At 42.6% G+C, this 142,958-nt stretch overlaps 3 protein-coding genes across 6 annotated transcripts; 1 reads left to right on the top strand and 2 right to left on the bottom strand.

Moving 5' to 3' along the window:
* Nucleotides 1-41,374: 41,374 nt before the first annotated feature.
* clhc1 (clathrin heavy chain linker domain containing 1) lies at nucleotides 41,375-93,496 on the bottom strand. Of its 2 annotated transcripts, none has more exons than XM_033025202.1 (11): nucleotides 92,601-93,496; nucleotides 91,942-92,129; nucleotides 80,741-80,880; nucleotides 79,824-80,025; nucleotides 79,628-79,743; nucleotides 75,572-75,659; nucleotides 68,530-68,636; nucleotides 52,487-52,661; nucleotides 48,183-48,385; nucleotides 43,778-43,957; nucleotides 41,375-42,274 (listed from the first exon to the last, which is right to left on the bottom strand). In XM_033025202.1, exons 1-11 carry the CDS (start codon nucleotides 92,790-92,792, stop codon nucleotides 42,066-42,068), a joined length of 1,800 nt encoding a protein of 599 aa, XP_032881093.1. In that variant the 5' UTR covers nucleotides 92,793-93,496; the 3' UTR covers nucleotides 41,375-42,065. The 2 variants fall into 2 exon arrangements, with proteins under 2 accessions (XP_032881093.1, XP_032881095.1); XM_033025204.1 differs by having other exon boundaries at nucleotides 41,377-42,274; nucleotides 92,649-93,404.
* Nucleotides 93,409-101,500, top strand: rps27a (ribosomal protein S27a). The gene is made up of 6 exons (XM_033025205.1): nucleotides 93,409-93,557; nucleotides 93,680-93,744; nucleotides 95,026-95,080; nucleotides 97,340-97,425; nucleotides 97,540-97,671; nucleotides 101,315-101,500. The coding sequence occupies exons 2-6, from the start codon at nucleotides 93,697-93,699 to the stop codon at nucleotides 101,462-101,464; spliced, it is 471 nt and encodes a 156-aa protein (XP_032881096.1). The 5' UTR covers nucleotides 93,409-93,557; nucleotides 93,680-93,696; the 3' UTR covers nucleotides 101,465-101,500.
* Nucleotides 101,501-106,595: 5,095 nt separating this feature from the next.
* On the bottom strand, nucleotides 106,596-141,649 carry mtif2 (mitochondrial translational initiation factor 2). Of its 3 annotated transcripts, none has more exons than XM_033025199.1 (14): nucleotides 141,562-141,649; nucleotides 138,568-138,771; nucleotides 137,509-137,620; nucleotides 122,545-122,716; nucleotides 121,143-121,303; nucleotides 117,680-117,856; nucleotides 115,842-115,981; nucleotides 114,812-114,936; nucleotides 112,562-112,766; nucleotides 111,202-111,454; nucleotides 110,220-110,360; nucleotides 108,568-108,732; nucleotides 108,274-108,414; nucleotides 106,596-107,864 (listed from the first exon to the last, which is right to left on the bottom strand). In XM_033025199.1, exons 2-14 carry the CDS (start codon nucleotides 138,766-138,768, stop codon nucleotides 107,695-107,697), a joined length of 2,163 nt encoding a protein of 720 aa, XP_032881090.1. In that variant the 5' UTR covers nucleotides 138,769-138,771; nucleotides 141,562-141,649; the 3' UTR covers nucleotides 106,596-107,694. The 3 variants fall into 3 exon arrangements, with proteins under 3 accessions (XP_032881090.1, XP_032881091.1, XP_032881092.1); XM_033025200.1 differs by lacking the exon at nucleotides 141,562-141,649 and adding an exon at nucleotides 141,485-141,519; XM_033025201.1 differs by lacking the exon at nucleotides 141,562-141,649 and adding an exon at nucleotides 139,905-139,924.
* Nucleotides 141,650-142,958: the final 1,309 nt, after the last annotated feature.

Genomic DNA, 142,958 nt, shown 5'->3' with positions numbered 1-142,958 from the left:
ATTGAACAAAAGGATACAGTTTAAGAGGTACAGAAGCAGAGGGTCCTGTGGTACAAAGCACTGAATGTTTGCACAGCAAGTTGAGAACATGGTTAATAAAGCATAAACCAGTCTGGACTTTCTCAGTAGAAGCATAGTTTAAACCCAGGGAAGTAATGCTGAATCTCAATGAATATTCAGGTTTTGGTTTCCTTATTGGATGGATGTGAAGGCATCAGGGAGGACTAGAGAAAGAGTATTGTTTACATTATGTATGGTAGGCATCTGGAGTTTCCCCATTTAAAGATATAGCGAAGACAGGTTACACTGTGGTAAAGAAGGAATTGGATAATATATGGTAGGGAAAATTGGCGACTCTCGAGAGAAGGGGCAAGGAGCTGGAATTGGTGAACTGCAGTGATAGAGAGGTCTGGTAGAGAGCTTGCACAGACACAATGGAACAAGTGGCCATCCTCTGTGTTGTAACTCTTCTATGATTTAATAACCCCCATATTCACAAAATAAAACATATAACAAAATGTAAACCAAGTTAATTTGTAATAAATATATAAAGTGTGACATCAGTCATGGCGCACGCGCGCGCACACCCATGCACGCACACACACGCGCGCACAGTAAGCCAAACTCACCCAATGGACTTTATTGCCCAAGACAAACAAAAGATTCTAGAGCCACCACCCCCACAATTTCATCTCTAGTCCCCCTCTGGATTCCAGGGTTTATAAGGGGTAGGTCTGTAAGATTAGATTAATTGGTCCAATGATCCTTAATTGGACTTGGCTGTGGCTCGTTTGCCTGTGGCTGGAAGCGAAGCGGACCTTAAAGGGGACGTGTTGTCACAAGTGCAACAATTATAATCAGTATTTTGCTGTTGATATGGTGGGAAGGTGATTTACCTTGAAGTAATAGATAGGAGTTTTAGCCTGCTGATTAATTGAGAAGGACATTAGGAAGTAGCCTGAGTCTGAAGAAGAGTCTTGACCTGAAACATCACCTATTCCTTTTCTCGAAAGATGCTGTCTGACCCGCTGAGTTAATCCAGTTTATTGTGTCTATCTTCGGTTTAAAACAGCATCTGCAGTTCCTTCCTTCACATACTGACATAATCAATTCCTGATTTTCTTTACTGAATGCCAATTTTGGAAAATTGCCTGTAGAAAAGGTTTTCTATTCATTACCATTATTCAGTGAAGGATGACTCACATATTCAAATACTAACCTGCATTTATCAGTCTGTACATTTATCGTGGGTAAGCACCTGCATATTAGAGCCTGTATTTTTGTTATTATACTGTGCATCACTACTTGGAGATTGCTAAACAGTGAGAAGCTGAATCATGGTTTTGACTTATTTTCTATTCCTCCACCCCAACACTTCTATTTATATTTCTCCTCTTACTTTAAATTATCCAGGTCATACGACCTCTCCCCTTCCCAAAGGCAGTAGGCTCAGGAAACCAGCTGCCTTTGTGGCAAAACAGTACACTGAACCATCTCCAAACTGATACCAGGATAATGGGGCATAAATTTAAGGATAAGGGAGAAAGGATTACAGAAAGCAAGAGAGGGCCTAATTTTGTCTGCTTTTTGTTCTTATGTTCTTCTACTGTGCAGATTCTCTGAATGTGCATTCAGTTACATCTTTTCTCCTGAGTGGTTTCAGTTTGAATTCTTCAGAATTTTCAAATAGTTTCGAATAAATTCCTAAATTCAAAGCAACATTGATTAACCGAATACACAGAGTTGCTCTGTATGAAGGAAGACGTTACCATAAAGACCAACAGTCACTTGAAATTACTAACCTTGCTGTGTAATGACAGAATTTTCTTGTACATAAGTAGGCTCACACTGTCAATGAGATTATGTCTTGCAATTACATAAGAACAATAAGCAGTATTTTTTCCTGCAAAGTTCCCACATTATATATCATCTGTCAAATGTTTGCCTGCTTGCTAAACTCACCTACAATCCTTGGCAGCTTCTTTGTGCCCTCTTCATAGTTTGCTTTCTCACCTGACTATGTATTGTCAGTAAATTATACCTCATTATACTTCATCAGAGATATACTAGCGTATCTGGAAACAACAAATTGTAGCGGCACCTAATGGTGGTTTGGGAAGGTCAGAACCCTCGTCATTGGTTAGCTCGGTCACGTGACCGAGGGGTGTTCGTTCACGACCGGAGATGTTTTCATGTTAGCTAGTCAGGCAAGCGTGTTACCGAGTTTTGTTACCGTTTGTTATTGACATTAAAAATGACTCAACTCAACCTGCCTGGTCTCGCTAAAGTGGTGACCCCGTCGGTCCAAACGATTTTTCGGATCTTCGACATGAACGCCGCCGAAAACCTCGATGCCCAGCCTGCCCAGCATAACGCGGTTGCCCTGAAACTGCCCGTTTTCTTGGCAGTACAGCCTCAAGTGTGGTTCACCCACATTAAGGCTCAATTCGAGCTCCGCCACATCATCGCGGATGCAACCCGTTACTTCTACGTGGTGGGTGCGCTCAATCAGGAGAGTGCCACCCGGTTGCTGCCTTGCCTTCAGAATCTGCCCACATTCGGCAAGTACGAAGGTCTCAAAGCACTGCTGCTCTGCACTTTCGGGCTCAGTTGCCGCGATCGCGCGGCCCGCCTGTTGCACATGGACGGCCTTGGCGATCGCAAGCCGTCTGTGCTGATGAGCGAGATGCTCGCTCTTATGGATGGCCACCAACCTTGCCTGTTATTCGAGCAGGCCTTCCTGGAGCAGATGCCTGATGACATCCGCCTGCTCCTCGCCGGGTCCGATTTCGCCGACCCCCTGCAGCTCGCTGAACGGGAGAACAAGCTGTGACTTGCCAAGCAGCAGGACAGTGGCTCCATCAGCCGGGTGTCCGCCTCTTTGCACCAGCCGCCTCGCAGGGACATCCAACCCTTCCCCGCACCGCTGTCGACCGCCGGGGATCGCAGTAAGCGCCAGTGGTGCTATTACCACCTAAGTACGGGGTGGTCCATCATATTCTCACTGCCGGCGCCCCACTGCATGCAAGGGCGCGCAGGCTGCCGCCTGACAAGCTGCTTTTAGCCAAGGCATAGTTCCGGCAGATGGAGGACATGTGGATTGTGCGGCTCTCCAACAGCCCGTGGGCTTCCCCACTACATATGGTTCCCAAATCATCTGGGGGGTGGAGACCATGTGGGGATTACCGCCGCCTGAACGCTGTTACGACCGCTGATTGCTACCCAGTCCCGCACATCCAGGACTTCACGGCCCACTTGGACGGTGCTACCATCTTTTACAAGGTGGATCTGGTGTGTGGCTACCACCAGATTCCTGTCCACCCCGATGATGTGCCCATGACCGCCATCATCACCCCGTTCGGCCTATTTGAATGACTGTGGATGCCGTTCGGGTTGAAGAACGCCGCACAGGCTTTCCAGCGGTTGATGGACATGGTTGGTCGGGGATTGGACTTACATGGATGACATACGGGTGCTGTTCCAGTGGCTCCAGGACCACGGGCTGGTTATTAACACCACCAAATGCCAGTCTGGGCTCAGCTCTATTTCCTTCCTGGGACACCATGTCAACTCGCAGGAAGCTGCGCCTTTTCCCGGTAATGTGGAGGCGATTCTGCAGTTTCCTCGGCCAATCCCCGTCAAGGGGCTGCAGGAGTTCGTCGGCATGGTGAACTTCTAGCATCGTTTTGTGCTGGCGGTGGCCCGGATCATGCGGCCCTTGTTTCAGTGCCTGGCTGGTAGGCTGCGGGACCTCGTGTGTGACGCCGAGACCGCGGCCCCTTTCGACAGTGCTAAGGAGGCACTGGCCAAGGCCACCATGCTAGTGCACCCACGGGCTGCTGCTTCGACCGCTCTCACCATTGATGCCTCAGATAATGGTGAGGGCGGCACCTGGCGTTTGTCTCGGAATGCACCACTGATGTCCAGCACGTAGCAGGCAAAATTAACCTAGTCGCGGACGCTTTGTCTCGCCCTGCAGTCCATGCCGTGTAGTCCGTGGACCCGGGCATTGACTATTCTGGGCTGGCTGCTGCACAACGCGAGGACGATGAGATCGGTGCCTATTGGACTGCTGTGTCGGGGTTGGTGTTGGCCAATGTTCCGTTTAGTCCTGCGGGTGTGACGGTCCTATGCGATGTTTCCACCGTGTTGGCGGCAGCGTGTGTTCGACGCTGTCCACGGTCTGGCCCACCCTTCCATCCAGGCGACTTTTGCGTTGGTGGCAGACAAGTTCGTCTGGCAAGGGCTTTGCAAACAGGTTGCGGCCTGGGCTTGGGCCTGCATTCCCTGCCAGACGTCCAAGGTCCAGCGGCATATGCGGGCGCCGCGCCAGGATTTTGTGGTTCCCCCTCACAGGTTCGAGCACATCCATGTCGATTTGGCAGGTCCACTACCGACGTCTCGCGGTTCCACGCACCTGCTCACCATTGTGGATCGCTTCACGAGGTGGACTGAGGCCGTTCTGCTCTCTGACACCTCCGCCGCGTCTTGTGCTCAGGCCCTCGCGGTCCACTGGGTGGCGCGGTTTAGTGTGCCTGCGGACATCTCCACCGACCGTGGTGCCCAGTTTACCTCAGCCTTGTGGTCGGCTATGGCTCAGCTGTATGGGACGCAGCTGCAACACACCACCGCGTACCACCCTCAGGCCAACGGTTTGGTGGAGCGGTTCCATCGGCATCTGATGTCAGCGCTGAAGAACTGGCTCACGGTTGTGCCTCTTCCTCAGGTCTCCACTCAGACTGGTCGCCTCATTCGGCCTCCTGCACGGTTCCTTTCCTCTGGTTCTGGGGGGGTCCTGTTGCGGCACCTAGTGGTGGTTTGGGGAGGTCAGATCCCTCGTCATTGGTTGGCTCGATCACGTGACCGGGGGGGTTTGTTCGCTGGCTTTCCAGTCAGTCGTCAGTGCTCCTCCCCGCGACAGGAGCTATTTTCGTGTTAGCTAGTCAGGCACGCATGTTACCGAGTTTTGTTATCGTTTGTTATTGATAATAAAAATGACTCAACTCAACTTGCCTGGTCTCGCTAAAATATTGCGGTTTGCTTCAAATTATTGCACTGGTTCAGATGAAAGATGAACTGGTTCAAAGAAGAGGTAAGAAGAGGTAAGATGACCATATCTCTGGGAATTGACAGGGTTAGCAAAAGAGCCATGACAAGAAATACAGATTGCACAATAACTGCCCATATTTAATCAGTATATAGTAGTAATATTCAAATAATACTATGCATATGATGTCACAGAATTAAAATGCATTCACACACCATTTGACACATCCGGCACAGAAGTGCAAAGTGTTCTGATCTCCTAATTCACTTCTGATCCATTGGAGGTTCTAGCTGAGCAGAGGGATCAGATACACTTTTTATTGGTCTTTCATTTATATGTTAACCAATATGTCAAGCTCAGACCTCTTCATGTGAAAAGTTAATTTAGCTTTTATAAAAAGCTACTGCAGGCCAACAGGAAGAGCAAGTCAGATTGAACATGATCTGGCCACATTACTTTGGTTATAATTGGATCAAACACCACTGTCAAATGGGGTGAGCAGTCATGATGGAAACTGATTTTGATCAGTCTAGCCACGTACATTGGTCATATTTTGTTCTTTACTCTCTCCCATTCCAAAATCCTGTTCCTTCTGATCTTCTTGCCTCCGTTCAATTTCCTCTTTCCCAAATGCAATCCCGTTATCCTTCGCCAACTCTACTTGCCTCCTTCCAGTCTTCTCTCTCCACCCCAAATTCCTTTCCCCTATAAACACTGCTACACTGTGCTTATCTTTTCCTTCTCTGCTCCCTTCCCCGCCACTTTTGATTTCCGCTTCCTACAAATTATACTTCGCTACAATTATTCCCTTCCCTCACCCTCCGAATATCCTCTCCCTGACCCCTCACCACTCCACACCCTTATCTTCTGCCAATTTTCATCAACTCCTTTGTTCTCATTTCCCTATTTGTTGATTTTATTCTATTATTTCTTAGATCGCACAAGTAAGCCATTCAACCCATCAAGTCATTTCTATCAGTCCTATCACTCTACTTGTTTTCCCTCTTTCATATCAACTTTCCCCAGTTCTCCTGGCACCCATCTACACTAAGAGGTCGTTTGCAGCAGCCAATTAATCTACTAGCTCCTTATTGGGATGTGGGAAGAAACCAGAGTACCCCGAGGAAATATATGTGATCAAGAAGAAAACCAGAAAAATCCCAGACAGCATCCTCAGTCAGAATCAAACCTGGGTCTCTGGAGCAGTGGGCAACAGCTTTCTCAGTTCTTGCTTTGTGTTTTATCGCCAATGTCAGGGCGTTCTGGTAACTCTAAATACGGCAAGACAGCTGATATCTCAGCTGTTGCAGTTGTCGGTTTGTAACAGTAATAAATAAATTAAGTTGACTTTGCTTTTCTCTGGTAAGCTCTTTCAAATTGCTTAACCTTCTGAACAACACTTCTTTAGAGATACTCCTGTATCCCAAAAATGAAAATAAATTGATTTATCAAATACTTCTCTTCCTAAAGGCTTCACTAATGCAGATTTATTTTTAGAATGTTCCAGATATTTTTAATTATGTTGTTGCAACAGTTAAGCTCATGCAGGTGCATGAGGGAAGAGCCAAACATTTCAGCCTAGAAATTCCTCTAAATCACTGATGCTCAGTGAGCCAATGGATATTGTTTGTGTGAACTTACTTTGAGCAAGTTCTTCACCCCATAATCTAGACCATTGATTAGGTCTTGAACATCCTGATTGATAGGTAGCTGAGGTGATTGCAGGTTTCAGTAGAAAGAGGAAAGTGGAAGATAGTTGAATGCTTAGATTTAGCAGAATGTCTGGGGAAGGGGGGCAGGTCAGGAATCATCAGTCAAAGAGCCACACCCCCTCCCGGGTCGCGCTCTCACCATTCACTCTTACCATTGGGAAGAAGATATAGCTGAAAGCCGTGACCTCCAGGTTCAAGAACAGCTTTTCCCCAACAACCATCAGGCTATTAACTGTAACAAAAACACTTTATATGAACTGTCTTGGTTGCACTAAGGACTATAGACATTTTGTACCAATATTTAATTTAATTTAATTATTTTGTTTATTATTATTATGAGTACTGTGATTACAGACCTGTTATGCTGCTGCAAGTAAGAATACCATTGTTCTGTTTTAGGTACATATGACAATTAAACCCTCTTGAATTTTGACTCGTGAAGTTAAGCTGCTGCAGGGAGAGCTCAGATCAGGGCATGGTGGGGAATGAGTTGGGCTCACATTTAAATCTATTGGTGGGGAACCAAGAGGAGACTTGTCTCCAGTCTATTCATAATTGCCTGCTGAGGAACTATTTTATGACAATTTAAAGTCATCTCTTACCTTGGAAAACACAATTTTTTTGTGGTCCTGCGAAGAAATGTTATCAATGCCATTGTCATTGATAAAGGCTACTTATTGCAATTATCTTTTATTTGTATTGAAAAATGCTTGTTATTTCAAAACCTGGACCAAGTCCCAAAGATATTGAAATAATCAACACATTACAACACAATTCAAATAAAAGATAATTGTAATGAATGGCCTTTATCAATCAATAGATAACAGCCTAGAAGTTCATGTGTATGGTACTTTTAATTTTCCAGAAATAAACATGATGACGACTATATTTTTTCTCATAATTCCAGAAATTCAAATAGATACTTAGTGACTAAGTCACATTGGCATATCTGACATCATTTTCAGCATTAGACTCATGTCTGGCCATGTAATTTGCATGCAATGTTCTTTGCCAGGAAATTAGATCTTATTGTCTCATACCATACTCACTCCATCCCGCTTCTCTGAACTTTCCTGGTTTTGATCAGGCTTCTCATTACAGGTCCACTATCCCTACAGCCCCACCTCCTATCACCAATCCGGGCACTGCCTTAGCTCTCTGCCGCTAAGAGATTATTTTGTGAAAGATTATCAGGTTCAGAAAGCAGCGAAGAATGTCTATTTGGATAAATACAAAATCATTGAGGGAGAAAGTTTCCCATAAAATGGATGAAATTATGACAATATCATTGAAAAGGGTTACATCATAATACTTATAAAACAAAATGTAACTACTACACTTATACATCATGCATACAGTGACAAAGAGGCAATAATAATTACACATTAATTTTGGAAATGATAATTGACTATTTGGATATCTTATTGGATATCTAGTGATTAATTATTCCCACCAATCTAATTTGTCTATAAATACTAGCAGTATTTGATTTTAAGAAATGTTATCAACATTTATACATTCTTTTGAATAAGATATCAAGACAAAGTATTTGCAAAATTTCCACTGGTGTTTCATTGGATTTTATTAGAAGATTTTTTTAAGTTACTTCTGCAGTATCATAAACACATAAAACAGTAAACAAGCTATTGGTCATTACCTTGTCCTTTAGATTAGAAAATAATATTTTTTCTTCAGGAAGGCTTATTCACAAAAGGATTGAGCTCTTTCCTCAAGAAAGGGAGAGTTACAAGTCTGAGTATATTTGGAAAGTAATGCAATGTATAATATTTCTCAGATCATTTCAGATATTCCATACAAAATTTTACTGCAACCAACATTTTTCTTTCCTGTACCCATGAACTGACTCTTTTGACTTTCTGGACTTAATTGATTGCAGATTTTGAAGTCAAACTAAATTTAAGCATTTCTGCCAATGCTCTACATGCCAACTAGTTCCCATTCCTTCCTCCCAACACATCCCATTGTTTCCGCACAAAACCCTTTATATACTTGTTATTACTTCAGATTGATCTACAGATTGTTCCACCCTCTCTGTGGAGAAATGCACTTTCTTTGTTCAGCTGCCGATTGAACATCTTTGCTAGGGTGGAAACCTGCAACCTCCTTATTTATAATTATTCACTAAGTTCATCGACTATTTTATCTACCTCGCCACACAGTGAGGTAATGAAATACAGAAAAAATATTTCTGATTCCACTCAGCTACATTGCTCATACAATGTTAACAAAGACTACATTGTAACAAGGTTTGAAAGGATTTACTTTTCCTACAGCCAAAAGATACTTGTGAGAAAAATAATTTTCAATAAAACAATCTCTAGTATCTGTCAGTTCTACAACATCAACTGTGCACTTGGATATGAAATAAATTAAGCAAAACATTAACACTGAAAATCCCAGCTAGAGGCAAAGGTGTAATTGGACAGCAGTCTACTTCAGAAAATAAAATGATGCAAGCACACCAACAAGAAGAAACAATCTGTATATGAATACATGGAAGTTATAAATAGCATCAGTTTCAATTAAACATGGAAAACTGAAGACTGAAGATTGTGCCATGCTGGCATTTGTAATGAAAACAATGTGTTTTGTGTATTTGGGCATGTTTTTTTCCCCCTGTTATTCCCTCCGAGTAAATAATTGCTTCATGCAGCAAAACGAGGCCAGAGACAAATTGCTACTTTTCCCCTATAGACAAGTTCAAATACCACTTCTAGATCGTTGAGCGCAACATTTAGGTTGACTTTAATGCAGTATAGCATCGTCGGGTCATACAGCACAGAAATGGGCCCTTCAGCCCACCAGGTCTATGCTGATCTTTTTCCTCTACTACACTCATGCCATTTACTTACTTAGAGGAGGGAAGAGACTGCAGACCTAAGACTTTTGCCTCCATCACAGTGAGAAGATGCTGGGTGGACTCACTGTGGTGGATGTTAATATGTGTTTATTGTTGTTTTTATTGTATTATATGTATGACTGCTGCAATTTCGTTCAGACTTCGGTCTGAATGACAATAAAGGCATATCTATCTATCTATCTACTTTGGGATCATAATCTTTGAACTCTTGCCAGTTGAAATTTCTCTCAGTGCCTCTTAAACTCAGTGATTGGATCGCATTCCACCTCTGGCCGCCTTTTTCAGATATCATCCACTCGATTTGTTCAGTGTTGACAGTGCCAAGTTTCTGAATCACCTTCACCTTCTTGGGCATGTGCAAAATTTCCAATAGCACTGTTTCAAAGATGCCTCCAAGGTGATATGACCTGAAGCATCATCAGTACAAAAACAACATTTCTGATTTGATTCAATGATTTTGCAAAACTATGCTTTGTGCACATGGCTGCCAGACTTTCCATTTTAACCGAACTTCAAAAATACATCAATGGTTGCAAGTCACATATAAATGTAATTAATGTTACTTCTCTTTTTATCTCCCCACTCAACTTTGAGAGGAATCAGTATGTTGTGGTGTCACCTGATGGTCAGACCACTTACTGTCGAACCCTCGTCAGTGGTTACGAGGACAATCAAGTGACGTCATGGGTTAAGAGGAGTGTCCTGCTACATCAGCAGATCTTACCTTGAGATCAGGAATCAACAGGTAGCTGAGCTCGAGTCAACACCCTCGCTCAGCAGTAATGACTCTTATGTTAGAGAGCCCCAAACAAATATGTATGTTAAACTTATCTCACCGAATAAAGTAACGGTTTGATCACAAAGTTTGGACTCGCTGCATTGGTGACCCGCGACGATCCAAATTGGGATTTTGGATTTTTCCCGATGCACGCAGCCGACCACCCACCTCTATAGCGGTGACTTGATGTCTGCAACAGCCCAGCCCTGTTGAACGACGCTGCCGCCAACCCGGCTCTACCGTAATGTATGCCGCCGCCGACCGCCTCAATGCACTCCTGTGACTGGTCTCGGCGTTTGCAGGCCGCCCTGGTCGATGGGCACAATCCGGGCCTTGTTTGACGGCCGCCAATCTCTCCCACATGGCCCGCCCGGAGCCGACTACCCAGCTGCGAGGCCGCCGCTCCCCCACCAGCTGCTGCAGGAGCTGCGAGTATATCAGCATCCTACCCCCAGCATCACCGGCACTCGCCGCCCACCTGCCCTGGGAGCAGGAAGAGAGCGGGCCCACCCGTCACCCTGCCGGCTGCTGTTCAAGGGCTAGCCTTCCGATCGAGTGGGCCTACCTGGGGCGGCTGCCCGAAGACGTCCTTCTGCTCTTCGCCGGCACGGATTTCGACGATCCCTGGCCGCTGGCTGCCCATCCGGTCGGACTGTGGTCGGCTCAGCAGCGGGGTGGAGCCTCGGCCAGTCGTGTATCGGTGGTCTCGTGATGGATTCCCAGGCAGCTTCCAACCTCCGTCGGGGGCGCGGCAGCACAGCTGGTCTACGACCATACCGGCGATGGTGGGTGGAGCTCCTACCTTCTGCAGTGGGGTGAGGCCCATTGATGCCGGCTGCCCAGCACGCATCCGGGAATCTCCTCTGTTGGCCGCCAGTAAAGGCCGCCTCGGTCGGCTACCAAAATGGCCACCACGGCCTACTATCTCATGGCTGCCGCGGTTAACTGCCAAAATGGCCGCCGCGGCCAGACGGAAGCGATGCTCGACCTGCTCTGACCACCGTCAACCGCGGCACCTTCCGGCCGGATGATGCCTCTGCAGTCTAACCACCGTCCACAGCGCCACCTCAAGTCGGATGGTGTCTCTGCAGCCAGACTGCCGTCAGCAGCACCACTTCAGGTCGGATGATATCAGTGCAACCTCCAGTTTTCCAGCTTCCAGCACAGTTTCTCATCGGACATTGAATTCCTGAGCCATCCTGCACCATTCGCACCATAACCATTGAACTTTTAGCTTCTTATCACTTTGGACTTATGTTTGCTCACTGTAGTTTGTTTATTCTTTTTACTTTTTCACTGTAATGACCTTGCCGGGTTTAGCTATTAGGTTATTGTTATTTCTTTATTGTGTTTTCTTTCGTTTGCATTGTTGCCGACGTCTCCCAGCCATTGCTGGGTGCTGTATTTCTTGGGACACGATCCCCTGCTGGTCGATGAGTGTGACTGTGTCTCGTCCGTCCTGTGGTTTCTTGCATCGTTTGCCTGGCCCCCATGGTCCACGTCCAACCAGGACCACGCAGTGCGCCGACTGCGCCCGTGGGCCCGACTCGTGGCCGGGGCCCCATGACCAGTTACAAGAGCTGCCCTTGACCATGCTTGAGCACCTTCCGGTAGAAGGTGAGCGTGCTCTATTCCTTTTCGCCTGTGGGTTTACGAGTTTTGGCTGCCGCGTTTCATTGGCCTGCTCGTTTTCCTTCCTCCGGTTCTGGGCGGGGTCCTGTGGCTTCACCTGATGGTCAGACCACTTACTGTTGAACCCTCGTCAGTGGTTACGAGGGCTGTCACTTGACGTCATGGGTTAAGAGGAGTGTCCTGCTACATCAGCAGATCTTACCTTGAGATCAGCAGTCAACTTAGCTCGAGTTAACACCCTCGCTCAACAGCAGCAGCAATTACTCTTATGTTAGAGAGTCCCAAACGCACATTTATGTTAACCTTATCTCACCGAATAAAGTAACTGTTTGATCACGAAGTTTGGACTCGCTACAATCTATATTACTAAATCTCTGATCTTGACCGCTTTTGGCCCACTGTGCGATTTCCGACAGAACGCCGCAACCTACGGCCGTCATATTTGGCCACCTCGCTCAAAGCCCCCCTCCGCCTTACGGGTGCGGAGGATTTTTCCCATCGATGACAAATCAGAGAGATATTAATGTTTTAAAAAAATGCACCATTCTCTCTGCTGCCCCTGCTGGAGGGAGGGGGAGGGACTATAAAACCAGGAAGTGGTGTGCCTCACTCAGTCTCTGCAAGGGATGAAGCCAAGGGTCACGTCTCTCTGAGCTCTGAATAACACTGAACAAATGTCTACACAACTGTGAGTACCCTTAATGTGGTTTGAAAATGAAAATATGGGTTGTTTGAAGTAAAAAGGCACTGTCTGCAAATGGTTGTTTAGGTGCTTTGGCTTGAAGTTGAAAGGCACTACTTACTGCAAATGGTGGCTTGGGTGCTTTGATTTGAAGTTGAAAGGCATTACTTACTGCAAATGGTGGCTTGGGAGCTTTGGTTTAAAGTTGAAAGGCACTACTTACTGCAAATGGTGGCTTTGGAGCTTTGGCTTGAAGTTGAAAGGCATTACTTACTGCAAATGGTGGCTTGGGTGTTTTGCTTGAAGTTGAAAGGCACTACTTACTGCAAATGGTGGCATGTAGTTGAAAGTCACTACTTACTGCAAATGGTGGTTTGGGTGCTTTGGCTTGAAGTTGAAATGCACTATTTACTGCAAATGGTGGTTTGGGAGCTTTGGTTTAAAGTTGAAAGGCACTACTTACTGCAAATGGTGGCTTGAGAGCTTTGGCTTGAAGTTTAAAACATTCATCATTCTCTCTGCTGCCCCTGCTGGAGGGAGGGGGAGGGACTATAAAACCAGGAAGTGGTGTGCCTCACTCAGTCTCTGCAAGATGGACGAAGCTAAGGGTCACATCTCATTGAATAACACTGAACAAATGTCTACACAACTGTGAGTACCCTTAATGTGGTTTGAAAATGAAAATATGGTTTGTTTGAAGTTAAAAGGCACTGCCTGCAAATGGTTGTTTTTTTAGGTGCTTTGGCTTGAAGTTGAAAGGCACTACTTACTGCAAATGGTGGCTTGGGTGCTTTGGCTTAAAGTTGAAAGGCACTACTTACAGCAAATGGTGGCTTGGGTGCTTTGGCTTGAAGTTGAAAGGCACTACTTACTGCAAATGGCGGCTTGGGTGCTTTGGCTTGAAGTTGAAAGGCGCTACTTACTGCAAATGATGGCTTGGGAGCTTTGGTTTAAAGTTGAAAGGCGCTACTTACTGCAATTGATGGCTTGGGTGATTTGGCTTGAAGTTGAAATGCACTATTTACTGCAAATGGTGGTTTGGGAGCTTTGGTTTAAAGTTGAAAGGCGCTACTTACTGCAATTGATGGCTTGGGTGATTTGGCTTGAAGTTGAAAGGCACTACTTACTGCAAATGGTAGCTTGGGTGCTTTGACTTGAAGTTGAAAGGCACTACTTACAGCAAATGGTGGCATGAAGTTGAAAGGCACTATTACTGCAAATGGGGGCTTGGGTGCTTTGGCTTGAAGTTGAAATGCACTATTTACTGCAAATGGTGGTTTGGGAGCTTTGGTTTAAAGTTGAAAGGCACTACTTACTGCAAATGGTGGCTTGGGAGCATTGGCTTGAGTTTAAAAAATCACCATTCTCCCTGCTGCCCTGGAGGGACTATAAAACTAGGAAGTGGTGTGCCTCACTCAGTCTCTGCAAGATGGATGAAGCCAAGGATCACATCTCTCTGAGCTCTGAATAACACTGAACAAATGTCTACACAACTGTGAGTACCCTTAATGTGGTTTGAAAATGAAAATATGGCTTGTTTGAAGTTAAAAGGCACTGCCTGCAAATGGTTGTTTGGGTGCTTTGGCTTGAAGTTGAAAGGCACTACTTACTGCAAATGGTGGCTTGGGTGCTTTGGCTTGAAGTTGAAAGGCACTACTTACTGCAAATGGTGGCTTGGGTGCTTTGGCTTGAATTTGAAAGGCACTACTTACTGCAAATGGTGGCTTGGGTGCTTTGGCTTGAAGTTGTAAGGCACTACTTACTGCAAATGGTAGCTTGCGTGCTTTGGCTTGAAGTTGAAAGGCACTACTTACTGCAAATGGTGGCGGGTGATTTGGCTTGAAGTTGAAAGGCACTTCTTACTGCAAATGGTGGCTTGGGTGCTTTGGCTTGAAGTTGAAAGGCACTACTTACTGCAAATGGTGGCATGAAGCTGAAAGGCACTATTTACTGCAAATGGTGGCTTGGGTGTTTTGGCTTGAAGTTGAAATGCACTGCTTCCTGCAAATGGTGGCTTGGGTGCTTTGGCTTGAAGTTGTAAGGCACTACTTACTGCAAATGGTAGCTTGCGTGCTTTGGCTTGAAGTTGAAAGGCACTACTTACTGCAAATGGTGGCGGGTGATTTGGCTTGAAGTTGAAAGGCACTTCTTACTGCAAATGGTGGCTTGGGTGCTTTGGCTTGAAGTTGAAAGGCACTACTTACTGCAAATGGTGGCATGAAGCTGAAAGGCACTATTTACTGCAAATGGTGGCTTGGGTGTTTTGGCTTGAAGTTGAAAGGCACTGCTTACTGCAAATGGTGGCTTGGGTGCTTTGGCTTGAAGTTGAAAGGCACTACTTACTGCAAATGGTGGCTTGGGTGCTTTGGCTTGAAGTTGAAAGGCACTACTTACTGCAAATGGTGGCATGAAGTTGAAAGGCAATATTTACTGCAAATGGTGGCCTGGGTGTTTTGGCTTGAAGTTGAAAGACTACTTACTGCAAATGGTGGCTTGGGTGCTTTGGCTTGAAGTTGAACGGCACTACTTGCGGCAAATGGTGGCTTGGGTGCTTTGGCTTGAAGTTGAAAGGCACTACTTGCTGCAAATGGTGACTTGGGTGCTTTGGCTTGGTTGAAATGCACTATTTGGGGGAGGGAGAGGTCATGACTCTGTCTGAGCTGTGAATGAACTGAACACACTGAATGTCCACTGAACTGTGAATTTGGTGTTTTGTGTGGTTTTATGGTGGTTTCACCCTGCATGAAATGGTATGAACTGCATTTGAATTTGGTGGCCTTGGACCTGCTTGAAGTGGAATGAAACTGCACTTGAATTTGGCGGCCTTGCACCCTGTTTGAAGTGGTTGGAAACTGCACTTGAATTCGGTGGCCTTGCACCCTGCTCATAGTGGTAAGGAACTGCACTTGAATTTGGTGGCCTTGCACCCTGCTTCAAATGGTAGGAACATGGATTTGAATTTAGTGGCCTTGCACCCTGCTTGAAATGGAATTTCAAAGAATAGTCATGAGTCAACTGCCAGCCCACCAGCCGTGAGTGAGCTGCCAGCAGATCAGGCTTGAGGGACTGAGCTGCCACCCCAAGAACCCATACCAGCACTCCAGAAAGCCCCCCCCACTGGCCACCAATATTGGAATTGGTGGAGAGGTGGAATATTGCGTCGGGGGACCAGCCCCCGTGTGAACATGGGACCCAACGGGTCCCACTTAGTCTAGTATTCCATAAATCTGCAGATCAAAATGTATTCTTTTTTATTTACTCCGTCATATTTAGTACACGTTGCCTACATCGTCTCCTCCATGCAATCACACAGCCAATCCCAACCCCACCCTGACTGCGAAAGGAAAAAAAACTGGTTTTAGAATTCATGCAAGCTTCGGAAACACCTTCTAATCCATTCCCTTCTGAGCGATTAAAGTTTGTATATAATGTCGAAAGGCAGGTTGGTCTAAAAATACAGAACTAGTGGGACCTGGAATATTTGAGTCATATGGGAGTGGCATTTCTATGAGGTATAGCTGATCAAGCAAATTTTTATCTACACTTATGTTCCACCTTTTAACTGGAGTGACACACATTACTCAATTTTCAAACAGCCTTCACATATGCACAGTAAGAGCTTAATTTAAAGTTGTGACAATAGTTTCAACATGAACACAGTTTGACCTAATACAATAGATTTAGCAGCATTTCTGCTACACTACAAGTCTACCAACATACAAAGTCTGCCACAGGCATGGTTCACATTGTGGTGTTCACAGAACAGCAACGAGATGTTCCGCCATTGATTATATTTTATATCTCTGTATCAGAAGGTAGTGGATTCAAATCAGAGAGTCAGAGAGTTAGATAGTCTTAGAGCACGGAAACAGGCCCTTTGGCCCAACTCATCCATGGCAACCTAAATGTTAGTCCCATTTGCCTGTATTTGACCCATATACCTTTAAACTTATTTCATCCATGTACTAGTCTAAATGTATTTGAAATGTCTTAACTGTAGTTGCCTCAACCACTTCCTCCCACAGCATGTTCCATATTTCTCTGTAGGTGCATTCCAAAACAAAATGCTTTGAGCATTTAACCAAGGCTGGCATTTCACTGCACTTGTGAAGATATGTTATCTCGCAGCACAAGACCTGCCTTCTCAGAGATTTACTGAAAAAAGAATTTTGCTATTTTGATTGCTTGATTATGCAGTAAAGATCAAGTGAGATTATTTATTCTTCAATCAATAAAACAAAATCATATTATCTGCTGATTATCCCATTGATGTTTGTGGATGCTTGCCTAGCACAAATTGACTACCATATTTCCTATATTTCTGCCATAACAGCAGTTCAAAATACTTTTATCTTTGCAAAGTGCATTGAGATCCCTTGAGATTGTGGGAGGCATTATAAAAATGTATATTATTTTTCTTCTTTAATAACTGGGTGGGTTACCCAACATACATTTAAAATTAGGTACACAAAATTGCTGGGGAAACTCAGCGGGTGCAGCAGCATCTATGGAGCGAAGGAAATAGGCGACGTTTCGGGCCGAAACCCTTCTTCAGACTGATGGGGGGTGGGGGGGGGGAAAAGAAAGAAGGAAAAGGGGAGGAGGAGGAGGAGCCCGAGGGCGGGCGGATGGGAGGGTGGGAGGAGACAGCTAGAGGGTTAAGGAAGGGGAGGAGACAGCAAGGGCTAGCCAAATTGGGAGAATTCAATGTTAATGTCATAAGGACGCAAGGTCCCCAGACGGAATATGAGGTGCTGTTCCTCCAATTTCCGCTGTTGCTCACTCTGGCAATGGAGGAGACCCAGGACAGAGAGGTCGGATTGGGAATGGGAGGGGGAGTTGAAGTGCTGAGCCACCGGGAGGTCAGGTAGGTTATTGCGGACTGAGCGGAGGTGTTCGGCGAAACGATCGCCCAACCTACGCTTGGTCTCACCGATGTAAATCAGCTGACATCTAGAGCAGCGGATGCAGTAGATGAGGTTGGAGGAGATACAGGTGAACCTTTGTTGCACCTGGAACGACTGCTTGGGACCTTGAATGGAGTCGAGGGGGGAGGTGAAGGGACAGGTGTTGCATTTCTTGCGGTTGCAACGGAAAGTGCCCGGGGAGGGTGTGGTGCGGGAGGGAAGGGAAGAATTGACGAGGGAGTTGCGGAGGGAGCGGTCTTTGCGGATTTAAAATTAAAGTGTTTACAATTCAAATTAAGCTCAGATATATCTTGAAACTGCTATAATGGGGTGAAGATATCAGAAATCATTGTTGTACCAGAAATTATGATATTGAATCTTGGTATGCTGCTATCTTGCTGATTTTGTGTCACTTTTGGTTTAAAATGATACTCGGCGTGAAGAAAATCGGCAATTTAGGTAGTTAGAAATAGAGAAAAGAGTGGCACAGTGATGCAGTTAGTAGAGTTGCCTCCTAACAGCTCCAGTGATGCTGGGTTCAATTATGACATCTGCTGACGTATGGAGTTTGCACAATCTGCGTGATATTTTTCTTTGTGAAGTATCGCTTACAACTTTTGAAATTATGTATATCACCAAAGATGATGATAAACCAACCACTTTTTATCTTAAAATCCAGCAAATCTTTGGTGAAATCCAGCAATTCCCAGCATTGTTCTGCATTTCAGGTACTTCCCATTCCCAACAAATGTCATTGTGGTATTGATTATTAGAGATTAAGTCTAATGGGGCTTTTTCACGGGGCGACTTGACGCAAGAGTTAACCAGAGTTTAACATCGTGAGAACCTCGTGCGATAACAGTACGGCATTCGTGGACCACCGTGGACCACCGTGGCGCTAACGGCAGGTAATCGTGTAACTTGGTGACTCGGGAGAAAATTCAAGCAAGCTTGAATTTCTCCAAGAGTGACTTGTACACTTGTGGTTGAGCATTGCAACTTTATATGAACGTAGTGGCCAGTGCGATATCCGTGCAATATCCGTAATAACTCTTGCGGTTACCGCGGGAACTCCTGCGAACGGTAAACCCGGAAGCTGGACAGAGGGGACATAAGGCGAGTAAAAAAGGTGTTCTCAATATCGCCAATGGAACATGTGTCCATCGAGGACGTCCCACCTAATTGTAATTGTTGGAGAATCTTTTTAACAGGAACACTTGCAGAGATGGCTCCCAGAAAAGCTCAAAGAAAGGGGGTAAAGCATGTCAGAAAGGTTTTTGCCATGCAGGAGAATGAGGAGACGCAACAAGAGAGACAGGTGGAGAGGCAACAGGAGATGCCACAGATAACACTGCCTGTGGGCTCCTTGGAGCAGGGAGAGGGTGAGTAAGGTGGATTTCAGATTGCCTCCACAGTAGCCATTGTAGGAATAGCCTCTACAGACGCTTATGTAAAGGGAAGATGGCAGAAGGTAAGGCCATATAACTTCACCAGGGAACAAGAGGGGGAACTTGTAGAATGGTACCAATTTAACGAGATTCTCTACGATAAATCCAGAGAGGATTATAGAAACAGGGAGAGAAAACGGAACCTGCTGGAGACGAAGGCTGCGGAGTATCCCGGGTGCTCATGTGAGTATATATAACGATATATTAGTTCATCAACAGGAGAACCATTTAATGTTATCCAAGATTTAAAAACATACAATGCTATAGATGTAAAAGTGCTGTTTTTGCAGTTAACTTAAACTTCTCTTATAAGTCTGTCCGTGTCCTGCAGCTGCAAAGTAAAAAAGTCGCAGACAGCTTTTACACCCTCTGTGTTTGAAGTTGGAATCATGTCTCTAAGAGCCATAAAAAGAATTATGCATGAGGGAAGGCAATTCTCACTTGTAATGCTTGTCTTAAAAAAGGCCATCTGTATTTACAAACTTGTGCTCAGGTGAAATTCTGACAAAGTTTGTGAATGCACTTTTATCCTCTTCGCACAGCACATTAAGCAGTTGATCATATTGTCCATATTGAGGTCTCCGTTGAGAGATGGGCTTCACCCAGTGAGACTTCCTCTTAATTCTCTTTTTAATTAATCTCTCCCTTCTGCCTTCACGCAAGCATCCTCGATGCACATAGTGGGCTGCTGTATACAGCGCGTCAATGAAAAAACCCACCATCCTGTACTCTAAACCACTTAGTATAGGCATGTCTCCAAATGAGCCAATTCAACCAAGGGAGGATATTTATAGTGTGTGAAAAAAAAAGTGACATCATTTGTGCCACGTGTAGTTCACAATGTTCATTCAAGATTTAACGGGAAAGCTCGGGAGACGGACAAGTCACTCGCACAAATAACGGAGATGCCGAGTACCGTGGGAACTCTTTATCTACACCCTGTTATATCATGTAATATCGTGCTAGACCACGACCACTTCACTCTGGTTACATCTTGCGGCAAGTCGCCCCGTGAAAAAGCCCCATAACTATCTTTCCTTAAAATATAAAGGAGGCATAAATGTAATGATTGTAATTATGTTTATAATTTCCCCTGTCATACTCTAATGCTGGGCTAGGTTATGAAAATTGGGATTTTATTGCTTTATTGCATATTTGCGGTGCAGCAGCAAGATAAAGGTAAGGGAGGGTCACTTCTTTATTGAAATCTTTTCAATGCTTGTCATTCTTTCAGAATGATACAACATTTAGATTAAAAGTGATGTCAAAACAAAGGAGAAACACACTGCTTAGCAACATAGCTGGTTATTGATTAGAGCAGCTTCTGAGATATTCCAGTAAAATCACTGAATCATTTCTCCCTCTGCTGACTCACAGAATAGTCACAGTGAAAAATGAATCTTCTCGTTTTGAATGTAAGCCAAAATGTTGAAATCACTGCCCAACATGAAAGCTATCCAATTAGTAAGCAACTATGATATTTCAACAGGCATACATGCATCAATTTTGTTATCAGTGTAATGCATTTGACAAATACAAAATTTAATTAGCACCTTTAAGATTACCCATATAGTATCATTCATCTATATATTACTAAATCTCTGTTCTTGACCGCTTTTGGCCTTCTGTGCTGCGATTTCCAAGAGAACGCCGCCACCTACGGCCATCATTTTTGGCCACCTCGCTCAGAGCCCCCCTCCGCCGCATGTGTGCCGAGGATTTTTCCCGTTGATGAAAAATGACAGAGATATTAATGTTTTTACAAAATCCCCCATTCTCTCTGCTGCCCCTGCTGGAGGGAGGGGGAGGGACTATAAAATCAGGAAGTGGTGTGCCTCAATCAGTCTCTGCAAGTGGTGTGCCTCAATCAGTCTCTGCAAGTGGTGTGCCTCATTCAGAGCTCTGAATAACACTGAACAAATGTCTCCACAGCTGTGAGTACCCATAATGTGGTTTGAAAATGAAAATATGGTTAGTTTGAGGGGGGAAAAAGCACTGCCTGCAAATAGTTGTTTGGGTTGAAGTAAAAAGGCACCCTCTCTCTCTCTCCCCTCCTCTCTCTCCCCACATCTCTCTCTCCCTATCCCTCTCTCTCCCCCCGTCTCTCTCCCTTTCTCTCTCTCTCTCTCTCTCCCCCCCCCCCCCTCTCTCTCCCCCCCTCCTCTCTCTCCCCCTCCTCTCTCTCCGCCCCTCCCCTCTCCTCTCTCCCCCCCTCCTCCTCTCCTCCCTCCTCTCCTCTCCCCCCTCTCCCCCCTCTCTCTCCTCTCTCCCCCCTCCCCACCCCTACCTCTCCCCCCTCTCCTCTCCCCCCCTCCCCCCCTCCTCTCCCCCCCCCTCTCTCTCCCCTCTTTTTCTCCCTCTCCTCCCCTCCCCCACCGTCCCTCCCCTAAACCCCCCTCCCCTCCACACACCCCTACCCCCTTCCCTCCACCCTCCCTCCCCCTCCCTGCTCCCCACCTCTCCCCCTCCCCTCAGCACACACTCTCTCCCCCTCTCCCCTCTCCCTCCCCTCTCTCTCCTCTCCCCCCCTCTCCTCTCCCCCCCTCTCCTCTCCCCCCCTCTCCTCCCCCCCCTCTCCTCTCCCCCCTCTCCTCTCCCCCCTCTCCTCTCCCCTCCCCTCTCCCCTCTCCTCCCCCCCTCTCCTCTCCCCCCCTCTCTCTTTCTCCCCCTCCTCCCCTCCATTCTCCTATGTCCTATGTCCTCCACAGGTTAGAGGTGAATCGGATAGTATCCAACCAGTCAGAAGTCTGATAACAATAAGGAAGAAGCTGTTCCTGAGTCTGTGATGCACACTTTCCAAGTTTTGTACCTTTTGCCTGACAGGAGCAGACAGGAGAACTAGGTTCATTGAAAAATATAACATTCCACTGTATTACATATTAAGAAAATGTGAAGTGTGTTGGATACTAATACAAATAACATCCAATAGTTTGGGAAGTCTACTTGTCTGGAATGACAAATGTCCCGATAGTGTTGGTTTATTGAAGTTTTACTGAAATCAGCAAGAAAAGTGATGGATGGAGTACAAGGAAGAGAAAAATATATTGGATTGTATTTTACTCCCGGATGCAAACAAATGGTGCAACTTATTCATTTCACGCCCAATTTCCCACTGTTTTGCTCCGCAGTCTCTTGTTATTAGTAATCTATTTTGGCAAAGTGATGCCTGAATGAAAGTAAATTTACAGATTAGACAAGACACTGTGTCCTACAAAAATGTCAAGTTTTTTGTATTGTACGATTTTCATCGTAATTTCATTAAAAACACTGGCGCATTATTTGCTGTTTGGTTCGCAAAGGTTAAGTTATCTCTCTGTAAAGGGGGGCACATCAAGAGCATCGAATGCAGTATGCAAGGTTTGAAGTAGTGCATATAAACCTTTGTCTTACCTGGAAGGACTGCTGGGGTCACTGGATGGATGTGAGTAAGGAGTTATAAGAACAGATGTTACATCTCCTGTGGTTACAGGGGAAACTATCTGTGGAGGGGGTGGTTTGGGTGGGAAAGGAAGAGTGTTGCAGAGGGAGCAGTCTTTGTGGAAAGTGGAAAGGGTGGGGGTGGGAAGATGTGACTGGTGATAGGATCATGTTGAGTGTGACGAATATGCCAGAGAATGATATGTTGAAGGTGGAGGCTAGTGGAGTGAAACTACATCTGGTGCTCCCAATGTGGCCTGCTTTACATTAGCGAGACCAAGCATGGACTAGGTGACCATTTTGCCGAACACTTGCGCTCCGTCTGCCAAGTCTTGCTGAATCTCCTGGTTGCTTACCTTTTTTAATTCCCTTCCCCATACCAACCTTATTGTCCCAGGCCTCCTCTGTTGCCAGAAGGAAGTCACATGCAAACTGGACGAACAGCACTGATATACCACTGGGTAGCTTATGACCCAACTGTATGAACATTGAATTTTCCAATTTTAAGTAACAACTCCTCTATCACCTCCCTCTCTACCTCCCAGTGGTGGGGCTCATCTCTGCGGGGGATGAGTACGCCTACAGGGATGAGGTGGATCAGCTGACAGTGTGGTGTGTAGAGAATAACCTGCTCCTCAACACCTCAAAGACCAAGGAGCTCATAATAGACTACAGGAAGAAGAAAACAAACATTACACCATTAATCATCAGAGGGGACTGTGTGGAGGGTGGCGGATTTCCGCTTCCTGGGAATCCACATTGAGGAGGACCTGACATGGAGCGTGAACACCTCTGCGCTGCTGGAAAAGGTCCAGCAGAGACTGAACTTCCTGAGGGTGCTCAGGAAGAACAACATCACTCAGAGACTGCTGCTGTCCTTTTATCGGTGCTCCATAGAGAGCATCCTAACATACTGTGTATGCGTGTGGTACACCAGCTGCACAGCGGCTAAGAGAAAAGCGCTCCAGAGGGCTATTGACAACGCCCAGAAGATTGTCGGCTGCCCTCTCCTACACAGTTCCCACTGTCTCAAGAAATCCCAGAACATTATAAAGGACATTTCCCACCCCGGACACTCCCTGTTTGAACTGTTGCCGTCAGGCAGACGGTACAGATCAATGAGGATAAGGACAAACAGACTCAAAAACAGTTTTTATCCCACAGCAATAACTACACTTAATATAGCCACCAAATGAGCGCAGGTGCACTACATACCAAAGGGATTGTGCAATCGACAGAAGAATGTATGGTTGTGTGTTTATGCTTGTTTTTTTCATGTTATTTATTTTAGTTTATTTCAGATATTCTCTTTTACGTATCGTTAGCTTTTAGATAATGTGCACTGATTGGTTGGCATTTTTAATTTTGTTGTACATGTTTACATGTTATAATGACAATAAAGAACCTATCCTATCCCTCTCCTGTGCCATCCAGACAACTATGTCTGCACCCATTTCTCCTACTACCTTTCACCTTTACAATTCCTTTCCCCTCCTTCATACATACATCTGCCACTCCCTCATTTTACATTTTTCCTTCCTCTTTTCCCTCCCCTGTGCCCCTTTCCACCTATATCCCCCTCTCTGTCTTTAATTTCACTCCTCCTCTTCTCTCCTTATCTGCTGGCCTTTCCTTTTCACCTCTAGCCTATGTTACATACTCCAGCCATCTCCTAATCAAACACCCTTCACTTGTATCCATCTACCCCTTGCCAATCTTTGTCCCACCTCCACATCTCTTTTCCAGTCAGTCTGAAGAAGGGCTTCAACCCAAAATGTCTGCTGTCCATTTCCTCCACAAATGCAGTGACCCCTCCTGACCTGTTGAGTTGCTCCAGCATTTTATGCTTTGCTCAAGATTCCAACATCTGCTGTTCCTTCTATCTACATTTTCATCCAAGTCATTTATTTATATCACGAGACCATAACAGAATTCCCTACAGAATACCACTAGTCACTGACTTTCAGTCAGAATAATTCTCAGCTGTTTTTGTTCTAGGTAAGCTTATTCTGATCTAAATTACTAAATCACATGGATCCCAATTATTTTAATCTTCTGAATCAGCCCAGCATGAGGACTGTGTGGATGACGTCCACTGCCCTACCCTCATCAATCACCTTCAATACAGTTTGTAAGACATGAAAGCCATGCTGACTGTCCCTAATCAGCATTCACTGCCAAATACAAGTAAATCTATCCTTAAAAATCCTCTCCAATAGCTTCCCTATCACCGACGTACAGATCGTTGGCCTATAATTTCCTTAATTATTCCTGTTCCACTTTTTTAATATATAGCATGGACTCAAGCCCATCTGCCCACCAAGTCCACGCTGACCATTGATCACCCATACTCACTAGTTCCATATAATCCCACTTTCTCATCCACTCCCTACACTTTCATGGCAATTTTACAGAGGCTAATTAACCTACAGGTCTACATGCATTTGGGATGTAGGAGGATATCTGAACACCCGGAAGAAATTTGCGTGGTCACAGGGAGAACGTGTAAACGTCATGTAAACAAATCTGGATTGAATGCGGGTCTCTGACACTGTGAGGCAGCAGCTCTACTAGCTGCACCACTGTGCAGCCCTTAACAAAGGAACAACATTGGCTACTCTCAAGTCCTCCAGGGATTAGCCTATGGGTGGAGAGGGTACAAAGATCTGCTTCAAGTCTCCAGCAATCTCCTTCCTTGTCTCTCTCAATAACCTGGGATATAACTCATCATGCCCTGAGAAATTATCCACCTTAATGCTCTCTAGAAACCTACCCCAATCTCGTACTTGATCTCAAAATAACTTCTGAGGCTTTTAAGGTTCATCTGTATCCCTTTGTTGGCTCCTCGCAACCCTTTCTATACCTTGGCCTAAATACAACCCTGAGCACCTCTGCTTCATCAATAGTCAATTATCGCTACTACCCTCTAGCTCCCCACCAGAATCCCTAATTCACTCTCACATGCAAGGTCTGGACGTCTCTACCTCTCTCCACCAACCAGCAATTTAAATTCCAATCCTCCCCTCACCAGAATCCCTAAATGCACGCTGCCAATCTTAAAATGAATTTATTTACTTCCAGCAGAGGAATGATCACCAAAACAAGAATACTAAGTTAACTTTGTGCATTGTCTTGGCCCTCACACATAATGAAATTTTGCCACAGTGATCATTTTGCTGCAAACATGCTGTGGATCACCATTCATTCACTGGTGGTTTTATGCTTCCTTCTAAGTTGGAAAAAAGTATTTTTATCTATACCTCCCTTCCCTCAACCAGACTGAAGAATCAATTAGAAAAGAAGAATCAATAAGAAAACTGGTTGAAACTAATTGAATGGCTTCTTAACTTTTGCTACAATAAGAAAGAAGAAAATAACTGACTGCACATGATTGCATTGTGGTCTGTGATTATAAATTATAATTATAAATTAATCTTGCCATTAGCATGACACAACATTTTAGCTTTACTGCAAAAACTTTACCATTAGAATATTTTCGCACTCCGATAAAAACAGCATCGTGGAAATGAATAGTCTGAATGAGCATTTGATGACCTTGGTTCTGTCTGTCTGTCTGTCTGTCTGTCTGTCTGTCTGTCTGTCTGTCTGTCTGTCTGTCTGTCTGTCTGTCTGCCTGTCTGTCTGTCTGTCTGTCTGTCTATATCTTCTATCTATATATCTATATCTTCTATCCAAAGCTAATATCTATCTATCTACAGTGGCTTGCAAAAGTATTCATCCCCCTTGAACTTTTCCACATTTTGTCACGTTACAACCACAAACGTAAATGTATTTTATTGGGATTTTATGTGAGACCAACACAAAGTGGTGCATAATTGTGAAGTGGAAGGAAAATGATACATGGTTTTCAAATTTTTTTACAAATAAAAAACTGAAAAGTGTGGCGTGCAAAAGTATTCAGCCCCCCTGAGTCAATACTTTGTAGAACCACCTTTCGCTGCAATTACAGCTGCAAGTCTTTTGGGGTATGTCTCTACCAGCTTTGCACATCTAGAGACTGAAATATTTCCCCATTCTTCTTTGCAAAATAGCTCAAGCTCAGTCAGATTGGATGGAGAGCGTCTGTGAACAGCAATTTTCAAGTCTTGCCAGAGATTCTCAATTGGATTTAGGTCTGGACTTTGACTGGGCCATTCTAACACATTAATATGCTTTGATCTAAACCATTCCATTGTAGCTCTGGCTGTATGTTTAGGGTCGTTGTCCTGCTGGAAGGTGAACATCCGCCCCAGTCTCAAGTCTTTTGCAGATTCTAACAGGTTTTCTTCCAAGATCGCCTTGTATTTGGCTCCATCCATCTTCCCATCAAGTCTGACCAGCTTCCCTGTCCCTGCTGAAGAAAAGCATCCCCACAGCATGATGCTGCCACCACCATGTTTCACAGTGAGAATGGTGTGTTCAGGGTGATGTGCAGTGTTAGTTTTCCGCCACACATAGCGTTTTGCATTTAGGCCAAAAACTTCAATTTTGGTCTCATCTGACCAGAGCACCTTCCTCCACATGTTTGCTGTGTCCCCCACATGGCTTGTGGCAAACTGCAAACGGGACTTCTTATGGCTTTTTTTCAACAATGGCTTTCTTCTTGCCACTCTTCCATAAAGGCCCGATTTGTGGAGTGCACGACTAATAGTTGTCCTGTGGACAGATTCTCCCACCTGAGCTGTGGATCTCTGCAGCTCCTCCAGAGTTACCATGGGCCTCTTGGCTGCTTCTCTGATCAATGCTCTCCTTGCCCGGCCTGTCAGTTTAGGTGGACAGCCATGTCTTGGTAGGTTTGCAGTTGTGCCATACTCTTTCATTTTCGGATGATGGATTGTTCCGTGAGATGTTCAAAGCTTGGGATATTTTTTTATAACCTAACCCTGCTTTAAACTTCTCCACAACTTTATCGCTGACCTGTCTGATGTGTTCCTTGGTCTTCATGATGCTGTTTGTTCTCTGATGTTCTCTAACAAACCTCTGAGGCCTTCACAGAACAGCTGTATTTATACTGAGATTAGTTTACACACAAGTGGACTCTATTTACTAATTAGGTGACTTCTGAAGGCAATTGGTTGCACTGGATTTTATTTAGGGGTATCAGAGTAAAGGGGGCTGAATACTTTTGAACGCCACACTTTTCAGTTTTTTATTTGTAAAAAAATTTGAAAACCATGTATCATTTTCCTTCCACTTCACAATTATGCGCCACTTTGTGTTGGTCTATCACATAAAATCCCAATAAAATATATTTACGTTTGTGGTTGTAACGTGACAAAATGTGGAAAAGTTCAAGGGGTATGAATACTTTTGCAAGCCACTCTATCTATCTATCTATCTATCTATCTATCTATCTATCTATCTATCTATCTATCTATCTATCTATCTATCTATCTATCTATCTATCTATCTATCTATCTATCTATCTATCTCTAAAACTCTGATCTTGTTATCTTCCGGTTTGGCGGTCTTTCTATTTGCGCAAAATGGTTCCCGATAGCGCTACAATTTTCAGCAGTTCACTCACCATTCTCCTGTGCTGCGAGCGCACCAAGTTTCGTTCCGATTGGTTGAATGTCGTAAACGTTAGCGAGGTTTAAAAATCTTTAAAAACGCGCGTGCGCAGTTTGCTCTTTTCTCCTGCCAGTCAGCGCCGCACGGAATAGTCTCTTGGGGGACCAGGCCTCCTATGTGACTGGGACCCAACTTAGTCCAGTACATAACTAAAATATGATCTTGCGTTCTTCCCGTTTGCGGGGTTTTTCTATTTGCGCAAAAACAGTACGCGATAGCGCCACTATTTTTCACCAAATTACTCACCGTCCTCCTGTGCTACGAGTTGCGTTCTGATCGGTGGTATATTGTAAAAGTTATTGAGGTTTCAAAATCTTACAAAACCACGTGTGCGCAGATTCCTTCAGTCAGCGCCACGCAGATTGGCCTCTTCTCCTGTCAGTCAATGCCACGGCCGGGATGGAGACGCCCCTTCCTGCCCCACCGGCAGCGGGCTCTCCCGCATCACTCACAAACTCCCCTCTCCCCTCCTCACAGTAACTTGTCTATCATCTCCCCCACCACCGGCGGCGGCTGCGAGGGGGGGGGGGGGTTCAGTGGAGGCCCAGTGGAGGCCTTGGTCCCGTCTCTCTCCCTCATCACTCACCCATCTCCCCTGCCCGCCCTCTGGGGCAATGGCAGTCCTGTCTACCCGTCCCCCCGGGTCCGTCTTCTCCACCGCCGCCGTTGCGATAACTCACCCTCACAGCCTTCTCAAGATACAAGATACATTTATTTGTCACATGTGCCAGTTGGCACAGTGAAATGTGATCACTATACAGCCATACAATAAAATAAAGAACACAACACACGATAGAGTTCAATATAAAACATCCCCCCACAGCAGAATCAAACGTTTCCCACTGCGAGGGAAGGCACCAAAGTCAGTCATCTTCCTCTGATGTTCACCCGTGGTCGGGGCCTCCGGAGCCATCCGCAGTCGCCGCTACGGGCAGCCCGCCGCTCACGCCCGTTCACTGGGGTGTTGGCACTCCGACGTTGGAACGGGAGGCCAACCTCAGCGGCTTGGACCTCCAAATCGGCTGCTTCCTACCAGAGTCCACGGCTCCCGAAGTCCCCAGGCCGCCGCGCCGGGTGGAGATTCACGCTGGCGGCCCTCGGCAAAGGGTCGCAGGTACTCCGCGATGTAGTAGTCAGCACGCCCGCGCTGGGAGCTCCGCGATCCACAGCCCCAGATGTTGGAGTAAAGGCCCAACGCTCCGGAGCTCCAAACGTTGATGCGGGTAGGTATCGCCCGCTCCGTAGTGAATCCAGCACCGCGCCGCCGCTGCCGAAGCTCTGGTCCGGTCCCCGGTCTCCGGCAGGAAAGGCCGCTCCAATCCAGATGGTAGGCCGCGAGGAGGGAGGGGGGGGCGAGGACGCGACTCGCAGAAATAGTCGCATCTTCGCCAGGAAGCGACTGAGAAACGGTTTCCCCCTTACCCTACCCCCCTCCCCCACAAAGAAAAACGAAAGAATCCCCAAAACAAAACTGTTTAGACAAACTAAAATTTTAAAAAGATAAGAAAAACGGACAGGCTGTAGGCAGAGGTGCCTTCAGTGGAGATCTTCTCCTCCAGCTCATCGAAACTCGTGCTGCCCACCGTGCCGATCACCGACTCCACCGGTGGCAGCAGCGAGCAGGCAGGCAGGTAGGCGGGTGGGCAGGGCGGAGACGAGCCAAGCGGCAGCAGCAGGTGGGCGGAGAGGGTGGGGACGGGCCGAGCGGCAGCAGCCGGCGATCAAACAGGACGGGGACGGGCTGAGCGGCGGCTGAGCCGGAGTGGGCAGAGGGAGGGAGGGAGAGTCATGCTGGGGGAACGGGTGAGTGGTGCAATATTGCATTGAGGAACGGGTTACGTTGGGCAACCAGTCCCGTGTGACAGGGACCTAACGGGTCCCACTTGGTCTAGTATTGCTTAAAGCAGACCTCGCTGTGAGAAAACTGCTTCTGTATCTAGAAACTGGTCTGCTCAAATGGGTTTCTCAAAGATACCTTCTCTTCTTCTTTCCACCGCCTTTCCACTTTCCGTCTCTACAATATCTCGCGTTCAACAACTCCACAAGATATATGCAATTTCCAGACTTTCGATCTACCTTTCATATGAAGTTATGATACACATAATCTATCTCCTTGATCTTTTATTCACCTGTTCTAATCCCAGTAAATCAGGCTCTATGAATAGAGCATGTCCCTGCTTGACACTCCTCTACTATGGCATGTCCCTGCTTGACACTCCTCTACTCCTCCATCCACACCCTGCAACATCCTGTAAGTGTAAGTTATTATACATCAAAATAATTCATTGTGTGCTGCAATATTAGTCCTGCTGTCAAAACCTTGGAATGTTTTATCATCGCCTTCATCAGTCAGAGTATTAAGTATAGAAGCTGGGCCTTCATCAGTCAAAGTATTGAATATATAAGTTGGGAGATAATGTTACCGTTGTACAAGAGATTGGTGCGGCCACATTTAGAGTATCACCCCAGGTTATTTACAGTATTATCCCAAGTTATTTGGAAATGGTGCAGAGAAAATTTACTAGGATGTTGCCACGACTCAAGGGCTTCAGGTATAGGCAGAGAGTGAGCAGGATAGGACTTTATTCCTTGGAGCACAGGAGGACGAGGGATTATGTTATACAGGTGTACAAAATCAAGAGAGGAATAGACAGGATAAATGCAGTCTTTTGCCCTGATTCTGGAATCAAGAACGAGAGGAAATAGGTTGAAGGTGAAGGGGAAATGATTTAATAGGAACCTAAGGGGCAACTTGTTTACACAAAGGGAATATGGACCGAGCTACCAGAGGAGGTAGTTGAGGCAAGTACCATCACAACGTTTAAGAAACATTTGGACAGGTACATAGATAGGATAGGTTTAGAGGGATATGGGCCAAACGCAGGCAGGTGGGATTAATGTAGATGGGGCATGTTGGTCGGTGTGGGCAAGTTGGGCTGATGGGCTTGTTTCCACATTGCATGACTCTATGACTCTAAGACTGCCTTGCAAATTCAAAGGAGTGGATGCTGGAATTTTAAATTGCTCACGATTTTAAAGTCTGTTACACACACATACAGGTCAGTGCACATTCTTGAAATTATTTTGGATGGGGTGGGAACAAGTGGCATGTCCATGTTTGACACTCCTCTACTCCTCCATCCACACCCTGCAACATCCTGGAAGTGTAAGTTATTATACATCAAAATAATACTTTGCTTCATTTGGTTCTTTGCATCAATCAATTTATCTGGTAGACTTCTTGTCAACAACTTGATTTGCTATACATTCTTGCTGCTTGTATTAATATTGCAGCACACAATGAATTTAGTATTTCTATCCCTTTAGGTTTCTAAAGACACTTCATAGTGGAGTTGAGGAAGAGAACAGATGCAATGGTACACGAGGTATTTCCTCTAACACACAAATATTTGTTTTCTTTATGATTTGCCATGATAGATAGATAGATAGATAGATAGATAGATAGATAGATAGATAGATAGATAGATAGATAGATAGATAGATAGATAGATAGATAGATAGATAGATAGATAGATAGATAGATAGATAGATAGATATGCCTTTATTGTCATTCAGACCGAAGTCTGAACGAAATTGCAGCAGTCATACATATAATACAATAAAAAAACAACAATAAACATCCACCACATATTAACATCCACCACAGTGAGTCCACCCAGCATCATCACACTGTGATGGAGGCAAAAGTCTTAGGTCTGCAGTCTCTTTCCTCCTCTTCTCCTTATATCAAGCGATGAAATATTTTGCAGTTTTTCCATTCAAAAACATGTATGTTGCCTCACCACTGCGAATATATGGCCTTGTATTTTATGTATATGATGATAATTGGTTTTGAAATAGGTGCTATTTTCAATCCTGTCAGAAACGGAATCGGTCTAGTATGCTGAGAACACCTACGACAGAACCTGTCTCGCCAAATCACAAATAACTTCTCTGCTTCATAGCTTTTGATAATATCAATGCTACAAAAAGAAAACCCCAGCATATAACAGTGCAGCATTGCATATATGAGAAAGTGCCTAAGGGATATGATTATTTAAACTTTTTCAAAATTATGTTAATTTCTCATGACATTTAGGCAATTTGAATTTGTTGAATCTGTCCAGGAAAGTTTTCTCAAACCATACGTAGATGACCTCACTAGAGAGGGAGCAATAGTGGGCTTGCTATTGGGAGAGTGACAAAAGTGTCAGTGGGGGAGCACTTTGTGGACCAGTAATAATAATTCTATTAGTTTTTAAATAGTAATGGAAAAAGACAGGATTGGTTCACAAATTAAATTCCTAAATTGGGGAACAGCTAGTTTTGAAGGCATTAGATGGGAACGTGCAATGGTTGATTGAGAGAATTGTTTACAAGTTAATAGTATGTCCTATTAAAGTGAAGGGTAAGTCTGGCAGGACTAGGAAGGCCTCCTTGATGCAGTATACTGAGGCACTGGTCACGGAAAAGGTGTATGTTAGATATAGGGATATACTCTTCAAGAGATCTGCTTGATCTCAGGTGGGTCCAATTAGCTGATATTGGTTTGGCCATCTGAACCAAGTCAGCTATGTTGTACTCCCCATAAAATCCAGGCATTCTAGCCAGAGGAGATGAGTGGGAGGAATCGGGAGATGCAATTGAACCTCTGCCTAACCTGAAAGGACTGTCGGAGTCCCTGGATTACCTCTCTCTCCATGTCCCTCCCCCACCCAAGTTGTTGTACTAGTTTTAAAGTTGTCCCAGTCTCATTGTCTGTAACTCGTTATCACCTAGCCCACAACTGACAATGACCTGCTTCCTTTATCTGACCCACTGAGTTACTCCACCTTATTGTGTCTATCTTCCTTCTGCAGATTCCCTGATCTTCAACACAATCTGTCCCTCCACCTATCTTCGTATCATCTGCAAACTTGGCTACAAAGCCATAAATTCCAGCTAAACTAAGTTCCTTGAACTAAACTAGGTTCCTTGAATTAAACTAAACTTAAATGCTTCCACGAACAGACTCAGAAACTGTTTCTTCCCTTCTGTTATTAGGCTTCGAATGAGCCAGTGTACTGTCTGTCACCTCTACCCCATTCCGTACACAAAATTGTGGACATTTATGTCTGCACTGTATCTTCTCCCTAGGTCAAGCTACTGTAAGTGAGTTTGACTTGTTTTTATGTATAGTATCATCTGATCTGATTGGATAGCATGCAAAGAGCTTTTCATTGTACACATGTCAATAACAAACCTAACCCAAAGCAAACATGTGTGGACTATAATACGTGGCCCATGGAAAATATTTAAAAAATAGGGCTGGTTTTAAATTTGAAAAGATAATAGACAACTTGTGGATGGAATAAATCCATCAGATATGCATGATTGTTGACGTTGAGCCTAGACTCACTTACATACTGCCCCTATTTATTATTTCCTCACTTGTGCTGCTGGTGTGCTTCCCATTCTGAACGGATCCACTAACAAATTTGGATTAGTGAAAATTGCAATAATTGTTGTGATGCACTTTATAATCTCTAAATTATGATTAATTATTCATATCCTTCCACGTTTCCCAGTACTTTTCCTATTTAGACTTACTTCCAAAAATCTGTTTAAATGGCATTTATGCAGATACTTAAATAGGAAATCTATAGAGGGATATGGACCTAATGAAAACAAATGGGCTTAGTATAGCTAGGCATTATGGTTGGGATGGAAGCGGTTGTCTGAAACGGGCTCATTTTTTGCTGTACAATTCTACGATACTTTATTCATTTGATAAAGCCAAAGGCTCCAACTCTTTATCTATTATCTAAAACAAGGCAGAATCCATCCTTTCTGATAATAATATTTTTCAATATTCTTTTACTTATTAAACCAATATTTAGATAAGCATCTATTTAATTAATTATTTAATTTAAATAAGTATCTCTTAAGAAATGGTGTAAGAAATGATCAGTTGTAAATGTGGCTAAGACATAAAGTAAACTAATCATTCATCTATGGTAAGTTTATATTTCCTGAAGGTTATTTGTATCATTGTGGACAGTACCTGGCAGAAGCTGCTGCTCCTGCTTACTCCTGATAGGTCTGGACAGACTTTGATTCTCATTTGCTTAATTAAGAAAGGAGTCCATCCACTTTAGCTGATATCCCTGCTGCTTGCAATTTGAATAGGAGAAGGCAATTGTAGATGGTTTATGCATGCAGCCTATAATGTAGCTACCTCATCACCACTAACCACGCTCCATCATATTAGTATAACTGTAGTATCCTCCCTTTGTTCCTCCCACTAGGTCCCAGTACGCCTGAAGGCTGGATGCAGTCAGTGCTGGGACGTGTGTGCCATGTGCTATATTAAACTCCTAGTAAAGGTTTCAGTGTGTCAGCTATCACTCCTTTACATGGTGTCAGAAAGTTAAACTCGCATCTCCCATTTACCGGTTTTCTTTTATTTGTCCCCTGAGTGCCCTGTGTTGGGTTTCCCTTGATATGGCATCCTCATGCCGAAAGCCATCTCCCCTTGTCTTTGACGCTGACATTGCGGAGCGATGGTCGACTTTTGTGATGGACTACACTCACTTCGTCAATATTGCGCACCGGAACGACCCAGCCGCGGTCAAAGCCTCACTCCTGCTCAACCTGGCCGGTCCCGACGCAATGAAGAGAGCTCAGGCGTTCGTCTACGAACCAGCAGTCCTGGATGACAACGGCCTGCCGGTCGAGCCAGCTGAATCTGCCGATGACCCGGTATGTCTTTTGCGCAAGTTCGCGGAGATATGCGACCTGCCCTCCAACCGTATACTGGAGCGGGCCAGGTTTTTCTCACGTAAGCAACAGCCGGACGAACCTGTCGAGTGCTTCATCGCTGACCTGCGCTACCTTGCTCAGCGGTGCCGTTTTGAAACCATGCGCGACCAGCTCACCAGGGACATTCTCGTAACTGGCATGCTTGACCAGAAACTACGTGCCGACCTGCTGCAACGGCCTGACCTAACCCTGACTCAAGCAATGCATGCGTGCCGCATCGCCGAAGTGGTTACCCCTCCGCATGGGCAGAGGGGATCTGACAGCCGAGCCATAAATCTGACTGGTGTTGCTGGACAACGACGCATGAAGGACAACTTTCGCCCTCCACCGCGGCCCGTTCGTACATCTCGGGTCCCGCGATCTCAGAAGTGTCCAAACTGTAATTATGTGCATCCTACGGAATCACAGTGCCCAGCCCTCGGAAAGACTTGCAATTTCTGCAGGAAAATGAACCATTTTGCAGCTGCCTGCCGGTCCCGTGGGAAAGTGCCCTCAGCTCCTAGACAACTCCTAAACAACCTTCAGCAAGTTGATAGCGAGATGGATTCTCAGTCCTCTGTCGACACTGCCCCCAGCTCTGAGCTCAGCTATTCCATGGGAGATGCAAGTGTTTACACTCTCCTCCACAGCCGATCTCGCCTCCCCGATCCATCTGTGCTCATTACTGTGAACAACAAGTCCTTCTCTGCGAAGCTGGATACGGGAGCAAAAGTGAACGTAATGTCAACATCACTGTTCAACAAGATAAGGAATAATGAGCTGTTGACTGCAGATCGCTCTGTTTTGTGTGCCTATGGGGGAGAGGAGCTAACACCTGTGGGGAGGGCGACCTTCCATTGCGTGCTACAGAAATCTTCCCGTGACCTGTCGTTCTTTATTCTGGATTGCAACTGTGTAACTTTACTGAGCAACCAGGCCTGCCAGGATCTTGGTCTGGTGTCCTTTGACCGTACGGTCCACGAGGTGCAAGCAGTGATGGACCCACTATCCGAGTACCCGGACCTGTTTGACGATAAGTTGGGGAAGCTGCCGCTGGTGTATAAAATCGCAACTGACCCATCCGTGGTGCCTGTGATCCGTCCACCCCATAGAGTGTCGTTCGCCATGAAGGGCAAGGTGGAGAGCATGCTGAAAGACATGGTCAACATGGGAGTGCTGGAAGCTGTCAGCGATCCAACCGAATGGGTCTCCACCATGGTCGCCACAATGAAGAAAGGAAAAAATGAAATACGGGTATGCATCAACCCTAAGGACTTGAATCTGGCGATTAAACGGCCCCACTACCCTATGAGGACTGTTGAGGATGTTGCCGCCCAGGTCGGACAAGCCACAGTGTTCTCCGTCCTCGATGCCAGAAGTTTGTTTTGGCAAATACCCCTGGACAAACGTTCCACGGACCTAACCACGTTCGGTACGCCCTTCGGCAGGTTTAAGTTTTTGCGGATGCCGTTCGGCATCAGCTCCGCCAGCGAGGTATTCCAGCGTTCTATGGAACAATTGTTTGCAGGTCTGCCCTGTGCGATTATTGTAGACGACATTCTGGTCTATGGAAGGGATGTGGCCGAACATGACCGCCACCTCCGACGGATTCTGGACCGTGCACGGCAGATCAATCTAAAGCTGAACCAGTCAAAATGCAAGTTCCGGGTGCCTGAGGTCACATATGTTGGCCACATTTTCACGGCCCACGGGTTAAAGCCTGACCCGCAGAAGACCAGCGCCATCTCAGAGCTGCCTGCCCTGACAGATGTTATCAGTCTACAGCGATTCCTGGGTATGGTCAACTACCTGGGCAAGTTTATCCCTGACCTCAGCGAGTTGAGCGCACCCCTGAGACAACTCACTAAAAAGGACATTGCTTGGTCATGGTTTCCACACCACCAGCAGGCATTTGACCTGCTAAAGACAAAGCTGATCAGCACACCTACTCTGAAGTTCTTTGATCTACTGCGTCTGGTCGTGGTCACTTGCGACGCTTCTCGTTTTGGACTGGGTGCTGCTTGCCTGCAGCCCCATGATGGTGACTCGCTGCTGCCTATCTCTTATGCCTCCAGGACCATGACGGACACAGAGCAGCGCTATGCGCAGATAGAGAAGGAGCTGCTGGTGGTGGTGTTTGCGTGTTCAAAGTTTAAGGACTTCCTATTTGGAACCAGGTTCACCGTTGAGACGGATCACCAGCCACTGGTGACGATACTTAACAAGCCTATACACTGCGCTCCAGCCAGGCTACAGCGGATGATGCTGCAGCTACAGCGGTTTGACTTTAAAATCGTGTACAAGAGGGGCACCGAGAAGCATGTGGCTGACGCGCTGTCCCGGGCCCCCCGGACCTCCTGCGACCAGCACCCCTTCGAGCAGGCAGACTTACAGGTACTGAACGTTAACTTCGTCCCTTCCAAGCAACTACAGTGCCTGGTTGAGCATACCGCTAACGACCCCGACCTGCAACAGCTTGCTGCTGTCATCAAGCGCAGGTGGCCTACCAAACGGACTTCATTGCCTGCTAGCGTCCACCCCTATTTTTTGGTCCGCGATGAGTTGGTCCTCCGGGACGGTATTATTATCAAGGGACATAAAGTGGTCGTCCCTGCCTCGCTGCATGGTTTGTACTTTAACGCCGCCCACATGGGGCATCCCGGGGCAGATGCCACTATCTCGCATGCCCAGGAACAATATTACTGGCCTGGCATGGCAAAGTACATCAAGGCCAGGGTGGATTCCTGTCCGGACTGCAACTCTCTTGCCCCGCATCAGCAGACAGCCGCTTTTACAACAGCCTGCCCCTGACATGCCCTGGTCTTCACTGGCTGCCGATATTTTCGACTGGCGTGGGAAGCAGTACCTTGTGCTGGTAGACTCTTACTCAAATTGGTTCGAGGTGGACCTCCTCCCTGCCATCACCTCCGAGATGGTGATCAGTAAGCTACGCCGTCACTTTGCCACGTTTGGTTCCCCTGTTCGGCTGCAGACAGACAACGGCCGCCAGTTCACTAGCGCCGAATTTCAGGCTTTTGCTGCAAAGTGGAACTTTAATCATTTCACCAGCAGCCCGGAGTACCCGCAGAGCAATGGACTGGCTGAACGGGCGGTCCGCAGCGCTAAGCACTTGCTTGAACAATCCCGTCTCTCCAACGGGGATTTCTATCAGGGTCTCCTGAACCTTCGGAACATTTCCAGAGACAGTACTATGCGATCCCCTGCCCAACGACTCATGTCCCGAGTTATTCGCCCTCCGATGCCGATCGCCCAGCAGTCCCTGATGCCCAAAGTCCTGCAGCCTGCTGATGTCCAGCAACGAATTGCCCAGAAGCACGAAATCCAGCGCCGCTCGCACGACAAATCCTGCCGCCCCCTATCCCCACTGATGCCTGGACAGGTCGTCCGTTTGCAGACGCCCACCGGCTATTCCCGACTTGCCACCGTTGTCGGGTTCGACAGCGCGCCACGGTCCTACCTGGTGGATTTTGAGGGGACTGTATACCGACGCAGCCGCCTGCACCTGTTGGCGGTCAACGAGCCCAAACCACCTCCTGCGATTCCGTATACCCCTCCGTCGCGTGTCGAGCCTTCCTCTACTAACTTACCCTCTACTCCCAGCATGCCCCGGTCGGTTCGTTTGCCTCGGGCACCTCCCCCTGCTCTTCCTGGGTTCGCTCCCCAGGCCCTGTTGTCCCCTGTCAGGTCTTCTCTCTCTCCGACCTGCTCATTCTACCCCTTCTGTTTCACCTGGCTCACCTGTGCCTCTCCGTTCCCCTTCCAAGCTTGGTTCTCCACCCGCCTTCTCTCCCCCTCCTGTTTCTGTTCCTGTCCCTCCTCCTATTCTTTCGGGTGGGGAGGGTGAGGGTGCTGTACGCACTCGCTCGGGTCGGATTGTAAAACCTCCGGCTCGATACGGAGAGTTTGCTTAGCTCTGCAGGTACTGTATAACCAACCTGCCATTGCTGTAACTTGTTTAAATTGTAAGGGGAAGGATGTAGATGGTTTATGCATGCAACCTATAATGTAGCTACCTCATCACCACTAACCACGCTCCATCATATTAGTATAACTGTAGTATCCTCCCTTTGTTCCTCCCACTAGGTCCCAGTACGCCTGAAGGCTGGATGCAGTCAGTGCTGGGACGTGTGTGCCATGTGCTATATTAAACTCCTAGTAAAGGTTTCAGTGTGTCAGCTATCACTCCTTTACAGCAATGTTGAAATTGGGTTAGCAAGAGTGTATTCCACTGGGCAACAAAACAGGTAGTACAGGAGTGCTGGGAGAGAGGGGTGGCTCAGTCTGGAAGCTTCGGCTGGGTTGGAGGAGTTGTGGCAAGGGACATGGGAGTAGAGGACAAAGAGTTCTGCCCTGCAGTATTGTGGCCATCTGTGCCAATATGGTTACTGAACATCCCAAAAGTTGATCTGGAGATATGGGAGGCAAAAAGGAGGAACAAAAATTCAGACCTAAAGACAGAATATCATAGCCATATAGATACAGGGAACACCTCTTAATTTTCACAGATGGATCAAAGGATCCAGTAGCTGAAACAACAGGGGCGGCTGTGGTAGTCCAGGGAATGAATGTTGAGCTTTACAAAAGAACAAACAACTATTTGACAGTATATACAGTGGAACTGTACGCTATTTTGATGGCAGTTCGTTGGATGGAACAGGTGCAACCATGTAAAGTAGTAATATGTAGCGACTCATTATCTGCAATCCAGAGTATTGGGTCTGGTGCATCCCATAGGCGGCCTGACTTAGTTTATGAAATCCTGCTACTATTAAGCCAAGTGACAAGGAGGGGCAGTGACGTGACTTTGTTGTGGGTCCCAGCACACATTGGTGTTCTAGGGAATGAAAAGGTGGATAAATTGGCAAAGGAGGCTGTAAAAAAAAGAAACATAGAGGTAAACTTACAACTATCCAAATCTGAAGGAAAACACATTGTGTGGAAGAAAATAAATCAGGAATGGCAACAATACTGGGAACAGGAGACAAAGGGGAGACACCTCTATTCGCTACAAAACAGAGTGGGCATTACAGCAAGAAGAGGGGGAACAGGAGGGAACAGGTAGTATTAACAAGATTGAGGATAGGACACACTCACCTGAACAGCACATTAAAAATATTGGAAAAACACCCTACTGGGCTGTGTGAGGAATGCCACCAACCAGAAACAGTTCAGCATGCCCTAGTTGCATGTAGGAGATATGAGACAGAAAGAGGATTTATGATCATTGAAATGAGGAAAATTGGATTGACAGAAATATCAGTAAAGAACATTCTAGAGTGTGGAGGGAAAGGAAAAGGAATAAAGTTGTTGTTTGATTTCTTGAGGGCCTCTGGGCTTATAAAAATGATCTAATATAAAGACATGAGTACTGTGGAATGAAGCCAGAAGGTGGCAGCAATGCAACATTGCGGATGCCGGCTGCCGTAAAACTCCAAAGAAGAAGAAGAAGTATTCCACTGGGGAGGGGATGATTTGATTGGGAAGGGATGACCAAGGCAATCCAAAAAGTTGTGGAGGGAGTGGTCTCTATGGAAAGCACAATGATGGAAGACCAATTAATAATGATATTTTTGAATGTAGAGGGATTAGATGTGCATGGTGAAGATGGCCAGGTTAGATAATTTCTTGTTTCACTTGCAGGAAACTTCGTCTCATCCTATATCAAGGTTTGCAGGTCACCCTTGTTACAACTGCTGTACCAGTAGTCTGGCTACCCTTTCTGTTAAAGAAAGCTTCTACTTAACGTTTCTTTTTTTTACTTAACTTAACCATGTAGGAGGTGTCTGACATCTTTTACTTGTCTTTTTTTTTTCTTCGCAGGCCACAGCTGCCAGATGCCCACTGATGCGATTCCAGTAAAGATGTATATGTTGTCGGCATTCATTCCCTAATGACAACCAGTCATGATTCACCAACTGTCGGTCAGCAGTGGTGTTTTATTTTTGCATGAGCAGTGCCACAGTATGACCAATCCTACTGTAGTTTCCAGTAGGCCTCTGCAACATAAAGGATCCAACACAGGTGAAGGATTATCATTTAGTTTAATTGTGGTGCTAAATAACTGAAACTTAGCTAATAAACTGAAAACATATTATGCGGCTATCCAATATTATAATAGAGCCTTAAAAAATAAAAGAAATCCATGTACAGAATTTCTCTGATTGTCAATTCCACATACAGTTCAAAGACAAATACGTACTTAACTTGCTGGTCCTATTGAATTTATCGATAATGGGAATTCCCAGGACATATGTAGGCAAATTTCCATTTGGTCAGGTTGATACTGTACTGAAATGGCTTGGCTTGAGAGAAGCAAGTATTCTGCAGTACAGATCTTCCGAAATGCAGCCTGGTTGTAGTATAATTCCATAGCTTTTGCTTTATTCATTTCTCTCAGCTGTTCATTGATATCACGAGGAAAGAGTGAAAGGCGCAAATAAAAAGGCACCATTCTGTGGTGACATTTTGCAAGCAGCACAACAGCAAAGAATCAAATATTGCAGTTCTGAATTTATTCGGATAAAAGAAACAGCAAAATCAGTGCTGTAACTGACACTGCATGACTAAGAACCTAAACCTGGAAAATGATATAAACTTAACGTTTCTTTTTTTAATGATCATTAATATGATGGGTTGCACAGATTCCTGCAATATATTTCCAGTCTTCATGAATGCAGTCAATGTGCAATCCACTTAACATGTATCAACATATGAGGCTTTAGCATCTGATGCACAGTTCTACAAAGTTCAATTTAAAAAGTTAAATATATTTTGTTAACTCTGTTAATACCATTCTTAATTCTGACAGGAGTCCAGTTGAGCACACAATCTGTCTATAATGTAGAGCTGAGGAAATTATGAATTGTTGGGAACACAGTTTTAAAATAAGAAGTTCAATTATTTTTGTTTTGATCACTATCACTAACAGGTGTTAAGATTATTGAAGCCCCATTGACATCAATGGAACCAATGTCAGGCGAGCGCATTTAGGGCCATATTGTTTGCAACAGTGATCACATTTCGGACATTTAATTGGGGAAATAAATCCTGTATTTTCTGACAATGTGATGTGAGATAAAGTTATAAGTTTAACGATGAATTTTGCCAATTAGTAAACTTTCCATCTTTCATAATTGATTTTTATAAAACAAAGGTACAAACAATGTTTGCTCAGTGAACGACTGAATTACAATAAAACATGTTCTGTCAATTTTGCACCATCTTTATCATCATCAGATGTAAATGTTATTACTGTTCCTCCTTCTTGTGATGTGAGTACACGAAAAATGCCCTTTGCCAATTTGTTGAAGCTGTTAGCATTGCATGCATCTGCAATTTCCTGCCAATCTTCCAGTGTAGAGACACGATCATTAAGGATTGCCTGTTCCAAAGCACCTAATAATGCACATGATAATTAATTTTTACATCATTTATCCACCGCATTGATGTCACCATTACATTTACACTGTTGTATTAAAAATGAGAAAATTCTCAATCGTGGGTTCAAATTTCCTTGATGGACATCCATCCATCCATGGGTAGCTTTGTGAGATTTTTCCATCACATATATTAACTTGATTAGAATATTACTGTCCACGTTCCATCTCATGATAAGTAACACTCATGGATTACTGATATTTTATATCTCCATTATCTCTCCATCTCAAAGTACTGAATTCAAGTTGTGCCTACATATTTGCAAATTGTCCCATTTCATTATCCCATCCTAACTCTAGAGTTTTGTCTGCCCAAATATCCAACTTCAAAGTCTGGGCTGCTCCTAATGGATTCTCATTTGAATGAGATCAAAGTTTTGGTTGTTTAGAAATCTGAAAGGCAGTGGAAAAGGAGGGAGCAGATGTGGAGGGAGGAGATGTGAGCAGATTTCTAATCCTTAGTCCAATGGGAAATTTAAAAGTGAGAAAGGTCTTGACCTTTCTCGACCTTTCCCTGGTTGGAGTGGTTTCAGTCAAAGCTGAAGACATGAATACAGTAAATTCTCGCAATAATGGACATCTATATAACAGATTTTGGTTATAGTGGAGCTCGGCTCCTGTTGCACCACCGCACCACTTACCCAATAAGCTGGAACCACGTGGCATGCTTACAGTTGTTGGAGCATGTGTGAGTACCAGACCTGTCCCTGGTACACCTCATGGGGAGCCGGGGACTCTGGGGCTTCCGGCATGTGAATTCACGCTTGTTTAACCCCATTGTCGCTGTGTTTCTTCCCTCCCAGCCTTGGGTTAAACTTTGCCCCTCGCCACTCGGACAATTGGCAATGATGGACACCTCCCCCCCCGTGCCCCCACTCCCACCCCACCCACCCCCAAGGTCCATTATTGTGAGGGTTTACTGTATACATTTCCTTTCACCATTTATGAATTTAGAGGAAACTAGAGTTCTACTTAACCACCCGAGCCTTAAAGTCCAGAACTATCTTTATATCCTCTTTGTTCTTCCAAATCTCCTTAAATTCCACCTCCACATTGAAGATTTTTATCTCATGTCCAAATGTTTTTTTAAAGACATCAAATATTACCTGATCATATGTACATGTAGGGCAACAGTAGCAATCTAACTCGCAGATCCAAGGACCCAGGTTCAATCTTGAACAAGTGTTTTGTACGTTCTCCCTGTGACCATGTCCATCTCCTCTGGATGCTCCAGTTTACTCCCACAGGTCAAAGGTGGGTTAATTGGCTGTTGTAACATTATTCCTTGATTTAGTGTGGGTGGTATAATGATCAAAGGAGAATTGAGGGGCATGTAAAATTGAATGAGTTACGGGTAATGAGACATAGGATTGCCCTATCAGGAGCCAGTCTTAGGTTGGATGGGCTGAGTGGCCTTCCATGAAGTACCTAAGGGCACTTTACAATGTTGTTGTGTCTTTACCTTGACCTTGATCATATATCTCCTGCAAAAGGTGGAATCCAGCATCCTTGGGATCAGTTGATACGAGCCACAATACAGCTTGTCCTATTGAGAAGACTGCTGGATTTCCTTTCCATTCATGTGTCAGGCTCCGAAGTAGCTCAGTATTTTGATAGTTGTTCAACAAAAATAAATAATCATCTTGAAGAAAAACAATCCATATATAAAATATTAGAAAAGGGTTCATATAAGGCAAACTGGCAGCAAACCAAATTGAATTATAATCTGACAACTGACAGCCTGCCCAACCTTTCCCTATAGTCGAGGTCCTCAAGTCCAGGCAACATCCTTGTATTGTAAATATTCTCTGCACTCTTGAACACAATATTCCAACGTTTTGTACAGTGTAACATAACATCCCAACTTCTATACTCAGTACCCTGTCTGATGAAGGCCAATGTACCGAAAGCCTTCTTGACCAACCTATCTACCTGTGACATCACTTTCAAGGAACTATATACCTACACTCCTAGATCTCTCTGCTCTATGACACTTCTCAGGGTCCTACCATTCATTGTGAACGACTGCCCTGATTTGACTTCCCAAAATTCAACAACTCGCACTTAACTACATTAAACTCCATTAATCATTCCTCAGCCCACTTGCCCAGCTGATCACGATCCTGCTGTAATGTTTGATAACTGTCTTCGCTATGTACGAGACAATACGATAGAACTTTATTTATCCCAGGAGGGAAATGATCTGCCAACAGTCATAAAAACACAAAATACATGATACATGAAATTAAAGTACTGAGTGAAAGGGATTGGGGATGTGCAAAGCTTGGGGAGGGGGGAGGGAGTCAATCTCAATCTACCCCACGACAGAAGGGGGAGGAGTTGTACAGTTTGATAGCCACAGGGAAGAAGAATCTCCTGTGGATTTCTATCCTGCATCTAGGTGATACCAGTCTGTTGCTGAAGGTACTCCTCAGGTTGACCAGTGTGTCATGGAGGGAGTGAGCTGTATTGTCCAAGATGCTCTGCAGTTTGAGGAGCATCCTCTCCTCCAAGATCACGTCCTATGAATCTAACTCCGCTCCCAGGACAGAACCAGCCTTCTTGATGAGTTTGTTGATCCTATTGGCGTCCGTGGCCTTCGCCCTGCTGCCCCAGCGCACCAGGTGATACCACCCACTTTAGTGTCATCTACAAACTTACAAACATGCCTTCTCCATTCATGTTAAAATCATTGACATAAACCACAAACAGCGACGGGCCCAGCACCAAACTAGTCACAGGCCTCCATTCTGAAAAACACCCTTTCACCATCACCCACTGCTTCCATCCATAAAGCCAATTCTTTATCTAGTTGGTTAGTTCTCCCTGGATCACATGCGATCTAACCTTCCAGAGCAGCCTACATGTGGAACCTTATCAAATGCCTTGCTGAAGTCTATGTGGGCTTGCCCTCAGCAACCTTTTTGGTTATTACTTCAAAAAACTCAATCAGATTTGTAAGACACTATCTCTCATGTACAATACCATACTGACGAAGGGTCTTGACCCGAAACGTCGCCCATTCCTTCTCTCCAGAGATGCTGCCTCACCCGCTGAGTTACTCCAGCATTTTGTGTCTACCATACTGACTATCCCTAATCAGCCCCTGTCTAGACATATTCCTGAATGCTTCATCAAAACTTCTTCCATTAATTGGAGTATTGTGGTGCGATTCCACCTCCATCAGTTTCACTCATATACTGTACCTTTGAAGGTACAATATTGAATAATGCCACCATCTAATGAATTTTGATTGTGGTCTCTATCTTTGGATTGGAGTTACATACCACTGGCAAAAATGTAATTGAACAGATGTTAAGAAATTTGAAGGCAAATTCCAATTTGAACCAGGTTGTTAGAATAGGTTTGGGCGTGATCAGCAGAAAATGGGAAACACATCAAAGTGAGGGAAAATAATTCGCCTTTAGCTGCCTCCTTATAAAAAAAACGATATTGTAAATTAATCGATTCCAGGCAGCAGAGATTAAAGTGTATGGGCCACAGGCAGCTCACTGGTGGAGACAATTCAATTGTAATTGTCTTTTAAAAATGATGTTCAGAATGTTTACAGGACCACAATTCACCAAGAGCTATATCATAAATATTAGAACATTCTTGATTCTAACCTCTGAGGCTGATTACATCATATTTTATGGAATCAGAGTTCTTATTAATTTAAAGGATTCAACCAGGCATCCATGCCGTTGGTTAAGCCTCTTAACTAACCACCTGTTAAAGGAGATTGAATATATTCTTACAACTTAGATTACACTTTTACAATACTTTTCAAATCTGCTGCTGGTAGTTTAGCACCCCAGTCTAACTTTGCATTTAGAATCACACCAAAACAAGGATAATTAAGAAGTACATTTGAAAGACCACAGATACATAGTTCTTTCACTTTAGCCAATAACCAAAATTAAGTTAGGGAGTTTTTCATTATAAAGTAAAAATGGATGTAATACCATATTCTAGTTTCATATTTTTTTATCAGAAATTAGCAGAAATAAGATATATAGCAATAGGCTTGTATTACTGTGTGCTGCCAATGATAACTTGGAACTCCAGAGCATAGTAATTAGGAAATTCCAGTCAGTAGTTTTTGATTGTACCTATTAATATCAGGCATTAACACTGGTTCTACCAAACCTTATCCATAAAAGGGTAGAGGCAAATGCCAATATTGCATCTGAAATTAAATGAATGTTTAAACCTGAAGCTCTGTTGCCATAGCTTGGGTGTTTAGGCCGAGGGCAAAGTCAAGTGGGCTAGAATTTAAAAGTTGAATCCATAACATTTCTCAGGAACGTAAGAACATAGCAAGATATCTTATTTGGCCCAATGTCACTGCTCCACCATTTAAAAAGATCACAGCTGATCTTTTACCTATGTGCCACAATTCTACATATCACATAACCCTCAATTTCCTGAACAACCTAAAAATCTATCAATCTCGGTCATGAATTTCCTCAGCAACTGAACTTGCCCTTTTGTTTGGGACCAACAAAATCTGTAGTACAATGATTTCCAAAGAATAAACACAGATTTAAAAAACAAGCATGATTGTGATAGATTTAAACATAGAATGGATAATAGTCACGGTGGCACAGCGGTAGCGTTGCTGCCTTACAGCAAAATGCAGCCCCAGAGACCCGGGTTCGATTCCGACTACGGATGCTGTCTGTATGGAGTTTGTACGTTCTCCCCGTGATCTGCGTGGGTTTTCTCAGAGATCTTTGGTTTCCTCCAAAGACGTACAGGTTTGTAGGTTAATTGCCTTGTTTAATTTGGCTTGATAAAAATGAAAAATTGTCCTAGTTGGCGATATGCAGAGTACTGTCCTGCCGACTACAAAACTCAGAAGGTTCAGAAGAAGGAAACAAACAAGGGGAGTAGCTTAGTAAATCTAGTAAAGTTCTATTTGTAGAAAGGAAGCTATATTTCAGAAAAAGCTGGTAAAATGTTGGGTATATTGGGAAATAGAGGTACATATCAGGAAATTAGAGCTGATTAAAAATCATAATTTTTACAAATGTTTACAATCTTCCAATAGAGTTCTAAAGTTATCTTCACGTGAAGCTTAGTTCAGTTTGTGAGTGCCCAGTTTGTAAAGATAAGTAACATGAATAGAATTAAATCAATACAAATAGCGTAAATTACAGGTACATGTATAATATTTTTGATGCTATCCTAGACTCGCTACAAATATCAACACAGGATTAATATCCTGAATTTTCTACCAAAGACTATTGAGTTGGGTTCCTTCCTAAATCCCAAACAGTTTGCCTTGTCCTTTTGTTTGGGAACAACTAAGTTTCTGTCAAAGAGTGTTTTCCGTTGTACAGACATGTTTCTGAAATCATGACTTTATGTTTGGTTGGTAGTGCATCAATTCAAGCTAATGGAATCTATACTGGGCTGGCCTGGAAGAGTGTAAAATCTATCATATCTCCGCAGCCAAACTCCCAATAATTGGTGATAGGAACATGCTTATTTGCATAATGAAGCAGTCCATATGCAACAAATGAATGTGGTCATAAGATGGTCTGATGAGGTTATAGCTGCTACGACAATTTGAAGGATCAATCTGAAAGCTTTAGTTCCTAGACTGCATCCAGCTATTAACTTTAAAGAATAAGGAGTGATAGTATACAATAATACATCAACAAATATATTCTGTTATACGACTCAAGATTACGAGGTTGTTCAGTAGGCTGTAATTCACCTTCAAAGCAAGTTACTGAGAAAGGGAAATGTTGCAATGGTAAACCTTAGAAAAAACATATTTAGAAACAAGTTAGCATTTAAGTTCTCTCACAATATTAATTTTAATCAACAAAATATAATAAATTCACTTGAATTCTTACCCAAGCTGAACCTTTTGGAATCATGAATATATCCCATCGCCCCAGTCAACTCCCCAACCCTGCACATGCAGAGAACAGCTTTCTTATGCACACCACATTTATTATAGACAGTCTGAGCCAATGCCATACACGTTTCAAAGTCTTGTAGCTCAGTTTCTCCATAATCGTAAAGTGCATCTCCCAGGGCTTCAGAACATGTCAATCTAAAAGACGAAAAGAGAAAGTAGCAAAGTACCAAAAAAGTTTAAAATCAAGTAACAAAAAAAAACACTTAGTCATTTGGATGCAAAATGATCTGTAAATTAGGAATCTTACAAGATGTCATCACCTTCAGAGGTTTACACAAAATAACATGTGGTGCCCATCACACAACCTACCTGATTCTCCGTTCCATTGACTTCATTGGGAAAGAAATCTGCTGGAGGTATATAACATTTTCATTTTGTACTGCCGCAATAGTTGGATTTCATAATCAGCATCTTATCTTTGTGAGGATACAAATTATTAAGAGCTCAATACACAACAGAGCTTTTCAAATTTAGAATGGTGGCAGGCACCCCAAAATCCAGCTTAACAAAGATTCCTGGGAATATGTCATTATTCATCTTCCTCCAGTCCGAGAAACAGCTATTGTCATTTACTTATCTAGCATCGTAGCCTTGCTACTGTATAAATGCCTGTCAATGAAACATGTTTCGATTTTGTTAACACGCCTGTTATATGGCACCTTATTAATTGTTTGCTGGAAGTCCATGGAAATATTACCCTCAATATTCATTACCTTATCAAACAATTCTATCAAATTATTGAAACACTATCATTTCAACTAAGTATTTATTGAAACATAATTTATTCTTAACACATCCATGTTGACTTGTCTTAATCTTGTCCCAGATCAATATTTTTAAAATGTCTTTCCACCAAATGAGTTCAAACTGACTGCCTGTAGTTGCAAGGTTAATCCGTAGTCCCTTTTATGAACAAGGAATTAGTATTTGCTATTCTCAAGTCATCTGCCACTACGTCCAAACAGCATTCAAAGATTATGATCCTGTAATTGGGTCATAACGTCATAAGTGATAGGAGTAGAATTAGACCATTCTACTCCGCCATTCAATCATGGCTGATCTATCTCTCCCTCCTAACCCCATTTTCTTGCCTTCTCCCCATAACCTCTGACACCTGTACTAATCAAGAATCTATCTATCTCTGCCTTAAAAATATCCACTGACTTGGCCTCCACAGCCTTCTGTGGCAAAGAATTCGACAGATTCATCACCCTCTGACTAAATAAATGTCTCATCTTCCTAAAAGAACGTCCTATAATTCTGAGGCTATGACTTCCAGTCCTAGACTCTCCCACCAGTGGAAACATCCTCTCCACATCCACTCTATCCAAGCATTTCACTATTCTGTATGTTTCAAAGAGGTCCCCCCTCATTCTTCTAAACTCCAGCGAGTACAGGCCCAGTGCTGACAAACGCTCATCATAGGTTAACCTACTTATTCCTGGGATCATTCTTGTAAACCTCCTCTGGACCTTCTCCAGAGCCAGCACATCCTTCCTCAGATATGGTGCCCAAAATTGCAAAAACGGCCTTACCAGTGCCTTATAGAGCCTCAGCATTACATCCCTGCTTTTGTATACAAGCCCTCTTGAAATAAAATCTGGCATTGAGTTTGCTTTATTTACTACTGATTCGACTTGCAGATTAGCTTTTTGGGAATCCTGCACCAGCATTCCCAAGTCCCTTTGCACCTCTGATTTCTGGATTCTCTCCCCATTTAGAAAATAGTCTACACCTTTATTCCTCCTGTAGATCAAACAGTAGGAACATGACTCCACACTTTGCTACACTATATTCCAGCTGCCACTTCTCTGCCCACTCTCCCAACCTATCCAAGTCCTTCTGCAGAGTTCCTGCTTTCTCTACACTACCTGCTCTTCCACCTATTTTCATATCATCCTCAAACTTAGCCACAAAGCATTCAATCCCCTCATCCAAATCATTAATACACAAGAGTAGCAGCCCCAGCACCGATCCCTGCGGAACTCCACTAGTCACTGGCAGCCAACCAGAAAAAAGCCCATTTATTGCCACTCTTTGTCTTCTACTATCCAGCCAACCTGCTAGTCTATGCTCTTTGATACCGTGGGCTCTCAACTTCCTTAGCCGCCTCACGCGTGCACAAGGCTTTCTGAAAATCTAAGTAAACAACATCTACTGACTCTCCTTTGTCTGTCCTGCTATTTACTTCTTCAAAGAATTCCAGCAAATTAGTCAAGCAAGACCTCCATTTCACAAGGCCATGCTGACTGGCCTATTTTATCGTGAACTTCACAGTATTCCGTAATCTCATCCTTTATAATAAAATCTTACCAACCACCGAAGTCAGTTCCCACTATTCTGCTTTGCTCCCTTCTTGTGCAGTGGGGGTAATATTGGCAATTTTCCAATCATCTGGGACCTCTCCTGTCTCTAGTAATTCTTGAAATATCACTCTCAATTTCTCCACAATCTCTAACGCCACCTCTTTCAGAACCCAATGGTGCAGTCCATCTGGTCCAGGTGACATCCACCTTCAGCCCTTTCAGCTTTCCAAACACCTTCTCCCTAGTAATAGCCACTCCATTAATTTCCATCCCCTGACTCTCTTGAATTTCAGGCACGTTGCTGGTATCTTCCACTGTGAAAACTGATGCATAAAAGTTATTCAACTCCTCTGCCATTTCTTTATTCCCCATTATCACTTCTCCTGCAACATTCTCCAGCGGTCCAACTTCCAGTCATGCCTCTATCTTACTCTTTATATAACTGATGAAACACTTGTTATCCTCTTTTATATTATTGACTAGCTTACCTTCGTATTTCATCTTTTCTCCCCCTATTGCCTTCTTAGTTACCTTCTGTTGTTCCCAATCCTCTGGTTTCCCACTAATCTTTGCAGTGTTATATTAGTGTTTCTTTTAGTTCTATACTGTCCTTGATTTCCCTTGTCAGCCATAGTCACCTCTTCCCCCTAGAATCTTTCTTCCTCTTTGGACAGAATAGATCCTGCATCTTCCAGATCATTCCCAGAAATTCCTGCCATTGTTGTTGCACCATCACCCCTGTTAGGGTCCCTTTCCAGTCAAGTTTGGCCAGCTCCTCCCTCATGCCTCTGTAGTCCCCTTTGCTCAGATGACATACCAACATATCCGATTTCACCTTCTCCCTCTCAAATTGCAGATTAAAACGTATCATGTTATGGTCGTTACCTCCTAATGGTTCCTTTACCTTGAGTTCCCTTTATCAAATCCGGTTCATTACATAACACTAAATCTGGAATTGCCTTCTCCTTGATAAGCTTTACCTTGAGTTCCCTTATCAAATCCGGTTCATTACATAACACTAAATCTGGAATTGCCTTCTCCTTGATAAGCTTTACCTTGAGTTCCCTTATCAAATCCGGTTCATTACATAACACTAAATCTGGAATTGCCTTCTCCTTGGTAAGCTCCACTGCATGCTGCTCTAATTCCGTTCCATAATTCTCTCAAAATCCGAAAAATCAATGTTCATAAATCATAGGGGCAGAATTAGGCCATTCGGCCCATCAACTTTCCTCCACAATTCAGTCTTGGCTGATATATCTTTCCCTCTCAACCCCATTCTCCTGCCTTCTCCACTTAACCCCTCTGACATTCAGAGATAGAATCATAGAGCTATACAGCATGGAAAGAGGCCCTTTGGCCCAGCCTATCCATGCCAATTAAATTAATTGGAATAAGGGGTTAGTCCTATTTGCCTGTAATTCGTCCATGGCCCTATAAACCCATCCTATTCATTTATCTGTCCAAATATCTTTTCGGTCATTGTTGTATCCAATTCTGTAGACCGATGACTTACCTTACTTTAAGCTCGGACAACTTTTTTTTTGGTTCTGATTTATCTGGACCAGATCCACTTTTACCCCATTGATTTAAGTAAGGTCAACGTTTATGTTTATTACTATTCTGATTGATCTTAACAAGAAATAAAATATACGTTTGTTCACTGGTACGACCAAAATAGGAAAATCCTCTGATTAAAGTATAAAATTGTTGATGTTCATGCCTCTTTACACGTCAGTCAATGAAAATTCATTGACTACCTATCATTATTTGACTGAGATTTCTGAATGAGAAAATCAGAGTATGAGGTTTTAAATGCAGAATTTTCTTCTCTGGTTTCCAGTCAGCTGTATTATACTTAACTTTGTTCTCCATACTATGTTCTATGATAACATTTGTTCTATAATAATCATTTAGTTAAGATTATTACCTCTGTTGCATAACCCAGCGTATGACTAGATCCAATCGGTTGTGCGTCAATGCACATTTCACTCCTTCCAGTGACATTTTTGCAATAGGTGGATGTCTGACAGCAGAATAGGAGTTAATTACTGCTTCAAAGAAATCCAAGAGAGGAGAAACATACCCTTCATATTCTGTGACAGCTGAGGAAGAAAATGCTAATATGTAAGTTTTTACAGCAAAATACTTGAAGTACACCTTGTTATAATTATTTTGCTTTTTAAAATTGCAAATGGAATCCTGAGAAATATATTTAAAAGAGACAAATAGTTATATTTTTAGCTCACCTGCATCATTATGAAGAATGAACACAAGCCAAACTATGCCTCACATAAGGGAGAATAAGCACAAATTAAAACAGATGTCTGGTGCATCACTTTATGATCAGTTCAGCAGGAACTCAGGTAGAGCTCCCTGGAAGACTCTCCCAGCTGAGGAATAATATAAGCAATTGGATCTATCTTAGTTCCAATTATTTTATTTGCCATAATGGAACCTCTCTTTATTGAGAGGGAACTTTATTACCACAAGGAATTATACAAACCTGCCATCTCACCAAACTATAAGATAATCAGATGTTGACTGAAAGGAGTTAACATTTCTGTGGTGTGTGACCTGGACAGGAATTTGAAGATAGAAGCATCCCTAAATGCCAGTTGCCCTCAGAGTTCTTGGTAATAAAGGCTGCCAAAGACTTGATAAGTCGCTGCCGAGCATCTTGCAGATGGTATCCCCTACAGAAGATCCCCCAGAGACGATAGCCACTTTTGACCTTATATGGAGCCAATATATGTTCAGATGTAAATGGATGACAATGTCAAGAAGATTGTTCCCTCTTTAACTGAAGTAAATCTATCCTGACATCTGTATTGAGAGATAGATTATCAGCAGTGATGTTACCACCTTGATGATGGGTATTAAAGTGCATCCATTTCACTACTTCTTCTAAAAAGTATTCAACATGCAATACACAGGCCTCTGGATAACAAATGGGTTCTGCTTTTAAAGATATTCATAAATCAATTTTGTCCATAATGTATCCATTGGTTTTGGTTAAGACCCTGTATCAGGAGCAGGAAAGATGACCATTATAGAGCAATATATAGCAGTGGGATAGAGGTTGGAAGGTAATAGGTAGAAACAATGGGGATGGGATGATGTACAGATGTACAGATGAAACTAAGCGAGGGGGGGTGGGGGTGGGGGGAGGGTTGGAGTGCAAATGATCAGGGAGGTCATGATGAGCGAGAACAAAGGCTAGGAGGTGACTGCTAAAGCTAGATGTTGACAAGATGATGGGCAGATGGAACCAGGTGGGGGATGGGAAGATGAAGAAAGAGAAAAAAACTAGGTAGACTGATATGGCAGGAGAGCACAGGGAAATGGGTTTCTGAAATTGGAAAATTCATTAAACTACCCAACCAGAAATGAGATGTGTGTTCCACTTTGCTCTTTGCCTCTCCATAGCATATAAACCAATGGTATGAATATTGAACTTTCCAATTTCAGGGAACCCACATCTGATGCTCTCTTCCTACACATACTCATCTATCCATCCAGTTTTCGTCATGCCTTCTATCCTCCCCTTACACCCCCGTACCGTCCCCCCCACCACCAAACTGGTTCCATCTGTCTATCATCTCCTCCAATTTTGGCTCCACCTTTAACTGACTTGCCTTTGTCCAAACCTGAAAAAAAAAGGTGCTGGAGTAATGGCCCTGTCTCACGGTACGTGTTCATTCCAAGAGCTCTCCCGAGTGTGCCCTGATTCGAACGCGGAGATTTACAGTAATGGCCGCTTGTCGGTACTCGGGGCTCTCGTGGACATTTTTCAACGTGTTGAAAAATCTTCACGAGTCTTCCCGAGCTTGCCTGCCATTAGCGAGTCTTCCCGAGTACCTGCCGTTAGCGTTACGAGCCGCTAAGAGACGTCCCCGAGCTCCGACGTACCCACTACGTTCATTCTCCGTGCTTACCACGAGTTTGATTTTTTTTTAAACTCGGGAGAGCTCTTGGAATGAACTCGTACCGTGGGACAGGGCCATAACTCAGAGGGCCAGGTAGCATCTCTGGAGAGTATGTATAGGTGGCGTTTTGGATCTGGTCACTTCTTCAGACTGATTGGGGGAGGGGTGGGGGGAGAAAAAAAGATGGAAGAGAGGAGGGCAGGACAAAGCCTGCCAGGTAACAGGTCGATGCAGGTGAGAAGGGTGTTTTGATAGGGTGATGGTTGGACAAAGCCAGGCTGTTCTGATTAATCCGTTTCTCGACAAAAATGATTCATGATTAATCACCCATGATTAATCAAGATTTTATCGATTAAAGTGATTACACTTCTAAACTCCCTTCTCTAAAGCTAGTACTAGAATACGATGGTACAAGAATTCCTTGTTTTGTAAATAAATGTTTGGTAACTTTTCAGCCAGTTTATCCAGTAAAGCTAAGCAAAAACATAGACATAATCAAACAGTTAAGAACATTTTGAACCGTAAAATGTCAAATAACTGGGTTGAATTTTAAGGCAAAGTCGGATGTCTGTGCAGGTTTCTTGTGAACAAAAATAATGGGAATTTTGTAAGGTGCAAGCATTGTGAAATAACTTTCAATTATCAGCCACCCCCATTGTCATTCAAATATCATCTGGAACACAAACATGCCTTCAAATTTGAACCAGTGTCTTCAAACAAGTCGGGTGGCATTCCATCCTGCAACTCAGGGAATAATTAATTTGCATTTCAAGAAGAATTCAACAGAAACACCTGAGTTTGTTATTGTACGTTTGACAACTTTAGACAGAATTCCGTTTGGCCAGAAGTGTTGACATCAAAAATGGCTGGAAAGTACAAGGTCTGAAAACCCCAAGTACGAGAGACGGAATTAGTGATATGGTTATGATATTTGAAACAACACTCCGGGAAAAAATGAAGCAGGAACTGAAGGAAATACTGGAATCTGGGGACCGCTTTTCACTCATTTTAGACGAGTGAACCTCAAAGAGAAATTAACGCTACATGTCCCAATTTACCACACTGACAAGCTCTTTGGCCTCAAGATGATTCAATGGTTCAATGTCTGCCAAAAAAGGACTAAAACCGATCATTGATAAACTTGAAACTTTTGACATTGATATTAAGAAACATGTAGTCGTGATGACCACTGATGGAGTCGGTGTCATGAAGAAGATTGGTTAAAAATGAAGCATTTTCCAGCAATTATGTCATTCCCTTAGACATGGTTGATATGTTGTACAAGCGGCCATGTAACATGTCTGTTGATGGTGATGAAGATGAAAATTAAGAGGACGACATCTATGAAGAAGTCAAGATGAGGTGTCCAATGATGAGGACGAAGGTGATGGAGTGTGTTCAAGATCAATGGCTGATGTTCAACTTGCAGACAACATTGCTGAATTGATTTTAAAAATCCTAAGTTTTTCCGCAAATCACCCGCGAGAAGTGATTTAGTGTAAAATCCATTCAAATGTGAAAAAGGAAATGAGATGGCATTGATCCGTTACTGCAAAACACGTTGGATTTCAATGCTGAGGCGGATTTTGGAACTGAAAGATGCCATACCAACAGTGTTTTGTGAGCTTTCATCAATGTTTTCGTCTCAAATTGAATTGTGGCTGAGTTAGCTGAAAGTTTGGATTTGATTTAAATGAGTGCCCTTGCCCTTGGTTGATATGATTGAAATTTACTCAAAGCTGACAAAATATTTCATTTCTTGCTGATCAATTTGGAGTTGCAACCTGGTGATATCAGTAAAAAACTGTATGAAGCTCTTTGCGCCTGGATTTGGCAGAGAGGAAAACCAGGCATTTCAGGACTCCTCAGGTACTCGGATGATCCAATAGATTATGACTCTGCCTGGAACTCCCGACTTGTGTTCCCACCACAAAAGATCTTGTCAAAATTGCGAGAGATGTTTACATGCGGCAGTTCTCAAACATAGACAATGAATTATTTGGTGACAATGATAAAGAAGATAATGATTAAGCTGTGCCCACTGAAAACAAAATAAATCAGAAGAGCTTGATGCCATTCTCTCCAGAAAGAATAGAAGCCAAAGCCAATTGGAGTCATATTCAAACACACAGAAAATTTTGAAGATATTGAAGTGAGAAATGGCTACCCCTGAAAGAACATCGAAATGCACAAGCACACATGAAAAAGTGTACAGAGCACTTAGGGCAATCCTCTTAGCTCAATTGAATCTGAGAGATATTTTAGTGCCACTGGCTTCGTTGTTACGAAATTGCGCACATCATTGAGTGATGACACTGTTGATATCTTATGATATTTGAGATCTTACCTAATGACAGTCTAAAGTAGGTTTACATTTGTTAAATAAAGGTAAATTTGCCTTGAAAAATTGAGTTTTAATTTGAAAATCATGAAAATCTGATTTTTGGGAACTAATTAATTAATCATTATATTTTCAAAATTAATCAATTAATCAGAAAACAGCCCCAGTTGCACATTGTGAAGCTAGAGGTAGGAATATAGGTGAGAGGGGAGGGGGAGAAATAGGTGTGTGATCAGGTGGGGCACAGGGAGGGATGGGGGGAGGGGGTGAGAGGTGGAAATACAGCGAAAGAAGGGAGAGAGGGAGGATTGTGTAGCAATCTAAAATTGGAGAATTCAATGTTCACACCGTTGGACCGTATCCCAAACAGAATACTAGGTGTTGTTCCTTGAGGTAACGTGTGGCCCCACTGACAATGGACAGAAAGGTCAGTATAGCAATGGGAAGAGGATTACAATGGTTAGCAACCGGGAGATCCAGAAGACCTTAGCGGATCGAGCATAAGTGTTCGGCGAAACAGTCACCAAGTCTACACTTGGTCTCGCTGATGTACAGGAGGCCCCATCAGGAACACAGGATGCGGTAGATAAGGTTGGATGAGGGGAATCGCAGCCTCAACTGGAAAAATTGCGGGGTTCCTTGGATGAAGGTGAGGGAGGAGATTTAGGGACAGGTGTTACATATCCTGCTGTTGCAAAGGAAATAATTTTGGTGGGTTTGGTCGGATGGGATGAGTGAACCAAGGATTTGCAGAGGGAGCCGTCTCTGTGGAAGGCGGAAAAGGGTGGGAGCACGTTGGAGGTGGTGAAAATGGCAGAGGTTGCAGAGTCTGGTGGGGTGAAGTTGAGAGCAAGGGAAACTGTATTCTTGTTTCGTCAGAGGGTGTAGGGGGGAAGCAAGAGCAGAACTACGGAACAGAATATAGACGTGGGTGAGGGATCTCCATCTATGACAGGAGGGGGTGAAACCACATTTACTAATGAAAGAGGACATCTCAGATGTCCTAGAATGGAATGCCTCATCTTGGGAGCAGATGTGGCCAAGGCAGAGAAATTAAGAATAGGGGATAACGTATTTGCAAGAGGCAGGGTGGGAGAAAGTGCAATCCAGATAACTGTGGGAGTTGGAGGTTTGTCGTAGACATCAGTCGATAGTCTGTTCCCTGTGATGGAGACAGAGAGAAGAAAGGGGAGAGAGGTATTAGAGATAGTCCGTGAATTTGTGGGCAGTGTGGAAGTTAGTTGTAAAGTTATTGAAATCAATGAGTTCTGCATGGGTGCTGGAGGCGGTGTAATGTAGAAAGAGTTGAAGGATGGTGCCAATGTACATTTGGAATGAGGGCTGTTGTATGCAACTGTCAAAAAGGTAGGCACAGCTGGGACCCATGTGAGTGCCCATATTATTAAAGCTTTATTACAGACACAGGTCCATATAACACACCAAACAGAAAAACAAGAAGATACAAAAATACATTAAAAAAATTGCATATTAGCCTATAAAATATACAAGCTATTGCACCAATGCAGTCTTAGCCTAGAAGTGAATCTATAGCAGCTTTTCAGAGGGCTGACTAGGGCTTCAATTATATGGTTCTCTGACTTGTCCAGTCGACACATAAAACTAAACATCAGCTGTCTTAAGAGTGCCTCACAGGTTGGCACTCTAGTGGACACGAACAATTGACTGGCACTATGCCACCTAGGGACACAAAGCAGCATCCTCATTGCATCATTGTATGCTACCTTGAGTCTTTGCATACTCTTTTTCTTATACTTCGACCACAATTGGGCTGTATACAACGGTGTGATGTAGGTTCTGAACAGGGAACACTTCACAGAGTCAGAGCACATATAAAACTTCCTTATAAGCATGTTCGCTTGAAGATAAGTTTTACAGCGCTGTCGGTATAGCTATACCTTTAACTTGGAGAAGGTGTGAGGTCAAAGGAGAATTTGATGAGGGTGAAGACAAGTTCCGCCTGGCGGAGGAGATGGTTGGCAGATGGAAATTGATTGGGTCTCTGTTCAAGGAAGAACTGGAGGTCCTTCATGGTGGGGGATAGAGGTTCACGTCCAGTCCCATTACACCTCCATCCCCTACCAGGAAGGTCACAAGGCCCTCCGGTTCTTTCTTGAACACTATCTGGCCTCCTCACCTGTATCAACCTATTACCTACCAGGCTTTGTCCAGTCCCTCCTCCCTTCCAACTGTCTTCCCCCCTTGCAATCAGTCTGAAGAAGGGTCCCGTCACCCATCCATGTTCTCCAAAGATGCTGTCTGTCCCGCTAAGTTACTCCAGCATTTTATGTCTATTTTCGGTGTAAACCAGCATCCGCTTTCTATCCATTTAGTTATCATCACCCCATCTGTTTACATGTATCACCATCCTTCTATATACTGGTCATCTTTTCTGTTGCCACTTGGTCTTCCAGCATCGACTTGTATCTTTTGTCTCCACAGATGCTGCCTAACCCGCTGAGTTCTTCCAACCTTCTATGAATATGGCAATGACCAGATATGTTGTTGAGTGATGGATAAACATTAGATAGGTTAACTATTCTACACTTTTTTGGAGTATTGAGATAATTTATGTCCACTTCAGAAAACAGATGGATCCTTGAAGTACTTCATTTCCTTTGTGTTGCGCATTTCAGTTTCCATTTTTGAGCTAATGATTGAGTCTCTTCTGACTGAGGTGAGAATGACACGAACTGAGCCATGATTGACAAGTTTATGAAAGCATAAATCTAGATATTGGACTGCATTTATTTTTGATGCAATAAAATAATATTGTGTTTAGTGCTTATGCCATATTGGAACCCTTCATTGTAATATTTGTAATTGTAATGTTGTTCAATAAAAACCTACAGCATTACCACCCAGAAAGAAGCATTAAAATATGACCTGCGGGTTCCTGACTGGGTCATAATCAATGCAGAACAACTGGTGATATATGGCTCTGTTTGAAGTCAAGCATTCAATGAAAGGTGCCAGCCTTTGATGTTACATTCCCATGGGACCTAGGCAGCAGCAATAGACATGGGAAGAGCTAGCGTGCAGTAAAGAAAGAGAAAGTTCCCAAATTACTTGGAGAAAAAAGTGCTCATTAATGAGAAAATGTTGTGAGGGTCATGAAACTCTACTAACACCATTTGGCAAGATTTTTTAAATGATCTCCTCCAGTGAGAATCCACACATAATAGTACAGGGCACAAAAGAAAATCTGTGAATTTGAGTTATTTTGTATGACCTGCAGATGACTAAAAATATTGCCCTCTCATGCTGTCAAAGATGTGTGTGCACATTTTGTATGACCTGCAGACGACTAAATAATGCTGCCCTCTCATAAATATATACGCACACACGCAGGCTACAACACTCGTGAACTCATTTGTCTTTTGCAGGAGCAGACACATATCCCCCCGCATCTCTTCATCATAAGAGGTGTCGTACTTGTGCAGTCGAACTGTGCAGTGAGCTGATACTGGGAGGCATAGACAAAAGGACAAGACACATGTGAATGTCTGTCAACTGAGCCAAGTCTGGTTCAGGAGATTGAAACAATGGTGGAATGGTCTTGGTGTAGGTAATAGCACCTTCATCTATCCACTTCAAGATGATAGCTAGCTGTCCACAACATTATTATCTCTCCCTCACAAGGTCACAAAATCACTTCCCACCACAGCCTCTCACGTATGCTTCACACCCAGTCATCCCCAGCTGCTCCTCAAACCATTGGCACCAATCTGAAGCCAGGAAAGATTTGTGGGTTGTCAAAGTCATTTAATGTATGTAAATGCAAAATGAAAAAAGAAAATCGGAATACAGCCACAGTCCGGTAGGCGGCGCGACTCTCGTCAGCAGCAGCCTCTGCAGTCCGTCTGCGTTTTTATTATTTTATGTCTATGTTTTTATGTAGTTTTTGTTATTTTTTGTTGGGGTATGTGTGTGGGGGGGTGGGGGGGGAGGGGGTAACTTTTAAATCTCTCCCTGCACGGGAGACCCGACCTTTTCTTTGTCGGGTCTCCGTTGTCGTTGGGGCTGCAACGAGGAGCGGCCTCCAACAGGAAGACCGGGGGCTGTGGTGCCGACTACTCACCTCACCGTCGCGGAGCTGGCCGAGTCCAGAGCGGGTGGAGCTGTGGTGGACGCTGCTGCGGCCCGACCCCCGGAGATTCGGTGGCTGCAACTGCCGGTTTGGCGGGCGGCACCGGGAGCCCGCGGGTCCCTGGAGGGAGACCGCTTTTCGGGGCTTCCGCAACGGCGACTTCTCCCGCCTGAGTTGCGGGGTTGAAGAGCTCCTGGAGCGGGGCTTTACAGCACCGCCCCGCGCGGCTTGGAATGGCTGCGGGACTCTGCGAGCGCGCGCCGGGCGCTCTAACACCAAGACCCGGTGTGCGACCTTGCATCACCCGGCGTGGCTTTAATGGCCACGGGACAATTCGCCATCGCCCGCCGGGGGCTTTGACTTTGACTCTGACATGGGGGTGGGGAGTGCAGTGGAGAGAGAAGTTTTTTTGGCCTTCCATCACAGCAATGTGATGGATGTTTATGTAAATTATGTTGTGTCTTGGGTCTATTTTGTTTGTAATGTATGGCTGCAAAAACGGCATTTCGTTTGGACCTCAAGGGGTCCAAATGACAATAAATTGAATTGAATTGAATTGAATTGAATTGAGAGAACACTGCAATAGAGCGCTGGGATACTGAAAGTCACTTACACATATTTTCAAATGAGAAAGATAGATAGATAGATAGATAGATAGATAGATAGATAGATAGATAGATAGATAGATAGATAGAATCTTTATTTGCCACATGACCAGGGTTGGTGGTATTTGGGTTCGGTACATGATGGTACACTGCTTTGTACAACTTTGCAATGGAAATATTACTATTATTTGTATTATTTGATTTTCCTTGGTTATGAAATATCTTCAATACACTAGCGACGTTTAATTGCATTCTCATTTGGCCCATAAATTGTTTCAGTGTAGAGGTACGGCCGATTGGTATGGCAGCAATTTACATCGCTCAGAACCCTATGGTATCTTACCTAGAAATGGTTACTAATTAAATCCTTTTTACATCTACATGCCCAAGCAATCCGTTGATTGTTGCCAAACTATTATCTAACACTTTTCCCAATAGAAATTGTTGACTTAGCGCGGCACATTTGTTTGTGAAATAATTTGATTTACAGTATGTCAAAGGTGCCATGTCGTTTAGAGCCATGTATGTGACCGCCAATGTAAAGTTGATTTCTATTAGTCATAGAATCATACAGCATGGAAACAGGCCCTATGGCCCAACTTGCCCATGCCGACCAAGATGTCCCATCTACATTAATCCCAACTGTCTGCATTTGGCCCATATCTTTCTAAACCTTATTATCCACATACCTGCCCAAATGATTACAGGATTATAGGGTTCTTATTCCAATTTCAGGATTCCAATTACAGGCTTCTTCATCCCTATTGGTTTGACCTAATAATACCTAATTGCCTAATAAAGGTAAACTTTGTGGGATGGACTCATTTGAATGAAAGACTGAAATATATGAGAAAGTTTGCAAGGAGTAAAGTTGCACATTTACTGTAGTGCCTTTCTCATTTGACAATTGTGTTAGTGGATTTCAATATTCAAGTGCTGCATTGTAGTATTATCTGTGGTTGTTTTCTGGTTGCTAGAAGGTTGTATTATTTCTGTTTCATGTTGCCCATTTTATTGGTGCCTCATTTATATTAAGAATTGAAAATAACAGCTAACGGTGGGAGCATTAGCCAAAAGTAATTGTTTGTGTGGGAAAGAATTACTTTGCGCTGATCAAGTTCAATTGTTGTGAACTGAGTGAACGACGATGCTTCTACTGCAGAGACATTCAGTTCTTCTTTATTGTATATTTTGAATTGATGAAGTGGTGCTATGATACAGAACTCCATGAGGGATTTCATATTGCAGAATAAGTTTGGACCTCTTGGCTACTGCAGTGACACTTATTTGGGTTATAGTACTTGTCAATAAGTGTTTGCTGACCCAGAATGGAGAGCCTTGCTATGTTCTACTCCAAATTTATGATTATGTTCATAAACTTCCTCATGTTTTCACAGGCAGAGCCCTTTTTTGTGCTTGTTTCATAGACGTTCCTTTGCCATCTGAATTATTTTCTATCTTCACTGAGCTTTGTCAGCTCTTGCAGACCACTGCTGTATCCTGATTTGTTACAGCAAAACCATCGAGCTGCTAAACTAATTACCAGAATGGTTGCCCTGACAATGACAACTGCTTTTCCTGCCTTTCCCAATCACATGACCTGAGGTATTCCAGCCAAGAAACTCCCAGAGTTTGAGTCATTATTGCACTCATCCTTTTGCTTATACCTGCATCCTGCACTGACCAACATTTTCTTGTGTTTTCAGATATTATTTCCACAGCTGTAGCAATATTATAGGCTATTTCAAATGTAGTCTCCAAAAAAGCCAAGGCTGCATGGATTAATCTACAAGTCTACATGCCAGTTCAGAACTCACAATGAGATATCAAGTGTCCGTGGACTGCAACCAATTTGTCAACAATCTAGTGGATGTGGTCTTGTATCAGGTCTTTTCCAAAGAGCTCAAATGAGGACTATTATGGTTGAAGAAGGACAGATAAACATGGATATGCTTGGCACAATGAGAGTAGCCGAGAATGTGCCTGTCATCAACCTTTCACAGCATTTGACATGAAGCATGGTGGCTATTCGTGTCAGTCAGAAAATGGTCTGCATGCATCCAACCACCCTCTTCCACTATGGCACTGGATTCCCAGTATGTCAGGGGTTGTGATGGCAGAAGTACAATCTCTTTTCCAGCAGAACAGGCTCTCTGTTGCTTTGGCCTAGGAAAGGCCCTGTGTGGGCCTATGTAACAAGAATCCACTGCCCTCTGTCAGGATCTGGATGCCATTGGCTAGGACAGCATTTATTGCCATTCATGGATGTCTTGGAAAGGTCTTTGTGTGCTGCCTTTTTGGTCTGTGAGGCCACTTTTGGAGCATTGTGTTCAGTTTTGGTTGCCCTGCGACAGATGTGACGAGCTTTTCTGGAAAGAGTGCAGAGAAGATTTACAAGGATGTTGCTTGGACCTGAGGGTCTGAGCTATAGGGAGTGGTTGAGCAGGCTAGGACTTTATTCCTTGGTGTGCAGAGGGATTTGGGGTGATCTTATAGAGGTGCAACATATGTTTAAGGTGACAGGGAAAAGATTTAATAAGAACCTGAGGGACAGGTTTTTCAGAAAGATTGGTGAGTATATGAAACGAGCTGCCAGAATAGGTAGTTGTAGGTTATAGATAGTGCAGGTGGGGCATCTTGGTTTGCGTGGGCAAGTTGGGCCAAAGCGCCTGTTTCCATGCTGTATTACTCTATGACTGTGCAACCTGTCTGACAGCAGTGGCGAGGAAGTGGTCCCGGACTCTCCTGAATCTGGTGATGTGAGAACAAAGTCACCAAGCCCATCGGTGAGGAGGATGCATGACCTCCGAGCTACTCAAAGTTTGCAGCAAAGCCACCATGTTGGGAGAGTACAGAGGACACTGAGTCGGGAAGTGGCGCCGTTCTCATAAACAAACCTTTATGAATGCAGAGGGTGGATTTGTGAAAAAAGGGTCTACCAGATTAACAAAGCTGTGCTTACTACAACATTTCAGAGGGTGTTTAGAGGGACTGTATAAAAATAAAAAAGAAGTATAACATAACAAAGATGAGTGGGAAGCCAGAGGATTGGGAAACTTTTAAAGAGCCACAGAAGATAACTAAAAAGGTAATACGGGGAGAAAAGATGAGGTACGAAGGTAAGCTAGCTTCTTTAGGTATGTGGAGAGGAAGGTAAAAGCTTCTTTTGGTATGTGAAGAGGAAAAAATTAGTTAAGTCCAAAGTTGGACCCTTGAAGACTGAAACAGGTGAATTTATTATGGGGAACAAGGAAATAGCGGACGAGTTGAACAGGTACTTTGGATCCGTCTCCACTAAGGAAGACACAAACAATCACCCTGATGTACTAGTGGCCAGAGGATCTGGGGTGACGGAGGAACTGAAGGAAATTCACATTAGGCAGGAAAAGGTGTTGGGTAGACTGATGGAATTGAAGGCAGATAAATCCCCAGGGCCTGATGGTCTGCATCCCAGGGTACTTAAGGAAGTGGCTCTAGAAATCGTGGACGCATTGGTGATTATTTTCCAATGTTCTAAAGATTCAGGATAAGTTCCTACGGATTGGAGGGTAGCTAATGTTATCCCACTTTTTAAGAAAGGCGGGAGAGAGAAAACAGGGAATTATAGACCAGTTAGCATGACATCAGTGGTGGGGAAGTTGCTGGAGTCAATTATAAAAGATGAAATAGCAGCACATTTGGATAGCAGTAACAGGATCGGTCCGAGTCAGCATGGATTTACGAAGGGGAAATCATGCTTGACTAATCTTCTGGAATTTTTTGAGGATGTAACTGGGAAAATGGACAAGGGAGAGCCAGTGGATGGAGTGTACCTGGACTTTCAGAAAGCATTTGATGAGGTCCCAAATAGGAGATTAGTGGAAAAATTAGAGCACATGGTATTGGGGGTAATGTACTGACATGGATAGAAAATTGTTTAAGAAGGAACTGCAGATGCTGGAAAAAACAAAAGTAGACAAAAAATGCTGAAGAAACTCAGCGGGTGAGGTAGCATCTATGGAGAAAAGGAATAGGCAACATTTCGGTTTGAGACCTTTCTTCAGACTGATGTCGGGGGGGTGGGGGGGGGAAGAAAGGAAGAGGCAGAGACAGTAGGCTATTTGTGGTAGCTGGGAAGGGAGAGGGGAACGAGGGCGAAAGCAAAGACTAACTGAAATTAGGGAAGTCAATGTTCATACTGCTGGGGTGTAAACTACCCAAGCGAAATATGTGTTGGTGTTCATCCAATTTACGCTGGGCCTCACTCTGGCAATGGAGGAGGCCTAAGACAGAAAGGTCAGATTCAGAATGAGAAGGGGAGCTGAAGTGCTGGGCAACTGGGAGATCAGGTTGGTTAGTACGGACTGAGCGGAGGTGTTGGGCGAAGCGGTCGCCGAGCCTACGCTTGGTCTCGCCGATGTAGAGAAGGTGAAACCTATAACAGCGGATGCAGTAGATGAGGTTGGAGGAGGTGCAGGTGAACCTCTGCCTCACCTGGAAAGACTGTTTGGGTCCTTGGATGGAGTTGAGGGGGGAGGTAAAGCGACAGGTGTAGCATTTCCTGCGAAAATTGGTTGGCAGACAGGAAACAAAGAGTAGGGATTAACGGGTCCCTTTCAGAATGGCAGGCAGTAATTAGTGGGGTACCGCAAGGCTTGGTGCTGGGACCGCAGCTATTTCCAATATACATTAATGATTTAGATGAAGGGATTAAAAGTAACATTAGCAAATTTGCATATGTCACAAAGCTGGGTGGCAGTGTGAACTGTGAGGAGGATGCTATGAGAATGCAGGGTGACTTGGACAGGTTGGGTGAGTGGGCAGATGTTTGGCAGATGCATGGCAGATGCAGTTTAATGTGGATAAATGTGAGGTTATCCACTTTGTGGCAAAAATAGGAAGACAGATTATTATCTGAATGGTGTCAAGTTGGGAAAAGAGGAAGTACAACGAGATCTGTGGATCCTTGTTCATCAGTCACTGAAAGTAAGCATGCAGGTACAGCAGGCAGTGAAGAAAGCGAATGGCATGTTGGCCTTCATAACAAGAGGAGTGAGTGTAGGAGCAAGGAGGTCCTTCTGCAGATGTACAGGGCCCTAGTGAGACCACACCTGGAGCATTGTGTGCAGTTTTGGTCTCCAAATTTGAGGAAGGACATTCTTGCTATTGAGGGAGTGCAGCATAGGTTCACGAGGTTAAATCCCGGGATAGCGGGACTGTCACATGTTGATAGAATGGAGTGGCTGGGCTTGTATATTCTGGAATTTAGAAGGATGAGAGGGAATCTTATTGAAATATATAAGATCATTATGGGTTTGGACATGCTAGACGCAGGAAACATGATCCCGATATTGAGAGAGTCCAGAACCAGGGGCCACAGTTTAAGAATAAGGGGTCAGCCATTTCGAATGGAGATGAGGAAAATCTTTTTCACACAGAGGGTTGTGAATCTGTGGAATTCTCTGCCTCAAAAGGCAGTGGAGGCCAATTCTCTGTATGCTTTCAAGACAGAGTTGGATAGAGCTCTTAAAGATAGCGGATTCAGGGGATATGGGGAAAAGTCAGGAACGGGGTACTGATTGTGGATGATTAGCCATGATCACATTGAATGGCGGTGCTGGCTCAAAGGGCTGAACTCCTGCACTTATTGTCTATTGTCCATAAGAGTTACCTACATTCTTGCAGTTCTACTATGCTGTGACGCTATTGACCCAATTTGGATCATCCAAGTCAGAGTTGCAAATAGCTTTACAGCCTTATGCTTTTTGCTCCACTGAAAAGGAACAACCTTCCTACAGGAAAGCACAGAGTTGTAATAGTAGGCCAAGTAAACGCTTATGGAAAAACATATGGAAGTTTGTGAGATTAAATATTTAGGAGAATTAACATGATCATTGTTAGTGTATAGGTTTAAGCTTATTTTGTCAAGTTTTTATTCAATAAAGATATTGAGGAAGATTAATTATTTTGCTCCACGACACTGCTTCCATGACATACTGCTAAGGTCAATGATGCATCGTTTGACAGGAAAGAAGAGTCACTACAAGGATTAATATTAGTTCTTGTTACTAAGGAACCCTCTTCAACAACGCATGCATTGTAAACAAGTTAACATCATCAATTGTGAGGTCGATGTCAATAGATGGGGTAAAAAAAAACTTAATTGAAGTTATTACTTCAAAGTGAAAATGTCATGTCTCAAGAATCCAATTTGCAGGTGGTTAAATACCCAAGTAATTAACAATATTCCAAAGATTTCACAATTTTCTGCAAAACCTCAGTGCTTGATTGATTTTTTTTTTTAAATCACAACTGGCTTTCGCTTGCAAAAGATTGAAGAAGAATTCCGACTCAAATTGCCAGCTATCCTTGTTCTCCAGATTTGCTGAGTTACTTCAGCACTTTGTCAGTTTTTTAAACCAGCATCTGCAGTTCCCCATTTCTATATTCTGAGTTTAAAAGAAGCTTGGGGAACAAAACTTGACTGGTTAAAGGAAGCGTGGGGACTTTGGCCAAGGTGAGTTTGAAAAGGAGCAGGGTAAAGGGGCTGCAATGAGTTTGATACGAACAAAACTGTTCTACTAAAATAAGATATGTTTAACTTTTTAACACTGCAGATGCTGAAATCTGGAATTGAATCAGTATGCTGGAAGAACTCAGTGAGTCTAATGTTTAATTCTTGACTTTGAAAGACAACAAGGAAAAACATATGTTTAAGAAATAACTGCAAATGCTGGAAAAATTGAAGGTAGACAAAAATGCTGGAGAAACTCAGCGGGTGAGGCAGCATCAATGGACCGAAGGAATAGGTGACGTTTCGGGTCGAGACCCTTCTTCAGTCTGAAGAAGGGTCTTGACCCGAAACATCACCCTATTCCTTCGCTCCATAGATGCTGCCTCACCAGCTGAGTTTCTCCAGCATTTTTGTCTACCAAGGAAAAACATATAGTCGATGCAAGATTTTTATGATAGAAGCATAACACATAGGAACAAGGAAAAGGCAGAACTGACCCTTGAACTTTTCCATGATCTCCATATTATGAAGGATTCCTCTGGGGCAATTTGCTACATATATAGCAGCTGCCTTATATTGTTTATCATCAAAGAGTTTTGTAAAGCTGAAAGAAAAGTAGAATTTCCAAATTAGAAACAAATAAATATTTTCCTACTGGAGCTTTAGAAACACACCTTGTTTAGAATGTATTACTCAAAATCCTTGTTTCAATTAATTCTGAACTCAATAAGCACATTTTTCACTGCAAAACTATCACTATCATAAACATTTAGCATGGAAACAGGCACTTTGATGCAATAGGTCCATGCCAACCAAAATGCCCCATCCAACCTGGGTTTAGCTGGGTTTACTAAGCTGTCCAAATTTCTTTTAAATGTTGTTATTGTACCCGCCTTAACTACTTCCTCTGGCAGTTTGCTCCAAATACCCACCATCCTCTGTGTGAAAAAGGTGCCCCTCAAGTTCCTATTAAATCTTTCCCATCTCATCTTAAATATATGATCTCTGGTTCTTGAGTTCCCTACCCTGGAAAAAAGACTGTGCATTCACTCTATCCCCCTCATGATTTTATACACATCATCCTTCGGTCTCCTGTGCTCCAAGGCTCCTAGCCTGCCCAATCTCTCCGCATAGCTCTAGCCCTCGCGTCTTGACAACCACCTTGTAAATCTTCTCTGCATCCTTTCTAGCTAATGGTATCTAATGGCACTAACGTCTGTGGTGATGAACTGCTCTGAGAGGTTGATTATGGCGCATATCAACTCCTACCTCGACAAGAACCTCGACCCTCTGCAGTTTGCTTACTGCCACAACAGATCAATGGTGGATGCAATCTCACTGGCTCTCCACTCCACTCTGGACCTCTTGGACAACAGAAACTCATATGCCAGGCTGTTATTCATTGACTACAACTCGGCGTTTAACACCATCATCCCCTCCAAGCTGGTTACCAAGCTCACGGATCTGGGTCTTTGTGCATCCCTCTGCAATTGGATCCTCGACTTCCTCGTCCACAGACCACAGTCTGTCCGTATTGGTGGAAACGTGTCATCCTCGATAACAATCAGCACGGGAGCACCTCAAGGCTGCATGCTCAGCCCCCTGCTGTACTCACTCTATACTCATAACTGTGTAGCTGGACATAGTGCAAACTCCATCATCAAGTTCGCCGACATCACCACTGTTGTGGGATGAATCACTGATGGTGACTAGTCAGAGTATAGAAGTGAGATTGACCAAATGGTGCCAGCACCATAACCTGGCTCTCAACACCAGCAAAACCAAGGAACTGACTGTGGACTTTGGAAGGGGTAGGATAGGGACCCACAACCCAGTTTATATCCACGGGACGATGGTGAAAAGGGTCAAGAACTTCAAATTCCTGGGCGTGCATATTTCCGAAGATCTTTCCTGGTCCCAGCACACTGATGCAATTATAAAGAAAGCACATCAGCACCTCTACTTCCTGAGAAGATTACGGAGAGTCGGTATGTCAAAGAGGACTCTCTCGAACTTCTACAGGTGCACAGTAGAGAGCATACTGACTGGTTGCATCGTGGCTTGGTTTGTCAACTTGAGCGTCCAGGAGCGGAAAAGAATGCAGAAAGTTGTGACCACTGCCCAGTCCATCATCGGCTCTGACCTCCCCACCATCGAAGGGATCAATCGCAGTCGCTGCCTCAAAAAGGCTGCCAACATCATCAAGGACCCACACCATCCTGGCCACACACTCATCTCTCCGCTGCCATCAGGTAGAAGGTACAGGAGCCTGAAATCTAGTACATCCAGGTTCAGGAACAACTTCTTCCCCACAGCCATCAGGCTATTAAACTCACCATCAAACAAACTATGTACTATAACAGCTTATTGCACTTTATCTGTTTATTTATGTGTGTATATATATGGTCTATGCTATATAGACACACTGAACTGTTCTGTATTTATGCTTACAATACTGTTGTGCTGCAGCAAGCAAGAATTTCATTGTCCTATCTGGGACACATGACAATAAACTCTCTTGACTTGACTTGATTTGACTTATCTTGCCTGTAGCAGGGCGACCAAAACTAAACACAATATTCCAAGTGCTGCCTCACCAACATCTTGTACAACTATAACAGCACTACCCAACTTATGTACCTACTTCCATGCTTGCTGAAGGCAAATGTGTCAAAAGCATTGTTCACCACTCTATCTATCTATAACAACATTTAAAAGACATTTGGACAGGTACATAGATAGGAAACATTTTGAAGGATATGGGCCGAATGTGGGCAGGTAGGACTAGTGTAGATGGGACATCTTGGGCAAGTTAGGTTGAACGTTGTTTCTATGCTGTAGGACTATCTATCTCTCTACCTGTGATACCACTTTCATGGAACTATATACTTGTATGCCTGAAGAAGTGTCTTGATCCAAAACGTCACCTATTCCTTTTCTCCAGAGATGCTGTCAGAGCCGCTGAGTTACTCTAGCTTTTTGTGTCTATCTACTTGTATTTTTAGATCCCTTTGTTCCGCAACACTTCCCAGGGCCTTACCGTTCATTGTGAAGGTCCTGCCCTGGATTGACTTTCCAAAATGCACCATCTCACATTTACCCAAGTTAAATTTCATTAGCTATTCCTTGGCCCACGTCCAGCTGATCAAGATCTCTTTTCTACCACAGATGTTACGCTTATTGGTCTATAATTCTTGATAACAATTTTCACCGTCTACAATATCATCTACTTTAGTGTCATCTGCAAACCTACTAAACACGCTTTGTACATTCTAATCAAATCATTGATATAGATGGCAAACAGCAATGGGCCCAGCACCAATGTGTTCAAAGTTATAATGAATAAAGAAATGGGAGAATTGATAAATAAGCACTTAATAAGCATTTTCTCTGGGCAGAGATTAAAATATCAATGATTAAAGGGAATTAAAAAGTCAAATTACACATTTTAGTGCATTCAATATAAATAAATGGAATTAAAACAAGTAATAGTAAAAGACAATTTCCCATTTACACAAAGACCTGATAGTTTTTGTCAAAGATATTAAAATAGATGAGACTACCATAGTTATACTTTTTCCAAAACTCTCACGAATATCAACTGCAAAATTACTAATTGGTTGAGACGTAGGAGAACGAGAACAAAGAACAAAGATATCTGTCAAACTTTGACAAACTCAGATGCAGGATGTGAAAAGTGCTTCAAGAATCTGTACTGTAATCTCAGTTTTTACAGCACAGAAAAAGGCCCTCCATGCCAACCAAGTTGCTTGTGTTTGACCCATATCCCCTTAAACCTTTTTTATCCATGAACCTATCCAAATATCTGGTAATCCATCGGGTGGCACCATCGAGTGTGGCAGCCTCGCCTGCAGCTGTCCGTCCTTTCACCCTTTTTGTTATTTTTAGTGTGTCTAAAAGTATGTTTTTAAAGGTTTCTTAGTCTTTTTTATGTGAGGGGTGGGGGGTGGAGGGGGGAGGAAGAGGGGGAAACCGTTTCCCAGTCACTTACCTGGACGGAGATGCGTCTTTTCTCCGAGTCGCATCTTCATCCGCCCCCCCCCCAACCCTCACGGCCTACCAACTGGATTGGCGCGGCCTTTCCTGCTTCAGCAGCGGCGCAGCACTGAATTCCATCGCGGAGCAGGATGATGCCTTGCCGGAGATCGCCTGTGTTGGAGCTCCGGAGTGTTGGGCCTGCTAATTAACACTGTGGAGCTGTGGTTTGCGGAGCTTCTAGCCGCAGGCGGCGCTGACTTTAACATTGCGGAGTCCTGGGATCTTTTGCCGAGAGTCGCCAGTGGCCTACTCCTGCACCTATTTTCTATGTTTCTATCTATGTCCAGTAATGTTCCTGTGAATCTTTTCTGCACCTTACCTAGCTTAATGACATATTTCCTATAACACATCTCTCCACGTGCAGTATCAACCTTATCTCACACAGCTGTGACATGCTATCGCAACCCTTATACTCGATGCTCTGACTGGTGAAGGTATGTTTGCCAAATGCCTTCTTCACCACCCTGCCCATCTATGATACCACTTTCAAGGAACTACTTACTTGTACTCCTTGATTTATCTGCACTAAAGCACTCTCCAGGCCCCTGCCATTTACTGTGCATGTCCTGCCCTGGTTTAACATCAAAATAAAATACTTCACACTCGTCCAAGTTAAGTTCCATCTGTCATTCCTTTCCCCACTTTCCCAATTGACCTAGATTTTGTTCTAATTTTAGATAGCCATCTTCAATGCCCACTATATCACTAATTATGGTGTCATCCACAAAATGCAGTAACCATTATACATTCTCATTTAAATTATTAGCAAAGATGAGAAACACCAGTGGACTCAGTACGAATCCCAGTGGCATATCACTGGTTACAGGCCTTCCATCTAAAAACATCTCTGCGCTACTACCATCAGACTCCTTCTACCAAGCAAATTCTGAATCCAAATGGCTGGATCAGGCTGTATCCCATGTAAATTTCCCTCCTGTGATAAATAAAGCTCTATCATATTGTATCGTATCGAGATGGAATAGAAAAAGGAGAAGGATAAAGGAAACTTGGGGCCATAAAATATTCCAAATAAATGGCTGGCAACTGCAAAGGATGCACATTTGCCCAGACCATCATGCAAACCAGCCTCCCTTCCATTGACTCTATCTACATTTCACGCTGCCAGGGCAAGGTCACTAGCATTATCAAGGTGCAGTCTCACCCGGTCACTCCCTCTCCCATCAGGCAAGTGGTACAGATGTCTCAAAATGCATACCTCCAGATACAGGGAAAGTTTTTCCCAGATGTTATCAGGAAACTGAACAGTCTCATCGGTATACTGTGGTCCTGACCTCTCATCTACCTCATTAGAGACCTATCCTCAAATCGGATTTTATCTTGCACTAAATGTTGTACCCTTTATTCTTTGTGCAACATAGATGGCTTGATTGTAATCATAGTCTTTTCTTTGACTGGATAGCTTTATGGCGAGACACACGTTAAGAATAAAGTGATCTTTATTTGCAGATACAGGGTCAGACACTCGCGTACTGAGAGTGAGCACTAACTGAGTCCTTGCAGTTGCAGTTGGGCACACCCGTGACTCATGACGTCATCTTCCCGCCAAACGCAGTCATGTGCCCGTTCCAGTTCTACTAACGAGGGTTCGATCTATAAGTGGCCCAACCACCTAACCACCCCCCCACAACCGGAGTAACAAAACGAACAGGCAGACGAATGAGGCGGTCCCCCCTCACATCTACCACCAAGGATTGACCCCGGAGGAACGGCTGGGAGACATCAGCAATGGTAAAAGTCCAAGTAAAATGGCAGGAGCCGAAGATGAGAGGGACCGTGCAAACTCCATACGTCTGGATGGAGCTGCCATTAACTGCGGTAAGGGAAGGCCCCCGCTTACCAGAACGAGAGTCGAGTCCCAACTAGGGCAAAACGCTGACCTCTGTGCCCGTGTCGATGAGGAAACGCCGCCCTGAATGACGGTCCTAGGTGTAGAGGCGATGTTTCAGGCCGCCCGCAGCAGCCATTACTGGCGGCCGGCTGTGGCGTTTCCCAGAAACATGCAAGGTAGGCGGCATCGGCGGGCCTCCGAACCCCAGTGCTGGTGATAGAAGCAGTCTCCTTACCGGCATTGCTCGTGCCCGGCTTCACAGCCGAACACCCAGTGGAGGCAGGAACTGGCTGCCGGGCCCAACATAGCACCACCGACACCCGATCGATAGCAACACCACGCAGCTGTTTGATCTGTCACAGCTCGTCCGCTCAGGCAGCTGCAGGGAATCGTCAAAATTCTCACCCGCGAGGAGTAGTCGGATGTCCTCGGGCATCTGCTCGAGGAAAAGCTTGCTCAAAATGAAGACAGGGCTGATGACCATTCATCAAGGTGAGCATCTCGCTCATTAACAGGGACGGCTTGCGATCACCGAGACCTCCCATGTGCATGAGCCTCACTACCCAATCGCAGCGGCTGAGACCAAAGGTACGCAGGAGATCCTTGAGGTCCTCGTACTTGTCGGCAGCTGCCGGCTGGCGAAGGTAATGTACGACGCAACCGGCCCTGTCCTGATCCAGCGCGCTGACCACATAATAATACTTTCTGTCATCGGCCGTAATGCGTTGAATATGGAACTGGGCCTCAGCCTGCTGGAACCACACCTGGGGCTGCGATGTCCAGAACACGGGCAGTTTGAGAGAAACGGCATTCTGTTGAGCCGGTCTGTTGGCTGCTTCAGGTTGCTGAGGTAGGTTGTCGGCTGTGTCCATCGTGAAAATCCAAAAGAACAGTTTTGGATCGTCGGGATCACCAACATGGCGAGACACAAATTAAGAAAAAAGTGATCTTTATTGGCAGATACAGAGTCAGACACTCGCGTGCTGAGAACGAGCACTAACTGAGTCCTTGCAGTTGAGTTGGGCACACCCGTGACTCATGACGTCATCTTCCCGCCATAAGCATGTTCCAGTTCAACTAACGAGGGTTCGATCTATAACTGGCCTAACCACCAGATGGAGCCACAGCATGGAAATAAAAGCTTTTCACTGTACCTTGATACATGTGACAATAATAAACAAAATAATCCCTTTAACTAAAGACTACTGTTGTGTAATCACAGCACTGTTGCTATGTCTTAGCTTACATTAATCCTTTCACATCTTTACCGTGAAGACAATATTAAAAACACAAAATTTACATTACCCATGTGCCATATCAGTCTTTAATGAATGAAAATGTAAACAATGAACATGAATAAGTCAACGGCAGCTACAAATATTAAACGATTCCACTTGATGCTTACCCTCATTGGCTACCCTTTAAGTGGTCTTGCCTAATCCAATACTTTGGTTAAGTTCAATTTTTGAGACAGCAGCACACAGAGAATGACTACTCAGAAGCTCAAGATATACTTCCTTTCCCTGTTTCTAATCACTTCAAAGTTATCTGAATAAACAACCTGGTGATCGATTGAAACTCATAGGTAGATTTCTGAGAAGTGAATACCACTCAGATTTTCTTTAGCTTACCTCTCAACATACTCCAACAGGTATGCAGCTTCATCAATATTGCCAGGATTATCATCATCAAATACCCCAGGCCAAAGTTGATCAACTTCTGCATCAGAGCAAAATGCATTGATTTACTATGGAATACTGTGACATAAGAAATATTATTTTATGTTATTTACCCAGTTAAATTTCAGATGCTGTGATGATGGGTCTGGTAATGTTCCAAGCTATTTCATATTTTATCAATTAAACCATAAAATTTTCCGCTCATCGGATGAAGGGTTTTAGATCCTTCTGGCAAATAAGTTGCTGAACCTAACTATGAAAATCATAGTTATCCACTCATATACTTCATAATTCTGTTTATTTGCAAAGTGCATTCAAATGGTGGAATTTCTGTATTCTGAATGATTGATGACGTGCAGGTCCATGCCTACTCCATTACAAATGGGATGTTAAACTTTACCTGCATTTGTGTATTTTTTCATCCACACAAACAGATTCTTTAATCGATTATAATCTTTTAATTCACCTTTTATTACGCTGACTAATGATGTTGCCAAATATAAAATCATCGTCAAATCAGTGCAAGAGGGAAGTATTGCAAATTGTAATTATTTCTGCACCTAAAAGTATTTCTTGATATATTTAACATCAGAGTGATTTTCAAATATTCCTGCCCATAAGAGTAAGTTCATTTTAAATAGTTCAAAAAAAGAAACTAACCATTTATCAATTTCATTGAAGCACAATAATCAACATCTTAGTAAATTGAAACAGGATCAAAACTGTAATAAAATGTCCAATACACATTGATTGCGGTTTTTTAAAAGCAATTTGATAACATATAACTCAAAAGGTAGTTACATAAAATAAGGACAAATGGGGCTGAGGAAGCATATTAACACGGACAGTAGACAACAAGAAATAACAGATCAATTTCAAAGTTTCAGACCATGTACAGTACATGCGCCATTCACTCTAGATAAAAAGAGAACGCCACAAATTCAAATTTAATGATGGTGCTAAAGGTAGCAGGAAATTGAGGAAGTTGCAAAAGGATATTACAAGTGCTGAGTGAATAGCCAGAATGGCTAGACAAGTGGTGCCATCTGCTGTAAAAAAAATGTCCAGACACTGCAAAATGAACAGCCATGCTGTGAAAATTCAGTTCTAGTGAATTACACACAGTGAAAATACAACAATTCATTAAAAAAAAAAATCACATTCTATACAGCACAGGAGAAGCCTTTACATTGATTTATAACTGTTTTTCCAATGGATCTGGGTGTCATATCACTGCCAAATGTGAGAAATTTTAAATTCCAATTACATTGAGTAAAATGTGAATCTTCCTGATTTAAAATTATTTGATCTAAAGGTGGTCCTGGCCGCAAATATGACATTACTCCAAAATGAAATAAAGTGGCTGACAAATTTTGTTCATTTGTTTTGGAAAAGGATCTTCACGTTGAGCTTCTCTATATTGAATAAACAGGTTACAGTAATGTTTTAGGAATTTTTACAGATTATGACATTGTAGCGCCGCCTGCTATTCGGAAGCCGCGGTCATGTGACTCGGGAGAGCCGCTGTTTTCGCGCGGTTTCACTTTTGCGCCACAGTTGTGTAGCTGACCACCGTTGTGGTCAGACCGTTGTGGTCAGACGTGTTTGTGAGGACCTGTAAACCAAAGAGTTATTTCTGAAATAAACAAGTTCACAAAAACTTTGTTGCCGTTCTTACATCCACCAAATTGGTGACCCCGACCTGATTAGCCGTCGTTAGACAAAGAAGATCATGCAGGAGGACTACGTTCCCGCAGAATCGGCTCGCAAGAGGCAGGGCTCACCGGGCTTCAAATTACCTTAGTTTTGGCCAGACCAATCTCAGGTGTGGTTCGCCCACATTGAGGCACAGTTTCACCTGCACCGCATTATTGCAGACGACACGATGTATTTTCATGTGATAGGAGCTCTGCTGCAGGACTGTGCCTCGAGGCTGTTGCCATACATCAAAGACTTGCCGACGATCGCAAAATACGAAGGTTTGAAGGCCATACCTTCGGTCTCAGCCGTAGAGACAGGGCGGCGAAGATCCTGCACATGGACAGTGTCGGCGACTGGTCATCCACCATCATGGCAAAGATGCGGGCCCTGTGGACGGGGCACTGCCCGTGTCTGTTCTTCGAACAGGCATTCCTAGAGCAGATGCAGACGAAGTTCGCATGATGCTCGCCGGGGCTGATTTTAGGAATCCCCAGCACCTCGCAGAGAGAGTTGACGAGTTGTGGACCCACAGAGGGAGGGACGTTTGTGCCTTCACCCGCTCCACCACCACAGCGTGGGTGCAACCGAGATGACATCGGGAGGAAGAGCAGGACCAGCCCAGCGCTGAAGAAGCATCGCCGCTACCGGAGGTGTACAGCCGATGACGTTGGTGCTACTACCATCTCCGCTACGGCGTGGAAGCCCGAAGATGCCGAAGCCCCTGTTCGTGTCAGGGAAATGCCTCGGCTGATTGCCCATAGAGGTGAACGCGATCGGCCCAAACGAATGCCTCTACGTCCGTGATAGCCACTCCGGCCAACGTTTCCAGGTCGACTCCGGTGCCATAGCCAGCATCCTGCCATCGACTGCCCGTGATACCCGCGTCGGTAAGATAGAACCCGTCCTCTCGGCCGTCAACGGGAGCGACATTCGCACTTACGGTACGCGGACCCTGGACTTAAATTTTGACTCCCACCCGTATAGGTGGAAGTTCACCATTGCTGACGTCGCCCAGCCGATATTGGGGGCCGATTTCTTGCGCGCGTTCTCCGTTAGTCGATGTGCGAGGTGGGCGAATGGTTCCAGTGTCGGACCTGTGCCCTGCCAAATGGCGCAACCCGTTCACGCCCCAACAGCAACTCGACGAGGTAGCTGAGATCCAGCAACCTTTCGTAGCCCTTCTCACTGAATTCCCAGGGTTGCTCACGCCCCGGTTCGACGGGGCTGCGCCCTGTCATGGCGTGGTCCGCCACATTCCCACCTAGGGCCCACCGGTTCACGCCAGCGCGCGCCGCCTCCCGCCCGATAAACTGTGCATCGCACGAGACGAGTTCCAGCTTACAGAGGACATGGGGATTGCCCGATGGTCGGATAGCCCTTGGGCTTCCCCGCTGCATATGGTGCCCAAAGTGTCCGGGGGTTGGAGACCTTGCGGTGATTATAGGCGTCTCAACGCCGTAACCACGGCAGATCGGTACCCAGTCCCGAACAGCCAAGATTTCTTGCGTGCGTTCTCCGTTAGTTGATGTGCGAGGTGGGCGAATGGTTCCTCTGCACCTGTTACCCCCTGTTATGTTTCACCGGTCCCCTCTGTTACGCACGTACCTCCGGTTCTGTTTTGCCGGCCCCTACTGTTACGCTTGCCCCGCGACCTCGGACTACGTGTTCCGGTCGAATCGTCTGGTTACCCGTGCGTTTCCGTACCGCGGATTCTAGGGGGGGCCATGTAGCGGTGCCTGCTGGCGCACGCAGGTATTGAACCTGGCGTTTGGAAGCCGCGGTCACGTGACTCGGGAGGGGCTGATGTTTTCGCGCGGTTTTGCTTTTGCGCCACAGTTGTGTAGCTGACCATCGTTGTGGTCAGACGTGTTTGTGAGGACCTGTAAACCAAAGTTATTTCTGAAATAAAAAAGTTCACAAAAACGTGGTTGCCGTTTGAACCAGAATAGTTTAAATGTAATTTAGAATTCTGTAATGTAGATAATTTCAAGAATCAAAAATCATTTTAAAAGTACTTATTTTTTCCTGAGCACATTTTCATTGTAGAAATAAATTATTTAATATGACAATAATTTGTTTAAACTTATTTTTATTATGCTGACCAAAGTTTGTTCTTGGAAGATAGTAAATATGATCACATGAATTAATTTTAAAAAACTTAACCTAATTAGCAAAATTTTGAATGCAATTTGCACCCAATTTCCTAATTATGTCCAAAGCAAAAAATACTTTCCATTTATGATACCTATGTTTTAAAAAATCCTACATTAGATTGAAATAGAACTACAATTTAAAAAAAATCTGTACCTTTCAGAGATTTTGCTTTTGTCAGACTTGGCAAAATGAATTCAGTGAGAGAAACACTTTTATCTGAATATCCCCAAGTAGCAACCGCATCTGCTATTATCTTCAGTTTCGAGTACCTGTAATATTATGTAAAGCATCAGCAATATAACTGATCTTATACCAATTATATGAAAACAATTCAAATCTTGTTGTTTACCTGAGTTTTAATTGCTCATTTGTCGTGACTAGTTCTTCCCATTGTTGCATTTTTTGACTGATTTCTTGGGTTATTTTTGTTTTGATCTGGACTGGCACATATTTTGTTTCTTTGTTCACTTTTGCGTCCTTGAGCCTACTTTCCAGTTTCCTCAGATGTTTACATAGATCCGCCACATTTACTGATTCCTCAAATGTCAGGCCTGTGAACAAATTAAAAAAAATTAAATACCATATTCATCTTAAAAACACTCCTACTGCTTCTTGTTCATGAGACATGTACTGTTTAGAGGTTGCAGGGGTATTTTTCTATTATTTGTAGGAGTGATGTCTGACAGGTATCAAGGTATGTGCTGATACTGTTCATTAAATGCTGGCAAGAACCAAAACTCTGTGATTTTGTTGTTTAAATAACGGTCACTGACATTTGGCATAAGAGCATTTCTAAATAAAATATGTACTTTAGAAAGGGGAAAACAGCAGTACATCCCCAATTCCATTTTCACAGGAATTGCACACTACAACTGGTGCTATGCAATCCTCCAAATTTTGACTTTCTCCTGCTGGATACAACAGGAGTATGGTAGCATTGGAAAACTTCAGGAAAACATTCCTCATGGGGAACAGTGAACTGGAGGTAGAATTAATCTTGCATATCCCCTAGTAGTCATCTTCAGTCATTTACAATAATTTGCTGGCATGATACATCTGCAGCAAGGATTTTTCCAAACCACGTTATTCAAACAAGGCTAGAGGATTAATATACCTTAAAAAGTTTTAAAAATCTATTAAAATTAACAACTTAAAATTTCAATGTTACACTTGTCTGATGGAAAGCAAATGATTAAAACACTAAGCAAGGGGTTGAAGCGGAGATACCCGTGATAGCTAACAAATTTATTTTGACAAGTTTCAGACCTGAAATGTGCTTAAAATGGGAGGTTTCTTCTTGTGGCAGCAGGAGCTCGTCTGTTAACCTATTTTTCAGATAACTTGACTCTTTTGCAATTTGCAAGCGTGCTTCTAATCCAGATGTATTTTTATTAATGATTTCAATTCTGTTGAAAGAAGTGTGATTATCATGTTATATTTTTTTGGTTTGTAAATTAAAACTATAAAAACATTTATATATGTACCCATTAAATCACCAAACTAACAAAAAATACGTTTTGCGTAAGGACCAATCTTTTAGAGTGTAGCCAACAGTGAGAGGCAAAGTTAGCCTAATTATTCTCTTATGATCTGAAAGTTTGATAAGTAAACCACAGAGAAAGGTTAAGGGTATACTTACTTCAAAACTATTTTTCCTAAAATGTATCCTAAAGATCTGTAAAGTTTGTGTGGCCTTCTCACCATTCATCTTTGATCATGTTCATGAATGTAAACAATCTGATTGGGAAAACTGCATATTTATCAACATTTAACAGATATCCTTACAGAAAATAATAGAATTCTCATCAACCTCTGTTACCATCCCGACCCTCTCCCTAGCTTCTTTGTATGTACAATCATATGAAAAAGAAATTAGTACATATTATTCTATTGAGGGAGAAAACCTGTGATAGATGGCAAGTCATATACAAACTATCTAACAACTAACTTTTAGTGATTCAATAAAAAGCGAAAACAAAAAGTGACCCAGCTATGGCTATTAAGAGAAGGTAGATAGTGATATCAATGAAAAACGATTACAGAATTACCAAAAAAATAGCAGTAAAATTAAGAAATAGTAACATTTCACAATTTGGTAAAGGAAGACAAAAGGAAGACAAAAGGAGAGGGAAATTGATTAAGATTGAGAATTGAGTACAAGAGTCTCAAAGTCATGACGCATGACGCTTGTTCTTTGGTAAAGCTCCATTTGGAGTATTGTGTGCAGTTCTGGTCACCCCATTTTGGGAGGTATTGGAAGCTTCTGAGAGGGTGCAGATGAGGTTTACTAGAATGATACATGGATTAGGGAACATTAGCTACAAGGAGAGATTGGACTGACTTGGATGTTTTCTGTTTTCACTGGGGAATGCAAGAAGTTGAGGGTAGACCTGATAGGTATATGAAATTATGAGAGGCATTGACAGGGTAGACAAACAGAACTTATTTTCCAGGATGCAAATCTCAAATACTAGAGGACATAGTTTTGATGTAAAAGGGGCAAAGTGTAAAGGAGACTAGGCCAAGTGGGACCCGTTGGGTCCCATCCCCCAAGGCGGGGGGTGGGGGGGGGGGGACGGCATCACAGGGGAGCGCTTGTCCCCAAACGCAATACTCTACCACTCACCCATAGGTCCCAATATTCACCACTCCCTAGAGAGGGAGGGGGTTAGAGAGGGAGGGGTGATAGAGAGGGAGGGGGGAGGGTAGAGAGGGTGGGGGGGGTAGAGAGTGAGGGGGTTAGAGAGGGAGGGGGGTAGAGAGGGAGGGGGGTAGAGAGGGAGGGGGGTAGAGAGGAGGGAGGGGAGAGAGAGAGGGAGGGGGCAGAGAGAGAGGGGGGTAGAGAGGGAGGGGGTAGAGAGGGAGGGGGAGGTGGAGGGGGGGTAGAGAGGGTGAGGGAGGGGGTCTGTAGAGCTAATAATAAACACTCCAAGTAACGATCCAACAGGTTTATTTATTTATTTATTTTTAATCAAAAAATGTATTCAATTATTAAAAAATAATATTTACACTACAATAAAACAAGCCAGAGCCCACCACCATAATACAATAAACATATATCCATAATAAACTATTATACAATTATGATACAATCCTTATTGAGGATACATTCTACACCCTGCGGAGCCCAGCGGTCCCGGAACCCCCTCAGGGTGCCCGTAGACAGGGTGTATTCCCTTTCTAACCACACCCGGGCACGGACGTATCCCCGGAAAAGGGGCAGGCAGCCGGCTCGGGTAGAGCCCTCCACCGTCTGGCGCCCTGACTCGCGGATGGTCAGCTTGGCCAGGCCCCGGAGCGACCCAACCAGGACATCTTCAGCCCTACCCTCTCCCCTACGCACAGCACAGGGTGTTCAAAGATGAGGATGGTGGGTGAAAAATGCAGCCAGAAGACAAGGAGCAGCCCCTTTAGGTATTCAAACAGTGGCTGCAGCCTCACGCACTCCATGTACACGTGGTACACAGATTCTTCCAGCCCGCAAAAGTGGCAGGCGGCTGGCGAGTCTGTGAACTGCGAGAGAAACAAGTTGCAGGGAACACCTCAGTGCAATACCCTCCACCCCGGGTCCCCAATGTAGAGGGGGAGAATCCCTGCGTAGAGGGCCAACAGGTTTATTGGCATGTAGTACATAAGTTAAGGGCCTGTCCCAAGAGCATGCGACCTGCATGCGGCAACGCGACCAAACCGGAAGCGGGGGCCGCGCGGAGGTCGATTGATCCCCGTACAGGGCCGGTCCCACCAGCATGCGCCTGCATGCGGGGAGCGCGACCAAACCGGAAGCAGGGGCTGCACGGAGGTCGAGTGAGTGACGTGAAGTTCAAGCGAAGTCCGCGGGAAGTTCGCACGTGACGTACGGCGTCAAGACGCTGCATACGGCGTTGAGACACTGCGCACGCCCGTCGAGGCGGTGCGTACAGCGTCGAGGCGGCTGTGGGCCAGCAGGCCGTTGCCGTGCGGAATTTTTGAACAGGGTCAGTTTTTCGGAGCCCAGCGCGATGTCGGGACAAGCTCCGCACAACTCCATACGGCTCTGGCGATCGAAGTGGGACCGGCCCCGCGAGGCCGTACGGCTCAAGCGACCACGTTAGGTCGCCCTTGCCGCATGGAGTCGCATGCTCGTGGGACAGGCCCTTTATACTGCATGTTGTCACCACTGTGACTACATACCGACTAACCGACTGGTGTTTGAAAGCGTTAGTAATATATGGCGACTGTAAGGTAAAACCCGGACTGGATTATAGATCAGAGTGGTGTGTAACATATGTGTGTTAGTATTAGGTAGAGTAGGTCTACATCTTTCCTCTTAAGAAAATAACGTAACTACAAATACATATGTAAGTACAACTAATCAAGTTTAACTGGCGTCTAATAAAATCAGCACTGGAGCAGGTTGAGCATAGTCCCCGTATCTAAAGGTAGGTTTGCAAATGCGACCCGCACGCGTACGGTACAGGCTTGCATTCCCATCCTTCACCGGCGAGAACTGTGAGACCGGGGGCTGATGGAGCACCGGAGATCCGTGAGACGGGTGAGGGGAGACTGGAGGGCGGGACACTGACTGTGGTGGCGAGAAGGCAGGATGCATGCTGGGTGCAGACTCTGCAAACAGATGCTGGGCCGGGGAAGAGAGTATCAGTCCTGTGGACTGCAGCCGTCAGCTCGGCTACTGCGTGGGCTCCAGTCCAGGCCCCAGTCCAGGCCCCAACTTCATCTCTGGGCTCGTCACTACTTCATCTCCGGGCTTGTCCCTGACCTCGGACCCAGGCTCGTCCTTGGTTCTACCGGCGGCTTCTTTCTTGGCCCCGGTCATGGCCCCATCCCAAGCCACGGGCTCGGCCTTCACTCCAGCTACAGACTCGGCTCCAGCCCAGGCCCAGTTGCCGGGCTCGGCCCGCGGCAGCAGCCTCCCCACCAGGCACCAGGCTGCGGCCGGGCGTGGACCCGAGTGAGGCCGTGGGCGGATGTGGACCCCGAGCGAGGTCGCGGGTGGGCATGGACCCGAGGACTCGAGCGAGGCCAGGTGCGGGCGTGTGTGAAACGGGCGCCGACCTGACCCATGGTGCCCGCCCACCTCATTTTGACGTCATATCTTTAAAGATCGCTAAGTCGAAATGAAGCATCAAGGAGTGCATCAAGCAGTGAGAATGAAGCAGGTCGACCGTTGGGTAGGTGGTGAAGCGTTTGAGGAATGCTCTTGAAATGCGGCCGTCCCCCTGATGTCACTAGAAGCTCTTGAAATATTCTGTGTGTGAAACGGGCTCCAAGCCGAGCCATTGTGCCCGTCCAACTCATTGTGATGTCATCAGTGGAAGCTGGTCGTTTTAAAAGGAAGTTGTTTTTTTTAAACTTTAATCAGCAATGAGTCATGAAATAAAGCATAAAATCTTGAATGAAGCTGCTCATTGCTTAGAAGGGAAAAATGTCAGAATATGTAAAAATCTTATTGTTACCGCAGTGTTTTTGCGAAAATATAAAGACACACACACATACACGCACACGCACACACGCACACACACGATGAGAGTTTTAAAGTTATAGAGATGTACTGAGCAAGTATTTTGTTTTAAAACAGAGGGTGGCGAGGATCTGGAACATGCTGCCAAGGGTGGTGGTGAAGGCACATGTGTGGCATTCAAGAGACTCTTAGATAGGCACATGTACATGCAAGAAATGGAGGGATAAGGATTACGTGCAGGCATATAAGAGTTGGTCTTGGTATCATGATCAGCACAGACATTGTGGGTCAAAGTTCCTTTCTCTATGCTGTCCTGGTCTTTCTTCTCATACATCCAAGACTCTGAGGACATTATCCAAGAGCGGCTCAACAGGACCATCGCAGATCTGAATTCTCAAATCACCTGGGTCACACTATGGAAAAAGAGTGCTATTGAAAATTTGTTATATTGCCCATTCTTGACAGATGGCTGGCAAATAGTCTCTTCTATTGTTTGGTTACAAATTAAAATATATTACCTGATGGCAATTAAAATGTGAATGTAAAAAAAAGCCGGCTTTGTAGTATTGCTTTGCATTGTGCTTCTTGGCTAGCAATTGCAAGTGTTTAATGTGGAATCTAGTTGAATGTCACAAGCATGCGGATGACACGAAGCTGGGGGGCAGTGTTAGCTGTGAGGAGGATGCTAGGAGGCTGCAAGGTGACTTGGATAGGTTGGGTGAGTGGGCAAATGCATGGCAGATGCAGTATAATGTGGATAAATGTGAGGTTATCCACTTTGGCGGGCAAAAACAGGAAAGTAGACTTTTATCTGAATGGTGGCCGATTAGGAAAAGGGGAGATGCAACGAGACCTGGGTGTCATGGTACACCAGTCATTGAAAGTAGGAATGCAGGTGCAGCAGGCAGTGAAGAAAGCAAATTGTATGTTAGCATTCATAGCAAAAGGATTTGAGTATAAGATCAGGGAGGTTCTACTGCAGTTGCATAGGGTCTTGGTGAGACCACACCTGGAGTATTGGGTACAGTTTTGGTCTCCTAATCTGAGGAAAGACATTCTTGCCATAGAGGGAGTACAGAGAAGGTTCACCAGACTGATTCCTGGGATGGCAGGACTTTCATATGAAGAAAGACTGGATAGACTCGGCTTGTACACGCTGGAATTCAGAAGATTGAGGGGGGATCTTATAGAAACTTACAAAATTCTTAAGGGGTTGGACAGGCTAGATGCAGGAAGATTATTCCCGATGTTGGGGAAGTCCAGAATAGGGGTCACAGTTTAAGGCTAAGAGGGAAGTCTTTTAGGACCGAGATAAGAAAATCATTTTTTACACAGAGAGTGGTGAATCTGTGGAATTCTCTGCCACAGAAAGTAGTTGAGGCCAGTTCATTGGCTTTATTTAAGAGGGAGTTAGATGTGGCCCTTGTGGCTAAAGGGATCAGGGGGTATGGAGAGAAGGCAGGGATGGGATACTGAGTTGGATGATCAGCTATGATCATATCGAATGGCGGTGCAGGCTCGAAGGGCCGAATGGCCTACTCCTGCACCTATTTTCTATGTTTCTATGTCTATTAGGTGTTTAGCAACCGGGTGATTAGGTAGCTTTAGGCGGACTAAACTTTAACTCCCCCTCCCATTCCCATACTGACCTTTCTGTCCTGGGCCTCCTCCACTGTCAGAGTGCAAATTGGAGGAACAGAACCTCACATTTCACTTGGCAGCTTACACCCCAGCAGCATGAATATTGACTTCTCTAACCTCAAGTAACCCTTGTTTTCCCTCTCTCTCCATCCCTCCCCTTTTCTAGTTCTCGAACCAGTCTGACTGTCCTCCTGGTTTAATTGTATCTCTGTATGCTTTGTTGTCACCTTCTCCTAGTTAACAATGATCTATTCTATATTTTCCTTGATTGTTATCCCCATTGATGTCTCATTTTCACACCTTATACTTCCTTATCTCTGTTTCACAAAACATCACCCATTCATTCTATCCAGAGATGCTGCCTGTCCTGCTCAGTTAATCCAGCATTGTGTGTCTATCTTCGGTGTAAACCAGCATCTGCAGTTCCTTCCTACACGTTTAATTAAGGGCCTGTCCCACTAACGAGACTTTTCAGCGACTGTCTTCGACCTTCAAGATCAAGGGCACTGAGTCGCTTGAAAAACCTCAAGCTGGTTCGACCATCAGCGATGAAACCGCGAGCTGGATCGACCGTCAACACACAAACATATCGCAAAGGCGGGGGCCAGGGAAAGCGGGGGAGCGTTGTCTGAAAATCACACCCGCAATGAACAGGAAGGTAAAAGACAGCTGGCACAATGTACGGTAAGCCTTTTATAGAGCGCGGGGGGGGGGGGGGGGGGGGGGGGGGGGGAGAGAGGGGGAGAGAAGGGGAGAGAAGGGGAGAGAAGGGGGGGAGAAGGGGGGGAGAAGGGGGGGAGAAGGGGGGAGAAGGGGGGGAGAAGGAGTGGAGACACTTTTAAGAAGCCAGACAACTTATAATAAAGTTTAGCGGGCATTAACATTACCGGTCGGTTTTCCTTGGTTCTAAAAACTCCAATGAGCCAATTAAAATGCCCGGTCAGCAAAGGAGATTGCCTACGGCTACCTCGACTGCCTAGCGACCCCACTCCACTGCTCTACCTGCTCAAAAGAACTATGCCGACCAATTTTCACTTGTGGAAACATTTTCAGCATGCTGAAAATGTTTCCTCGTGACTGAAGCTGCGAGTATGCGGGAACTTTCCTCGAGCATGACGGAGAGTTCCAGTGACCTCCTAGGACCTCCTAGGACCACGTGTCGACCATGCTGCGAGTTTGAGTCGAGCGCAAACTCTTCTAAACTCGTAAATTAGGTTGCCGCAGTGGGATAGGTCCTTTAGGTAACACTGATTGCCCTAAGCTTCAATGTGCAAAGTCTTCAGCGACTTTGATGAGAACAGGAGGAATGAGTTGTGGCCATTCATCAAAAATCACATACATCTCTGCAAACCTCTTTCAACGATTCTATGGTTCAAATATGTGCAGCATATGAGTAGCAAGCTTTTATATTTGAGATACGTTCCCAAGATATGATGGTGTCATAATCACAGTGTGTGCAATTGACAAAGTTCTTGATCACACACTTGACAAGTGACTAGCACATCTCGCAAATGTCCCAAGAAGTTATTTTTCATATGTAAAATATTTCAACCCAATACTGTCTTTGTCTGTGACTACATGCCAACGATGACTAATTGTGAGCAACACACTCAAATTCCAGACATACTGTAGTTCAAGAGTCAAGAGAGTGTCCCAGATAGGAAAATGAAATTCTTGCTTGCTGCAGCACAACAGAATATGTAAACATAATACAGAATAGGAGATAAAAGTTCAGTGTGTCAATATACCATAGACCATATATATACACAATAAATAAACAGATAAAGTGCGATAGTAATAATAGACTGTTATTGTTCAGAGCTTGTTTGATGTTGTGTTTAATCGTCTGGGGAAGTAGCTGTTCCTGAACCTGGATGTTCTAGATTTCAAGCTCCTGTACCTTCTTCCTGATGGCAATGGAGAGGTGAGTGTGTGGCCAGGGTCTTTGATGATGTTGGCAACCTTTTTGACGCAGCAATTGTGATAGATCCCTTCGATGGTGGGGAGGTCAGAGCCGATGATGGACAACTTTCTGCATTTTTTTCCACTCCTGGACATTCAAGTTGCCGAACCAAGCCATGTTGCAGCCAGTCAGTATGCTCTCTACTGTGCGCCTGTAGAAGTTTGAGAAAGTCCTCCTTGACAAACCGACTCTCCGTAATCTTCTCAGGAAGTAGAGGCGCTGATGCATCAGCATGCTGGGACCAGATCTTTGGAAATATGCACGCCCAGGAATTTGAAGTTTTTGACCATTTCCACCATTGACCATCCCGTTGATATAAATGGGATTGTGGGTCCCTATCCTACCCCTTCCAAAGTCCACAATCAGTTCCTTGGTTTTACTGGTGTTGAGAGCCAGGTTCTTGTGCTGGCACCATTTGGTCAATCGGTCGATCTCACTTCTATACTCTGATTCATCACCGTCAGTGATTCGTCCCACAACAGTGGTGTCGTCGGCGAACTTGATGATGGAGTTCGCACTATGTCCGGCTACACAGTCATGAGTATAGAGTGAGTACAGCAGGGGGCTGAGCACGCAGCCTTGAGGTGCTCCCGTGCTGATTGTTATCGGGGATGACACGTTTCCACCAATACGGACAGACTGTGGTCTGTGGACGAGGAAGTCGAGGATCCAATTGCAGAGGGATGCACAAAGACCCAGATCCGTGAGCTTGGTAACCAGCTTGGAGGGGATGGTGATATTAAACGCCGAGCTGTAGTCTATGAACAACAGCCTGACATACAAGTTTTTGTTGTCCAAGTGGTCCAGAGCGGAGTGGAGAGCCAGTGAGATTGCATCCACCATTGACCTGTTGTGGCGGTAAGCGAACTGCAGAGGGTCGAGGTTCTTGTCGAGGTAGGAGTTGATATGTGCCATAATCAACCTCTCAAAGCACCTTCAGCACAGACTTAATGCCACAGTTAGTGCCACTGGTCGATAGTCATTGAGGCACGTTGCCTTGCTCTTCTTGGGCTGCGATATTATTGATGCCCTTTTTTGGCAGGTGGGAACCTCAGACCTGAGAAGTGAGAGGTTGAAAATGTCCGTAAAAACTCCAGCCAGATGGTTTACACAGGTTTTGAGAACACGACCGGGTATACCATCAGGTCCAGGCGCTTTCCGAGGGTTCACCCCTCTGAAGGATCTTCTGACGTCGGCCTCTGTGACTATGACTGAAATACCATCACAGCGAATAGGGGCTCGGGAAGGCACATCAGTGTTCTCCCTATCAAAGCGAGCGTAGAACGCATTGAGCTCGTCAAGGAGTGATGCTTCGCTGGCATTTGAGCTGCCTCCTGATTTCGCCTTGTAGAAAGTGATGGCATTCAAGCCCCACCACAGTTACCGAACATCCGTCTCATTCTCCAGCTTGGAGCAGGTCCCTTTTGGCCTTTTTGATGGCCTTACCAAGGTCGTATCTGGACCTCTTGTAGACCTCTGCATCTCCAGACCTGAATGCCCGGGATCTGGTCTTCAGAAGAATGCAGAAAGCATTCAGACTAACCGAGGAAATATTCTCTCCCTCCAACTCCAGCCTTCTATCCAGTGAAATGATTAGTCTGTGAACAGCTGGTTGTGGTTGCACATAGCAAATTCTGTAGCTGGTCACCTTGGTCCTCATAGGGAGTCTTAACTAATGCAAAACCCTCACCCTGATATGATATATCTGGTTGCCATCGTTTAGATGAAAGCAAAGTATTAATCAAATCTTCAAAGTCTAAAAGTAATCTCCCAACAAAATTATGCAGAATAAATCCTTTGCACCAGCAGGTAAGAAAGCCCCTCTGGCTGCAATATTTACAACTTATATCCCTGGATATTGATTCAATGCTCTTAATCATAACTGCTTTCACTAGCTAATTCCACAAACACATGTATGGGACATTAAACTAAAACAATATATGCCGCATTAATTCCACTGTAGTACAGTAATGTACATTCTTTTTTTAGTTAGTCACTTGCCTGCAGTTCCAGAACTGATAATGCAAAAGCAGCCAAAAGCACTCTGGTCTAAATGTGGAAACCGACAGCTTTACTTCATAGTGAAAACTCTTTAGTTTAGCTTAGTTTATTGTCACATGTACTGAGGTACAGTGAAAATCTTTTGCGTGCGAACCAGTTGGCAGAAAGGCAATACATGATTAAAAGACAATACATGATTATGGTTTAAATCTCCAGCCTTATCAAATCGCACAAAGATGGGATCACAGCTGATTGGATACTTCCAACCCACAACTAATCCCTTCCTCTGATGGTGGGATTAGTTGAAAGGCAGATAGGTAGGTGCAAACACCACTTTGAGTGCATATTATGAACAATGACGTGGAGTTCATTTACTGAGGCCTGCACTCAATCGATGCTATTATTTGGATACTGACTGAGATTCACGAGTAATTGAAATTCTTGTCCCAGACGCCAGGGCTTCCATTCTCTGATTTAATGCAGCAAAGGAATGTGGAGGTCTCACCATTTTAATGGCACATACAAACTCCCCAAAATGGCAGGGATTGGATGTAAAGAGGATTCTGCTTCTGCCTTAGGTACGGGTGATCTACTGCCATTTATTTGTAGGAAACCCACAAAATCACTGTGATTTTTGGACCATAATGTGTATGCATTCTCTCTTTAAATTTAAATGCACATTTTTGTTATAACTATTGATATTTTGACATTAGTAAATTGCATTATTTGTGATGTTTGTCGATATTATCAATTCTTTCTCCTACCCTTGCCTCTCGGTAGAAAATTCAAAAGATTGGAAGCACATATCACCAGATTCGGGAACAACTTCTTCTAAGGGTGAAATCCCAATCTCCCATCCAACATCATTGTGACCCTTGCACTTTTTAATTCTGCATTTTTTCTACAACTGTAATGCTATTATGCTGTAACACTTTATTCTGCACTCTGGTATTTTTCTTTGCCCTGTTGTGGACGATATGACTGTATGATTTGACTAGATAGCACACAAAGATTTTTCACTGCATAGTACACGTGACAATAATAAACAAATAGCAATCTTTATAAGAAGTCACCACTTCAAATAGCAACTACAATGATAACATTTTATATGGCTTTTCACCTAATAAAATATCCCAAATCACCTTACAAATGGATTATTCGGAAACTTTGGGACCAAACTAGTCCAGATGGCCCTAATTCAGGTCAAAGAAGGGTTTTAATGAGGATTATAAAAAGAACGAAATATAGAGCACCAATGATTAAAGAGGGGATTCAAGCATTTTGAACTGTGATAGGTGAAAGCAAGGTGGCCAGTGGATCAATAAAAAACGATGTTTTGGTTATCCTGAATCACAAAAAAGTACTTTGAAACTTTGTCGTAAACCACAACTAAAGCCTTCCTACTTTTTTTGAAGTTGTGTGACTCTGTTCTTGTAAGCCACGAAGGTCGCCGGCTCAGAAGCCATTGATTTCAATTTTCTCTGTAGAAATAAAGAATCTTTTTGCCCTTTGAGTAAAACATCGATGCTTTCATCATACTCCCGTTTGATGGCCGTCAGAATATTTTTATATGCTGTGGTATTTTCAATTACCTGAGTAAGGACGAAATAAAGTTATGTTTCAAAATTCAATATAATTCACAGCATATGCACATTATTTTCATTTACCGTAATGGAACTTTTTTTCCATCTTTCTCTGCTCGCTTTCAACTTGAATCAACTTGCTGCATGTAAGGCTAATATGAGGCGAAGTCAATGGATATTTTTAAGGCTGAGATAGATAGATTCTTGATCAGTATGTCAGGTGTCAGGGGTTATGGGGAGAAAGCAGGAGAATGGGAAAGACAGATCCGCCATGATTGAATTGCTTAGACTTGATGGGCAGAATGGCCTAATTTTGATCCTATCACTTATGAATATTTATGTTTCTATGCCTTATGTAGTTTATCTAGTTTGTCCCCGTAATAGTCTCGCTATTCTCTGATGGAAAGTTTCTATTCTAATTCTGCAGAAGTACGCTTAAAAAAATAACAATAATGATATCTGCCACTCACTCACTGTTACCTTGTCAAATCCATTCTTGTAGATAATGTACCTCTGCCCGTCGACTACCTGGGCTGTACTGCCTAGCTGGTCAACCTCGGTCTCTATGTACGCCCGAATGTGGCTGAGAAGGTTTCTGTCGACTTCACTGATAATGGGCAGAACCTCCCGACATTGATCCAGACCCACGTCCGGCAGCCCTTCGCCCTCCATTTCCAGTCAGACTGAATGTGCAGGAAGGAACTGCAGACGCTGGTTTTAACTGGAGATGGACACAAAACGCTTTCCAGTGGGAATGAATGTGAGGGAAGGAACAGCAGATGTTGGTTTAAACCGAATATCTGGACACAACAAGCTTTCCAAGTCAGACTGATCTCAGTCGAGAGGATCTATCGCTCATCCTGCGGCTTGCCGGAGAGACCCGGCCCGCAGCTCAAAGTCACCAACGTTTAGCGAGAAACAGTTCGTGGTCTCGACAACTAGTTAGTGAGCAGAAGGGTTGACTTTATTCTCCGTGCACGCAGCCGCTGATCCGCCGCCATTCCGTTCTCGCCGGTTGCTAAGGACGCTGCCAGATCCAGCCGTTCTCTCCCAAGCCGACAACGATGAAAAAAACAACTTCAGATTTAATTCTCCAACTTTGCAGAGATGACATTTATGCAAAATGATGAAGTAAAGGTTTACATTTCGTTATCATAATTACAGTGGTCGTAGACTCCCAGGATGCAATGCAATTGAGCAGGTTCAGAATAAATCAAAGGGATTTTTTAAATCTTTGTTAACATTTTTTTTTAAACACTGGCTTTAATGTTTTCTGTAGGTGAGGGGGGGGGGGTGGGGGGCGGTTAATATTGCAGTTTGTAAATGAAGGGCGAGCGCGGTGGGAGGGCGGCGCCTGGCCCCTGCTGGCCGTGGCTGGAAACCCCGTGGCGGGGCGCGAGAGGCCCTCTTTCGCTGATCCGCCGTCGAGGCCGCGGGGTGAGAGCTAGCGAGCTCCGGCTAAAACACACACATACACTTGTACTTCACCCCTCCCTCGCTCTCCGGGCAGCGCTTTTTACAACTAATCTCTCCTCCCCTCCCTCTGCTTCTCTTTGCAGCTGAATCGACGCTCATCATGCAGATCTTTGTGAAAACCCTCACGGGGAAGACGATAACCCTCGAGGTGAGTGCAGAGGCCCCGCGTCTGGTCAAACGCCGGCACCAGGCCGCGTGTAGGATTTTATTTAACGATTAAAGCCAAAGGTCGGTGGTAAAATAACCAGACGATAAAACGATTCCAGTACTCGGCCGGTCAGGCCGCACCTGCATGAAGAGAAGCTGAGGGTAGGAAGGAAGTGCAGATGCTGGTTTAAACCGGAGATAGACACAAAAAGCTGGAGTAACTCAGCAGGACAGACTGCATCTCTGGAGAGAATTCATTCTGTCCAGATAATACTTCAGGTCTCGCGAAATTACTCCAGCCTTTTGTGTCTATATTTTCGGAAGAAAAGCTGAGTCACACAGCATTTCCCTTGTTTAACGTGTACCCCGAGGCCTTGGTTGCCCGTTTGGAGGTTTTCAACGATATCGATTTTCCAGCAGGCCTGGTTTTTTTCCTGACTATTAATAATGTGTTTAATGTCTGAACACGACTGTCTTTACTCCCGACAGCACTCATTAACCGTTTTGTTAATGTAACGTAATATTTTACCATATCATTTAATCTCAATGTGTTGTGAAATTTTAAATATTTTGCTGTCATTTATTTTTTTTAATACTCAACTCTATTAAATACTGCATAAGTTTCAAATTAGAATATATTTTGGGTCACTGGTTAGTACCTGAGTAGTTGGGGTGGTTCTGGCTTGGTTAAACGAGAAATTAAGCTCCTTGTAAAGAACATTGTCGTCATCACATTCTTTTCCCAGGGTAAGGGAGTCTAAAACTTGGAGGGTAGAGATTTAAGTTGAGAGGGAAACTTATTTTTCCTAGGGGCATATGATATAGAATTTTATCCCAGGAGAGAAATTGATTTGCCAACAGTCATAAAACACATAATACATGAAACATGAAATTAAAGTGCAAGTGAAAAAGATTGGAGAGGGGAGTCTGTCAACCACATGACAGAAGGGAGAGGAGTTGTACGATTTGATACCATTTGCCTGATTTGGGCAAATCAGGCAAATGGAATGAATTCTGGTAGACATTATGGTTGGCATAGATGAGTTGAGCTAAAGGGCTGCTTCCATGTTGTATAGCTCTATGGCTATGGTTTCACCAAGTCCTGGGTCCACTTTCGGCACTATTTTAATTTCTGATTTTTCTTGTGTCAATTGTGTTATGTTCCAATGAACATTAGGTATTTAATACAACAGTGCTTATAGAAAATAATATTGCACCATTAGGAAAAATTTGGAAAAAAACATGCTATGTATACGGTAGAAAATTCCGATTTTTGTTACAGGTTGAACCCTCGGATACCATTGAAAATGTTAAGGCTAAGATTCAGGACAAGGAAGGTATATAATTTTAATTATCAACTTAATTTTCATTTCCAACCTGTTAGTATCCAGATCTTTAGTTTAGAACACAGCGATGGCCTATGAAGCATTCTGTTCACCATCATGTTAACATTTGCTCTGTGTTAATAAGAAAAGTTGAAACAATTTTAGATTTAAGACTGGAAACTAGGTAGCATACTGTAGGTTGAAAATTAGTTGGGGAATATAACAAATGACTTTTACAAATGTTTTAAGGATAAGTTTCCTGGAGCAAAATAAAAGTAAATGTCACTTAGTAGCTCTACTAGCATCTGTGGAAAGAAGTGGTTAACATTGCAGATCAAGACATTTTGCCGGGACTGAGAAATAGGAAATTAATTGATTTTAAGTTGTAATGGTGGGGAGAGGAATATAATTGCACAATGTGAATATCTGATGGCATGAGACTAGGGTTGCTGTGGATATGTTGGTTCAATCCAATGGTTCTTCATTATCACGTATCCTGAAGTAAGGTGAAATTCTTTTTGCATACAGTCCAGTAATGTATTACTGTACATAAGCAGAATCCCAGATTAAGATCAAAGTGGATGGAAATTGTCCACTGAGACAATGTCTCATAAAGGCTTGTTGTCCTGGCAACGTTGCAGAGTTGGCCTGGCCAATTGAAGTTGTAGGCATCTGTGCGCTCGATCTACTGGACTGGCGCCAGATCCAGCAGAACCCCAAGCTGCTGCAGAACCTCCAACCATTGCCTCTGGCCAGATCATCACATTGGCGAGTGAACTATTGTCCCACTCCTCGCCCAGCTACCGTTCAGCCTTTATGCTGCAGAGGGCCGAGGTAAATGGTGGTAGTTAGGGGTTGATAATTTAAAAAAAGCATGGAGTCACAAATAGCTGAGGTGGTGGTGCTGATGACTGATGGTTTGTCTTGCAACAGAAATTCTGACATAAAATAAGTTATTGGAACGTGAAAATAAAACTGCACACACTGGAAAGGTGTTCCTCAATTTGTAGAATTCTGTTTTGAATCTTGAAATTTGCAATGGTCCCAGATGGGGAAAAAGGTATTGTTGCTTGCACTGGGTCTCGTTTTGGTGCAGGAGGTTATAGGCCATATGGAAAGGAGAATATAAGTGGCAAGCAACAAGAAGTTCAGAGTTGCCCCTTTGGTCTGAATATTGGTGCTCTGGAAAGTGGTCACCTAATTTGGTCTGATGTGGACGAAATCATGTAGACACTGATGGAAATGCAAGTGAATCATTGCTTTACCAGGAAAGTCTATTTTGGGGCTCTGGATGTTGGGAAGGAAAGAGGTGAAGGGTCGTATTGCTTTTCCTGTGGCTGCGTGGAAGAAGACCACAGAGCCTCAAAAAGAACAGTTATTTTGGGAATGGGTGGCAGCTGTGGTGATGAATCTGGTGTTAATAGCAAAGAAACAATTCTGGTATGTCGCCTTGTGTTACTACTTTGGGTTTGGATTGTGTTTGAGCAAACCAGAATATTTTATTGACCAAGATGGGCGGTGCAGTGGTAGGCTTGCTGTCAGAAACCATGGGTGTTGACTTTATGGAGTTTGTACATGTGTGTTATCTTTGGGTGCTCCGGTTCCCTCGTGCCGGTTTGTACTGTAATTGGTGTGTAAGTTGTCCCTAATGCGCAGGATAGAACTTGTGTATGGGTGATCGTTGGTCGGTGAAGACTGAAGGGCCAGTTTCTACTCTGTATAACTAAAGATAACAATGCTAGATTTGTTGGTGTGGGTCATTTTCTTGAAATTACATTGCTCTTTAATTTGAGAGCAAATAATTTGAATATCAGTATTTAAGTGGTATTATACAAGCATCTCATTCCAATGAATGCATGCCTGATGAAACAACTTCAGGAATATTTTGCACTGGTATAGTCTTCGCTAATATGGAAGGAATGTACTTGCAATAAAGAGAGTTGGACGAAGGTTTATTGATAACTTCAGATAAAAAGTCAAGCAGAGAAAAGTTCTTCCTGAGTGAGTGTTTCCAGACCAGGGAACACTATCTCAAATAAGAATCTGTCCATTGAGGACAGAAGCAAGAAATTTCTTCACCTAGGGATAGTGAATCTTTAGAGTTCCAATCTAAGCAGGCTGTGGAACCACAGACGTTAAGCATGTTAAAGACAAGTCCAATGATTTTGCTATGTAGGTGGTGTACAGCAAGTGCAGGAAAGTGGTAAAACTGGGTAAGTGGTATTCTCCATTGAATTTGGTGAAATGTAATGTTCTTTTTTTTTAATGCAGGTATTCCCCCTGATCAGCAGCGACTGATCTTTGCAGGAAAACAATTGGAAGATGGCCGTACACTTTCTGATTATAACATCCAGAAGGTATATTGACTTTAGTTGTGCTTGACTATATAGCTTCACCACTGATTTTTTTCAGGCATCTCCTTTAATCCAGACAAAATTACAAGAGCGTACTAAAAATCTATTGTTTAACAGGAATCGACTCTACACCTTGTATTGAGACTTCGTGGTGGTGCCAAGAAGAGGAAGAAGAAGTCCTACACTACCCCAAAGAAGAACCAACATAAGAGGAAGAAGGTTAAACTGGCTGTCCTTAAATATTACAAGGTAACATTTTGGATGGCCAAGATACAGTTTCACTATGTGTAAATTGTCACTCCAGGACCTTAAAAGCCCCCCCCCCCCCCTTCTCAGCTACTTCCTTTCCTTTACGTTGACCACTCTTTTAGAAAGAGTCTGTTGCAATGCAAAATATGGTGCTGGGAAATACTATGGATGTGGATTTGCTTCCCGAAAAATTTACATGCCTTCTGTATAACCATATAACAACCATATAACAATTTACAGCACGGAAACAGGCCATCTCGACCCTTCTAGTCCGTGCCGAACACGTATTCTCCCCTAGTCCCATATACCTGCGCTCAGACCATAACCCTCCATTCCTTTCCCGTCCATATAACTATCCAATTTATTTTTAAATGATAAAAACGAACCTGCCTCCACCACCTTCACTGGAAGCTCATTCCACACAGACACCACTATCTGAGTAAAGAAGCTCCCCCTCATGTTACCCCTAAACTTCTGTCCCTAAATTCTCAAGTCATGTCCCCTTGTTTGAAACTTCCCTACTATCAGTGGGAAAAGCTTATCCACGTCAACTCTGTCTATCCCTCTCATCATTTTAAAGACCTCTATCAAGTCCCCCCTTAACCTTCTGCGCTCCAAAGAATAAAGCCCTAACTTGTTCAACCTTTCTCTGTAACTTAGTTGCAGAAACCCAGGCAACATTCTAGTAAATCTCCTCTGTACTCTCTCTATTTTGTTGACATCCTTCCTATAATTAGGCGACCAAAATTGTGCCCCATACTCCAGAATTGGCCTCACCAATGCCTTGTACAATTTTAACATTACATCCCAACTTCTATACTCAATGCTCTGATTTATAAAGGCCAGCACACCAAAACCTTTCTTTACCACCCTATCTACATGAGATTCCACTTTCAGGGAACTGTGCACAGTTATTCCCAGATCCCTCCTGTTCACCTGCATTCTTCAATTCCCTACCATTTACCATGTACGTCCTATTTTGATTTGTCCTGCCAAGATGTAGCACCTCACACTTATCACCATTAAACTCCATCTGCCATCTTTCAGTCCACTCTTCCAACTGGCATAAATCTCTCTGTAGACTTTGAAAATCTACTTCATTATCCACAACCCCACCTATCTTAGTATCATCTGCATACTTACTAATCCAATTTACCACACCATCATCCAGATCATTGATGTACATGACAAACAACAGTGGACCCAACACAGATCCCTGTGGCACCCCACTAGTCACTGGCCTCCAACCTGACAAACAACCATCCACCATTACTCTCTGGCATCTCCCATTCAGCCACTGTTGAATCCATCTTGCTACTCCACCATTAAAACCCAACCATTGAACCTTCTTAACCAACCTTCCATGAGGAACCTTGTCAAAGGCCTTACTGAAGTCCATATATACAACATCCACTGCTTTACCCTCATCAATTTCCCGAGTAACCTCTTCAAAAAATTCAAGAAGATTAGTCAAACATGACCTTCCAGGCACAAATCCATGTTGACTATTCCTAATCAGACCCTGTTTATCCAGATGCTTATATATATTATCTCTAAGTATCCTTTCCATTAATTTGCCCACCACTGACGTCAAACTAACAGGTCTATAATTGCTAGGTTTACTCTTAGACCCCTTTTTAAACAATGGAACTACATGCGCAGTACGCCAATCCTCCAGCACTATTCCCGTTTCTAATGACATTTGAAATATTTCTGTCATAGCCCCTGCTATTTCTACACTAACTTCCCTCAATGTCCTAGGGAATATCCTGTCCGGACCTGGAGACTTATCCACTTTTATATTTCTCAAAAGTGTCAGTACTTCCTCTTCTTTGAATCTCATAGTTTCCATAGCTACTCTACTTGTTTCCCTTACCTCACATAATTCAATATCCTTCTCCTTGGTGAATACCGAAGAAAATAAATTGCTCAATATCTCCCCCATCTCTTTTGGCTCTGCAGATAGCTGTCCACTCTGACTCTCTAATGGACCAATTTTATCCCTCGTTATCCTTTTGCTATTAATATAACTGTAGAAACCCTTTGGGTTTACTTTCACCTTACTTGCCAAAGCAACCTCATATCTTCTTTTAGCTTTTCTAATTTATTTCTTAAAATTCTTTTTACATTCTTTATACTCCTCATTTACTCCATGCTGCCTATAATTATTGTAGATCTCCCTCTTTTTCCGAACCTTGAAAACCATGGCTCTTTCCGATTTTTACTATTTCCTTTCAACCGAACAGGGACATAAAGATTCTGTACTCTTAAAATTTCACCTTTAAATGTACTCCATTTCTCTTCCACATCTTTCCCATAAAACAAAATGTCCCAATTTACTCCTTTTAAATCCTTTCGCATCTCCTCAAAGTTAGCCTTTCTCCAATCAAAAATCTCAACCCTAGGTCCAGTTCTGACCCTCTCCATAATTATATTGAAACTAATGGTATTGTGATCACTGGTCCCGAACTGTTCCCCAACGCATACCTCTGCCCCGTCTCATTTCCTAACAGGAGGTCCAGCACCGCCACTTCTCTAGTAGGTACTTCTATGTATTGCTGCAAAAACTATCCTGCACACATTTTACAAACTCCAACCCATCCAGCCCATTTACAGAATGCGTTTCCCAGTCTATGTGTGGAAAATTGAAATCTCCCACAATCACTACCTTGTGCTTACTACTAATATCTGCAATCTCCTTACATATTTGCTCTTCCAATTCTCGCTCCCCATTTGGCGGTCTATAATACACCCCTATAAGTGTTGCTACCCCTTTCCCATTTCTCAGTTCCACCCAAATAGCCTCCCTAGACGAGCCCTCTAATCTACCCTGCCAAAGCACTGCTGTAATATCTTCCCTGATAAGCAATGCAACACCTCCACCTCTTGCCCCTCCAATTCTATCACACCTGAAGCAACGAAATCCTGGAATATTTAGTTTCCAATCACAGCCCTCCTGCAACCATGTTTCGCTGATCGCCACAACATCATACTTCCAGGTGTCAATCCAGGCTAAGTTCATCCACCTTTCTTACAATGCTCCTAGCATTAAAATATACACATTTAAGAAACCCACCCTCTCTTATTCTCTGTTTATTGTCTTTTTCTTCTCTCTCCCCTACATTTTGGGTCAGAGTGCTACCATTCTCTGCCTCCTGCCTCACACAATGACTGCTAGCTTTCCCAATTTGAGTCCCTCCCCCCAACCATACTAGTTTAAAGTCTCCCCAGTAGCCTTTGCAAATCTCCCCGCCAGGATATTGGTCCCCCTCGAGTTCAAATGCAATCCATTGCTATGCACCAGCAGGTCTCCTCTGACCTTCTGGGTTTAGTTCAAGACTGCTAAAACAAGGCATTTGGCTTCTTCCAACAAAGGATTACATTCTTAAGTGGGTAATCTTGTTGGATTCTGAAAAGCCATCATGCACCCTATGTATAGTTAGGACCATGCTGCTATTTAGGTAAATATTAATGTATATTGGATCTGTGTTTTGCCAAACATCCTCTTAATGTGCTGTAGACAATACAATTTGGTGTCAAGCATGCTTGCTGTACAATTTTCTGGCTGCTTAGTCATTGTTAAAAAATGAAGTTTGCCCAATAATCCATTTGTCGAAATTTAAACTCTTGCTTCAATTTCTAGGTGGACGAGTATGGGAAAATCTATCGTCTACGCCGTGAATGTCCCTCAGAGGAGTGTGGTGCTGGTGTGTTCATGGCTAGTCACTTCAACAGGCAGTATTGTGGAAAGTGTTGTCTGACATACTGCTTCAACAAGGCTGAAGATGCATAATTATATACATTTTAATAAACTATGATGGAAAACAAATTATGCAGAATTGTTTACTACCACTCAAATGTTACTGTTTTCTTTAGTTCATAGAGAATCTTGACACTAAACATTTTTTTCTGGTACAAGCTGGAGATAATTTTTAAAGATAAAGCGGGGGGGGGGGGGGGGGGGGGGAGAAATATTTACTACAATGCCAGGACTTGAGGGTCTGAGTATAGGGAGAGGTTGGGCAGGCTAGGACTTTATTTTTTTGGAGTGAACATGGTGGTGCAAAAAAAAATCATGATCAGGTGAAGGGTGAGGTGTATGAAATCTTGAAGGGAATTGATAGGGTCAACGCATGGAGTCTTACCCAGAGTATGGTCATAGATTTAAGGTGAGGGGAATAATTTAATAGAAACCTGAGGGCCACTTCTTCCACACAGGGTGGTGGATATATGGAATGAGCTGAGGTAGTTACTATAATAAAAATTTGGAAAGATAAGAAAGGTTTAGAGGCATATAGGCCAAATTCGGGCAGGTTGGATTAGTATAGATGGGGCCTGTTGGTCAGTGTGAGCAATTGTGCTGAATGTTCTTGGAATGGTGAACAAGAATTGTTCTTGCTTGCGTATCCACAAACCCTTGGTTTGTGAACTGTCTGAAATTGCTTAATAGGAAGTGCCCATAAAGACAACTAAAGGGAGCCTGCACAAATTACATCTGAATATAATTAAATGCAATGTTAGAAAAAAAGGACATTATTAAAGATGACAGAACCAATCAATAGAATTTTTGACATTAAGACATAATGGACTTTGAAAAATCAGAAAAGGTTGAAAACCAAAATGAATTGTAAAAATCCCTTTGAGTCACTTGCTATAAATATTTTTCAAGGAACTCAAATTGTAGCATTTGGTCACCATACAAATCAAGATTACATTCAATCTGAAAACATCAGTTAAATCATTAAGGCTATAGCAATCTATTTAAAGCAAAAAAAGATGGTGGGATTTAGTGGACCTGACAACATGTAGAGCAAAGGGAGTTTGTCAACTTCCATTCTTTTGCTTTCACAGAAGTAGCTTAACCTGCTATGTACTTCCAGCAGTTGGTTTTTGACCCAGATTCCAAAATCGTCAGTCTCTTCTGGCTCCATGATCTATTTAGAAGGTAGACAAAAGTGCTGGAGAAACTCAGCGGGTGCAGCAGCATCTATGGAGCGAAGGAAATGGGCAACGTTTCAGGCCGAAACCCTTGATTTTGGCAAAACAATATACACCATCAGGTGCAGATAATAAACCGTTTATGTGCAAAACAAATGTTGATTGGTCAGAACGAGAAGAATATATCTTAAGCTAGGTCATTTTGTGAATCGGCATTTTTACTCTTACACATCATATGGGACAGAATCCCGAATTTACTACAATTAATTCCAAGTTGCCTCATCAATACTTGTGCCGATCTGCAGGCATTTCTAAACAATATCAATCTCCGAGGAAGAACTTGTCCCAGCCTTCTACCACTATGCTTCCACATTAACATTTACACCTGGCAGTTCAATCAGCACATCCTTGTAAGCCCTGAAACAAATTAAATATTTGCAGCTATGTTGCAAAATGAAAGCATGTTAATAAAAGCTTTAAAACAAAAATGCAACTTGAAGCAAAGATAATGAATTAAACACTAGAATGCATGAGATTTTGACATTCAAGGAAGTAGGAATTAACAAATTTAAGAAAAAACTTATTTATGCAATTGTACAATTTTATACAATATCTACAATTTTGTTCAAGCAAACGATATTGATATCAGATTGTCATGTTTACATGAGATACACTGAAAAGTAATAATATACATATCCTTTTAAATGTGAGTAATAGTTGGAGAATTTTCTTAAATTTCTTTGGGCTGATATGATAGTGGCCGAGACCCTGTGCAAAAAGAATCTAAAAAGCTACATGGCCAGTGTGCTTACAATACAATACAATACAATTTATTGTCATTTGAGCCTCAGTGAGGCTCAAACGAAATTCTGTTTCCACAGCCATACAAACAAAGACAATTCCTAGACATAGACACAATTTAATTCACACAAACATCCATCACAGTGGACCCACTGTGATGGAAGGCAAAGTCTTTTCTCTCCCCTGTTCTCCATGTCTCCATGTCTCTCCCGATGTCCAAGCCCCAGGGCGATGATAAGTCCCACGGCCATATATCAGAACATTGGCTTTTAGTATTTTGGTCATGTTCTTATTGAATAGAGAAGAGCAAGCAAGATACCCTAAATGTCCTGATACTGCAAATATTTATTATAAACTTACAGTTGAAATTCTGAACAAGCCAAAATTGCAAAGAAAATAGAAAATGCCAAAAACACTCAAAGTCCAGCAGTAACTAGGGGGGGAAAAGTTAACATTTCAAGTTGATGACCTTACATCAGATGTGAGACAAATCTAGTTTTAAGATGCTGAGAAACTGGGAGAAAACATTATGTGAAAGGCAAGAGACTAAAAGACAAATAGTGATACTGCAAGGTTGTACTATGGTTCAAAAAGGTCACTGTGGAAGAGGTGCAACTGCAGGATGATCATCTGAAATTACACAGGAACATGAATTAGCAGAAGGCCACTTCGCCCTTTGAGCCGACCCTATTAAATATCCCCACTGATTTGTTTGTAACGGTAATCCTATATTCTCATCTGCTCTCGTAATCGTTCACCCCTTGGTTATCAATAACCTAACTAAAATATTCAAACACTGGTTCTGCCACTCTTTGAGAAAGAGTGTTGCAATGGTTCATGACCCTCTTAGACAGAAATAAAAATCAGAAGATTATTGAATTCTGGAATAACAAGGTCTGAAATACTAAATACTCAGAATTGTTGAACTCAATGAAAGGTCCTGAAGGCTGTGATGTGTTAGCTTGAAAAAAGGACAGAGCCGTTCTCAGTCTTACACTGAATATGGGGGAATATAGGGCAGGGGGTCAAAGACAGATTACAATCAGAGTGCAAAAGAAATGAGAAGTGACAAGGGACTGGAAACTTGATTGTGAATTAAAAGCTGTTCACAAAGAATTCCTTAATCTGGTCTCCCAGCTTTGAAATTACCACATCATGAGTCGCAAATCCAGTAAATTAAATTGAAAGTAGTTCAAATGAATTACTCAGAACAACAAAAAGTGACGGAAAAATTATAAAGAGGTAAAAGGGCTTCTATAGTATTTCTTACAATTGATTGAGGGAAGGGAACAGGGTATTAGCGGAGGCGGCATCATCCCTTCAGAATTTTAAAAGAGACTTGTGCAGCGGAGATATCAGAAATTGCCAAGAAAGATGCCTTGACTATGGAAACTGATGGAATAAACCAGGGGAGTCCCATCCCAATTTTGAGAATGGACGGGACAACAAAAATGGTCAAGGGTCCTGGAAACATTGAAGGGTGGGATAGTTTAAAAAAAGGAAAATATATTTGAAGGAATATTTCTCTTCCCCTCTCTTCTCGGTCATCCCTTTTTATTTACACCTACTCCAGCCAGATCACTGATGATCAATAATCCTTCATTGTCCATCCTCAACCAGAACTCTCACCTCCGCATTTAGTCTCTCCCCGACCACATTCACTTTATTCATTTGCAACATCAAATGTTTAATTTCCAAGTTTTTCTAGTTCTGCTGAAAGGTCATCAAAATAAAATGTCAAGTATGTTTCTACACAGATGTTGCTTGACCTGCGAATTTCTAGTATTACCGTTGAAGCCGTCTTGAAAGGTGGTGATATTAGCATAGATACCACAAAAACAGAAACACTGAGTGAAAGGAATGGTGTCCTTTTTGGAAGCACCAGGGGAGGAAGTATAGCTGAGATAACTGGAAAGGTATATGGGCATATGGTGAATCTCCATTCCAGCCTTTGCTCCCCCCACCCACAAAATGGTGTTAAACAGGTCACAGGGAAGAGTTGGCACTAGATCATATGAAGATGAGGGCAAGGTGGAATGTGATGAGGTTTCAAATTCAGGGCACAAGCAGGAGGTAGAACTATATAATTAATAAAAAGGTGAAGGAAGTGAATGAAATAGGATAAAAGTAGAGAATATTTAAAGTATATCCTGATGAGATTACAACATTTTCTGCTTTGATCCTATTTCAGTCTCTTCCTTCACCCAATCCATACTTGGTCCCACATGAGTTTGTATTGGGCCACATTTCATTTGGAAACAGATGAAGTCAAATGCAAAGTTTTCAACAGGAACATATGTTCTCCTTGGTGGAGGAGAGCTGCCATAGAAGACAATTAGTTGAGGCTCTATTCATGAGACTGTCCTCTTGGAGATTCTGACGGATTGAATGTATATGGTGAAACTGGGAACTCTTAAACTAGAAAAAGACATCAAAAGTGTAATCAATGCAGATGGGAACAGATTGAATAAGGTTAGAGATGTCTTACAAAATGTCAAGATAAGGGAAATAAATGCAGTGGAATGAAACAGTCTGAAAAGGAAAGTCAACTGGGTTAGTCCAATGCATTTTAAGGCGGAGGCAGAAGCTGTGACTGTGTTCGGGGGCCAAAGAGACTGGAAGCTGTGGGCACAAAAATATCTAGACAAATTGGAAGTCAAAGACCATCTGGGAAACTGACCCGATATTGGATGATGGTTCATTGTCTGGTGAGAGGGAGGAAGTAAACATAGAAACATAGAAATTAGGTGCAGGAGTAGGCCATTCGGCCCTTCGAGCCTGCACCGCCATTCAATATGATCATGGCTGATCAGCAGGGAACTGGTATTTTACCTCTGCAAGATAGGTCAGTTTGCCAAAAAAAGTTCAATGGCAATGTTGAGGTTGATTAGGATGAACAAAGTGTTGCAATTTCAGAGGCAGACAGATTAAACCAAGAAGTCAAATGAAGAAATTAAATGTTAGCATAATACCAGCAATGTCTCCAAGGAGAGTAAGAGGAAGGGATCCAGGCTGGATGAGAAATTCTACAAAAGGTGCAGAGAGCCAAAGAACCAAAGGCAGACAGAAGAGGTCAACCTCAGAATTGATCTTGCTGGGTCTGCTGCGCAAAAACACTTGGGCGAAGAAGTTGATGTGGCTGGAAAATCCTTGGCCAAAGTGAGAAAGTAAATACAGCACAGTACTAAGGTCATAAAGGAATATATTAGCACAATTAAAACATGATTCAAATATTCCCTTTGTTATTTAAAGACATCATTTCAATATGAGCAGAACTTAGTTTACCACAATCCATCCATATTGTGCAAATGCCACCAAACCCAAGGTTTCACATTAACTCGCCACTGATTTTTAGAATCAAAATCAAAACATAAAATAAAAATATAATTTGTACAGTAATAATTTCCTAAGAGGTGTTTAACAGTATGTTCATAAAGTCACTAAATATACAAAAAAAAATTGGAAATTTAAATTTTTTTGGAACTTAGAGGAAGATTAATTTTAATCTATTTTCCCTTTTTCACTTTCAAATTAGGGGACCTGTGGAACAATAGTCAAGGAGAACATGCAAGTAATCTCTCTTCCTGTTTGGTGTTATAATCAAAGCCTTTCCGTGGTCAAAATCATCTGATCCCCTTGGTTAAAATGTTGAGAATGGATTCCTTGCATTCAATAACTAATGGAGACCAACCTGCAGCTTAACTCACACGTCTTTGATAATGGCTTATCATGAGCCAAATCTACTTAAAAACTGCTGAAAACAAGAGCAAAGTTCCGATCATAAATAATGATAATATGCAATATACTATGAACATTATCAAATACATTACCAACGTGCCAAACATTTAGTCTACATTTACCATTTTTAACTGATAAATAGCATCCTTTTCCTCAAAGAAATAAAACATACAATTAAAAAATACACAATACTTACGTTATTTTAAACTGTGGCTTGAAACCTTCTGGGTCATTGGCCAATTTTGCTATATTCTTTTTCAGACTTATTTTGGAGATATTGCTATGTTTAAAAGATCTTCTGCATTGCTCCATTACTGTATATTTATTTCTGCACAATAAATTAACTCCTTACCTTATGACACTTAAGTGGCACTTCCATGAGAAGTGATGAAACATACAACAGTTTTTAGCAGTCTTCATTCCAAACAGTAGTTCAAGTACAACAAAAACATATCTTGCCTGTTTTATCCATTTTACTGGACAGAATTTATAATGATAGTTCAATTTAATTATATTCAATAATTTATAGGCTGCTTGCATTTCGTTTTAAAATCCTGGATCCCAAGAGATACTTTGTTGAACTTCCTTTTCTTCATAACAAATAATTTCATCACCAAGTTTTATATCAATATCATTATCCAAGCTGAGGCCACATTCCATGCCCGTCTTCACGACTGGGACATCATCCTTCAGATGTTTGAGCGAAGTAAGGAAACCTGAATAGGGTAGGGAATTTTGTTTGTTTTACTTGACTTTACTCTACTGGTTACAAACACTTACCCTGCACAAGCATTTTAAAGTGCACACTTTTGCTGATTTATTAGATTATTTTGTTTAACCTATAGATCTCCCACCACTGCAGCAATAACCTTTGTAGGTCAACACAACTGACAGACAATTTGCTCTCTGCCATGAGAAATATTTGGAAAAGGCTATTGTAAAGGGGAATGGGCAAACAACACAATTTACAGGTATCACACAAATGGATATTTTGCAAGTCATTTAAATGCTCGATGCTAAACCACTCTTGGAAATTTGTTCTATGCCAGCAATTTGTCATGCAATGGTATTACAAGATGATAAAGCATGCACAATAAACAGAATTGTATAATAGAAAAAACATACCTCTCCACAAAATATGCCCATCGCGGATGAGCATAAACTTCATCTTCCGCTGCAACTGACCCTTGTGAACTCTACAACCCGCTACAGGAACCTCCTTTTTTCCTACTGTCACATGGAAAATTGCCAACACTGATGCCTCTCCTGAAACCAAAATAGATTAGGTAAATCAAGCTGAGAAATGCAACCAAGAAAAAAATAGATATATTAAGTTACAATCATATATATAATATTTCTATATATATATATAATAGAAACTGTATCTAGCAATATTCAAATACAAGATATAAAACATACCTATTGTGTTTTCCTCAAGAACTGGGGGTAATTTGGCAATCAGCTCATCCTTAAGGTCATCAATGAGCTGGTAGATAACATTATACAATTTGATTTTTATTCCTTTCTTGGTGGCCATTTGTTGTATCACTTTGTTAGCATTTACATTAAAGCCATATACCAAACCTACAAATTCAATAAACGAATGGTGTTAATTTTCTCGGCAAACTCTGCATACTGTTCATGGTTAATTATACAATCTTTTAAACCGTAGCTTCCACTCTATCTTTATTAATAAAGTCCTTGAACATATCTTATCCATTTCTCCTTTCTCTCAACACCTCTCCGCCAGGACAGAACAAGGAACAATCGTGGAATGTTTTCTCTGGAGCGAAGGTCGAGAGGAGACTTGATCAGTGTTTCCACTTTGAAGGAAATTACCCGAAATTCGGGAAATTCTGGTTGTCTTCGGGTAATTTTAGGGAAATGAAATAATTTTGGGAAATTTCCGCATCCGGCCCGCGGGATGATTTGGGGGGAAAAATATTTACGACCATCCGTGCCTGCATAGTTGGGGGAGGCCAGTGACACGGTAGGGTCGCAAAATGACGCAGTCTCCCCTTGGGTGCGCAGTGGGCCCGGGCGGGATCAGATTACCACCATTTTCACTACATACAATCATACGTCGTCTCATGGCTCTCATGCCTAGTCTGGGTGAGTGGTGCAATGTTGCGTTGGCGGAGGCGGAGTCTGTTTGTTTTTTATCAGGGGTGTCAAACTACCTGTGAAGGGGTCCCGCTTCTCAATGCCCAGGCCGCGGTGTCTGCCCGCCCAGACCATCGCCTCCACCCGCGGCGTCGGAGCATCGCCGCCGGTCAACCTGGCGTCCAAGGGAGCGGTTCCACTGCCAGTGGTCTGGGGAGACCGTTCTCCCGTCGCCGGGCAGGAGCAGGAATGACTGACTCTGAACCCAGTCCTGGCAGCGGCCGTGACCCGACACCCGGAGCCGATCCGGCTGGACCCCTGCCTCCCCTGCCGCGGACCCTCCAATGCTTATGTGGACGTCAATGTGCCTGGAACATTTTTCTTGTAAAGAATGTGATTATGATCTTTTCCGTGTTAAATTGAAACATGATGAGAATTCAACCTGCACTTGCCGCCAATTACGTGTTTTATGTCACCTAGTAACGAATTATATCTCTACAACAACACAGTTTAAATGAGGCCTCCCTGAGCAGGTTTCAATCCAGTTCAGGGAACCCAACTTTGATGGCTTCTGTTTAATCTCTTACCAGAACTTCTTCAGGGTGCCCTTACCCAGTCCATGTCCCTTGAACAAACCCACCTACACCCTTCAAGACTTGATGCACGGCCACCTGACCCCAAAAGCCCTCATCCTCAACTGGTCCAGACCAGAATCTATAAGGCCTCCGTTAATTGTTTAACCTATATTCCTTCTATCTTATTAAATCCAGTCCTTCACAACAGTGTGGCATGCAAAAAGTGTGCAAAACCTATTCAATTCCATCAAGCATCTTGGAATAAGGAGTTACTAACTTTATGGATTCAATGGATGAGGCAAAACTGGTTCAGATACTGGTACTTTGAAATAACCCAATGAAAGATTAAAAATCAAGTACATTCATTAATTAAGATTAAAATGAAAATCTTACCTGAAAATGTCTCGGCTGAGACTATATCATTTTCACTAATATCTCCAACACCAAAATGGACTACTTGCAGGTTACACTGCTCATTAACATCATAACTATCCAAGATGTTTAGAATGGCTTCTACTGAGCCATCAACGTCACCTACAGGAAACAAAATATTTTAATCACTGTTTCAGTCTACATTACCAAATTGGCATGTAATCTACATCCAGAACAAACGTGAGGATAATCAACTTAACAGATAGGTTAGATACTAGCTTCATCTGATCCCAAGTGAAATGATAATTTGCAACAACTCAGCAGATAAACCCTGCAATTTATTATTTGAGTCCACTACCAGGAAAGCTGAAAACATTAGACAAAATACCAGCGAAGCATACTATTGCTATCGTTTTCTTTTTTTGTGGGATATGGGTCTCACTTGCTCTCTATCTGTCCATAAATGAAAGAGTACTGGTGAGCTGCCCTTTTTGAACTTGTGCAGCCTATCTCTGGTTTAGCCAGAAAAGCTGAGTGATGTAGATCGGAAAGAACCAGATACATTCTCTAGTGCCCATTTGTTGAGTTCCACTGAAATCACAATAGGGATGCATTAAAGAGATATGGATAAGAAGCAATAAATTGGGCATTCTCCCAGGCAATAGAAATGGGGATGTTTGTCAGACACAGTTGGATATTGCTAAAAAAAAAACCAACAGCACCACAACTGTCCACCAATATTGAGAATTATTCAAATAATAGACATTCAGCTAAGTTATTAGATGATAATCAAGGGGGGCCTTCAATGAAATAGCTAAGAAAATTATCCAAAACGATTTATAAAAGAATCATATATTTAAACTGAAATGTTATAAATGTACAGAATACTAATCACTTTCTTACAAAACCAAAATTGTTGACACTACATAAGAACTGCAATAGAGGTTGAAGTACAAGATATGCTGGATATTTCAGGATAATAATGTGACATATTTCCATTTACCTTTGATTATTATTGGAAGTGTAAAGTTGTCCATTTCTCTCTTTTCTTTCGGCCTATTTGCCATTAGATGTTTATTTGCCCTGTACATTGCAGATTTTCTCTGTCTCCAGTTCAAGCTATTATAGCTCTCCCGTTCTTTCTTGTATGCCTCAAGGTGTTCCTTCTGTTTGGTTTCAATCACCTCAAAGTCTTGCTTGATTTTTTCTTGCGCTTCAACATAGCTTCTCCAATCTAGAACTTCTCTGGCTCTTTGCTGTGCAGCCAACCCGGGCAAATAGAACAGATCAAACTTATTAAGTCGTCATAATAAGTGACATAAAATATTAACAACTACTCTGAAGAGTCATAGTATTATGAGGGTCAACATATTGGAAGATCCTCGACCCTCCCTCCCTTTGTTCTGATTCTAATTTTGACTTGCTGGTCAAAAACAACTTTTGAAATGCTAATATATGTATGTAAGAGCTGGAATAGGCCATTGGGCTCCGTCTAATCTTCTAGCTTTATAGCATTTTCATGCACTATCCCCATATCCATTAACTCCCGTGAACATCCATCAATCTGTTTTGAATGAACATAATAACTCAAGCTTCCATAACTATCCGTGGTGGAGAATTACACTAGTTGTGAAGAAAGTTCTCATCTCAGTCCTAAATGGCTAATCCCTTATTCTCAAGCTGTACCCATGGTCCTAGACTGCTCCCTGCATCTAGCCTGTCAAGCTTGCAAAGCATTTTGTAACTTTTGATGAGAGTTCCTCTCTTTCTTTTGACATATCATAAACCTGCCATCATTGCACCCAGTCTAGTGACTCTTTGATTAACCCATTCAAAGAAATTTTAAAGATTAGTTTAGTTTAGAGATACAGCGCAGAAACAGGCCCTTAGGCCCATCGAGTCCGCACCGACCAGGGATCACCGTACACTAGCACTATCCCACGCACTTGTGACAATTTACCATTTTTACTGAAGCCAAGTTAACCTACAAACCTGTACCTCTTTGGAATGTGTGGGAGGAAACTTGAGCACCTGGGGAAAACCCAGGTGGTTACGGGGAGAACATACGAACTCCGTACATACAGCACCCTTAGTCAAGATCGCACCCAGATCTCTAGCACTGTAAGGCAGCAACTCTACTGCTGCGCCATCTAATTTTGTGACGATATTCATAATCATTTGATTAATTGCACACAAGCTCTCACATTTTGGCATTCTCACTCGTCAACATTCTTGTAAAAAGTGAGGGCTCATGTGGTTGATGCACATTGAACCAAAGAGCTGAGGAAGATCCATGCTTTCAATGTAACCATGGGTGCATTTTGGTAATCATAACCAAGAAATAAAACATTCAAATTTCTTACCTCCGATTCCACTTCAAGTATTTCATCTCCTGCAGATGGAAGTTCTTTCCAACCCACTATCTCAACTGGAGTACTCGGTCCAGCAGCATTCATTGTCTTGTTATTTTCATCAAACATTAATCGGACCTTAGCCCAGCTCTTTCCTGCAACCAGGACACAACCTTTCCTCAATGTCCCACGCTGGATAATAGCTGTGGTAACTGGTCTATTAAACAAATAAATAATTAGTCCAGTTCAATAGAATTTCAATTTAGAGACTTCCAGATGCCCTAAAATGCTTTGTAGCAAATTAAAAAAATTTTGATCTATAGTTACCATTGTAATCCAAGAACCTTGGAAGATAATTTGCATATCTCAACATTTCATGCATAATAATATAATAGCCATACAATCTGCTTGCAGTTCCATTTAGTGAGGAATAAATGTTAGTTGTAAAACCAGCAAGAAATCCGCTCTTTCTTCAAAATAATGAGGTGGATACTTTTACATCACACTGAGTAAATGGACTGGGTCTCGGTCTAATGCCTCATGTAAAACAATATTCTTCCAATAATGTAGCATTCCCTCAAGCGTACGTGCAAATATTTGCACTTAAGTGATATTCATAATTCGAATCGAAGATTTTAACATTGATAACCTGGTCTAAGTTTAGCTACCAGCAATATTTTCTCCTTGCCAGTATTATTTTGCCAATTATCCTTTCACGTTCTCATCTAAAGATGTTAAGTTGAAGATGTATTTCCATGATGCCAATTATCCTTCAATCCTTTGCTCAAATAGTCATAACATGGCAACCTAAGGACTGCCAGGAAAAAGACAGTTTAATTCTTCTCTCATTCTTTTTCTCACAGAGAGTGGTGAGTCTGTGTAATTCTCTGCCTCAGTGGGCAGTGGAGGCAGGTTCTCTGGATGCTTTCAAGAGAGAGCTAGATAGGGCTCTTAAAAATAGCGGAGTCAGGGGAAATGGGGAGAAGGCAGGAACGGGGTACTGATTGGGGATGATCAGCCATGCTCACATTAAATGGCGGTGCTGGCTCGAAGGGCCGAATGGCCTACTCCTGCACCTATTGTCTACTGTCTATTCCTCATAACATTAATCCATATTAAACAAGGATTATGATCAAAGTAAGAGGCCTTTGTCTAATTTTTATATTCTCTAACCTAGAGGTGCCAGTGACAATTAAAAACTTCAGTGAGTTTGGATTTTCAAGATTGTGATCTAAGCCAGCGTTTTTTATTATACAAAACACATTTTGCTCCAATTTTCAAACAATGCTGCAAGATATCCTATACTTGTGCATTCCATCTGATTGTACATTCAATCTAAGCAGGTTTAATTTGCTCTGTTCTACAATTGACAGTTACTATTACCAACACTTATTTCTGATCTGGAAGTCCCAGGTAGATGTTTAAATATTCCAATGCCTACCAAACACACAAATTAAGCTATGTTAATTAAATATATAGGAAGGAACTGCAGATGCTGGTTTAAACCGAAGATAGACACAAAAAGCTGGAGTAACTCAACATCCCTGGAGAGAAGGAATGGGTAACGTTTCGGGTCGAGACCCTTCTTCAGACCCAAAACATCACCCATTTCTTCTCTGCAGAGATGCTGCCTGTCCCGCTGAGTTACTCCAGCTTTTTGTGTCTATCTTGGTTAATTAAATTACCAGCCACAGCTTAGATGTACTTATCATTTTTAAACTTTTCCCCATTGGCGAGATATCTAAAATTAAACGGCATTGGTTTAGCATAATGGCACAGTGGCAAAGCTGCTGCCTTACAGTGTCGGAGACCTGGGTCCGATCCTGATTACAGGTGTGGTCTGTAGGGAGTTTGTACATTCTCCCTGTGTCCACATGGGTTTTCTCCGGGTTCTCTGGTTTCCTCCCACATTCCAAAGACGTGCAGGTTTGTCGGTTAAATAACCTGTAAATTGTCCCTAGAGCTAGTGATCGCTGGTCGGTGCGGACTCGGTGGGCTGAAGGGCCTATTTCCATCCTATATCTCAAAAGATTAGGGTCGGAGATTTAGAAGGGATCTGTCAAATATTTATTTCACTCAGTAGGTGATTGGAGTGGTTAACTTTAATAACAAACTCTAATGTTTATAGTTCAAAGGCTCTATTTTTCATGTACTAACTTTATTACAATGTATCAATACTATATTACAGCCAACATTTCTGAATCACCTTAAAATTACATTCCTACATATGAAATTCGAAATTTCAATAGTAATAATACTTACCCTTTCCCTTTATCATTCCGACATTCAATTATGATAGCCTCAACAGGACCTGTGCAATCTGCCTTCAACTCCAGCACTTCAGACAGAGCAACAGTAGCCTCTGCTAAAGCCATCAAATTGTCTCCCTAAAAATAATTCAGTATATTAAAATAACATTCAGCCTTGTTATATTTCCAAACCATAGATAAGTCTAGAAAAACCTACTTTACCCTTCAAAGGGAGACAGGCAATCATCAGGAGTAACCACAAGGGCAGGGCAAACACTTTTTAATGACAACCACTCCCCACTCGCAATAGTCACTAAGCTTGCAAAGGTAATGCACATTTAGGACAGGCACAGTGGCACAGCACACAGCTGCTGTCTCACAGCGGCAGAGATTCGGGTTCAATCATGACTATGGGTTCTCCTTGTGCCTGTGTTTTTCCTTCCGCGTGTTTTCCGATTTCCTCCCACATTCCAATGACATGCAGGTTTATAGGTTAATTGCCTTCTGTAAATTGCCCCAAGAGCATATGATGGGAAAGTGGGATAACATAGAACTAGCATACAGGTGAGTATTGGTCAGCATGGACTCGGTGGGCCAAACGGCCTGTTTCCATCTGTATCTCTAAACATGTATATAAAGTTCATGTTGAATTTACTCAATCATCAGTCAAAATTATCAGTCGCATATAAATAAATAATTTTCTTCTAAAATTGGGAATATGTAACCCGTGGCTACTAAACATTGAACTAAATATGGCTTAACTTAAAAGTGGTAACATGGTAGTTAAAAAAAAAGAGGCTGGAATGAGATGTTTATTCAGTTTTTGGGAATTGCTGCTGAGCCTGTAATGCTGGTAAGAGGATAAATTGTATTCAACCAGGAGCTTTAAAGGCAGATTCAATGGAGAGTGCACTGAATTTATCAGACACTTTGTTTATTTTAACTGTTTAGCACCAGTAAATGGAATGAATGTATTCAAAAAGTAGGCATGGTAAAGTTATAACATGCAGCCAGAGAAATTGAAATATGCTGTTAAAAGTTACCTTAATGGCTGATATATTTATAGATTGAACATCACCACCATATTCCTCACAAATCACATCATAGGCTAACAATTCCTTCTTTACATTTTCAGGATCTGCCTCTGGTTTGTCACACTTATTTATTGCCAGTATTATTGGAACTGGAATGAAAACAATTAACGTAAAATATGAATTAACAGCACAGTAAGATATTCTGTACTGAACACACAGTAACAGGACATGAACAAAATGTTCTCATCAGCAATTTTTGAACAATTTCCATAGTCTATTCCTTATGAAAGTCGATTAAAAATAGAACAATTTAAAAAATACTAGTCAACTGCAGAAAATTGCCTCAATCAGGAAAATGATTGAAAATAGATAGTCACTATTAGTTTGCAGAAAATTGATTAATATAACAGATTTTAGCTGAACACACACACACCAGACTGTATACCATGCTTTAAAAAAGGATGAAGTCAATGTTATGGTTGTGGTGTCGGGGGTCACGGGGAAAGAAAAGACTTTCGGTAATAATAAAATCATAAATGTACAAATATACTATACTCATTATTACTTTTCTTTTTCATTCAGTTACATTAAAAATATCATAGGACGCAACTTGTATAGAAAGGAACTGCAGATGCTGGTACATACTGAAGATAGACACAAAGTGCTGGAGTAACTCAGCAAGTTAGGCATATCTGGAGAAAAAGGATGGGTGACGTTTCGGATCGGGACCCTTCTTCAGACATAACTTTCAGGACATAATTTTCTTTACCAACAAGTTCCCGTTTATTATATTTAAAACACCACTCTGGATCTGTTTGTGCTCTTTCCATGCTGCCAAAGACCACCCCGCAATGATGCAAATGCTGCAGGAATATTTGTATTACAATTGCCAGATCCAGAAAAAGGGTAATCAGCTATTTATCATCCCAAACTCTGCATGATGATTTATCTTATTCCCCGTTTCCAAGCCATGCCATCATAATTCCGTCAGTGTTTCAGTAGCACTCGGGTGCTGTCCCCAAAGGGGCAGTCCTGTTTCTCAATCATGGAAAGGAGGTAAAAGATGGCTTTACAGGTTTGGGAGACAATGAGTCTAGAGGCTGCAGAGTTAACACTTCCAGAGTTGAGGTCTGGAAATTAATGGTTTGCTAAATAGTGCTGGGTTGATGATCCAGGAGGTGAGAGGAGAAAAAGGACCAACACTTAAATTATGCCTCTTATGTCCCTTTCAGGATGATTCCAAATGCTTACAGCCAACAAAGTACTCTTGAAGCATTATTGTATTGTAAGGCAAAAATACAGCTGCCAATTTGCATATAATAATGAGATTATGGCCAGACACCCCATTTGCTTTGCTGAGTGAGATATCAATACTGGCCAGGACACCAGGGATAACCCTCTCTCATTGATCCCCCTCTGTGAATCCGAAAAAGGATCACAACCCAAAACGTCACTTATCCATGTCCTCCAGAGATGCTGCCTGATCTGCTGTTACTCCAGCACTTCATGTTCTTCACACGATTCCAGCATCTACAGTTCCTTGTGTCACTGGGGATAACATCCTTGCTCTGCACAAAAGTGCCGTGAGATATTTTTTTAATCCTCCTGGAATTCTTCAGTTTCATTTTTTGTCTGAATCTATGTTTAACAGTACAACAATGACTCAGTACTTGATTCTTCTGACCACTGAATGGACACGAAAGAACCCCAGTTGTAAATGGAATAGCCTAAAAGAAATACCAACTCAATTAGACATTGGTGTCAGTGATTTACAAATGACAAATGAAAAATAGCCGTCACTGAAATACACAAATCTTACATAAACAATTATAACTTTTTAAATGTACCATTAGATTTTTTAGCATGTTGAATTGATTCTACAGTTTGTTTCATGACTCCATCATCTGCAGCAACAACCAAGATCACAACGTCTGTCACATTAGCACCACGGGCTCTCATGGCTGAAAAGGCAGCATGACCAGGGGTATCCAAGAAGGTTATCTTTTCACCAGATGATAAATGAACTGTGTAAACAAGCAAAATGTTTTAATCACCACAGAAGAAAAAGCATAAATTTGATCAATGCAGTAAAATCAAAAGGTAACAGAACTGAAAAGATGTTTATTATGAGAAAGTCCCATAAACATTCACATTATGTGTAAAATAAGTCCAACATCTTCCATTCCTATGATATAAACATTTTGACATGCTTTATTATTTGATTCCTTCTAGAGGTATAACAATGAATAAGAAATGTGATTATATTTGATTAAAATCATCAGTCTGGCCAAACATTCTACAGAGCATTTTAAAGTGATATTCCTTTTGTTTTTTAAGGGTTAAAGCAAATTTTTACATAATGTATGATTTATTTAAAAAAGACCATGGTTTTGAAACTGACTCTAGCTGGAGGCTCAAATTGTAGAAAATAAACGAAATTCATCAGCACTTTTTTGGTCAAAAGAATTTTACTTTTTATGATTCAGCCTTACTGGGACCACATAGAATGTATTTGTATCCACAGGAACAATGTCAAACAAAAGAAGGGGATATTAAGGCAAATTATGTAGCTTTTAATGAACTAAATCCAATAAGTTAAAAGACTAGGGAAGGAATTCCAGGGACCTCTCTGTAACTGGGAGAACTGGGAGAAAACTGTAACTGTGAGAAAACTGAGATCAGAGATACAATCTCAGAGGTTGAGTAAGGGAGAAGTATGGTCATGGGACAATTTGAAATTAAGATTGTAAATGTTAATACTGAGAGCATATTTACAAGTAACCGATCATTCTAAATGCAGAAGTGCAGGAGTCATGACAATTTATCCGCTGATAAACTTCACAAGCTCTGCATGGAGATAAATGAATGCAATGGAAATATGGAGGGGATGCAGTGGGAAAGATCATCACCCAATGGGTCCCCTGACTAAGAATGTCAGCAAGAGAATGGGAACATTGAGTTTGCTGGTCATAAGAAAATAATAACCAAATCCTTGATGGGCTGCTTGGATCCCAGGAGAGGCTTACCCAAGGGGCGGCACGGTGGCACAGCAGTAAAGTTGCTGCCTTACAACGCTTACAGTGCCAGAGACCTGGGTTATATCATGGCTACAGTTGCTTGTCTGTACGGAGTTTGTACATTCTCCACGTGACCGCGCGGCTTTTCTCCGAGATCTTCGGTTTCCTCCCATACTCCAAAGACGTACAGGTTTGTAGGTTAATTTGCTTGGTATAAATGTAAATTGTTTCCAGTGTGTGTTGGATAGTGTTAGTGTGCGGAGATTGCTGGTCGGTATGGACTCGGAGGGCCGAAGGGCCTGTTTCCGCGCTGTATTTCTAAACTAAAAAGATAGTAAAATCTGGGATGATAGAGAAGTCAAGGAAGAATGAAAGCATAGGGTGGCGATGTGGAAGCGCAGAGAATCTAAGTGGGAAGAAATGAAAAGAAGCATCACAGAATAGCAAGCACAGGTACAGGCTCTTCAGCCCGCAATGTCTGTGCTGGACATGATGCTAAGATTAACCATTAACTGCCTGCGCATAAATCATATTCCTCCATTCCCTGCATATGCATCTTAAAGTCTGTTAAAGGCTAGTATTGTTTCTGTCTCCCCCACCACCCTGGCAGTGCACTCTGACACTCGCTACTCTCTGTGCAGAAAGATTTGCCTTGCATATCCTTTAAACTTTGCCCCTTTCACCTTAGAGCTATGCCCTCTAGTATTTGACATTTCTATCCTGGGTAAAAGGTTTGGACTATCTATTCTATCAATGCCTCTCATAATTTTATATACTTCTATCAGATCTCCCCTCAATCTCCAGGACGCCAGAGAAAACAATCCAAGTCTGTCCAACCTCTGTCTGTAGCTAATACCCCCTACTCCAGGCATAATTCTCGTAAACCTCCTCACCATCCTCTCCAAAGTCTCCACATCCTGCCAAGCAATGGGGCAGCCAGAACCACATGCAATACTCCAACAAGGGAAAACATTCAGAAGGTGTGAAGAGAAGATGAGAAAAAAGTGCAGATAGTAGAATGAGAGATAATGGGCTTTCCAAATAGTGCATTACACCATTCATTCTGTACCAATGATAACCATATAACCATATAACAATTACAGCACGGAAACAGGCCATCTCGGCCCTTCTAGTCTGTGCCGAACACGTATTCTTCCCTAGTCCCATCTACCTGCACTCAGACCATAACCCTCCATTCCTTTCCCGTCCATATAACTATCCAATTTATTTTTAAATTATAAAATCGAACCTGCCTCCACCACCTTCACTGGAAGCTCATTCCACACCATATCATGAACAGAATTAATTATTATAGACAATGAATACCATTCGTAGGAAGCTGATTCCCCCAGCCTGACTCCACAATTGGTGAACAGACAGAACTAATAGAATTTTAGAGCAAAGATTTGCAAGTATCTTTTCCAGCAAAATAATTGGGGGTCAGAGTGGGTGCGGGGAGAATCATATAATATGTATAATCGTACAACAGCAAAATAAGCGATTCCAAGGATTTGAATGAATGAATAAGTTTATAGGCCAAGTATTCACATACAAGGAATTTGCCTTGGTGCTCCGCCCGCAAGTGACAACATGACATACAGTGACAGTTAAGGGCCAGTCCCACTGTACGAGGTAATTCAAGAGTTCTCGAGTTTTCCCCGATTCGAACTCGAAGAATGTCCGTAGCGGGTCCGTAGGAGTCCGTGGATGTCTCGTAGCGGCTCGTACGAGTAAAAAGTAACAATTTTTTCCAACCTTTTTGCCTGTGGAGTGGATGATGGCCTCCCATTTAAGGTCCTTGGAGATGATAGTTCCCAGGACAGATGTGACTGTGGTGTTGTTGATGGTGAGTGGATGAGGGGAGGCGAAGCTCTCCAAAAGTCTACAATCAATTCCACTGTCTTAAGAGCATTGAGCTCCAGGTTGTTGTGATGGCACCAGGCCGCCAGCTGTGTCACTTCCTGTCTGCAGGCAGATTCCTCCCCATCCTGGATAAGTCCAATCAGGGTTGTGTCATCCACAAACTTGAGAAGTTTGACAAAGGAGTCAATGGAGGTGCAGTCATTGGTGTAGAGAGAGTAGAGAGGAGAGTACGCAGCCTTGCAGTGCTCCTATGCTGAGGGTTTGCGAGTCCGAGATGTGCTTTCCCAGCCTCACATGCTTGATTACAGCTCCCCCCCCCAAAAAAAACAATTAAGAATCTAGGGACAATATTTGTTGATGCCACAACTAAATAAAAATGATTTACCACGATATTCTATTCATAAATGAAGAACAATGCAGCGAAACATACCAAGGAATGCTCCGATGTGCTGAGTGATACCTCCTGCCTCCGTTGCAGCAACCTGGGTTTTTCTAAGGCTGTCAAGTAATGATGTTTTTCCATGGTCTACGTGGCCCATGATAGTAACTACGGGCGACCTTGAAACTAATAGTGCTGGATCTGCAGGTGGCCTGAAACCCAAAAGGACACATTAAATAACTCTCGGATGATGGTTAACTCTTGTGTTTTATTGTTAAATCAATTCTTCAGTAATTAAGAATCTATTAATAAATATCCAAGCCGAAAAGCATGAAAATAGTACATAAAATTTGGAAAGAAAATGGTGACAAAGTAGATTCTGAAACTTAGATTGCCATTTAGTGTTTTTTTTTAATTAAAAGAACTAAAGGAAGATCAGTATATAGTAATCTCTAATTGCCCTCCAGGTAATGACATACCACTTCATTAAACCATTGGATTCCTTCAGAATTTCGATAGGGGTTTTGTGAATTAGATGCAGTGACATTGCAGGAACAAAGATGAATAAATCCCACATGATAATCCATTTTGTCTCTTTCCAAGGTTTCACTTTTACCAAAGCCAGTCTTCAGTCCTTGTGAAACGGCTGTATACATGGGATCTATCAACAATGATGGGCCACAACAAATTCCAGTCTTGTGCTGCAGACTGTGCATGCTTCTGAACCAAGCAGCTCCAGTTCAAATACAATCTTGGTAACTATTCAAGATGGAATGTGATTAGGAAAGGAACATGCACCTTGTGGCATTCCCTGTTGCCTTTGTCCATCTTGATGGTAGATTAGGGAGCTGATGCCAAAGTAATGTTGGCCAGTAACTGCAATCCATTTTAGTTTTAAAGAGTGTGGAAACAGGCCCTTCAGCCCACCAAGTCCGTGCTGCCCATCGCTTTTGCATCCTACACACTAGGAGCAATTTACAGAATCTACAAACCGGATGCCTTTGGAATGTGGGAGGAAACTGGAGAAAACCACGCTGTCGCTGGGGGAATGTGCAAACTCAGCACAGACAGCAATCGTGGTCAGGATCAAACCCAGGTCTCTGGCGCTGTGAGGCAGCAGCTCTACCGCTGTGGCTTGTCGATGTTACATGATGTAGACATGGTATCTGATGAATGTTGGACTGTCAGTTAAGCAGGCTACTTTATTCTGAAGGTTATGAGATTTGTGGTTGTTATCGGAACTACACTCATCCAGGTAAGCTGCACATATTTGCACAAAAGGGAACTGCGGTGAGCTTGCATCTTACTGTTTTTGACAGTGTGCAATAAAACTAAGCATTTGAACGCACAACAAAGGCAGATGAAATGTTCTTTAAAAAAAAAACTTTTTCCAACAGTCACCAAAAGAACATAACTCCTCAATTATTATAATAATGCAAAATAATGAACCTACCTCTTCACAGCATCTTTATTTTCTTTCACTTTTTCTTCTGTAAGTTTTGCCCATCTAAACTTCATTCCAGATTTTTTAATTATATCTTTTATCCATTTTTCATCTAAGACAAAGTCATCATCTAATTCATCCGTATCCATGCTTGTACGCAGCAGAGCTTCATATACATGATCTAGATTCAGGCAGAGAAAGTCATCCTATTTGAATATGCAAGGATATATGCAAAGATATATATTTTTTGCTTTCAATCAATAAAGCGTTGAATTGAATTCAATGAGCTACAGTGCCCTCCATAATGTTTGGGACAAAGACCCATCATTTATTTATTCGCCTCGGTACTCCACAATTTGAGATTTGTAATAGAAATGTTCACATGTGGTTTAAGTGCACATTGTCAGATTTTAATTAAGGCCATTTTTATACATTTTGGTCTCACCATGTAGAAATTTCAGCAGTGTTTATACATAGTACCCCCATTTCAGGGCACCATGATGTTTGGGACACAGCAACGTCATGTAAATGAAAGTAGTCATGTTTAGTATTTTGTTGCTTATCTTTTGCATGCAATGACTGCTTGAAGTCTGCGATTCATGGTCATCAACAGTTGCTGGGTGTCTTCTCTGGTGATGCTCTGTCAGGCCTGTCTTGCAGCCATCTTTAGCTTATGCTTATTTTGGGGGCTAGTCTCCTTCTGTTTTCTCTTCAGTCAGGTCAAGTCAAGTCAAGTTTATTTGTCACATACACATACGAGATGTGCAGTGAAATGAAAAGTGGCAATGCTCGCGGACTTTGTGCAAAAGGACAAACAAACAAACAACCAAACAAACTACAAACAGAATGGAACAGAATCACATATTATTTTACATATTAAATATTGTGGGCGGAAGGAAAAAGGGACAAAACAGCACTTAAAAAAAAAAAAAGCAGTAGAGTGGTACAGTAAAAGTTAGTCCCTGGTGAGATAGGAGTTTACAGTCCTAATGGCCTCTGGGAAGAAACACCTTCTCAATCTCTCCGTTCTCACAGCATGGCAACGGAGGCGTTTGCCTGACCGTAACAGCTGGAACAGTCCGTTGCAGGGGTGGAAGGGGTCTCCCATGATTTTATTAGCTCTGGAGTTGCACCTCCTGATGTATAGTTCCTGCAGGGGGGCGAGTGAAGTTCCCATAGTGCGTTCGGCCGAACGCACTACTCTCTGCAGAGCCTTCTTGTCCTGGGCAGAGCAATTCCCAAACCAGATGGTAATATTTCCGGACAAGATGCTTTCCACAGCCGCTGAGTAGAAGCACTGGAGGATCCTCGGAGACACTCTGAATTTCCTCAATTGCCTGAGGTGGTAAAGGCGCTGCCTTGCCTTACTCACGAGTGCTGCGGCGTGTGATGTCCATGTCATATCCTCAGAGATGTGGACTCCCAGATATTTAAAACAGCTCACCCTATCCACAGTATCCCCATTTATCCTCAATGGTGTGTACGTCCTCGGATGATGTGCCCTCCTAAAGTCCACGATCAGCTCCTTAGTTTTTTTGATGGTCAAGAGGAGGCTGTTGTCCTGACACCAGAGTGCCAGATCAGCCACCTCCTCCCGGTAGGCCTTCTCATCCTTGTCTGAGATCAGGCCCACCACCACAGTGTCATCAGCAAACTTGATTATTGAGTTGGAGCTGAACCTAGCCACACATTCAAGTGTGTACAGGGAGTACAATAGGGGGCTGAGGACGCAACCCTGGGGCGATCCTGTGCTCAGGGTGAGGGACTCGATGTATTCCCTCCCATCTTGACTACCTGGGGCCTGGCGGTGAGAAAGTCCAGGGCCCAGGCACACAGGGGGGTGTTGAGCCCCAATTCCAGTAGTTTCTTGGCCAGTCTGGTGGGGGCTATCGTGTTGAAGGCTGAACTGAAGTCTATGAACAGCATCCTCACGTAGCCCCCCCTTCTGGCTGTCAAGATGAGGGAGAGTGGTGTGCAAAACCTGGAAGACCGCATCATCCGTGGATCTGTTCGGACGGTATGCGAACTGTAACGGGTCCATATTGCGAGGGAGGAAGGCGCAGATGTGTTTCTTCACCAACCTCTCAAAGCATTTCATGACTACCGAGGTAAGGGCCACCGGACGGTAGTCATTCAGACAGGCTGGGCAGGCAGGGACCACCGACTTGTCCAGGGAGAGGTTGAATATTGTAGTGAGCACCGGAGCTAGCTGCGTAGCACAGGACTCGAGTACTCGCCCCGAGATGCCATCGGGGCCTGCAGCTTTCCTCGTGTTCACCCGTGTCAGAGCCCTCCTCACATCGTGCTCGGACAGTGATAATGTGTGCTTCGCTTCAGCTTCGTTAGCCAGCCCGCTGGCGGTATTGTCGATAGTCGGCAGACCTGGGGTGGTGTTGCCCATCTCGAAACGAGCGTAAAAGTTCAGGTCATCAGCTAGGGAGGTGCCGGCACTTGCGGATGAGGGTGGGGTGCTGGAGGGTTGGTTACAGCCCGTAGCCCCTGCCACAGGCGTCTGGTGTCCTGCTGCTCCATCTGTGACTCCATCTTGTCCCTGTACATCCTTTTTGCGTCCTTCGCAGTAGGTAGGACTCTACCTTGTAGACGTCCATGTTTCCTGATGCCAAGCCCGAGTTGTAGGCAGCAGTGCGAGCATTCAAGGCAACACGAATGGACCTGTCTACCCAGGGTTTTTTTTTTTTTTTTTTTTGAAAATATTTTTTTATTGGTGATAGGTACATAACCTATTTACATCATTACAGTCTTACATTTTTAAATTGATAATATTGTCAATTATTATTACATTGTCTCCAATACTTTTTGCCTTTTTTTTTTTTAAACTAGATAGAACTAAAGAGATAGATGAAGTAAAGAAAGAAAAGAAAGAGAAGAAAAACAAAAACAAAAACAAACAAAAAAAAAAAAAAAAAGGAAAAAGATAGTTAAAGAAGAATGGAAAAATTTATTAAAATAAAAAAGACTTCATTCGAGATATATTCGTACATTTCAGAGTATAGTATTTCATCCATTCTTTAGCCCGCGTGCTAGTCAGGTTCCTGTGCTGAACCATTCTGACCCTTTAAGTAATCAATAAAAGGAGACCATGTTCCAACGGATAATTCCTGTTTGTCCAACAGGGAAAATCTGATTCTTTCCACGTTTAAGGTCTCCGTCATTTCTATAATCCACATTTTGATTGTGGGGGCCGTAGGGCCTTTCCAAAATTTTAGAATTAATTTTTTTCCTGTTATTAAACTATAATCAATAAAGTTTCTTTGTGTTGTTCTAAGTGTTTGATTGAATTCTAATATTCCGAGTATTATTAATTTTGGATCTGGGTCCAATTGTGTGCTGGTTACTTTAGATATTATACTAAAAATATTTACCCAGAATTTTTTAATTTTTATACAGTTTGCAAACATATGAGATAATGTAGCTTCTAAATGTTGACATTTATCACATATAGGTGAGATATGTTGAAAAATTTTATGTAGTTTTGTTTTTGAATAATGTAACCTATGTATTACTTTAAATTGTATTAGAGAATGTCTGGCGTTTAGTGAACACTGATGTATGTGTTGCAAACTTTCTTCCCAAGTATCTTTCGTTATTACTTGATTTAATTCTTTTTCCCATGTTTGTCTGTGTAAGTCCGTCGAAGGAATGTCACTGTCTAATAAGATATTATATATATAAGATATTAATTTTTCTGTATTAGGATGTTTGTTCCAACATTCATCAAGAATTTCTGAATTTCTAATTCGAAAATTTTGGGAGTTCGATTTTACATAATCTCTAAGTTGAAGATATCTGAAATAATCATTTCCTCGAAGTCCATAAGTCTGTTGCAACTCCTGAAATGTCAGAAAAGTGCCTTCCTTGTAAAGTTGTCCCATATTTTTAATTCCATAATTCTTCCATTGTGTAAAACCCCCGTCCAACCATGAAGGCTTAAACAAAGGATTATTCACAATTGGAAGAAAAAGTGATAAATTATCTAATTTTAATGTCTTTTTTAATTGTTTCCAAATTCGTATAGCACTAAATATTATAGGGTTTTCCCTATAAATTTTTTTGTTTAATTTAGACGTAGCAAATAATATCGAACCGATATCAAAAGGTAAACAATCTTCCTTTTCCATTTTTAACCAGTCTGGTTGATGATCTATTTCTTCCAACCAGAAATTCATATTTTTAATGTTAACTGCCAAGAAATAAAACAAAAAATTGGGTAAAACCAAGCCTCCATTTATTTTTGATTTACAAAAGTGTCTTTTGTTTATCCTATGATTCTTATAATCCCAGATAAAATCATTAACAATAGAGTCCAATTTTTTTTTAAAGTTTTTTGCCAGATATATCGGAACTGTCTGAAAAAGGTATAATATTTGCGGTAAAAAAATCATTTTTATGGCATTGATTTTGCCTACCATTGAGATAGGAAGTGTTTTCCAGTATTGAATATTCTTATGTAGTTTGTTCAGTAATGGGGGGAAATTTGCTTTAAATAATGATGTATATATCTTAGTTACATAAATACCTAGATATTTAAATTTTTCATTTACTATTTTAAATGGAAATTGTTGTATTATCTGTTTGTTATGTTCCCTTATTGGCATAATTTCACTTTTATTCCAATTTATTCTGTATCCTGAAAGTGAACCAAATTGGGTTATTAGCTTTAATAAGTTTGGAATACTAATTTCTGGTTTTGTAATGTAAATTAATACATCATCTGCGTATAGAGAAATTTTATTCACTGTGTCCTTTGTGTTATACCCATGTATTTCCGGATGCCCCCTTACTCTTTCTGCCAGTGGCTCAATAGCAAGCGCAAATAATAATGGAGATAATGGGCATCCTTGTCTACAACCTCTAGATAGGCTAAATTTAGATGACAACCTTTGGTTTGTAAATATTCTAGCCGTGGGATTTGTATATAACAGTTTTATCCATGTACAGAATTTCTCCCCTAGCTGCATATTTTCCATCACCGAAAATAAATAAGGCCATTCGACCTGATCAAATGCTTTTTCAGCGTCAAGTGAAATTATTGCTAGATCTTCATTAATAATTCTCTTGGAATATATAATATTAAATAATCTTCTTAGATTATAATATGAGTACCGTTTCTGAATAAAGCCTGTTTGGTCAGGGTGTATTAATTTATTCATCACTGTACTTAATCTATGCGCTAGTATTTTAGTTAAAATTTTCTGATCTGTATTTAAAAGTGCAATTGCTCTGTATGATCCCGGGTCTTCCAGATCTTTATCAGCTTTAGGAATAAGTGTTATTATTGATTCATTTAAAGTGTCTGGAAGTTTCTGTTGAGTATATATATACTCATACAGTCTTTGTAAACGTGGGCTAAGCAAATCATAAAATTTTTATAAAATTCGGAACCTAAACCATCTGGTCCTACTGCTTTACCATTTTTTAAAGAGCCAATAGACTCCTCAATATCCTTTATCGTAATCTCCCTTTCTAATAATTCTCTATCGTTTGAATCTAAACCTTTTAAATTACATTTTATTAAAAAATCTGCTATTCCTTCTGATTGTGCTACGGTTTTAGTTGAATAAAGGTTATGATAGTATTGGAGAAATCTATCATTTATGTCCTTGGGCATTTTTAATAATTCTCCTGTCTCTGTTCTAATTTTATGAATTGTTTTTTCCCCTTCCATTTTTCGTAACTGACGTGCTAATAATTTTTGTGGTTTGTCTCCAAATTCAAAATGTAATTGTTTGGTTTTTTGATAAAGTTTTATTACTTGTTCTGAATACATTTTATTTAATTTATATTTCAATACAGCAATTTTATTATGTTTTAAAGTAGATGGCATTCTCGCATTTTCTATATCTAGTTGCTTGATTTCACTTTCCAATGTTTGTTGCTTAATCCTGTTCTCTTTATTATAAAATGCTTGACCAGAAATTAATGTACCTCGAACATACGCTTTAAACGTATCCCACATAAGAGAAGTAGGTGTGTCAGGGTTGTCATTTACCTCAAAAAATATTTGAATCTGTTTAATAATATATTCCTGGCATGATCTTTCGTTCAAAATTTGTGGGTTAAATCTCCAATATGCTTGTTTCTCGGACATTCCATTTAATTTAATCATGAATGTTACAGGTGCGTGATCTGAGATTATAATGTTATGGTATTTTGAATTATAAATAAATGGGATAAACGTAGAGTCAACTAAAAAATAATCTATTCTTGAGTATGTTTTGTGTACTGGTGAGTAAAATGAATATTCCCGTCCAGTTGGGTTTTCTATTCTCCAGACATCCTTAATATTAGTGGTATTAATAAATGAATTTAGAAATACACTTGATTGAGATTTTACTTTTTTTTGCCTTGATGATCTATCTAAGTATGGATCTAATGTACAATTGGTCTCCTCCAATTATTAATTTATATTGTGTAAATTCAGGAATTTTATTAAATGTTTTATTAAAAAACTTGGGGTTATCAAAATTAGGCCCATAAACATTAAGAAGAATCACTTTTTCTCCATTTAACTCTCCAACTAATATAATATATCTACCATCAATATCCACTATTGTTGAAGAGTTCTTAAAAGGTATTCCTTTACGAATTAGTATTGCAACTCCTCTGGACTTATGGGAAAAGGAGGAATGATATGATTCAGCGATCCACTTAGCTTTAAGTCTATGTTGAGATTCCTTTTTAAGGTGTGTTTCTTGAAGAAATATTATATCTGTTTTGATTAAATTTAGATGTGCCAAAACTTTACCTCTCTTAATTGGTTCATTGATTCCCTTGACATTCCAACTACAAAATGTTATTCCCTGACCCCCTCTTGTCATATTAACATCTTGCATATTGTTTCTAAGGTGGTCTATAACCGAGCAGAAGGTACAACACATAGAACCTGACCCTGCTCCCGAACCTCAAATAGATGAATTTAAAATCATATACATCGCTCTTCCGAACACATCTCCTTGTATTAGTCTTATTTTTCCATTCAAACATTAAGTTATAAAAATATTTAAAGTGAAAAAAGTGATAGAGTTGGTTAGTATAGGGTGAAAGAAAAAGAACTACATCTACAATTAGTGTAGTTAGTGATAGCCACACTAACGTGGCTAGAATTCTAAAGACTTCCGTAGCCTTTGTAAAAAAAAAAATTTCCAGCTCCGTGCCCGAAGAAAAAAAAAAAAAAAGATTATTTCTAACATTCAAATAACTTCTTTGGGAGTAACAAACTTATTTACATACCCATACATACATACACACACAATATACATATATATATACATATACATATACATATATATATATATATATATATATATATATATATATATATATATATATATATACATATACGTAACCCTGCAGAAAAGTTCAAAAACAGCAAAAATTCACAACGTTATTATTCTCACATATCATAATAATTTTTTCGCTAAATCTATAAATTTAATTTTAAATCGAAAAATAAAGAGAAAAACCGTTAAACTTTTTTAATGACGTAGGCTAATTTACCTCTTGCATATCTTCCTATATAATATAAGTATGTAATTCATTTCTACGTTAATCGAAGACTATTAATTATTAATCATTGTTATCAATCATATACAGTATTAAATTTTTATGAGAAATGTTAATGTTAATAATTTTAGTGGTAATATAGATATTTAATAAGTATTAGTTGTTACATATATAGTTAGGTATGAATATACAGATAATAATATTGATTAATAAACAAAAATACAAAGATCACGGTTTTATCCAATGTCCTCCGTCCATTTCGGTTTCCGAATGTCCTTAAAGCTCGTTAAAGAACTTTAAAGGTCCTTTTAGATCTGGCTTGACTCCTAAGGAGTAATGTAAATAGAGTAATGTCTATGGTCATGTTACCGACTTCTTTGGCATATTCCAGTGCTTTTTCATGGTCTGTAAATAAGTGCTCCTTGGACTTGTAGAAGACTCTTAGTCTTGCGGGGTAAAACAAGCTGTATTTCAAATCAGGTACATTCTTCAGTATTCTCTTTGTCTCAGTGAACAGCGCTCTTTTCTTGAAGACTTCTGCCGGATAATCTCGGTAAATACTGAATCTCACACCTTCAAAAAGGAGCTGTCCGCCTCGAACAATTTTCTTCATTATATCATCAAATTCATGATCCAATTGCACCTTTACGATAATTTGTCTTGGATGGGCATCATCTTGTGTACGACGTCGCTGCACTCTATGAGCTCGACCGAGTGAAGGTTTGTGATCCAATTTTAAGGCTTTTTGTAATAGGTCTGCCACAAAATCCCGAGTGCCCATTTCCTTCTCACTTCCTTCTTTCACCCCTACAATTCTTAGATTCTTACGTCTTTGACGCCCCTCCAAATCAATACACTTATCACTTAATTTGATCACCATATCGGAGAGGCGTTGGTTTTCAATAAGGAGTCGACTTACAGTTTCCGCACTTGTCGTCGCCCATTTCTCAAGTTCGGTTATCGCTGTTCTATGTTGATCAAGTACGTGATGAATGGGGTCCACCTCCGTTTTAACCTTCGTTTCCACCGAAACGAGCCTGGTTTCCAGCACTTCCATCTGATCCTTGATCTCTTCCTCCCTCGTCCTCTTCCAGATTTCCAGCATTTGTTGAACGGTAAAAAGCATTTCTGCTTTAAAATCTACCTTAAAAGAGTCAAGTTCCTCTTTAAACTTCTCTCCAAACTTCTCTCCAAAGGTTTTCATTTCGGCAGCGAGAAAGATTTTAAGATCCTCCATTTCAGACTTTTTCTGTTTCATTTTCTTCGGAGGGTCTTCCTGGGCCGTCGGTGTAACTGAGGCCGAGGCCTCTGTAGGGCCTTCCTCTTCCTTCTGCGGTTTCCCTTTACCGGCTTTTTTTTGTGTCCCACGGGGGGGGGGGTATGTTGTAACGACATACCGTAAAGTAGCGCGCCTGATGACGTCACGCAGGCAGCCGTTCAGATCGCGATCGCTGCAGGTAAGACCCGATTTTCTCCCGTTTTTAATTTCTTCGGCACGGAGCTAGTTGGCGCTGGACTCAAGCCTCCATAGCGCCACCGGAAGTCCTCTACCCAGGGTTTTTGATTCGGAAAGGTGCTTACCCTTACCGTGGGGACGATGTTGTTGGTTATTGTTGCGATGAAGTCCATGACTGCTTCCTCGAACTCACTGACGTCACTGGAACTTGCTTGGAACACATTCCAGTCGACATCACTCAGTGCATCTTGCAGCATGGCCTCTGACTGGTCGGACCACCGCTTTACGTCCCTCATCTCTACCGCTTCCCGAACTATCCTCTGTTTATACTCCGGTAGCAGGAAAATGGCAGCGTGGTCAGATTTTCCTATGGGAGGGAGTGAAACTGCCTTGTAGCCCTTCCTGAACGGCGTCCTTCAGCATATAAAAGGCATGCTCAATTGGGTTCAGATCGGGTGATTAACTTGGCCAATCAAAATTGATCATTGTTTAGCTTTGGAAAAACTCCTTTGTTGCTTTAGCAGTATGCTTGGAATAATTGTCTTGCTGTAGAATGAACTGCCGGTCAATGAGTTTTGAGGCATTTGTTTTCACTTGAGCAGATAGGATGTGTCTATACACTTCAGAATTCATTATGCTACTACCGTCAGTAGTTGTATCATCAATGAAGATAAGTGAGCCAGTACCTTCAGCAGCCATACTTGCCCAGGCCATAACACCCCCACCATCGTGTTTCACAGATGAGGTGGTATGCTTTGGATCTTGGGCAGTTCCTTCTCACCTCCATACTTTGCTCTTGCCATCATTCTGATATAAGTTAATCTTCATCTCATCTGTCCACAACACCTTGTTCCAGAACTGTGGTTGCTCTTTTAAGTACTTCTTGGCAAACTGTAACCGGGCCATCCTATTTTTGCAGCTAACCAGTGGTTTGCATCTTGCAGTGTAGCCTCTGTATTTCTGTTCATGAAGTCTTCTGTGTACAGTGGTCATTGACAAATCCACACCTGATTCACGAAGAGCGTTTCTGATCTGTCGGACAGGTGTTTGGGGATTTTTCTTTATTATAGAGAGAATTCTTCTGTCATCAGCTGTGGAGGTCTTCCTTGACCTGCCAGTCCCTTTGTGATTAGTAAGGTCACCAGTGCTCTCTTTCTTCTTAATGATGTTCCAAACAGTTGATTTTGGTAAGCCCAACGTTTGGCTGATGTCTCTAACAGTTTTATTCTTGTTTCTCAGTTCTATAATGGCTTCTGACTTTCATTGGCACAACTTTGGTCCTCACGTTGATAAACAGTAATGAAAGTTTCCAAAGGTGATGGAAAGACTGGAGGAAAGACTAGGTGCTGAGAGCTCTCTTATACCTTCATTAAGGAGGCAATTAAACACACCTGAGCAATTACAAATGCCTGTGAAGCCATGTGTACCAAACATTATGATGCCCTGAAATGGGGGGACTATGTATAAACAGCTGTAATTTCTACATGGTGAAACCAAAATGTATAAAAATACCCTTTAATCAAATCTGACAGTGCACTTTAACCACGTGTGATTTTTTTAAATTACAAATCTCAAATTGTGGAGTACAAAGGCAAATAAATAAAAGATGGGTCTTTGTCCCAAACATTATGGAGGGCAATGTGCATCAACAAATCCACAGTATTCATATTGTACCTGTGGAGAACTATTGGATATTTCCTTGATGCTTTGAATTGTTTGGTATGCAAAAAAGTGATGTAGAATCTGCTAAGTGGAATGAACAATCTTGCACACTGAACAAGATTCTATTAAAATATGAATGAACTATATTAGATACAGGCAGTTGTAAATTTTAATAAAGTATGCTTCGGGTGAAAAGTTTCACAGGAAAAATACCATAGAAATAAATCTTGAAATGCTAAAAGACACACACAGCTCTTTCAATCCTGTAAAGCAATCTGGGAAGCATTTTTGAAAGTTAAACAATTACCTGACACAGTCATCTCTCAGTCCCAATCAAATGGTCAGGCAAATGAATCCTCACATACGACTACCTCCCCACAGAATCAAGTGAAATATTGGCAAAAGAACCTTCTACAGTCTTTTTTTACTGATAAACTGCTTTTTTTCAAATTGAACAACACTAAATGTGCTAAAGGGTAGGAAACTTCAATGTCCATATCCAAAAGTGGTTTCATTACGATATAAAAATAATTTCAGTACATCAATTGATACAAATACATCGATAGATGCTCCTGAACACATCATCAGTGATGTAACCTGGGGTCATTGGGTGTTTCGGGTCTTTCAACATCAGACACCCTCACCCAGGCGACCCAGCCGTGATTGATCAGACCACGACTTGTGTTCAGGTGGCATTTGCTCCTCCCCATGGACCTCCTCTCCTGATCCAGAGCCATCTCAAGGCCTTCTCCGCTGCCTCTGTGGTGTTCTTGATGGCCCTTCTCCTTGCCACTCCGTTGATGCCCAGTGCACTCAAGGCTTTGTAGAGCGATTGCCCTGCAAAACCTCTACAGCCAACCTCGATGGGCATACACCTTGCCTTCCAGCCCTGCTTGCGGCAGTCTGTGACCAGCTCATCATACTTGGCCATCTTCCTCTCTTGGGTCTCCTCCAGACGGTCCTCCCACGGCACTGTCAGTTCCTACAAGACGATGTTTTTGGTCGCCTCTGAGACCAGGAGGATATCTGGCCTCAGGGTGGTCGTGGCAATGTGCTGTGGGAACTTCAGCTGTTTCACCAGGTCTACGGAAAGCTGCCAGTCCTGCGCAGTCGCCAGGATTCCTGACGGATTCCTGGCTGCTGTGGTTCTTGGCAGCTGCACTGCGGCCTTCACGAAGGTAATCATCTGGGTGGTGGGCCGTGCTCGCCTGTAGCTGCTATGGATTCATGCTGATGGATTCTGCAATGGGTTTAAGAACCTGGTCGTGACGCCATGTGTACCGGCCCTGCACAAGAACCTTTGGGCAACAGCTCAGGATGTGTTCCAACGTCCCCTTGCCTGAGCATTGCGGGCAATCTGGAGATTCCGCTTTGCCCCAGATGAAGAGGTTCGATGGGCTGGGCAGGACATCATACACTGCCTGGACCAGGAACTTGATGCGCTGTGGTTCAGCCTGCCAGAGCTCAGTCCATGTGACCTTTCGGTCCATGGCCTGCTCCCACCTTGTCCAGGCTCCCTGCTGCCTCAATCCAACTGCTCTGGTACACCTCTCCTCCTCCACCACTGCCCTCACATCCTCCTGGACCAGCCTGCGCCTCTCCTTCCCCTTGGCCTTGTCAAACTGTGGAGATGCGAAGATTCCCAGGCCAGCTCTTCCCCGAGTCACTGCACCCACCAGGACTCTGTGGCGTATCCAGGACTCTGCTTGCAGCACGGCTTCGCTGGCTCTCCACTTCCTCCCAGTTTTCACCTCCACCCCTGCTTGAGCCACCTTGGGATCGCTGGAGTCCCTGTACAGCATCACCTCTCTGGCCCGAGTCACCTTAAACTCCTCCTCCAGGGACTTCAGGGGCAGCTGGAGTAAGTATATGCAGGCTCACAGTAATACCAGCCTCTTATTTCTTTGGTCTGCAACACTCCTACATCCATACACTCCCATCAACTCGCTCCAGATTCTATCACTCAACTACATATTAGGAGCAAGTGACAATGGTCAATTTACCTACCATCCTGTACATTTGGGATGTGGAGGAATGCAGAGCTCTCAATGGAAACACACACACACACACAATCATAGGCAGAGCATATAAACTGCACACAGACAGTTCCAGATCTCAGGAGTTGCTGGAGCTGTGAGGCAGAAGCTCTACTAACCAATTCCCCTTACCGCTTCTTAAAGAGTTGGCTGAAGATCAAAACTACCAAGATCATTAGAGAACCAAAACTTTGGGAAAAATCCAGTCAGTCTTGCCATCAATAATTGAATTAACAATATTAATTTGTGGGGTCACTGCCCAATCCCAATGATGATAAAATTCCATTTATGTCTTTAGGTTGAGCCAACTTGATAAAAAATAGATGTTGTCTGGATCTAGTAACGTGAAACTTAGTATCCATGAAGCATTGTGGACCATCATCAGCCACATAACTAAATTCCATCAAAATGTGTAAACATGTGGATAAATATATTCTTCACCGTACAAGCACAATCAAGGGAGGGCACCTGCTCAGGTTAAAAGCAGCAGCAAGTAAACCAAGGATTAGGTGCAAAAATAATGGATAGAACAATGAACTATGTATGTAAAGAGTGGAAACAGTGTGATAAACAATTCTACAAGCAGTGAGATTAAAGCTCTAGCTATAAAAAAAATAAGCATGCAGAAGGAAGAAGCTGCATGCATACACCTCAGCAGCATCAAGGATGGAAGGATTCAGAATGCAACTGCAAAAGACTGAATGCTTGGAACCATCTTCAACCAAAAGTCACATATGAAAATTCACCTTGTCTCTTTCCAAGATTCCATCATTACCAAAGCCGATCTTCATTCCATGCAACATTAAGAAACCATTATGCACAAAGGGTCTACCAAATCTGATGGTTCACAACAAACCATTATTGTGCTGAAGACTTGAGCTATAAAATTAGCCATACCTCTAAATCAGTTTGCAACAGTTTACAACTTCAGTAACTACCCAAGCAAAAAATTCTGCAGAGATGTCTTCTAAAAGCAAAACAAATCCAATAGCTAATTACCATTCTTCCACTTACCAGACTTCTCTCAGTCACCAGCCAAGTGCTTAAAGGTGTTGTTCATATTAACAAAATACATTTTCATGCCAATAACCTGTTTACAAACAATTCTTGGCTCTCCAACTTGAATCATTCAGCTCCACAATCCTTTAGAACATTGGTCCAAATAAGATAAAGAGCCAATGAGCCAAAGCAAGATTTGACCAAGTATGTCATCGGGTAGCCAAAACTCAATTGATTATCAAAACTTGAGAAAAGGTAACAAAGGAGGAAGTGGTGATTTTCAGAAACTAATTCTCAGTCCCAGGCCAATGCTGGGGTTATTCCAGGCAATGTTCTAGTCTAACCATCTTCAACTGCTTCAGCACATTCCCACTATCAGCTCAGAATTGGGAACATGTGCTTATTACCTAGCATGTCTGCTTGTAATGTAGCCTAAAGAACACAGTGTTAACAAAACTGAGGGCTGGATTAAGTAGCTAGTAATATTTGTATTACAAATACTAGACAGCGGCCATTAACCAAAATAAAAATGAATAACACATTAAATAATGGAGAATAACTCATCACCAAAAAATTGTGGGGTCACCATTGATTAGAAACCAAATGGAACCTGGCTAACATATATTAATGACTGTCAATGCAAGTCAAAGCTGATGACCCATCTTCTAATACCAAAGATCTTTCAACCATATGCAAGATACAAATCATGTATGAAGGAATACTCTCAATTTAATGAGCCCTGAACCAACACTATTCAAGCTTGAAGCCATTCAGCGTACCACTTGATTGGCACCCCATTCTGCACCAATTCAAACATCCATTTTCCCCTACCATCCTTTTGGTCATTAGCTGCAAGTGGGCACAACCTTACATTGTACTGTGGCAAGGCATTTCAACAGCAATTCACAAATTTGCTTCTTCTGGTGAGGACATAAGTGGCAGAAACTTGGAAACAATATACCTTGGAACTTTACTTTCAAGTTACGCATCTTCCTGACTTGAAAATATGTGATTTCATCCTCACTGCGTGAAAAATGCTGAAACTACCGACCTAGACTAGTGAGTGAGTACACTCATTGAACAGACGACAGTAGACTATTGCTGTTTCCAATGAGTAATAATTGCCAGAACCAATGAGTAATACATGCAGCCATCCCAGTAATGCCCACAATCCATGAACAGTTCATAAAAATCAAAAAAGAGTACAATTCAACAAAGTCACTGCTCCAAAACATTTGCCAATCATGTTATCACGTGTTTTGATTAATATCAAATTAATTTGCTTTGGAGACTTGCCTGTATCTTTATCCATAGCTTTCGCTAGTTCAGAAACGGTCATTCTTTGCTTTATCTCCACTTCTTTCTTTATCTGCTTTTGTTTCACAGCAGCAGTCTTATATATTCCTTTCTTAAATGAGAAAAGGGAATTTACAAAATAACAAACTTGTAACGGTAACTACTGGACATCTTCAAATTTATAACAAACTTTTCAGCATGCTGGTTTCTTATCTCCTTGATATAACTAGATTTGCACAATTACTGTTTCATATGCACTTTTATAATAATCTATAAACTGTTTAACAGATACATTTGTATCAATCAATATGCATATGTGCAGCGGTATACACCAAGTCATTATTATCTTTGTGAATTTAGCGCATAGACTTCCCACAGATTACAAAAAAACAGACGTCTTTCTTTTGCACCTAATATACCCCCAAATAAATGTTAATATTTCTAATATTAATTAGAAAATATATTTTTTAATAAATTACTTCAATTGAATCCACTGATACTAAAAAGCAGTGATTGATTTTGAAATCTCAAGATGGAATTGTGCAAACACCATTTTTATTCCTATCCCAACAGCACACAGAGGACATGGTCTGGAAATTGGTCACCTTATTTATGCACAAAATGATTGTTTCCTCAAAGTTTACAGATATATTTTATTTTAAAAATATTTAATGGGATCTTGGACCAACCTCGTGAGCACTGGATATCAAATCAGCAGATAACGAGTGTAATTTATTTTCAAAAACATTTCATAAGTGTGGTGTAAAATTTATTTTTGACTGAAGTAAAAAACTTGCAATTACAAATTCTAATTCTCTCCTACATAATGGAAAGTACGACACTGTTTAAGTTGAATGAATAAGGTCACAAGGAATTAGTGTGATAACAATTTTCTAAATGGAAGCAGAAGCTTTATTATTTCATTAACCCATTTCAGAAAATGCAGGTGAGTACAGATGTCCACAAATGTCGTTATATGGTTAGATATCAATTTCATGAATGGTGACAAGTCAGAGTGGAAGACACTACAGGATCAAAAACTGTAACAGATCACCGTACCCTTTTGGTGCTGAAAACCCGGATGAATAACGGGCTGAATTTGTCAATATTACTGGGTAACCATCTTTGCAGCAGCATCAGTAGATATGGACGAGGCCTCAGGTCAAGAGCATTTCTCCATTTCAAAATATGGATTTCTTGGTTACGTGACTTCCACGTTGCAGGTTTCAGTCCAAACAATATTCTTCTCATCATCGCCATCAACTGAGAGCAACAAAATTCATGAATTATTTAAGATTTTCAGCGTTAGTAAAATCTTTAAAAGATGGATTGCATTGAAGGCATAGGTGCTTTGGGATTTACTGAGTACGTCAAAAATGGTATAAAAAATGTATATAATCAAACTTAATTAAAATATTGTTTTTAATAGTTAAGCTAATGACATTTTTAGCATTAAAACCAAGGCCAGTTCTGACGAAGGGTTGCAGATTAGAGAAATTGACTGTTTCTCTTTCCACAGATGCTACCTGACTTTATAGGTCTTTCCAGCATTTTGTGCTTTTGTACAGGAGGATCCACAACTGATTACTAATTGAAATGTTAGGGGATAAAAAAAGTTCTAAATTGCAGAGAACAGAAAGGAAAGTCTGTGACAGGGTGGAAACGAGGAGGGATAGAATTATCTAAATAATGGTGTTCTTGTTGCCAAAGGATGATAAAAGCTTATTTTTAAACAAAAAGTATATTGGCGGGGGGGGGGGCAGATGAATGGAGGCTCAGAAAAGATTTCTTGTAATTTTCAATTACTTGAAGAGGAGAAAGAAAAAAATCGAAATGCATGACATATAGAAGGGTTAAGAGGGACAAATTATCAAACATGTTGAATTTTGTGTTAAGTTTTAAACTATTTAATGTACCAAATCAGAAGTTTTAATGTACCAAATCAGAAGATACTTCCCTCGAGTGTGTTGGAATTGTGTAGCTGGGGAAACATTGACTGGTCAGAGTACCAGAGGAACGCAGAATTAAAAGCTACAAGAATGCAGAATTAAAATAATTAAGCGTCTGAAGAAGGGTCTTGACCCGAAACGTCGCCTATACCTTCTCTCCATAGATGCTGCCTCACCCACTGAGTTTCTCCAGCAGTTTTTGTCTACCTTTAAAAGATATAGTGGTAGTTCAGTGGCAAAGATACCACTATAGTAATCTAGAACTTAATCCAGAAATCCACATTTAATTCCTGGTACTGTAGAATTTGAATTGTTGATAATCTAGAATTTTGAAAAATAATTCATCTTAGTTATTATGACCACAAAACAATCAGATTGTTGTTATAAAAAAGTCTGAAGAAAGGAACAAAGTAAAATATCACCATTCTCTCCACAGATGCTGCCTACCTGCTAAATTTCCCCAGCGCACATTAAGTTCCTCCAGCACTTTGTGTTTCCCTTCTTGTAGAAAACATCCAGGTTCATTAATATCCTTCAGGGAAGGAAAACTGCCATGTTTATCTTTCATCTGGGCCACAGAATGCCTTTTAAAATTTATCTGAAATGGCTTAACAAAGCATCCAGTTTTACATGTGCGGCTATGTTCAAAGGGAGAAGAAATAAAAATTGATGGCCACCTAGCATTAACCTAGGCACTGAATTCAGACATGGCAAAGTCAGTGCAGGGCCAGTTCACCATGGAATGTCTTCGGGTAAGAGGGTAAAGATTTAATAGGCATATGAGCAGTAACTTTTTCCAAACAGAGGGTGGTAGGTATATAGAATTAACTGCCAAAGGCAGGTGCAATAACATCATTTAAAAGACATTCGGTCAGGTACATGGATAGAAGAGTTAAGAGGGACAAATTCTTCAAACACAGAAAAATGGGATTACCTTAAATGGGGCATCTTAGCCAGCATGAATGAGTTGGGCCAAATGACCTGTTTTGTGCTATAGAACCCTGTGGCTATTTATTAAAGGACTATTGTCTTATTAGGCAGAGCTATCCCCCAGACTAGTTAGATTTTGTCCAACACAGAAAAACATATCTTTCCGTCAATATGCCAGACCCTCATTAGAATCTCTGTGTCATAATTTCTCACTAGTAGAATAAACTCATCGTGGAGGCGGCAGAGGCAGGATAGTGAAGCCCTAGAGCACTCAACATTGATTCAAGACTCCATGGTGTCTCATAGCACCAAGCCAAACATGGGCAAGAAACCTCTTCCTGATTACCATTTACTGATCTCACTCATTATTAATCTATACTTCTTCGTATTAATCAATACTTGGAAGAATCACTGAGGAATGTAATCTGGGTGGGGATTTCAATATTCACCAGGAAAAGTAGTTTGGTAGCACAACTGCTGACAAGAGCTGGCCCAGCTCTTAAATACACAGCTGCCAGTCCGGGTCTGTACAGCTAGTACAAATCTACTGGAACACATCTACTTGATCTCCCCATTTCTACCCATGACTTTGGTAGAACACTGGTAGAACTGACCACTGCAGTCTTTGCGCAGACAAAGTCCCATCTTCATACCATCATAATAAACAGAAAAGTGCTGCAAATACATAGCAGGTCTGGCAGCATTTATGGAGAGGAAGTTTCTAATTAAAGCACCTTCGTCAGAACTGAGAGGAAAAACTAGTTTTGGTTTGCCGAGTGGGTAGCGTAGTGATATAGGTAAAAACAAAGGGAATATCTCTGATACGGTGAGACTGTTGATGTAGCCAGCTAGTTGATAACTCTGTCCATTTCCCTCCACAGATGCTGCCCGACCCGCTGAATTCCTCCAGCACTTTGTGTTTTGCCGAAGGTTCCAGAATCTGTAGTCTTTTGTGCCTCTGGTTGATAAATCTATCTGATGTAGTTTCTGAGTTTGGAGGTGTGCGCTGGGAATGGGGAAAGGTACAACAAGCTCGGGAAATTGAGATAAAACTCTTTCAAAGCGGAATGCACAATAATCACAACGAATAACAATACTTCTTGAAGTTCCAGATGTTATTGACAATTATTAATAGGGCGAGCGGTCCACTGACAGACTAGTAGAGTAGGCTGACCTCTGTTAGCGCTGAAGCTGCTGCAGCGGACCGGCCTCACACCATGGAGGCCGCCATTGCATCTCCCACAATGCACAGGGACAGCGCGTCATCGGGGGAGGCGTCACTGCTACTGCGGCCGCCATCTTAGTAAGCGGGAGAGAAGAGGGCAGCCGACATCTTGTGCTAAACCGCACACCTGGTCACTCTCCCTACCTCTTCTGGTACCTCGCTCGTAGCTAACAATGATACAAATGTGTACAGTATCTCTGCCAAGACCCCAGAAATGGCCTCTTACTATTTCCTAGGATACAATTGGTCAGACTCTATGGATTTATCCACTTTTATGCACTTTAAAACCATCAGCACCAACTCTTTAGTAACATGGATATGTTTCAAGACATCATTATTCTCTTTCCTGAACGTCCTAGCTTCGTAGATCTTCTCCAATGTAAATACAGTAGAGAAATATTAATTTACAGCTTCACCCATCTCCCGTGACTCCACAAGGTTACTCCAACTTTGTGTCTATCCTGTGACTCTACACACAGGTAACCACATTGATACTTCAGGGGATCTATTCTCTCCCTTGTTTCCCTATTGATCTTAATATAGAATCTTTTGTAAATCTCCTTTTTCTTACTTGCCAAAAATCATGTCCTGTTTCTCCCTCTTGATTTCCCATTAAGTATCCCACACCCCTTATACTCAAGGCTTGATCCCAGCTGCCAATACCTGACTTGTGCCTCCCTTTTCCTGACAAGAGCCTCCCTAAGAATTCCTTCTGTTCTATCTACCCCTCCCCTATATCCAATATAAAACACCCTTGTTTTCTCACTTTCACAATTCTGACGAAAGTCTGACCTAAAGATGTCAACTCTGTTTCTATTCGCAATGATGCTGCACAACTTGTCTTTTGCAGCTACTGTTTTTGTTTTGGATTCCCAGCACTTCTTTTACTCAAATGGCCTGAGGCCAGTGGGAATTCCCTTTGTATTCTAAAATTAAAATAGTTGACTTTTCGTAACTGACCCTCAGTTGCTTGTTTTATTACCATTCAAATAAATTAAACAAATTGAATCAAGCTACTAATGCGTAAGCATTACTGATGGGCGAGAAATTTGGCTCAGCTCTATGCCATCGCATAGCATCTGTGTTGAAGGAAGATGGCTACATTTTAACTTTAACATTGTTAGATTGGGTAAGAAAAATAAACCCAGTCATCCAGTAATTTTTCTGAAAATTCACGGGCTAAGTTAGGATCTAATACAATTCCTCTCATAGTCGACTTGCAGAGTAATGTATTCATTGGGCTTATTTAAAAAGAAGTGAAATCAGAAAGTTTAACATATTAGCACTTCCTATCCTAGGCTGTTTCAATTTGTTCCAGAACCAAATGAACAAAACATTCATTTTTA

Source organism: Amblyraja radiata, chromosome 8 (assembly GCF_010909765.2).
Source record: "Amblyraja radiata isolate CabotCenter1 chromosome 8, sAmbRad1.1.pri, whole genome shotgun sequence".
Lineage (NCBI taxonomy): Eukaryota > Metazoa > Chordata > Chondrichthyes > Rajiformes > Rajidae > Amblyraja > Amblyraja radiata.
The sequence above is the reverse complement of the archived record's forward strand: the minus strand, read 5'-3'. Positions and strand labels throughout refer to the sequence as shown.

Bases quoted from the DNA above. Each gene is read 5' to 3' on its own strand.
- clhc1 (XM_033025202.1), bottom strand. From the start codon at position 92,792: ATGGAGGGCGAAGGGCTGCCGGACGTGGGTCTGGATCAATGTCGGGAG. The intron at 80,881-91,941 runs GTAGGAAGGCTT...TTCTTTCAACAG, and splicing joins GTCACACAACTTCAAAAAAA to AATTGAAATCATTAATAAAA. The intron at 80,026-80,740 runs GTCTGAAACTTG...ATTTGTTCACAG, and splicing joins CCATTTTAAGCACATTTCAG to GCCTGACATTTGAGGAATCA.
- rps27a (XM_033025205.1), top strand. From the start codon at position 93,697: ATGCAGATCTTTGTGAAAACCCTCACGGGGAAGACGATAACCCTCGAG. The intron at 93,745-95,025 runs GTGAGTGCAGAG...TTTTTGTTACAG, and splicing joins GGAAGACGATAACCCTCGAG to GTTGAACCCTCGGATACCAT. The intron at 97,426-97,539 runs GTATATTGACTT...ATTGTTTAACAG, and splicing joins CTGATTATAACATCCAGAAG to GAATCGACTCTACACCTTGT.
- mtif2 (XM_033025199.1), bottom strand. From the start codon at position 138,768: ATGGCGATGATGAGAAGAATATTGTTTGGACTGAAACCTGCAACGTGG. The intron at 137,621-138,567 runs GTACGGTGATCT...TTCTCATTTAAG, and splicing joins GGGTTTTCAGCACCAAAAGG to AAAGGAATATATAAGACTGC. The intron at 117,857-121,142 runs GTATGTTTCGCT...TTGTTTACACAG, and splicing joins GCACATCGGAGCATTCCTTG to TTCATTTATCATCTGGTGAA.